This window comes from Xenopus tropicalis, chromosome 8 (genome assembly GCF_000004195.4).
Source record: "Xenopus tropicalis strain Nigerian chromosome 8, UCB_Xtro_10.0, whole genome shotgun sequence".
Taxonomy (NCBI): Eukaryota; Metazoa; Chordata; class Amphibia; order Anura; family Pipidae; genus Xenopus; species Xenopus tropicalis.
In genome coordinates this window covers 98,886,052-99,030,230 of record NC_030684.2, presented here as the reverse complement: position 1 = coordinate 99,030,230, position 144,179 = coordinate 98,886,052, and the positions used below count along the sequence as shown (strand labels likewise).

At 38.8% G+C, this 144,179-nt stretch overlaps 1 protein-coding gene across 4 annotated transcripts; it reads right to left on the bottom strand.

Moving 5' to 3' along the window:
* Window positions 1-30,712: 30,712 nt before the first annotated feature.
* kif26a (kinesin family member 26A) lies at window positions 30,713-119,750 on the bottom strand. Of its 4 annotated transcripts, none has more exons than XM_004917188.4 (16): window positions 118,842-119,750; window positions 107,789-108,010; window positions 82,773-83,288; window positions 72,917-73,080; window positions 57,674-57,857; window positions 46,815-47,024; window positions 45,993-46,086; window positions 44,256-44,518; window positions 43,824-44,007; window positions 42,486-42,645; window positions 41,305-41,467; window positions 37,377-40,590; window positions 35,963-36,132; window positions 35,535-35,558; window positions 33,969-34,119; window positions 30,713-32,042 (listed from the first exon to the last, which is right to left on the bottom strand). In XM_004917188.4, exons 1-16 carry the CDS (start codon window positions 118,974-118,976, stop codon window positions 31,864-31,866), a joined length of 6,033 nt encoding a protein of 2,010 aa, XP_004917245.2. In that variant the 5' UTR covers window positions 118,977-119,750; the 3' UTR covers window positions 30,713-31,863. The 4 variants fall into 4 exon arrangements, with proteins under 4 accessions (XP_004917245.2, XP_004917246.2, XP_002939780.3 ...); XM_004917189.4 differs by having other exon boundaries at window positions 35,535-35,555; XM_002939734.5 differs by lacking the exon at window positions 118,842-119,750 and adding an exon at window positions 108,250-108,598.
* Window positions 119,751-144,179: the final 24,429 nt, after the last annotated feature.

Below are 144,179 nucleotides of genomic sequence, written 5' to 3'. Positions count from 1 at the left end.
TCATCACATAAAGATTCTATGCCAAACCTAATAAGTGTGAACATTATGTAGAACTGTTGCCACCTTTTGAATGTGGCTAATTAGCTTCAATAGTTATCTATAACCGCCTAAGCTGCTGTGTAGTTGAGCAGAACAATGGTCTATTTCCCAGCAGGAGGTGGATACACCACATTTATGCAGGTCTCATTTACTGGCTTTGAAAGGAAGTACATTACTATAGCACTTGTTCTCCATTTTACTGTTTTAAGGATCGCCATCTCTCTGCCATCTGTCCCATAATTAAATCAGTGTAGCCTACTCCAGAGAACGTCTGTCCAACAATTTAGGTCCATGTTCTGCCATTATTATGCAACTATGCACGTTTTACCACCTGTACCTGGTGTTTTCAGGTTGTCCAGACATGGGGGTGTGTGTGTGTGTGTGTGTGTGTGTACGCTTGTAAGCATGAATGTGAAATGAGGTGTGGTATAGTCATGCCAATATAAATCCAGTCCTTTTAGGCATGGGTTTACAGACGGTTTCTATTTAAGTACCCCCTGGAAGTCATACCTTTGATTAGGTCCCATCGATATAGAAAGGTTACAGATATAGGGTAAGCATTGATATACCAGTTGTTTAAGCAAAATAAGCAAGGTCTCCATACTCCAAAACTTGAGTTGAAAAATGTACATCTTTATAAGTGTAAATAAAACAAGCAACAGTGTCCATTGCCTGATGGCAATGCATTCTACTCAAATCTACCCCAAATTAAACTTCAGACTGGGTCTCCCATCCACTTCTTCAGTTAAGGAACTAGAATGGTGCACAAGGACTTGACCTTTCATTATGAGTACAGCAGTCCCTGCATGTGGCAGTTCTGTATGTGTGAAGGGCAGAATGGGGAGGAGCACAAAATCATGCCCCAGCCCCCCCTAACATAAATGTCATTCATACACATTAGTGTGCATGGTGCTAAGAAGCCCTGTTGCTACTGCCCAAGTACTGAAGAAGCCACTCGGATGAGTGGTGAAACGTTTTCAAGAAAAACTCAGAAAAGTCCAGTTGTTTTAGACTTAATTCTTCTAGATACTGTATATCATGACCTGGATGAATGAGAATCTTCATAGACAATAACATGGGTGCTTTGCTTGCTCCGGTATCTAAGGCATTTATAAATAATTTTATTGTTACATATTGGTCATATAAAAAGTACTTCATAGTACAGGTGAGCACTGGTCTAAATCTAGAGGTAGGTAAAGCAGAAGAGCAAGATGTCGTCAAAAATACACACAAAGGTTCCAGATCCAGGTTAGCCAGGGAGGCAGATTTTTCTATGTTTTTCACATAATTAAACTGTACCTGGGGAAACATTTCCTGCATATTAAAGATGACAAATTATTGAGTATCAATTAGCTTTATGTAATTTACAGAATTTGATAGATAACAGTGTTGTGTATTTTAGGACTTATACATTACCTGAGCAGTTTTTTGTTATTAATTAGAATACCATGTTTTTGATTCTCAGTCTCTTAATTGACAGGAAAAAATCATTTTACATTACCAACAATGTTAGGCCTGTGCCATGCTGACCGTCCAAAATATTGAGGCTCCTGACATCTTAAGAACATTTGGTCCTACTAAGCTACAACTGCCCAAAGTAGGGATAATAAGCAAGTGACGGAGAGAATGAACCACTATAGTTATAGGGGTCAAAGAACACTGAGAGCGTATGCAGCAGAATGTACTGACAGCCTCCTTACTGATGGTTTTGATTGCAGCTGCTCTCTGATCTTTTTTACTACTGGCTTCTTTTGGCACAGTGGGACTGCTTCTGACTGACACCACAACTTGGGACCTGTCAACACTCTGCTTCTGGCTCCAAAAGTTGGGTCCTTGCCTTGCACATTCCACACTCATTTTAGCCCTACATGTATCTCTTCGGCAATCTTTGGTTCAAGTAACAGTTGCTTGTGAAAACAGGTGTCTTTTCCCACCTGTATAATTCTCCAGCTCACATATGCCTACATTATGGATTTTTAACCCTCATTCTGTTTTTATTCCACAAAATCCAGAGAAACCTGCATATTTATGGCCTTACACTATCTGAAAAATTAGAAACAGAAAGTGATTGTGCATCCAGGCATGCTCATACTGCCCAGCTGGCAAGCCCTTCAGTAGGGTGCCTTCACCCTATTTTTTGTTACTTTCCAACCATGGCTTTTTAATCATATCATCACTTCTTTTCCATACTATCTCAATAGCCACTGACCCAACCCACACATATTTATCATTCTAGGCTTGGGTAGTTGGTAGTAAGTGTATGCATAGATTTATGGGAATGTTTAGATCTTGGAATCTTGCACAGACATCTTACGTTAACATGAGTAAAGTTTGTTTATTAATAGTGTTGTCACAAATAGATATGCATGTAAAAATGGAATGATTATATTGTCCCTTTTTCAATTTCAAAGGGGTTGGATTTATATAAGATTGCACTGACTTACAGTTGTACCTTGGAATTGTACTGTATATGTGTATATATGTATATATGTAAGAAGCAATGCATAGCGGAACAGGCAGCTGTATGGTGCTAATGCAGCCTCTAAAAATCAATGTGCAATTTTATGTTTGTTTTAATGAGAAGAAGAAGAATTTAAGTCTCTTAAAAAAAACACAGCCGGCCCTTTCAAATGAAAACAAATTAGTGAGAGAGAATTTTACTTCATAAGTCATTCAATACATCATATTAATGCACTGCAATCAGTAACCGTGCATATTTCAGTGTAAATAAACATAACGTATTTACACAAATGAAGCATGAAATGGAATCAGTAGCTGAAGGATTATACTGACAACATGAACATGATATAAGTGAAAGATGACCGTCCCAAAGAAGTACGCCAGAATGCTGCACATATTTGTGGTTAGAAATGTATCTCAGCTATGAGGGGAGAGATTTAATGTGGAAAACGCAGCTGGACGCAAACAGAAAGAGCAGGGAGCTCACAGCAAACTGTGAAATCATGAGGTGGCTGCCAGACATGCCCAAGTTAGGCATTTTTCTTCCAGTTATATATTTTATATATTTATAAATTCCCCCTTAACCTTTGTCTAAGTATATGTTTCACACATTTAATACCTTTGCCATTTCCTCCCTTTACACAGTGATTTCTTTGTAACAAATACAGTAAATATAGAAGATTTATATTAGGAAACAATGACCCCCAAGTCCTTTTTATGGGGCTCATTTATGACCTCCAAGGCAAAGTGCAAAATACAGCACAATGCACCCCTTTGTTGCACCTTGCACACTGCATTTTGCTGTTGCAGAATTGCCACAGGTCTCTGTACTCGGACTACAGAGAACTGCCTCTGCTGCCATTGATATAGCGCCGCATATTGCAGCCATTACCCCAAGCAGAAGTGCACCATGCATGAGCACTAAGGGACACACTTCCAGGGTCGAAAATACCTGGTGGGCCCCAGCGGCCCAAACCCGACCCTATTGCCGCTTCCCCTGGCGCAGATGTCCTCCCCTGAAGCGTATCACATACGCATGTTCAGGGTGGGGGTTTAGGGGTGTGTGGCGGGGGCCCCAGTGGGGGACGCGGCCGACAAAGGCACCTTGGGGGTGCGTGGCCCCTGGGGCGTTAGCCCCGGTGGGCCCTGCACCCCCACAGCCCGACCCTGCACACTTTTTTTGTAAAATACCCATTATAGGTATATTGGGGTTAAAGAGTAATTTCGTAAATGTTCCCTCTAAAGAGCCTTTCCCCCACCAGATGTGCCCCATGAATGAGCAATAAGAGACACTCTCTTGCACCCCTAAGTGTACTTTGCATTTCTTTCTAGTGGAATCATAAATTACCCCTTTTGTTAACTATCCAGAAAAGCTGCTGACGTAAAGGATGACTTTATTGCTATTTATATTACAGGTATGGGATCCCTTATAACCCATTATCCAGAAAGTTCCGAATTACAGAAAGGCCATCGCCCATAGACTCCATTATAAGCAAATAATTCTAATCCTTATTGGAGGCAAAACAAGCCTATTGGGTTTATTCAATATTCATTTAATGATGTTTAGCAGATTTAAGTTATGGAGATCCAAATTACGGAAAGATCCCTAGTCCGGAAAACCCCAGGTACCGAGCATTCTGGATAACAGGTCCCATTTCCAACCTAAAGGTGTAGTTGAGCTAAATCTAATATAGAGATATTCACTGCAAAATGACAGCGACTGTATTTGGATTAAACTAATAATAATAATACAGTATATCAATGGCAAGGTGGAGTTTCATGCTTCAAGACTTCATCACTTTTGTGCTGTGACCACGTAAGGCCCAGTAAACCATAGCAGCCAAACAGATATTTGCTTTCAAACAGCACATTATATGTGCTGATTGGCTGGTGTGGGTTAATAGGACTGGAGAAAAAGTTGGCCTTCTTATCAGCATTCCCTGTAATATATTGTAGGTTGTGAGCACAGAATATTATCTTTTGAGGGCAGACGTCCAAGCAAGCACTAGATTACGTGTATGCATACTAAATCTTCGATGCACACCACAATGAGTTCTGCGTGCTTGGGGGAACATTGCTTCTTACAGGTATGTTATAATATTCCAATCCTTCATTGCAGGCCAAGTAATCAAGCCTCGAACTCAAATCAAAATTGAGCATTAATGGAATCAGTAATATTTTAATAGCCATCACAGTATATGGTCTTACTACACTGCAAAGAGCAAAAAAATAAATCACTAAGCTATTGTTTGACTACAGTTTCCAGCTAAAGGCTACTTGGGGGATATAGGGCATTGCAGTTCAACAGTTAGGAAGTCTTGCTTATATGCTTATATGTGGTGTTTTGTATTTAAAATAAAAGATACTTTATTGGCTGATAGGAAGCGCAGAACCATTGCCTTAGCAGTTGTTTTCAAGGACGACACATTACACAGCACAGGTGAAGTCACATGGAAAGTCACCCCTGACGATTGCACATTATATTGATTGAAGGAAGTTCTTAGCACAATAATCAGGGTTACTGATCAATTCTGGTTTTAACATGACTGGGCCTATAACAAGAACTACACTAAATTGCCCTTAAATGGGAAATGAACTGGAAAGATCCCCAGTGGTAAATTAACATTTTCAGCCCATTTCAGAGCAATTTTACAACACATTTCAGCTTAGTGCTTGATTGAATCCTTTAAGTGACCCACTTTGCTCATTCGCTGCTAGAATCTATCAGTGTATTTGCCTGCAACTATGAAGTCTGTGTGTTTCCTACTGTGACTGCTGCACATGTGGAGAACACCATGAAACTCCCTGATTAATTGCATGCTACTGTATTGCTCAGTGCAGAATGTCCCTGTCTGGGGAAAGGTGTTGAGGGTGAAGTAAAACACAGTTCCTTTGATCGTATATATAACTGAGCACAGGTAGTGGTGAGATGCATATTGCTACTAGGGTTAGTTAAAAACCTTTATATTATGTAAAGGTACAATAACTACAAACATTTTCTCTTTAATTGTGCAGGCAAGGCATTTACTAGACATAAAAACATTTGCTTTACTTTTCTAACTTAAGGCTAGACATTGAGCAGCTGCCATGGTTTCTGCACTGGAACATACTGTATATAAATCTACGTTATTAAAACTGCATTACTGGAGGAAAAACAAGCCAATGGAAACCAAAATAGGGCACACATTTTGAACCATTTTTTCCATATAAAGCAACAAAAAAAAAGTGTGTAACAGGTGTAAAGCAGAAAAATATCCAGAAACATTATATTTGTGTTTGTTCCAATAGACTGACTTTTACTTTATTTACCATAATGCTGAATGTTCTGCTTTAGTTCAAACTATGTCAGAATTACAGGGAGTCTGTGTGCCGTTCCTGTGACTCACCTGTACCATGAACAGCTTTATAGCTTCTAGCCGGGCTTTGTGGCCAAAAAGATCATCTCATTCAATAGAGACTGGGCCAGGTGTAGAATCCTGACAACTACAAACTGTATCTGGCTGCAGAAGCGGTGTGCCTCTGATGTCCCCACATATGGCCATAAAACTGGCTTACAGTTAAACAATCAGATTAGCACATTTGGGTTGGCAAAATGGGGCAAAGATCTGCTTGATTGGTGGCACAATTTTTTTAACCTCCATGTGATGGGGTGTTTGCTCATAGATTCTTATCTGCATAGTCATTGTGCATTTAGGGTATACTGTAGATTTAATAGGTATGTTTATTATATTATGAAGGTAGGATATGTCTGAACAATTGCTTTAATCTTTCCTGCACCAGAGCATGCCTCAGCACAGTTAATTATCCTCTCACAAAGCTGGGTGTGTGATGTGTGTCATTGTATTTAACTGCTTTTGTGACTAAACACAGGATGTGAAACGTAATGTTGTAGCTGTCATAAAATTCTGTGATGTCAGTGCTCAGAAGGCAAGAACATTGAGGTTTTAATCCGTGTTGGTGGTATTGTATCCTGACTTCTCCCAATTACTCTATGATTGCTCCTTAGTATTCAAAACAAGTCTAGCCTGAGATGATATGTAACTGACCGTGGGCAGCAAAAGGACAATGATTTGACAATGAGATTTATATGAATGCTAATAAATTAGTTAAAAGGTTTAACAAACACAAAAAGCAGGTATATCCTAAAATACCAGCAATCTCCTGCCAAAGGGAATAAGCACCGTGGCAATAGCTGATTTCAGAAACAGTTGTTTCAACAGATAGCAGGTTAAGCCTTTGTAATCTTAGTGCTGGAAGCTGGAATAGCCCACATTGAAATGGCTCACAGAGGCACTGCAGAGCTTTCCTACGCTTTCCAGTACTACAGTACATGTACATTCTAAAGCTGGTTCCAAGTCAATGAAGTGGGAGATGCATACAATCATTTCAATGCCAACATCCACCTCTAAGCAGATGGCATCGGCTGGAAGCCGGCAGTGCTAATTCTGGTCATTGAAACTTTATAGAGAAAGCCCACCAGTATAAGATAAATGCCTTCAGAATCACTAATTAAAATGGCTCTTTTTATTAACTGAGACCATCTGTTAAACAGGGGACCTTGAAACACTAAAAAAGTTAAAGGTGATGCTAATATTGAGAAATAAGATGTTTCCTTATAAAAGCATTTTCTATGATTGTGAGCAGAATTACAATAGATATATACTTGGTCTCTATGTACCCTTCATCATTGTTTCAGGCCTCTCCTCAATACACAGCATTTGTGGCCTATATTTAATGTGATCCGGATTGCACTTTAAACCAGGAGACATGGGATTCTGCTGGGCTGCATAGGAAACAGAGCTAATAGGTCTCAAGGTTCAGGCCACTTTGCAAAGCCTGTAGACTGGAGCCTTTATAGAGACCTGTGTTAAATTTTGGGCTTCTGTACCAGCCCAAGCCAACCATAGCCCTTTAGCAGGGAAGATCTGTGCCCCCAAAGATGCCCCAGTAGCTCCCCATCTTCTTTTCTGCTGATTCCCTGCACATGCTCTGTGCTACTGTCAGTTACTGAGCTTAGGGGCCGACACAATATACTGTATATATAGGATATAAAAGTCACAATAAAAGGTGGATTAGTAAATAATACAGATTATTAGTACGTGGCAGCTTTAAAACCAGTGCATAAGCATAAATGTATGCATAAACTGCATAAAAATGTAATAATCAGCCCTGTAGCATCAGTTTTATAGGACAGGCCAACCTAATCTTCTGCTTAATAATTTGCAACAACCCCTAAGCTAAGCTTTGTAACAGCTGCCCAGTATGGTGATCCCCGGTGACAACTGTGAAGGCCTGGATCATTGCTACTATAGAGAAGCTGAACCTGTAGGCTGGTGCAATAAGTTTAGTATATTAAAACTGGCATTACTAGCCATATTCATTTGTAGGGTTTAGTTCTCCTTTAAGGTATGGAAATAAATCTAAAGATGCATTTTGTTTCCTGCTGCTACCTACCCAACATTCCCACAGTGCAAATCACAATTAATCGCTTAGTCCAGAATTCCCTAATAAAGTGCACCCTCAGCCTATTGTTTGCATGAAACACAGGCCACATTTTTACAAGAGTGACATTAAACTGAAGTGATATCATTTATGGCACAGGCAGTAAGAAAGAGTGGTGCTATTAAGGAGATCGGTATAAAGAGATAGCACTGTAATTACAATAACTCTCATACAGTTGCCCATTCTATTTCAGTGATGACTGTAAGGGATCATTATGTTTTCTATGCAAATCAGTACCCATCTTTTATGTACAAAATAAATACATATTTAATTTAAAAAGGTAGGCATGATGGACCCATTATCATTTTTCGCTCAAGACTCAGAATGCCATTAATCCAGCCCTGGCTGTATGGAGACATTTTCAATATGCACTCTCTATCTAATTAGAGGCATTACTTCCTTTAAAGGAAAATATTCACTGCCTACATTTTAGGGCTTGTTCTGCAATTATATTTCTCTTACTTATTATGAGAGCTTAGTTTCTGTTTACACATTATTTGTTTACTTACAGATTTCGATTCATACATATGGGCATATAGGACAATGGAAAAAGGCTTTTTTACCTCGAGCACAGATTTGGGATCTGTTGTTCGGAAACCTGTTATCCAGAAAGCTCTGATTTACAAGAAGGCATCTTCCATAGACTCCATTTTAATGAAATAATTAAAATGTTTAAAAGGATATTCTTTTTCTTTGCAATAATAAAACCGTACCTTTTACTTGATCCCAACTAAGATATGATTAATCCTTATTGGAGGCAAAACAATCCTATTGGGTTTATTTAATGTTTAAATGTTTTTTAAGGTATGGAAAGATCCCTTATCCAGAAACCTCTAGGTCCCAAGCATTTTGAAAAACAGGTCCCATACCTGTAGCAGTAAATGTAAGCTTCACACAGATATGGGCGCCATGCTATAGACCAGGAATATGGGCCCTTTGCTGTTTTGTTGTACATACATTCTTGAGATGCCTGTGGCTGGATATTTACACTATGCATTGCCGTTTTTATCCTGTTCTTATTTTATAACTCATAACTTATATATCTATCTATCATCTGACAGATAGATGATAGATAGATAGATAGATGATAGATAGATAGATAGATAGATAGATAGATAGATAGATAGATGATATATGATAGATAGATAGATAGATAGATAGATAGATTATAGATAGATAGATAGATAGATAGATAGATAGATAGATGATAGATAGATAGATGATAGATAGATAGATAGATAGATAGATAGATAGATAGATAGATAGATGATATATGATAGATAGATAGATAGATAGATAGATAGATTATAGATAGATAGATAGATAGATAGATAGATGATAGATAGATAGATAGATAGATAGATAGATAAATAGATAGATAGATAGATGATAGAGATACACACACACACATACAGGTATCCCTTATCTGGAATCTATTTACCTAGACTTATGGACAGGCTGTCTCCCAGCAAATAGTTCAATTTTTTTTAAAATGATTTCCTTTCTCTTTGTAATAATAAAGCAGTAGCTTGTACTTGATGGAAACTAAGCTGCATAAATCCATATTGGTGGCAAAACAAAAGGGATTAGTGAAAATATTTGCCATGGACAAATTTGCAGCAAAATCTGTGAGATCGCCCATGGCAAAGTCCTTCGCAAATTAGCCATGACGAGCGCAAGTAGGAGATGTGTTCAGAACCATTTCTCCTGTTTGTGCTGCTTGTCATTTCTGTCTGCAATAGCTTCATTACTCTTATCCATGTTAATGCCAAGTGGCTACCAAGGAAGGTCAGGAAGGATTCATGTGGAACTGGGAACAGCTTCATGTGAGTCTGGATCATTTAGAAGCCAGTTGAATTTGATTTACATGTATATTTTTTCAGCCTCAACCAATATTACTTCGGTGCATTTGGTAATATACTTAGAACATAATATCACATTAAATATAACAGTAGATACAGAAGAGCTGCTGCCATGTGGCAAGTTGAGAAGTTTATTAGACTGCCCCGTATTGAGATGAGGAAGTTCTAAGCAAATTCTGTGACTTTTTCCCAAATGTCCCCTGTGATTGATGGCATGATTATTTGCCTAGAGGGCCCCATAGTTGTGAGAGTAGCTTTGGGGATCAACGGTTCTAAGTATATTCTCAAAATTGAGTTTTTTTAATTCAGAATTTCTAATGTAGAAAGAGCTATTGTAATGCTCCCTTCTTTATAGCTGCGCCAAAGCAAAAAACAAAGTGAGAGGGGTAGCATCAACTTGGACGCTTTGGGGTGGCATTGAGCCCTGAAACGGCACTGGGTAAATACTACACTTGTAATAAAGTCACGAGTGGACATTCACCACAACTGTGCACAAAGTTTTGCTTATTCAATATTCGATGTATAGAAATTCATGAATTTGTCTTAGGTAACTCCATAGGGAAGCCATGATTACTTTCCCATCTTTCAATCAATCCAGTTTCAATAAAACAAAGGAATATACAAAAATCCTGAAATGGCCCCATGTTGTGGCTAATTCTGTTCTAATGGTAGTATATAATTAGAACAATATAATTATAAGTGAGGGGTAAATACAATGACTTACTGTAAACAGAGCACTTATTTGGCATGATGCCACCCGTCTAATGACGGACTATAATCTAAGTCAATTAAAATGGCCTTTTGCCAAAGGAAATGCAAATGAAAGATGTCTTGGGCATTTACAAACTAATAAGAATACAACCAGATTCATTTCAAAATTCTGTCCATGCCATTACCCACAATTTTAACCTTAGAATGTGGACAAGCAATTTCAGGAACCACAGCTCCCAGCATACCCTAAGGTTGGAATTGGTAGTTTTACAGGCTGCTAAGGTCATACAATAATGCAATAAAATACTGGGATCTGCTGGTTGGATAAACACACAGCAAGGAACCCAGCCTATTACCAAATGTAAATATTTATTCACTCAAAGGATATCAGTCTTAATCCTTGCCAAGATTCTGTCGTGTTTGCTTTATGCTGCATGTTTTTACACTTATACCTTAAAAGCCAGACTAGGCCAGGATAGAAATCCCTACAGCCTCCTCTGAGAATGAACATGTCAAGTAGCTAAGACTGTGACATTTACACTTGTCAGAGAAGAACGCTGCTTGTGCAGAATTCTGGGAGCAGCAAAATTAACTAGCACAATAATATAGAAATTGACAGGGACAAAGCCATTCTGGTTGGCAGGCTGAAGCAAAGTAAAGGGGCAAAACTCTCAAACTGCCCGATTTACATTACTGGAAATTATATTTATTTATAAAGATCTATTATTGCTGGCCCTGGGGACCCTTTAGGCCTCAATGCCCTGATGCAGTCTCAAACCCTAAGCACATTGTACGTATACATCCTTTGCCACTGTCCCCAGACATGAAACATATCACAAGCTGTTTTGAAAGAACTGTGACATTAGTGTTCATTTAAGAATGAAAGGTAGTTCTGGTTGTGTGTGTAGAGACAGACTAGGATGGACTCTGAAGAAAAATACAAAGGTTATTCACAAAACTTGACAATTTCACAATAAAGTGGTAATCCATCAGAATAGTCTTTGTTCTGCAAGTAGTTCTCTATTGTATTACCATATTTTATGAAAAAGTAAAGGTTTGACAGGCCCAACAGGGGCAACACAGAGTATGCAAAGATTATGACCACTGCAGGGCCCAGGGATCCAGAGGGAAAGTCCATTAACCATAACTGGCTATTCATACAATTATGGAAACAATGTAGACCAGAGAGGCAAAGACTTTGCGCCAAGGCCCCTGTGTTTCTAATTATGCTTTAATATAAACCTCCAATAGCTTTCAGCAGCTTGCCAAGAGCTAGTTTCATTGAACCCACAAGTAGGAAACTGTGCCAAGAAAATGTACTGAGCAAAACATAAAGATTGCCTTTTATGGCTTTAGATAGCATCTAATAGCTTATTTCTATCTGCTCACTGGCACCTTCAGGTACTTAGTAGGTATCAATAAAACATTTCATACATGAGCAATGTATTATTTAGTGTTAGTGCCCCTTCTAATCAAGTATAAACCTGAAAAGCAAACCTTTTGTGCTTTATGCCAGTTTTAAAAAGACCCCAGGCAATTGTATATTGAGTCTTCTATTATATGAATCTTCATAATGATAGCATAGTATGCCATAACATTCTGAACTACAGACTGCACCTTTTTCTGCACGGAGCCCAATACTGCATTCAGTGAGCAATGTAACACATACCTGAGTCACTCTCTATTGTTTTTGTACTTGTTCTAACCATTTATTATTTTATACAGCATTCAAAAGAAATAATCTTCATGCTTTTCCTAATCTCCGCAAGAATTCTAAAAAGCAAGCTGGTAAATTATTTATGGATGCACAACACCAGATATGCTTGACCTAAGTGACTTGCACTTGTTAGTCCACAGCCTCTACTCCCCGCGTGTGTCTGTAAATTATACCATCAGTCCCTTGGAGCAAGAAATTATCAGTCATTTTCAGTCATTATTTTCATTTTTTGGTTGTGTGAATGAGAAAATGTAATGTGTGGAATCTGTGGTTACAAATGCTAAAACAAAAATAGAAATGCAGCTAGATTCATGTTTGGAATAGGAGAATGCTCACAAGCTAAAAATTGACAAAAAGCAATTTACTACATTGTGTGTCTAATTTACATGTCTGGTTTCTTCCCAATAACATTAGTCAATCAACATCCTTAGTGAAATTAGACCACAGGCCACATTAAAGCCTCATGCACATCTGTGCTATTGGCGACATTTCAGTTTGAGTCATTGGGATGTCAATCACATCTAATAATGTTTTATGGCACACAATCAGACCAAAGTTGCACCATACTGGGACACTATCAACTCTACTTTGATTCAAGTCTCTCAGAACGAAGAAGCACCCAAGTGATTTGGATAGAAACTGCTACTAAAATCAGATGTCCATCCACTGATTATATAATGAATAAACCAACTAATTGAGGATAATACCATTGAAAATCATTTGCAAGCAATTCTTTTAAGAGTCTGACATTTGTGCCAGCTGTTTTCTGGATAGTGATTGACACTACCACAACAGGCCATAGTAAGACAGTTAAGGTAAAATGCATGCCTAGCTTAAAGCACTAAAACCCTGTGGCCTTCTAAAGCCTTCTTCGATTAGTAGCATAGATGACCAGCAGATGGAGGGGGGCTGTTGATCATTGTTGCTGTGAGCTAATGATCCTATGGCAACTGAGCTACAGATCTCACTATACTCTGTCAGATATATCAACTAACCCCATGTCATTCAAGTGATAATGATTCAGTCACTAATGAAACATTAACAAACTCAGTAACATGAAATAAGGGTTCAAAAAAAGGGGCCCTGTTTTCTTTCTATGAATAAGTAGAATAAAGAATAAGTAGAATAAAGAACAAGTGCATACATGGCCCTTCAGTATGAATATATTATCTCATTTTCACAGTTGCAAAGCCACTGGGTAATTAAAGCTACTGATGAAATTTGCACACAGTATAATTTCTGCATCTCGTGGCACACTTGTGGCAGCTTAGGCACAATATGGTGAGTGACACCAAAAGTTCACTTGCTGAGTAACCTGTGCATTTAGAGCTAAATGTGAACAGGATCTTTCCAATAATCAATAACTGTGTAATATTATAGCTTCTAACCTGCATTTAGATTTGTATATTCCCCAGATGTGTTTCCTTATTATTTAAAACTGGTATTAAGCAGTGAAAACTCTGCTGTTGTAAGTATTCTCCTGTACTATGTACAATCCTAAAGGAAAATAAATGAACTTTTATTATTCAACTTCCTTTTCTTCCTTAGATCAGACATACTCCTAGCTAATTCCTAAGTTCCTGCTGCTTGAACTTCCACACTTTGCTCAGGAACCAAATGGAGATTTCTGAACGGAACCTAGTGTAGCCAAAACAAGCACTTTTTGTTCCAGTTTGATTTGATTACACTACAAAGGCTAAAAGTTAGGATATTCCCCCTTAGTAGGCTTACAATTTATTGTTTTTATATTATTTTGTCTGCTTCAGACAGTTTTGGCATTGAGATTTAAAAAATAAGTGTTAGGGAAGCATTACATAACAAGTTTCCCTTTAATGTCTACTATATCTCCATGTCAGAAACAGAACACATTTACAGGGGTTTATGTTCATATTTTTGGCTAAAGCAATCTGTCTGTGAGGATATAAATAATAACTTTGAGTCATTAAGTAAGCAAAGACAGCTGCTCAATTAACTCCCGTTGCAACAAATTACATGTTGACATTGTAAGCAAGACAAGTCTGACTGAGCTTTTTCTCTTATGCATTCAGCAACTAGGGGCGAGATTTACTACAGTCAGGAAAACACAGGCAATTACCGCAATGGTGGATCTGCTTCAGCTTACATGCCCTTTCTGTTAAAAACTGCTTTTAATCTGTTACTAATTTTATGCATGAGGTACACAATTTCACATGAATTGTAATGCACATAAAATGTGCATAAAATATTAGCATTTCCTGCTCCTGTGCTTAATTATCCACAGTACAGAAGCCATCTTAGATTCATAATTGTTTGCCAAGGTAGAAAGCACTGTGTTTTATTGTTTCCCCACAGTCTGGGAATATTCTAGGCAGTTGGTTAAAAACAACAAGTCAATTTCGTTTTCAGTAGATCAGCCTCATGTATTTTTAACCATTAGCAGTTTTTGTTCATATGAATTCAATGATGATTGCATCCACTTTGGAAAGCAAAATGGCAGCTACGTCTTCATAGAAGAGGATTATTTAAAGTGATACAGTCACTAAAAACTACTCATGTTGTTTTGTAATTGTTATTTGAAGTTCCTAACAATAACCTCTAGGTAGTAATATACTGTACACAGGCACACCTTAAGTGCTTCTCCTCCACTTCTGCCCGGTGCACAGCTATGAAGGGGATCAACACCCCTTTAGCTCTCTGTATAGTAACAAAATTCAGAGTCTGCACACGGAAGTCATTGTGGTTTATTGTGTCAGGCAGAATATACAATATTTCAGGGCTTGCCCCTTTTTCACTTGTCACCTGACTATGGGCGTTCCCCCAAAACTGCAGGATAATGGATAAGGTATGCATTGTAATTTGCACTTCTCCTCTTGCACCTGAAAACCTCGAAAGCAGTTTAATGCTGCGTGATCTCCATTTTTTATGAAATTCTCTAATGGCATGTAGTTCACTTCACAATACGCACCGTTGCTTTAAATGATGTTGATGATGAATGAAGAATATGTTATGTTATACATGATACTGCCCTGTATTAAGAGTGGTATCAATTCTTTGGTCTCAGTACACAAAAGGATCATCATTAAAGTAAAGAGATTTTAGTGGTATGAGTAAATAATCTAACATATTATGGACAATCTCATTTATGATAAAGGCTGGCCAAGGTCAGATTTGTACACTTACAGAAAATGGTCTTTTGAGGGAATATAATGACTGTGTATAAATATATATACATAATAAAACTCATTGCTAGCACGTCATTCAAGTGCACCCCTTGATGTTGGACAAAAGCAAATTTGAATTTTTCTTTTATTGACTATAAGAATAAACTTCTATGTCTTAAAGGAGAAGGAAAGGCAAAGTCACTTGGGGGTGCCAAAATGTTAGGCACCCCCAAGTGACTTTAATTGCTTACCTTGTACCCCAGGCTGGTGCCCCTGTTAGGAAAGAACAGCACCAGCCCGGGGTACCTGTAGCGATGCGCTTCCTCCTTCCTCCTTTGTTTCGCTTAGACTAACACAATAGGCGCATGCGCAGTAGAGTGAAACGCCGACTTCTCTGTTCAAGTTTGGCTTTTCACTCTACTGCGCACTCGCAAAGCAGGAAGAAGGAAGCACTACAGGTACCCCGGGCTGGTGCTGTTTTTTCCTAACAGGGGCACCAGCCCGAGGTACAAGGTAAGTGATTAAAGTCACTTGGGGGTGCCTAAGATTTTGGCACCCCCAAGTGACTTTGCCTTTCCTTCTCCTTTAAGTAGCATTTTAAATGTATATATTTCTACTTCAGTAAATGAGCAATGATGTACTGTATAAGACTGATGTGCTTCGGATTAACTGTCTCAGTATAAAGGATTTCTATGCTTCTACGCCCTTGCAGGCAAAGCAGTAATGAAAAGCCAGATTGACATAATGTCTTTTATCTGCAGCTAATTGTGTCTTTATACACTGATTTTAATTGCCTCGATAGTGCCAATAATTCCAAAGGAAGATAACAAGCAATATAAGTACTTAGAGCTAAAAAAAAGGATAATGATTCATATATAACAAATTACAAGAGATTTGTATTGCATGCTTATAAATACACATACACTATCTATAAACAGTGGGACGGTTGCAACTGGAATAGTTATAATAGCATAATTGTAAAGCATAAAAAGTATAGAAGTAATAAAATATATTCCTCAAGGTAATCGTAAGTCCCCAAGGCAGGACATGAAGGCAATATGCACTGTTAGGCCTTGGAAGACAAAGTATGTTTAAAGGGAAACTCCATCCAAACACAACTTAAGCTTTTTGAAAAGAAAACATCGTTTTAAACAACTTTGCAAAATACATCAATTAAAAAATATGGCCTAAGCCTGCCCCCCTGCTTTCCTGCTGATCTGGCTGACTACTTTGAGACTGTAAGCCTCCATCCTCTAAATCCCACAATTCCCTGCTCAATAAGAAAAGTAACATCACAGTGCAATGCATTGTGGGTTATGTAGTTCCTGCATGTTGTCTGTAAGCTATGGAGAAGTTGTTACAATTAGTAATATCAGCCTTTTAGTCCCTCCTCCCCTGTTAGGATTTAAGTGATGCAGAAAGAGAAATACTGTTTTGCAGCTGAATTTCAGTATATAAAATGGTATTTATTCCTACTTTTTGAAGGAACAGATTACAGGGATAGGCATATTAGTGTAGGGTTTTTGTGTTGTGTGGGGCTCTTTAACAAAGACACTTACATCACTTGATTTACAAGCCCAAGCATTTGAAATGATTGCTATAATACTGCATAAATCTCCTTATAAGGAATGTTCACATTCCAAAATACACATTTGTTGCATTATAAAATGTTAACACATTGAAAAATATGGATAACAAGAAAATTGCATCATTTCATGCATTGCCTGGAGATGAGACCCACCAACGTAGACAGGCCTTCACCTATTCACATTGCTGGGTCTTACAGTATTTCCAGGCAATGCATGAAATGATGCAATTTTCCTGATACTGAAAGAGCAAGTGAATATTACAATATACATGCATATTAGCACATTACATCAAGTCGGCTGCATTTCCCATCTTTACAGTGCTAAGCCAGACCATGTCAAAAGCCCAAGATTGACTGCTGCTTAGAATTGATTTCCTGTAGAAAAACAATTTATTTTGTTCTTCACAAATACAATGTAATATATGAAAGGGAAATAAAAACCATTAATGCCTCCAGCAGCTCTATTGTGCAGCTAGTTCCCAGTATGAAAGGATTAACAGTGGTAGCCAATTGCCTCTTGAAATTCCTATTAGCATTATTTCTCAAGGTAATTCAATAGATCTGGATGAACTGTACGCCTCTGCTATTTTGGAAAAAAAGGCTTAGAGGTATTAGTTTTGTTAAAGTGGAGATTTTCCTTTTAATTCAGGAATGGCTTGATCGTCATCCAGCTCTGCCCTTTATAATACTCAGAGCAGTTTTGGATAAGTTGTTTCGCCTGTCTGCACTTTGCCATTACATGAGGCCCTCAAGCAAGCCACACTAATGTAACAGCAGCGGGGAATGGGCTGTGTGTACAATCTGACTTTTCATTTGTTTGTTAATGTACAAGAACCTGTTAGTTTTTCCTTAAAATAAAAAAGAACTCATAACTCAATTCATATGACATGGCACTGTAACATTAAAGGAGAAGGAAAGGTAAAATCACTGGGGGGTGCCAAAATGTTAGGCAAATGTTAGGCACCCCCAGTGATTGTAATCACTTATGTTTTACCCCGGGCTGGTGCTCCTGTTAGGAGAAGCCACATAAGCCCAGGGCAGCTCTTCTTTCTACTGAATCCCGGGGCCGACGCATGCGCAGTACAGTGAAAAAGACAACTTTTTTGTTAAAATTCAGCTTTTCACTCTACTGCGCAAGCAGCGCTAAGACAGGGATGGTGCTGTTTATGCATTACAAGAGAACCAGCCCGGGGTATAAGATAAACTATTACAATCACTGAGGGTGCCTAAGATTTGCCTAACATTTGGCACCCCCCAGTGATTGTACCATCTTCTGCTCTTTAAGTAAATGTAAAATCTATAGTACCAGGGCCCCATACTACTAAGTTAGCACCAGAGGGCCCTAATTATAAACCCACTGTTACCTTGGCCCCAGGTGGGTGAGCCCTTCCAACAAGTGTATTGGTGTCCCAGTAAACAATAATTACCTCACATGCAGTGCCATTCCACTGATCCAGACTGCCCACTTTCCAATTATGTCTAAGCTCCATATATAATCCTCCCAAAACTGAGCTTTTCTGTCTTGCTGCCCCCTGTACAATGGGCCCCTGACTGCATTACCCCCACCCCAATGGCAGACTTGCATAATAGTATTCTGGGGTTTCTGCTTATGCTATAGTTAATTGCTTTTGCCTAGAACTACACCTGACCACATCTGATTAAGGATACTCGAGCAGGTTGAAGAAAGGCCAAGTTCATCCATCAAGCCCTTTCAAACGAACCTCAGTGCATATATACAGATATACAGATATACCTATACACTCACATATGTAAAATGTATATACTGATATCTATACTAAATTAACTGTAGATCTTAAGATCTTATGCCTTGGATATTATACTTGTTCAGGAAATCACCCAAACCACTCTGAAAGGTGAAGGTGACCCTTTACATGTCATTGTTAATATCATGTTATGGCTGAATCAGACTCTTGAGAGCACCATTGAAAATCATCCATTTGTAAATGTTATATGATTTAGTAGTGCTTAACCCTCAGTGATTTTATCTTAAACAGGCAGTAATGTACAAAAGAAATAATTGTATTAGTATAAGTGGCTATCCCTAAAGGGGACATGTGGCCCACTCTAACTGTTTTGTTGGAATGTCAAAATCATTTAAAAATTGTATTATTAAAAAATATGTTTTACTAGTTTAATAATAAAAGCTTTGGATATCAGTTGTCTTGTCGATTGGACGAGTCAAAAGATTTTGATCGGGTGGCGACGAGTCAAAAGATTTTGATCGGGTGGCGTTGAAGCCACCCAAGCAAAATCTGCGTTTATGGCTGAATCGTCAGGTGAAGGTAGAATTTCTATTGTTTTTACCTCCATATCTGACCAATGATCACAAGAAAGATTGTTATTGGTACGTGTATGGCCACCTTAACTGGAGGAGTCCCAAGCCAGACTTGGATGTCTTAAGGTGGCCATACACGTGGCGATCTGACGATGTTTCGTACGACCATCGGTCGCACGAAACATCGTAAGATCCGCCACACACCATTCAGGGCTGAATCGGCAGGTAAGGAGCTAGAAACAATAGGATTTCTACCTCCTTCTGCCGATTCAGCTCTGAAGGGAGACTTTTGGTCAGGCGCCTTCTATGGCGCCTGATCAAAATTTTCAAACTGGTCCGATCGGCGAGTCGTCCGATATCAGCAGCTTCCTGCGATATCGGTCGACTCGCCGACATGCCATACACGCACCGATTATCGTACGAAACGAGGTTTCGTACGATAATATCGGTGCGTGTATGGCCACCTTTACTATTAAAGCGGACCTGTCACCCTAAGAAATAAGTCCAAATTATTTTCTATATTGTTAGTTGAGCAAAATAAACTTTACTTACTCTATATAAATAATATAAACCTTGTTTCCTTCCGTCTTGGAATTACTCAATCAAAGCAAGCAGGCAGGCACCATTTTGTGGACACTGTTATTAAGGCAAGCTTTGTATCATGCCAAAATCTTGTTTATGTGCCAGAATGGGGGACCAGATGCCTAGGCCCATGCACTGGCTACACAATTAGATGATGAGGAGGGAGGGGGAATGTGAGATGTGCAGTGACATCTAGGAAGTGCTGAATGGGAAGCTAAAGTTATTGTCTGCCCTGCCTCTATGCCTAAGGCATAGAGGCGGGGCAAGCAATATATGATTGACAGCTGTGATTTTTAAATGCCTTTATAATGGGTTTGGATGTGTTAATATAAAAATGAATTTGGGTTTCATGTTTAATTTGCACAGGATTTTTATTATACAGATTTTCATGCCTGGGTGACAGGTCCACTTTAAGTGCTATTGTGATATCTACTAGGAGCTGGTATCTTGCTCCCTTCCCATTGTTCTGCTGATCGGCTGCTGGGGGGGGGGGGGGGTAAAGAGAGGGAGTGATATCTCTCCAACTTGCAGCTCAGCAGTAAAGTGTGACTGAAGTTTACACAGGTAACGTGGCTGTGGCACCCTGGGAAATGATGAAAACATAGCTATAGCCCCATGTAAGATTTCACAATTGAATATAAAAAAATCTGTTTGTGCTTTTAAAAAATGGATTTCAATGCAGGATTCTGCTGGAGAAGCTCTATTAACTGATGTGTTTTGAAAAAAACATGTTTCCTATGACCGTATTCCTTTAAGGTCACTCGAGTTGCACATAATGCACTGAAGAAGATGAAATGACTTGCACCTTTGACTGCTGTTCTGCTGCTGCTGCTGCTGCTGTAGAGTGAATTAGTTGCCAAGATCACTTGGGGGAAGTTTATAATCAGGGCAAGACAATAAACTTGCTAAATGATGTATCACAGTGCAACAACACAAAGTACCACAGCTGATAACTATGTGGTTTTGATAGCATCAAGTGGTTCTCTCCTGAACTTTAAGTTAAGATGAACTTTGCTCTGCTTTTGTCAATTCATGTTTTATTATTCCATCAAGCAGATTTTCTCCTATACTTTCTGCAATACACAATTCTGTAGGCTACCCCAATAGGAAAGAAATTATAGTTAAACCACTGCAGATTTTTTTATATGATAGAAATTTCAATTAGGAGCCAAATGCCAGAGCAATATAAATAATTAATATAAGTATTTAAATTTAATGTAGTTCTCTCCTTGCAGGTACAGATTTCAGCACACAATAACTGTTCCACCAAACTGCAGCGATAAGGTGATTTTTTTGTAACAGTGCAAGCATTGGTAACCTTTTTACATTAATTATATTGTTAATATACTTCAGGGTTGTCTGGTTAGAGACTCGCAGAATAGATATTCTTTCAGAGATTTTTGTATCCTCCCAGGCTGCCCAAGGGCTCCTTAGATTTCTTTGTATGGTATTAAAGTCTCAATGTAGCCCAGATCTCAGTTATACAGTATATTGTGTTATCAGCCTCCTACACTGAAAAAGTTATGTAGCTCTGGAATAGGTCAAAAGTTTCAGTAACTGTCATCTAAATACTGCACCTACACATTCCCTAAAATTAATTATAATGAGTCATGTGCTTATTCAGCATCTGGGTAGAGAGTATCACACTAATTATATAAACACTTCTATATCAGACTGGATCTATGTGGATTATTTGTATATACTATACTCTATGCTTGTTTCAGTCTCAGTACAGCAGGAGGCTTCCAGCCAGCATGATGGGAAACAGCATCACTTTGGGATTCTTACAGAACACTTATTTATCAATAGGAAGTTATACTTTTCAGATACTGAAGGTGGTTACAGTTCTTTACCTTTAGGCAAATGTCTGACACGCTCGGGTGCAGGCACATGTAGCCGATATACAGTATATGCATGAAAACGCGAGACTTTGCATTCTCTTGCGTTTTCATGCGTATATCGGCTACATGTGCCTGCACTCGAGCGTATCCCATTCATTCGGGTGCAGACACAAGTAGCAGGCATAGGGCTGAATTTTCGCCAAGCGTTTTTCCGCTTGCCGAAAATATCAGCCCTACGCCACATCTGCCATCAGCCTTAAGATCAATATTCCCTTAGCACAGCTCTTTACAAAGTCCACCAGACGCCTTGGATTCAAAAGTGATAGTTACCCAAAAAATTTTAGTTCTCAAATTGTTGCACCTTTTTTTATAAATCCATATAACTTGGGGTCACAGATGGTCATACCTAGGGGGCCATTTACTAACGCTTGGATTTTTTTTCCCAATTTGGATTTTTTTAGCACAAAAAGTCACAGAAAAAAAAGCTGTGACTTTTTCTAAATTTACTATGCAAAAAATGACTACAAATTCAAAACCCACAATTCACCAGCTAAAACTTGTCAAGATCATGTAGTCAATGTCAGATGTCCTTTCCCTTCCCTGGAAGATCCTTTGAAAGTTTAGAGGTTTTTGGATTTTTTCATGCTGATTTTTGGGTGATAATTCAAAAAAGTCGCAGTTTTGTGACTTTTCTGTGAGTTTTTCCCACACATAAGTATGTGTGGGAAAAACTCACAGAAAAGTCACAAAAAAAGTTTTCACTTTAGGCTTTTTAGTATATGTCAGACATTTGTGCACATGAGTTTATTTGAAATTGTTTTAAAAAGAAAAAAATGAGAATTGTAAGTAGTAAATTTGCCCCCTAGTCAATGATTTGATCTTACAGTAAAAACAAATTACACTTCTTCACATTCTTTACATTCTTCTTGTACCTCCTACTGGCTTAATTATATGGTATAGAAGTAGACTGTAAATTAGGCTTTACATTCAAATTAAAAAGGGCAAATCGAATCTTACTTCTTTCAGAAAAAGGGTAGACAAAGAGTCATTTATGTTAAAAGGTTGCACAAGAGCATTGCAAATAGTACCACAACTCATAGCAACCCATGTTTCCTCCCTTTTACTGATTTGCTATAATGGGTTGGGACCTTTTGTGACTGTTTCACCCGAAACAGCTCAACAATATAATACTGCCTGAGAAGTATAGAACTTCCTTTTGGCTGAGATCAGACCTAGATGTTTATTGTGCAAAACCCCACAAGGAAGTTCCCTGAATTTGGGGCACACAGAAGGGCCCCAGCACAATACGACACACCAAAGACCAATATGTACTTCAGTACCATGGAACTGGAAACAAAGCAGTTATTAAAAGTATTACTATATTGTTGAGTAAAATAATGTCCTAAAGGTCATGCAATATTTAAATCACTATTTTTACTACATAGCGTATGATTTATAAATGAATTTTCCATGCATGTATGCTTTGTATAGGGAATACGCTGTTAAATATAAATTACTTTTTTCCACCAGTTTAAAATGGAGCTTATAACTCAGCTATTCCTGTTTCTCATTTTAAATTAAAACTCCATGATCACAAGTCACCGTGAAACAACTGAAAGAAAAGAAGTGAATTTGATGATAAAAAATGCGCTATCTTATAATAGTAAAAGTAAGAATATCATACAAAAAATAACTCCTCTTGAGGCCAAACATAATAGTCTGTAGACTTTTAAGTAGTCTGACCAAGCTTTCAGGGGATGATCCTATCTCATGCAGTTATCTATCACAGCATCTTGTTAAGAGCTCATCAAATTTATCAGATAAGCAAAAATTCCAAACTCTCTATTTCTTGCCAGGTTATGAAAGTTATTACTCTGGGCTTAACAACATATGTGGAAGATGCCCCTTTTTAGAATGAAATAAATGTTACTATTTCACTACAGGCAGCATAAACACTATTAAATAAAACTCAAATATAAATAAAGAACTGTAGCTACCGGCATATTTATATACATATACATAAATAAGAAAAAAATCCCATTTTGCAATGCAATATTCATTATTAGAGAGTTATTACACTGTGCATGTTAATTACACACTGCATGTTTTTTAAAGACCTGTATAAAAGTGGCATTTTTTGGCACAATAATCTCTTTTTCAGTTAGTTTTATTACATATACTGCACAGACACTTTATTAAGCTATATGAAACACTGTCATAAAGGAAAAAATACAGCTAAACGGTGCAAGGCAATTAAGGCCACAGGGAGTGTAGGCAAAGCACAACCCAAACCACAATGGGCTAACCACTTACTATTTGAATTCCTTTGGGTCTGTCAGAGTCTAAGTGCCTTACATTTTCTTTAACTATATGCAGGCTCATTAGACTGTCTGTTCTATAATTGTTCAAGAGAATATTTACATACACAGACTGGTAACATTACAGAGTGCAGAAACAATAGCAACCAGTGATAACAAAAGCAGTATAACATAAGCATTACTGGCAACAAATGAAAGATTTGCTTTCATAATTCTACCCATGGAAGATCAAATGTAACTGTTGATTTGTTCCAGTGGGTAACTGCAGTGTGCCCAGTATTAACTTAAATGAGTAAATGAGCCCAACATACCTCTATAGTAAGTACGGCCAGACTGGGCCGCCGGGGACACCAGGGAAAAACCCGGTGGGCCCCAACCCTGGTGGGCCCCATTGGCCCAGACCCAATGCCTGTTGCTGCTCCCCCAGTCACCGGGGTCATCCCCTGACGTGTTTCACTTACACACGGTCAGAGGAGGACGTTGGGCGGGGGCCCTGCGGGGGGTTAGGGGGACATGGTGGAGGATGGGACGCGACCAGCGGAGGCACTTTGGGGGGTGCGGGGCCCCTAGGGCAGGAGCCCCAGTGGGCCCGGCACCCCCCAGTCCGACCCTGGTAGTAACTAAGTAATGCCAGCCAAAAATATGGCTACCAGTCTAAGGGTCATGACACACATGCAGTTTGTGACTAGTGATGAGCGAATCTGTCCCATTTAAATGGCAAATTCGTGAAACGGTGAAAAATTCATGAAACACATTTGTCACGATTTTTTTTTTTGTCGCGTCTTTTTTTTTTTGTTTTCATTGGCCACGGTTTTTTGACGCGCCCGAGCCCTCTTTGGCGTGACTGAAATCACCCAATTTGATGCGCGCCGGAATTTTTGTGCGCAGTGAATTTTTCTGCAGAAGTTGCGCAAAACTATTCACCAATGGCGAAATGCGGAGATTCGCTGCAAATTCATGCCTGGCAAAAAAATTCACTCATCACTATTTGTGACAACAGCCACATTGGCAGCTTCAGTGGTTTTCTATGATTCAACTACTGGTAACTTATGATGGGTGCAAAGGAGATAAAGGAGGCATATAGGATATTTTAAACCCCCAGTAATTTTGTTTCCAATAATCAATAATATATGGTGCTGGTTTCACTCTGGGTTAAAAATGAACATTAACTTTAAAATAACCACTTAATTGGAGCTCCCCATAGATCACTGCAGTCCTTGTCCTTGTTTTAAATGAGAGATGGGCGTTTTCTAATGGTCCCTGCAAGAATCACAGAGGGGGGTATAGCCAATCACAGCCCTGCAATCACACAAGCAAGGACAAGCCTTGGTTTCCTATTAAGTCAGCCTAGCTGCTGATTGATTCATATTCAACCATATAGGGGCACATTTACTTACCCACGAACGGGCCGAATGCATCCGATTGCGTTTTTTTCGTAATGATCGGTATTTGTCGATTTTTCGGAAAATTATCGCGACTTTTTCGTTGCCATTCCGAATGTTGCGCAAAAACTGGCGATTTTTTCGTAGCGTTAAAACTTGCGCGAAAAGTCACGCCTTTTTCGTAGCCATTCCGAAAGTTGCGCAAAATGTTGCGATTTTTTCGTAGCGTTCGGATTCATTCAAGCTTCAGTATGGTGACTTTTCTTGGGCCAGGTTGGAGCTGCAGGGTGCCATTGAGTCCTATGGGAGGCTTCCAAAATCATGCTGAGTCTGAAAGTTTCGCCCGCCGCTTACGAGCGCTCAATACGAAAAAGTTGCGACAAGATACGAGCGAATCGTAATGGCTACGAAAAACTTGCGCTTTTTCGCGAAAATCGTATTGGTAACAAAAAAGTCGCGACAATTTCCGAAAAGTCGTAAAGGCGCCGAAAAAATCGCAAAAAATACGAAAAAGTCGCAAAATGTTCGTTTTCCAATCGGAATTTTTCCAATTCGGATTCGAATTCGTGTCTTAGTAAATCAGCCCCATAGTGTCCTAAGTGCCAAAAGCACCTTCACAACCTGAGAAAGGAGGCAACAGTAGGAGGAACCAATAGGCGGGACTTGTAGGTTTTTAGCAGAAATTTTCAAACCGAAATACTACTTATTTAAGCACATTCCTTTTGTATTTAGAGAACTGTAATACACATTCTTGTTTTTCACACAATGGGCCCGATTCACTAAAGTCCGAAATAAGGAGTGCTATTTATAGCATGCGTTAAAAATCTTATCACTTCTTATTTTTCACTCGATTCACTAAAAGGGCACTTGTCATAATTAAGAAGCGATGTTCTTGGCGTTATTTATCTTGCAACGACATATTTTCAAGCAATATATTACGCAGCGCACAACATATTACGCAGCACGTTGCTTGAAAATATGTTGTTGCAAGATAGATAACGCCAAGAACATCGCTTCTTAATTATGACAAGTGTCCTTTTAGTGAATCGAGTGAAAAATAAGAAGTGATAAGATTTTTAACGCATGCTATAAATAGCACTCCTTATTTCGGACTTTAGTGAATCGGGCCCAATATATCTTTTTTAAGTCCAGTATGTATAGTATGTGGTGATCTTGTAATCCACAAAATGGATACAGTTAGTTGGAATTACAGCAAAGAATACAGTCTATTTTTATATATAACATGAACAATTTTCTAGTGTATGTGTGTATATTTTATATTTATATCCCTTTACTAGGATTTGCATTACTGAACATTCTGTGCATGTGTTGAAGTAAATACACTAAAAATGTAATTAAAAGGTTGCACCAGTTTTCGTTAGAAAGAAGAGGAAATCTGTTTGTAATATTAACAATCAGGAAAGAAATCATTTTCTCTCTTGTGAATAGCTTCAGGGCTGGATTATGTTTGCATTCCTCTGGATCATATCTGGCATAGGCTGAACTTGAATGGCATGTTGTTTATTCAGCTTTAACAATTATGTCATTGTAATTATAATACTGGGAGTAGTAGATTATCCTAATGCACCTCACTGGGAAATATCTTCTTATGCCAGCTGTAGATTTAATACATTTTGAGACCTATGGTTGCATGCACATTTTTCCATGACCCCCAATTTACAAATGGTTAATCCTAAAGTTGGACAAAATGATGTGGGTCCTAATGGTCGATCATTGGAGAGTAAGTAGGGCAGGCAATTACTTTCACTTTCCATTTGGTACTTCCTAGATGTAACAGCCTCCCTCCTACATTTCCCCTCCCTCCTCACGGCAAGATTTTGAGATTATGATGCAAAGCTTCCTGTAATACCAGTTCCCTAAAATGGCTGATGGCTGTGAATTCCAAGATTAAAGGAAACAAAAATTAAATAATTTGTATAGGGTAAGTAAAGCTTATATTGCTTGACTAGCATGATAGAAAAGGATTTGGAATTCTTAAAGTGGCAGGTCCCCTTTAATGTGCACTCATCAGTTCTCCGAGTATCTGCACTCAAATGCAAAAACCATATTAACCAGCACACTATAAAAGCATGACTTTTATTTGCAACACATTATACAAGAGTCCAACGTTTTGGTCCTCATTAGGATCTTTCTCAAGAAAGTACTGCATTTCAGTTAAGGATTCACTGAAGCCAGTTTTTCGGGTTCATCGGAACCCCCGAATCCATGTTAAGGGATTCGGCCGAAAACCAATCCAAATTCAAATAAGCATATGCTAATTAGGATTTGGAAGGGTTAAATGTTGGCGTGCGCGTGTTTATGCAGCGACATTAACCCTCCCAAAAAATTGAATATATAAACGCTCAGCCTTACTGCTCACATGGCCCGATGCGTCAATCCCCAATCCCCAATAGCTTTTTTGGAATATCACAAGAAAAGAGGAGAGCACCTTCACGCAGATGAACTGCTTCAGCCTTTATTCAAACCACAGCACACAACATGTTTGCAAAGAAAGTGACATTAGCAAAGAAAGTGACACGTGTAAAATTAGACATACGTGTCACTTTCTTTGCTAATGTATATAGGGGGGTGTGTCTTTGGCTATCGGGGTGTGACGTCACCAGTCCGTTTTTGGCGCCACTTCGGGTTTATCAAGGGGTTTGTGTGTTTGATTTGCACTTTGAAAAAGGCTGTGGAAGCAACCGAAACATTAGCTCTATGCTATAATAAATTTTCTTTTTTGCTTTACACTAAGTCCTGTGAGTGCGGCTCATATGTTTGCATGTGTACATTTTTTTGACACTGCACCCAGGCATACTATATCCTATGTTAACGTGAGTGCCAGTTGCCATATATCTTCTATATATATATATATACAGTATATAATAACATTTTATATACAGTGGTTTCACTCCTCATATTGTCTAGGTAAAATTAACTTTTGCTTATCCGCATTAGATGAAACCCGACTATACACCAAAAACACTGCCGCAATGCACTTGGGATACAGAAACAGAAAGACAGAGTACAGGATTATTCTCACTGATGACAGTTTTAAAGGAAATGGACAAGGGAGCCATTATTCCTGATGACTTGAAAGTAGGCAAGTTATGTATCAAAGCAATGGGGAAGGGCAGCAGTACGAAGGTTAGCACCGTAAGAAGCATATTCTGCGGAGAGAGATATATAGCTATGGCATTTTATGGATTCTAGGTAGAAACTCATCCAGTTCTGTTTTAGCGATCATAAACCCAGAAGGATAAAAGTAAATAAAAGATTGTGCAAAAAAAAAATAAAAACTACTGAAATTATATACAGTCTACCACATCATAAAATATAAATGACTAGCCTTCTGCAGTAGAGTAGTAGTGTGTGTGTGTGCACTACAGGGAGATAAATATTTTGCAGATACCAAGTCCAGAAAGGGCAGTTTTAACAGGCTGCAATGTGGATGGCAGGCATCAAATAGCTCTGGAGACTGGGAGCTGTAGTTTAGGACTGTTGCAGGGCAATGTCTTTGGGTGTGAGCAGAAACCCGTGGCCATCCAATTGTTTAAAAGACATATATACAGTATTTAATTACATTTTGAAAAACTCTCTTTTGTGTTTTAATAAGAAAATGTAATCACGTGATTCATTAACTTTTTTCCTCATCATGATTTATGGCTTAGACAGCTACTTCTAACATAACATTGAGACCCCAGTGGTCCATGGTTCTCTCTGAAGAGCTCTGTTACATAACTGCAGGATTTGGACCTATTAGCTGGATTACATAAAACTCAGATACAAAAGCTTAGGGCAAAGAAAACAATACATATTTTTAAATATGTCATTTTATGAAAAATTTTGTATATTTGAAAACAGGAAACTATGCAGAACTAATATGGACTGTGTTAGTAAATTAACCCTCTACCTTGCTCTTCTGCAAGACAATATATTATCAGTTTTATTATGCCTTAAGGCAGTGATCCCCAACCAGTGGTTCGTGAGAAACATGTTGCTCTCCAACCCCTTGGATGTTGCTTCCAGGGGCCTCAAAGTAGGTGCTTATTTTTGAATTTCTGGCTTGGGGGCAAGTTTTGATTGCATAAAACCCAGTGTAAAGCCTAACAGAGTCTTCTATAGTCCACATAGGGGCTACCAAATAGCCAATAATAGCTCTTATGTGCACCCCCAGGAACTTTTTCCATGCTTGTGTTGCTCCAAAACACCTTTTCCATTCGAATGTATGAGTATAAAATGTTTGGGATACCTGTCTTATTTATTTTGTGGGCCCCAAATCTTGAAGAGCCAGCCCGGATTTGTGGAGAGGCCACAAAGGCCCGGGCCTAGGGCAGCAGAAGTTTAGGGGCGGCTCCCATACGGAGCAGTCGGGACCTCGCGGCACTCACGGCTGGCGCGCGGGGGGGGGGTGTTTTGCGCATGGGTGGAGGGGGGGGCAACCAACAGGGGCGGCCTCGGGGCGCCCAGAAGACAAATCTGGCCCTGTTGAAGAGATGACTCCCCTGGATAAGTTATTCTACATTTTTACTTTCACAGCTGCATTTAGTTCACTTACATTGCTGGCTTCATACTTAGTTTTGTTATATGTAAATATTCTATTCTACAGTACCTTTATATAATCTATTATGGGTTTTACGAACTGGAGTCTGATTGAAAAGGTAAACATGGGCTTCACCTATCTGGCGTCAAAGTCAATGGTTGAGTTTTTTTGTCAGGGTTTTTCAGGTCCAGGTCCCCTTGGAGGTCCAACCCTTTGGCCTCCCAAAAATGTCCCATGGAGCGAGTTAGTTGCTGTGGTAAGCCAAAGATAGGCCTTCCACCAGCGACTCCTATTGCTGCCGGAGCGGTAAGTCACCTGCGGTAGCAGAGATCTGTCATGGGCGACTAATTTGCTCTGTAGGACATTAGCCTAAGCTTTTATTAAGGTTACAGACAGGGACATATTTCCAAGAATATCTAGGACAACATATAGGCTTTCTCCTCAAATCTCACTCCAGTTCCCTCAAGGAGGAAGTAGTCCCATAGTTTGGAAACTGTTGGCCTTATTTGATCTATAGCATTTTTTTCATATTGACACCTACAAATAAAACAGTATTTATGCAGAATCAGCAATTTCTGAACATTACTGAACAACATATAGGCAAGCAGAGAAAGTGAGAGAGAGATAAATAGATAGATAGATAGATAGATAGATACATACATACATACATACAAAGATAGGTGTTTTGTATCAGTATTTTTGTAAAGCAAATATAACACAAAGAAATATTATACTAATAAATTCATCTTTTATTCACAGATAAAAGCTGAACATACTTTACATTTATACAAAGGTTTTGTAAACCCCATATAAAAACAAAATGATCTGAAAATATGAATTATTATGAAATGTAATATTACATACACAAGTCAACCTTTTGAAAGGTGTTTGGCAATCATTCAGAACAGTTACAACGTAGTGATCCCCTTACAAAAATGCACACATTACATGCAGCATGTATAGATTTCTCCTGAGGGTTTGCCTTCCTTAGAAAAATTATAAAAAAGTAAATAAAAAAAGAAAATTCAGAAATTGCATTGTGCTGTTAGAAGAATGAAGATGTCCAACATTTGAGGGAAATGAGGTTCATTAGGCAAAAGAGCCTTCATCAGTTTTTTTTTATCTCAGTTAGTGTTTAAGACATACCGGGAGAACATTTTTAGAAAAGAAATCTAGAAAAACCAAAAAAAGTGAAACGTTATGATAAATTTATAAACTTTCATAATACACTTAGATACATGTTCATAAAAAATATCTCCATTTATTTTTCATTCAAGAAAAGTATTATACAGTTTCGCTCTGCAGCACAAAGCAGCATTTCCATAAAATCAGAAGGCAAATTCAGGTATGAAAACATAATTTACTTATTGCTCCAGCTAAAAAAAACATTTTACATGTAATTTTACATACACTGTACAGTATAAAATATTTAATGGCAATACATTAAACGGTCTGCTTAGGTTTGCTGGCTTTTATTCTAGCACCAAATGAAATTTAAAAACAACATAGTCATATAAAAAGAAGGCACTTTCATTTTTTCTCTCTCTCTGTTGAGAGATGTTTTCCTATAAACCATTTCCCTTCCTGAGGGTCCTCCATTGCAGTACTTGATAATGGGTTGCATGACCTTCAGGTTGCAATTGGCTAAAATCCCTTAGGTGCTGGAGAGGTCTGTGCCTCTCTGGGACCCAAGAGCTAGACACTCCCTTTTACTCTCTGTATAGTTAGGATCTTGAGGCACTGCGTTAATATTCAAACATTACAATTCTTCATCGGCATTAATCCAATCACATTCTTTGCAGGCTTATCATTTCACATTCTAATCTACAATTTTTGCACACACTGCACGACCATCTTTGTTTCTTCATCCTATTGTCCATCTTCAGACTTCCACTTCTCTTCCTCCATCTTGCTGATCAGAGATCATTCCGATGTCAAAGCAGGTCACCATCATAACATGGGACTTGCACACATTAACACATAGTTCAAGTTCTTCGGTGACTTGTTCCAATGCCTCCAGGTACTCCTGTGATTCCTTATCAAGACTGGGGTCCACCTCAACTGTTGATTTATAAGAAAATGAAAGAATTTAGATGGTGCAAGACAATATTTTAGTAGATATTAGTTTATGTTTAAACAAAGGGCCAACCTGTAGCTAAAGTTAATTTCACAGACAAGAAGAATGAAAAAGAAAGATTAACAACCCAGCAACATACACACAGTTTAGTTTAATGTGACCACTCCCTCAAGTGCTTCAAACTTTTGCTTTTTTACAAAGTGAGTGGAGCTTTGGACATGTTTTGTAATGTTCCTATTTAAATTCCACCCATTTTCTTTTGTAATTAAAAGCCTTGAAATTAAAGATTACTTTGGGGGGGTTAGGAGTTGACTAACTTTACAACATGGTCTAAACTTTCTTAAGGGCCCCGGTGCTAGTTATTTATTTAGTGTTGTTGACTTGCTCCACTTAAATATGGTTTTAAACAATTTCATATCTTCGAATACAAATGATTTTAAGCAAGGAAAGCCTTAAAATGATGGTGAATGTAACACTACACAATTTCAATGAATGAAATGGAGATTTTGTCTATTCAAAAAATCTATATTAATGGCAGCACCCTCCGGCCATCACGGTCTCAGGTGTTAGGACTGAACACTTTTCATGTTTACATTTGTTGGTAGAGTAAACAGGACCTGACACATTCCAATTTCCATTACCCACTTGTAAAACTTTTAGTATTGTTCCCCTTGTTTCTTTAGCTTTCACACCAGCTATAACAACAACTTCTCCCCTTACACGTAACTCTAGAAGCCATTACTGATCCAAGCCAATGTATACTTCTGTACACTTCTCCTATTACAGCTGGGATGATAGAGCAGTATAAGGGCATTAAGTGATAGAACACTTTCAATAGAACACTTTCAATTTATTCTGAAATAAATTGTGTGTGTTTTGTGTGTGCTGTGTCACAGGGCCCAATAAAAACAAGGCCCATACATTGGGAGGAGGTTAGATTGAATGCTGCTACCTGGATCAGATGTTAAAAAATAAAATATTATCTGTCTAAAAGTAGGTGTCGGATATAAATAGCATTCTTCCTGCTACAACTACCTGCAGACATAACAGACAATTTATGTTTTGTGTGAACTTTAATGCATTAAATATACTCAAGGGTCTATATATTCTGTGCATGTCCTAAGGACAGCTGCAAATAATGTGAACTGTGTTTTTATGACTTCTGGAACATAAATGCCTGTCAACAGCTTTCTATAACCTCAAGTTTTTTTTTGTTCCAGCTTATTATTTAAAGGGATTCTGTCATGATTTTTATGGTGTCCTTTTTATTTCTAAATTACACTGTTTACATAGCAAATAATTCACTCTACCATTTAAAATGTTATTCTTGAACCAACAAATGTATTTTTTAGCTGTGATATTGGTGTGTAGGCGCCATCTCAGTGCATTGTGCCTGAGTCTGAGCTTTCAGAAGGAGCCAGCGCTACACATTAGAACTGAATCCAAGTAACCTATTGTTTCTCCTACTCCCATGTGACTGGAGGAGTCCCAAGCCGGACTTGTATTTCTTACTATTGAGTGCTATTCTGATATCTAGTGGGAGCTGCTATCTTGCTCCCTTCCCACTGTTCTGCTGAGTGGCTGCTCCAACTTGCAGCTCAGCAGTAAAGTGTGACTGAAGTTTATCAGAGCACAGGTCACATGGCTGTGGCACCCTGGGAAATGAAGAAAATGGATAGCCCCATGTGAAATTTCAAAATTAAATATAAAAAAAATCTGTTTGCGTTTTTGAAAACCAGATTGTAATGCAGGATTCTGCTGGAGAAGCTCTATTAACTGATGTGTTTTGGGGAAAAAAACATGTTTTCCCATGACAGTATTCCTTTATCAAGTTAGTAACAAGAAGCTTGATACACATTAACAACACAAATATATTTTGAAATGATAACCTGGTTGTTGCTAATACATACATTGTCCTCTCCACTTGTGTGGGTGCATCATCAACCTGTGTTTCGTCTCCTCCAACTCCTGTTTCAGTAATTCATACTTTGCTTTAACGTCTTTAACTTTCTGCTGACGTCTTTCTAGTAAACTTAGTTTGGTGCTGAAGTACATCAAGCCCTGAAAATAAAGAAAAATTAATTAAACATTATGAATTATCACAATTAAACACCATGAATTACTATTATTAGATGCTGTGCATCTTTAAAAAAATGGAAAGGGCACTGGCACCTTCAAAGTTTCCCTTTAACAGTCATATCTCCCAGTGCCACCATAGGTACCAAAAGGCACAAGTTGGGAAAACCTTGCCAGCATGTTAACTTTCCCAGTTGGTCCCAATTGTACCTGGGAGCACTGAAGCAATCAGTAGAGATGTAGCGAACTGTTCGCCGGCGAACTAATTCGCGCGAACATCGCCTTTGGCGTTTTTCCGCTGCGTTTTTTCTCGGCCTAAAAACGCTGCACAAGCCACACATGGCGTTTTTCAGCCTAGTACTGGTGTAAGCAAATCCCGTTTCCATGGTGCTAATAGTGCGAAATAGCAAAAAAACGACGCGTATTTCCGCTAGGTCTGCCAGCTGCCTTTGCGTATACATAGGAATAGCTTGCGTTTTTATGCAACGCTTTGTCAACAACGTATTTTTCAGAGAAATTTTTGCCCTTGATCCCCCTCTGGCATGTCACTGTCCAGGTCGTGGCACCCTTTAAACAACTTTAAAATCAGTTTTCTGGCCAGAAATGGGTTTTCTAGGTTTTAAAGTTCGCCTTCCCATTGAAGTCTATGGGGTTCGCAAAGTTCGCGAACTTTCGCACTTTTTGGCATAAGTTCGCGAACGGGTTCGCAAACTTTTTTTTTGAGGTTCGCTACATCCCTAGCAATCAGATCACCTGGTGCTCTTTAATCCTATAGGATAAACAGAACCAAAGTGATCTGCTGTATTTGATCAGCAGAAGAAAATGTAAGTTGTTCTACAGATAATCCACAATACAGCTACTTCCTCACATCGCACTGCTCCTTTCCAATTAGCGGAGTAGCCAGTGGTAAACATGCAAATGACAAATATTAGCTTGTTTAAAGGATGAGAAAGGATTCCGCTGAATGGGGTGCATAAATTAAGGCTAGAGATAGAACATCATTAGCATGCTAAATGTGAAATTCCAAGCTAAATGCAAAGTAAGTCTGAAATTAGTTATGTCTAATTAATTTATAAACAGCCATAAGATTCTGGTGTAATGTATGTAGAGTATGTCAGATACATACATATACAAAACTCCCTTGCTTCAGCTGCAGAGGAGCAGATTATGAATCTATGGTGTCTATGTTTTCACCAGGTAGGAGCACACACGTTTTCATACAATAATAAATCTATAAATCTTCATATAGAGACCCACTGGTACAGCCTAAAGGTACTACAACCGATGAACACAGCATGCTTACAACGTTTGCACCCAGATAGCACAAATAATCACAGATAACCAACAAGCATCCAGATTACTTTTGAAAAGCATTCTATTAAATTTGTAAAAGATCTTACCTTTTCAACATCTTGAAAAGGCTGCTGGGAGAAAAAAATATCAGTTTAGTAATGCCATAAAGTAAAGCAATAAACAAGCACAATGTAAAAGAACAGCAAGTGTGTGCTAACCACGTCTCATTTAATGGCTGTTTCAACAAATCGCTTTATATGATTTACATAAGGAGTTAATGATCCCTGTACAATCCAAGAGCTATAAACTTTTATCCAGCTGGATCAGAAGATAAAGTCTTCTCATAATATATTCATGGATATTCTTTTCTCACATCAGTCATGTTAAAGCAAATTAATTGCATGTGGGAATTATTTCCATTGTCCCTGACGGGTGAAACTCTGATGTATGAATTAGAAAATCAGAACCACTGACTAAGTGTTACCCTGACCAAAGTTAGTGGGCACATTTGATCTGTTACAAAATAACTGCTGACCTCGGGTTCCTCTTGCCTGTGTTTCTGTAATCGCTCCACGTCATCAATCTCGTAAACCTTGATTTCAAATGGCTCTTTTAAATTGCCTGGCAAAGGTGGCAGATCCACCCACTGGCCAGTTGTTGCTGTTTCTGGTAATGGAGTTGGTACAAGTCTCCGACGCTGAAGACCTTTTAAAAAAAAAAACGATTTCTTATTAAAGCTAATAAGCTTATATGTAGAATAGGATATGACCATTTACTGAGTGATTCTTGCAGATCTTGCCGTCTAAGCTCCTTATCTAGTGAAATCACTAAAACTTGAATGTAGTTACTGCATATTCATATTGTTTTGTTGTACCAAGTTTCTATGAAGGTGCTAACTCGAAGGAGTTGGAAGCCACATATCAAAGGTAGTATTTTTATATATATATATATATATATATATATAGATCATGAGCAGTTGAAGCCAAATCCAGCTGTGTATGCTCCATGTCTGCAATCACTTATGAGACAAGATTTAGCAGCATGAAAGGGCATCCTTCAACCCTGCTGCTCTACTGCTTTTTTTCAACTGGTAATCAAAACAGGGCAGACTGGGGAGGCAAACTTGTGCATTTTTTGTGGGGGGTACTCCAAAAATACTACTATTTATGTGAGGATTTTGTTCACCCTCATAGGTCCAGCTTTCAATAACCAAAAAATGGTTGATCAATGTACATTTCCTGTCCTTAAAAGTTCGTGAAGCAGCGGAATCCTAATCCTGTTATCATTATTTCCCTTTAATAGCAGTCCTAAAATATATGTGCATGGGGAAACATGGTTCATGTGACCCTAGGTGCTACCCACTGCACATAACCAAAGTACTGCCAGTTATTTACTCTCCCACAGATGAAACAAAAGGCAAACACAGGCAAAGTATGTTATCCAGATACACACTGGAGAACTGATAATAGGGACCAATGACAGTTTGTATTTTACAATCTAGAGTGCAGGCAAAGTCAGCCTTCAGCACATACGTCTATTGCTTGAACTTGAAAGCAATAGAGTGTAGATTGTAAGCTCATTTGGGCAGGGCCCTCTTCACCTCTTGTATCGGTTATTGATTGCTTTATATGTTACTCTGTATGTCCAGTGTATGAAACCCACTTATTGTACAGCGCTGCGGAATATGTTGGCGCTTTATACATAAATGTTAATAATAATAATAATAATAGAGGCTAAATGTTGCAATTAGAGCCAACAATAACTTTATCTCTAAACAATCTTGGCTACTAGACAGACAAGATGGGCCTCTGAATGCATGCACGGAGATTTTAAACCATGTATGAGTAATATGCAAATGTCTTGTAGTTTAATAACACCTAGGGGCAAACCACAGATCTGAGACACATAAATACTCTGACATTAGAGAAATATTATCTGTCAAACTTTACCTCTTTTCTTTGGGGATTTTAAGCTTCTCATGCGTCCAGATGATGACATTCCACTTTCACTCATGGAATCATGCGCAGAGGATGCACTTCCAGTGGCTTCGCTGTCCCGAATCATGCTTTCATACCCACTGCTGCCACCACTGTGATAAAACAGAGCTGTCCTCCCCATAGCAGGTGGTAACTCACCACTCAGAACACTACTGTTGTCGCTGCCATGCCCACTGCTATATCTTTGAGGTCGCCTTGGTGCCGTAATTTTGCTATAAGGTGAGGGTAGAACTGGAGTCTGCAACTTTTCATCACTCAGGTTTATACCACTGTCGTTTCCACTATCAGAGTCTGTAGATCCTCTAAAATGATTCATTTTTCCAGAGCTTCCAGAGGCCAATTCATTGACCCTATTATTGGCTGCCCGCAGTGCTTGCTTAGTCCCCATAATTGTCCCCCTTGCAGGCTTGGTAGACATGCACTGAACTGGTCGTGAACCTGCCTTTCCACTTGGTGGAATACCAGAATTTTTCCCACTAGGTTGGTTCAGTGACTTAACAGAGGAACTGAGAGATTTTGAACCATTTGTGGACAGGCTGCGGTTTTTGTTTAAATTTGTTGCTTTCTGAGTCAGAGAACTTTTGGCCTGATTAGTTTTGGCAGCTGCTGAACATGTTGGAGAAGAGGTATTAGTAGAAGAGCCAATAGGATTTCCAAGCTTAGGAACTGCTCTTCCTACCTTGTTAATGCAAGAGTTGCTATTATCACGAGTCCCATTTGTTTTTGAGCCAATAGATGTTACGCTATCACATCTTTCAAGAGACATATGGCTCCCATAGCGCTGAACAGATTCATTTTTGTTCACTTTAGCCTTTAAGCTTGATGCTGTTTTAGGCAATGAATTGTCCCCTTTGCAAAATATTGTGTTGCTACAATGTTTTTCTGCTTCTTCTTCAGAACAGTTTCCCTCTAATCCATCTAATTTACTTGCATGCAGAGGTACGTTTTTCTGATCCAAGCTTGATTTCCGTACAGGAGGTGCTGGAGGGACAGTCCCACCAGGCCTGGGCAACATGCTGGATTTTTGCATTAAATTCTTTTTTCCACCTGAAGATTTCAGACTTCCATCTGAAATGCCTTTGGATGCATAATCTGTTTGGGAATTGTATGTAGTTACTACTCCCAGTGTTGTGGCCCCTCTTCTAAGTTGCGGCACTTTAGTTAAAGGCTCAGTCTTTTTGGGGGCCGATTTTGCATCCACTTCACATCCATCAACAACACGCTGAGAGCATGCTAATGTCTGTGATTTCAGGGGTTTGGATGCAGAGCTAATATTTTGTGCAGATTTTAAGCCCTGTTTTAGCTGATTGTCTGTACCAGAAATGGAAGATTTTGTAGACAGTGCCTGATTATCAGACATTCCTTCCAAGGAAGTATCTGCTCTCACAAACCATGGGTCACTAAATACTTGTTCCTTGGAATTCGCTGCATGACCGTGTGTGGTGACTGAGGTAGTATTATGTTTCCGAGGAAGACTGGAATGGATGGTCTCAAACGATATTGTACCCCGGATGCTACTAGATTTGTTACTTGCAGAATGAGCAACTTGACTGGCTTTGGTGAGCTCAGAGATTTTGAAGCTTTTTTCATTGCTGGAAAATAAAGGACTTGAACTCATACTTTCACTCTCCAGTTCTGAAAAGCAGAAGCCACTGTCATTCAAAGAACTTTTCAAGCTTTGACTTATTTGATCAGTATTTTTTTCTGAACCCATATTTAAACACTCTGAAAGCTCATCAGATTTGTGAGAAGAGTGAGGAACAATACTGTTGTAGGTCTGAGCTCTATCACTTTTAATTGTACAAATGCTTACTTCACTAAGCCAGGAACTAATAGATGAACGTCTGCTGCTAATAGTGCATTGATCCTCCGCCAATGGAACCACAATGTCAATATTTACACCAGCAGTTGCGACCTGTGAAGTATATGCATCAAATTCATCATTAATACTGCTGATAATGCTAACTGGTCTAGAGCCAGAGGCAAGGGCTTGTAGTGAACAGTCACTGTTAAAGCTAATGATACTGGAAGGTCTGCCATTGTCAAGAATGCCTCCAATAGACAACTCTTCTACAACAGTGAATACAAGTTCATCTTCTCCATTGAGTTCTACTGGCTTCTGCAATGTCACTGTAGTGGTTAATATGTCTCGGTCAAAACCATTTGTTTTTACAGCTGATCGAAACCTACGAACCTCTATTGGGCCAGGCTGCTTAGGCGTGCTGATGCCAACTGGTAATGTGCTGCTGACTAACTTGTGCTTATCTTGGCATTTCAATTTGCTCATTCCGATCGGAGGAGTTCTGACCCCAACATTATTACTGCTACATGACTGAGAACCAGGAGGTGGAGCTGGGCTGGGAAGATGTCTTCTTGCCATAAGGGCTTTTTCTTTTACAGATATTTCTGTGGCTCCTTTTGGTATTTCCTGTGCCTTACACACACTAGGTGCTAAAGTTTTTTGTAAATCCATGATTGTCACTTGGTTTCCATCTGAGATGCATTCCGGCTTTACATTTTCAGCTTTGGCATGTTGTTGAGGGTGTTCATGTGCAGACTGAGGTGCATTTGTTTCAGAATCTGAAATATTTGGCGGAAAAGCAGTTGAAATAATAATGTTTTGCCCTTTTTTAGGTGAAACCATATCTTGAAAACCAGGTCTTTTACAAATTCCAGAAAGTAATGTTTTTTCCTTTGTTGAATGTACATTGTCTTCATAGTTCATGGCTTTATTACAATGTGCTGCAACAGGTTCTTCAATAAGAAACCTAGCAGGTTCCTCACTTCCGTCAATACACTCTAACCTCTCTTGCAGTTCAGCAAATGTGTTGCATTTTAAATGATCGTTATCAGAACTTCTGATACTAGACAAATTATCTTTACTTCTCTTCTTGAGGAGTGAAGGTATTATGGGAACAAATTCAGGAGGCCCCTCATTGTCAGTCAGTTCTTTGTCCGATAAAGCAGCGCCATTTGGCCCAACATATATCACAGTGTCACACGACTGTTCACTGCTCGAGGAATAATCAGGATCACTGTGAAATCCCAGAGTTGGAAAATCCGGGTCAAGTACAACTGTTCTTTGGTGGAAAGGCCGTATGTGAGGGGGTCTTCTAACGCGGCCTTCTTCACAAGAGCTTTCTCCCCCGGACGAGCTGGAGGCATACTATAAAAGAGAAAAAGAAAGTGTGTTTATAGCACAACAGCTGCAGGCTTCTCAGTCTCACACGTGACCCTTTTAAGGGAGACATATGAAATCCACAACCTTTCTTTATTTTGCGGCTAAGCATTGTGGAGCATCCTCATTTCACTTTATGTAGAAACACAATGACAGGGATAGTTATTTTCAGTGCTAACTATTCACTCCTTTGAGGTTATAACACTGAACAGGGTGCCATCATCTTCATTCTGTAAGCAGCCATATGGCAGGATGACAGTATTAAGCTGTAGTAAGTAATTATTTGAGACAAGTCTAAATGTAATTCAGCATCTGTGATGGTACATAATACATCAACAGAGGGGCACAACGTATACATTTTTAAGATTTTTAATACATATATAAAGTGTATCCTGGTGTTCCATGAATTCAAACAGGAGTCAGGAATGTAAATCTGAACGCTTGATTTCCATTGTTATTCACACTTATAATGACTACTGGATTACACACACACTGCACAGATTCAGTAGGAAGGATCTTTTCAACACTGATTACTTTTTCCTGTACAGTAAAAGTATGATTGGAATTTAAATAGCGAGAATATTGGATCAGTACTAAGCTCCAAAACTCTGCTGCAGAATTTAGTACTTTTGTATTGCTGAGCTGACGTGCTTAGCAATGTAATAGGTTGCTACAAGCATTAAAGAGAATACAATTACTAACCTTGGATTTCTTCTTTTTCATTCGGTGAATGCGAGAAGCAAGCTGAACAGTGCTAAGGGTTTCCTGGTAATTTGCTGGCGAATCTGAGATGTGAGCAATCATGGTAGTCCTGCAGTTGATATTCCCCAGAGATTCTTGCAAGAGCATGGTCAATTTGCTATCCCTATTTAACAAGTGGAAAGCAGAATTAAAAACTTGCACTGAACATTTGCAGTGCTAGAAAGAAAAACATTTATCCTCGGTATTTCAGTACTGAAAGAGCATGCCAATAAGCACGTAAAGGGATTACATTAAAAAATACCAGCTGTTAGCAATGCTATAAATGACAGCTAGCAGTAATTTAACCCACCACGCTGCAATAAAGAGTAAGGCAATTTGTTTAATGTCCCTCTGGCAATGAAGGAATTTATTATTCCCAATTTTGACATCAGAATTTGAAAACAATTCAAAGAATGATGCAATTAGTCATCACTAATCATAATATTGATGGAAAACTATATCTGGTAACTATCCTATTATCTTAACTAACTCAACAATTCTCTGAGGCTGTTTTTCTTCCCAGCTGGTGACCTGTATGCCTAAAGGCCCCAATGGGATGGTTTGGGCTATCATGCAACTTTTTAGCTGTTGAATTATAGTTATCAGTCTAATTTAATCAAAATACAAATCAACATGTACCCAGGAAGGTGCTACCTGGTCTTAATGATTGGGGTATTTCTGGCATGAGGTAAAATGAACAGTCCTACAAGCCTGGCTAATTGCCATGTTCAAGATAGAGTATGCAGTCATGTGGATTGTGGGTAATTTTATTTGATGAACAGTTGGGGTGTCAAGGTGGAACACCATCTTTCCCTGAACAAAGTGCATGGATATTCTGCACATCCAGTACCAATGGTGACCCATGATTTCTACCCTAATAATTTGCAGTACTTTATTCAGTAAGTCAACTGAAGGAGATTTAATCACAGCCAATTTACTGGCCAAAAATGATGTACAAGCAAACCAGCCAAGAAAATTTCTTTACGACTGAACTTCTCATCACTCCAGTTAGTAAGGCCTGGCAAAGTGCCTGCTCAAAAGTGACTTTCCACAAGCAAAGCATTTCACCCTTGTACTTCATATATTGCTATTGAGTCCAACAATCACCTATAAAGCCGAAGCAATATGTGTCTTGTACTTACCTATATGGTATGTGTTTTGCTCCATTGACTAGAGCCAAAATGACATTTCCCAGTGCAGTCAGTGACAGACAGAGACCCCCACATCCATCACGGCTTTTGCTCAGCACTTTTTCACAGCTGCCCAGATCAATAAGGTGCAGTCTGCTCCTTCCTCCTGACACTAAAAAAGTATAGCAAATACTAAATACACATTCTTCTTCTAAATAATAACAGGACATGCAGTCATTGGTACAAGAAATAGCTTGCATGGTAAGTAATTTAATTGTCATTGTATATATATATATATATATATAAAAGAACTAATAAGAACTTTAGGATACCAATTCTTATTTTAACTTCACAAGGCTGATCCAAGCTTAATGCTGATTGGTCACACTGTCTACTGCAATGAATTCCCATAGGAGGAGATAAAATCTGTAAAACTACTACCTCTTTCATACCAGCATAACATTTTCATTTATAGCAGGAGGGAATGTTATCAATATTTGATAAATCTGCCCAGTAATAGTACAGCATAGGTTCACTCATTTATAAAGCTTTTTTCCTAAATATAAACAAAAAAGTACAATTTTGGTACAGTTTTCACAGACTGTTTTAGTGCTTCCCAGTTATACACAATATTGCCATAATTCAAGCCTTCTGCAACTTCCTTCCTTTTCATAATCCCTTGACATTCATCAGACTCACTGAATCTACATTTATGTAAGGAATAATAGGAAACCCTATTGTTGTCTATGAGCCATCTACTCTCATCCAGTTTCTATCTACGCTCCATCTGTAATTCACTACAGAATTATAATTCCCATCCATTGTACATTTCTGCAGAGCTGAGAGGACTATCAAAAGCCCCATGCTGGGTATAGCAAACCATTTCTCCCTCTGGGTTAATTTGAATAAAGATAGTTAAAAAGTATGCAGTATAAATCCACTGAAGATTTACATAAAATATGCTCATTGCTTTGATCCTGATCACCTGATCATTGAACCTTAGTAAGAAATTTCCACAAAAAGCTAATTTATATTACTCAACTGTTATGGTAAAAAAGTTAAATTATGGTGCACACTATTTTTTAAAAGGTTATCTGTTCCCCTCAGTTATTCTAGAAGGTCATACAAGGCACTTTACGACCAAATTCAGTTTTAATTCATGCTATATATTAAGGAACACATAGCCTCACTATATTGTGCTTCACTGGGTTGTGTTCTGTCTAATACAAATATCCCTCAGTTTGTTAAATACAATATGCAGAGAAGGAATGATCTATATAACCATGGGAAATCAGCCTGTCTACTTTGTGTTTAAAAAATAATTTGCAAAGTGTTATTAAAACAACATACTTCCTCCCTTTCCACTCTTTTCCATGCGATACTGATATATATGAAGAGTGAAAAGCATATGTGAGTTCCTTCTTTCTTCTTCATCACAGTCTGGTCGACTAGTGCTCCTGGCCGCAAGTGCTGCATCGAGGAAGTGAGCCGCTTTCTCTGCTGTAGGGGCTCTCAGCTCACTCTGGTTTTGAAGCTGAATGCATTAAAAAGAAAGCAAGGTTACTAATTAGGATGAGGGCGAACTTTCCTCCTTGACTGATGATCCCCCATGAGAAATCAAAGAAAACAAATATGTAAGCCATGGGAGAAGGGATTCTGGCATAAAGGAAAGAGAGTGCTTTAGCGGGTCTACAATGTAAGGCTGACGAGAAGCCAATCTTATGGAAACGCAATTACAGCCTCGTGGAGAATAGATAAATGATTCAAAATGTTTCATTATACCTGAGTTCCGCAGATCGGATCTTCTCGCAGATAGACCCCAGGGGACTGGCCATCTTGAAGACTCCCCGTGGCTTCCTCGGCTAACAAATCCTTCAGGTTTTCATCTTTGCCGAAAATCTCAACAGCAGATACTCGAATAGAGAAGCGAGTTCCAGTTTTCTCTTTCCGTTCATTGATTAGTTTGAAAAGCCAGGAGATTGCACATGGGATGATGCCAAGGCTTTGTGTAGAGGCATCTTTGCCAATCATGGTGTAGGATTTACCTACAGTGACAGAAGAGCTAGATTGTAATTGTCTTCTCAAACAATACAGTCATTTGTAAACACAAGCTGCCTTCAATCTCCATACTAATGTCTGACTATGAGGCTATAAATATGGAATGCTCACTATGAAGTTTTTAACACCATTTATACAGAACAAATAGAATTCATTTGTTTTTTTTTATAGGAGAATGCACACTTATACAGTGAATTTCTATTGTGTTTTTAGAATGTGCCAAACATATTGAAATGCAGAGGAGTACTTCTTGCTTAAGGAAATGGCTAATAAGAGATTTATTTGTAAACATTACAGGAAAATTCTCTTGAAAATAATTACAGTTCACTTTAATGATACAGTATGAAAAGGTGCATTCATCTGCCCTGCTGGGACTTTTGAAGAACATGGCTTAGATAGGATATTTTGTGTATGTGACATGTTTATTTCCAAGTTTATTGCTTGGTAAAAGAAAGGCAACACAATTCTGCTGCTGCTCACCACTATTTGACCACTGGGGCACTGTGTTCTAATCTATGGATATTATTTCCCATTATTTTAGCAAAAAAACATGTGGTATTCCCACATGTCTGAATCTGCTGATAAAGTCCTATCTGTATGACATTATGTAAGAGCAACAAAACACAACACGCACCTTTTTCCTTAGTGGCTTATGTAATAAAAACAGCAATATTTGTTACAGGTATAGTTACTTATAGCAACTGATCATCATATATCATTTATTGGTAATATGCTTGAAAGTACATCTTATGGGTTATTATCAAACTTTGGAAAATGTGGTGCCTTTCTTATATTTTTTCTTTAGTCGTTATTCATTCTACAGACATTCAGGCAACCTGGTTAGTTCACATTTACATAGGTGCTTAATAATACAAATGCAATTTCCAATAACAACCAACCAGCAACGAGAGGTTTGAACAGTCTAGTACAATAACAGCAAAAATCTGATTGGTTGCTATGATCTGACTGATAACTGCACTGGTGAAGTGCAGAAACTATGTTCATAATTAACCCCTTTGGAGTCTATTCACAGCTGAACAAAAGAGTGCAAAACTACAGCACGTTATTGGTCATTTGCTGCATTCTACTAGTAGTAGCAGAGGACCCTGATCTGAACATCATCTGACCAAGTTGCATAAAAATCAATAGAGAAACTGCCTTATGAAGTCCTTATGTTTGCCACTTCAAGTTGCTAGTTTCAGTTTCGGTTGTCAAGAAATCATGCCATGATTGTGAGCAACCTCCTATTAACCCTTCGCTGACTATAACTGCTGAATTTCCCGTTTTTGTGCTTAGAATTTGTTATCTGAAATGTGGAAGAAGAAATTAATCCAAACAAGTTCTGCGACTAATTAAAAACAATAATCTATTTCCACTCTTTATGGTTGCTGCGCCAGAAACTGACAGCATGTAATTACCAAGCTGACACAGCAATTAAGTGTAACGAATCTAGGAACTCACCAAGCCTGACGTGACCAAAGCAAAATATACATCCATCTGCACCATTCACAACAGACTGGATTACTTCGGCAACTGTTCCAGAGCAGACCTCGGCCTAAAGGGAAAGAGGAACAAAGAAATGCCTTCAAAACATCTTTAAATGGATTTCTAATGATTTGGCTATTGGGAGTCAATGACAATTATTGTTGTTTGTTAAATCAAGTGTGAGAATGTGTGCATGTTTGTTTTTGAGTGTGTGTAATAATATATTAAGTGCTATTCCTACAGGTCATTTTATCTGTACGATTAATACATTGTTGGTATAGTATTAATATGCCTTATTCATTTTAAACACTGTGAATTAAATGTGTATGCAAGGATAGTATAATACACCAAAGTAAAATAATGTATGTGTGTTGTAGTGGGAGGGATTTGGAGCCAGCGACATACATTCTCTGATTAAACAATTTGGTTATGTCTACTCTAACTGTAGGAATATTAGTCCATGTGTGGAAGCCTCCAACGAGTGTTTTGAACAAATGTACTTTTGTATAAATAACAAAAGAATTGATCTCCCAGGTTGGCCAATGATCTCCACGGAAGAATGTATATGGGGAAATGAATGCCACATTGGATGGGGTTAAGCTCATATAGTGATGCAGCTGCCTAAACCTCAGCTACAGATTACAGATTACAGATCAAGATTCTGTAATCTACAAACTTCCAACAGCAGATTAGGGTATGGACCCATTTGTCAATTCTGTTCAAAACTGCATAGCACAACTGTCTAGTCTCTTAGAATGAACATGTTTCAAGCAAACAAATCCCCATTGTATAAAGTACCTGAGAAGCATCTTGTGGAAACACTGAATCAAAGGCAAACATCTTTGGAACAGCAACCACTGCTCTTCTATGAACGGAGACAGATGGGCCACAAGTAGATGGATCATATAGTGTCACTTGCTTTTTCCGTGGATCCACTTTCAGGAAGGACATCGATTCAGATGTATTTTGAGGTCCTTGGAATGGGCAGATTCTCACCATTATTTTCACCTACAACAAAAGGGACCAAAAAATGTCAGACTTTTGGCTGGAAGTGAAATTAGAATTGAAAATGAACCTTTTTTTACAAGAACTAAAAAGAACAGTTTGTATAGTGTGTGTGTTTTGTGTTACTTTGTTCTCATCAGTTCATAGCTGTGCCCTCATTAGCTCATTGTCCATGCTTTGCGTTCTTATATGATGCAGACAAAAAAAAACAAGTTTTCTTAAGACCTTGTTAATAAAGGTTATTTTCAGAAAGGTTGATCTATTGTTGATTAAGGACTAGCTAGTGGAGTTGGCAGGGGGCCATTGTTTTGGTGGCTGCTAAGATTTTAATGATTCTGGCCCACAGTAGGAAGCCAATTCTCAAGCACAGAGGCTAGTACAACAGAACCTACAGCTGCCAATGAATTACTTTAGACAACTATACTTCACAAACTCACACTCAGAGGGGTAGAGAAGAATGAATGAGCAAAGCAAACTTTTCTCTGGGTGACAATGGGAGAATAAGAAGCAGCCACAATATTTACACAATGCTACAAGCCTGGGGAGTTGGAGCCAAATGGATTTAAGATGAAATGACACTTTAGGAAATCCTGTGGTGCTTTGCTTCAGCGGTTTTGAACTGATGCAGATCCCCTCCCTAAGTCAACAGGAATTGTACTGCTGATTGCACATAGGGTGTGACTCTTACCAGATGTGGCAAGTGGATGTGACAAAATGCCATATTTGCCATTGCCCACAATAACCTTGGGGGGGGGGGGGAGGAATGCAAGCAAAGTCTAGTCCAGTAAAATATAGCAAGGTACACTAATTGAGTTTACTCAATATCATCTTTGCCTGTGTTTATGCATATTCCCTATGATTAAGTACCATGATGTACAAAAAGCATCAGGCATTTTATTGATACCTGTACAGTATATTAAAGGCTCATTTTTACTAAATATCTACAAGGGGTGGTGTGCAAGCTTCTTTAATTGCTAGAAAAAGTAGTGTTTCTGATTAACCCCCATAGTTTAAGGGACACCAAGAGACCTATTTTTAGGATACATTATGATACTGCCTAACAAGTACAATGCAGCTCAGAACAGAACAGTTTTTGGCTGAAAAATCAAAAAAGCATTAGTACCTTTCACTCACCAAGCATAACATATAAAGGTTTCACCCTAAAAAAGGTCAGAGCCTGAAAATTGCTCTGTATTATGAAAGAGCACTTCAAAGGGAGACAAGGCACTCCAGGTCACCTTAAACCCACATTGTGTTTCCTTTACAAAAAAAAATTATTCCCTATACCAAAAAGTGCATGAAATTGCTGTAATGGGTGCATCCCAAAGTTCTTTATATTTTATTGACTTAAGAAGCTGTAGAAAAGTTGCCAAGAGCTGAAGCCATGCACTCTGTGTGCTTATTTACGCATCTAAAGGGAGAATAGTTATAGTGATTACCCTACATGGTACAAAGAGCTCTGAATACCCTGTATTTAGCCATAAAAAAGCTGTAAATGCACAGGCAGGATCCAGAGTACATGCCACCTGTGGTCAGTAAACCAGAATTTACAGATGGTTTTGCGTGTATTTGTAAGGGATTTAAAGGTAGAAATATATAACAGAGAAAAAGTGTAGTCTTCTCAAGAAATCATATACAATGTTGCTTTCCTCTAATGCACACAAAGCATGTCCCAGCAGCCAGCTTGCAAGGCTGGGTTCCATTGGGCATCTGATTAGCTGATTGCATAATAAGTACTCTTGTGGTGTGCTGTCTACTCACTGCCTGAGGCTTAACCTTTAGCAGCACACAAAATAAAAAGACAGTGTATAGGGGCTCAGAACAAAGCAGACAAAGGAGGAAGGCACATTGATTATCTTTCATGGTTATTACCTGGGTGTGAATCCCCTTATTATGGACACGTTAATTGCCTTTGCTTGTAGCTTTTTTTGCTGCAAGGAACAGTTTTCACAAATTGTGCTGGTAACCATGGAGTTAATCTGTTCGCTGCTGCCAGCACATTGGTACTGAGTTGGGTTCTCCAAGCAGAGCAATAAACAAATCCGGACACAATGTGGGCCAGGTGCTAAAAATAAACCAACGGTATTTGGCAACTACATAGAACCTGCAACCTATTGTGAGGTCCATTGTCATGGTGTAGATTATACCTTATTTACTATAAATATGTTTTCTATATTTTTATTTTTATTTGGTACAGGGGAGATCTTCTTAATCACAATATTTCTTCTAGGCAGTTTTAGGTTTTGGAAAGAACAATTTTAATTTCTTCTGCCTCTGGCTGTAATGAGGTAGAAGAACCTTAAAGTTTCTGCAAACAGACACAAGGCAGAATTGCATGGATCAGGCAGCAGGCAAATGGACCTATTTATCTTTTATGCGTTTTTTCTTATGCCGGAACTTGCATAACATATTGGTGTAAAATCTGGCGTTCAAATAGTCCGATTTTCTAAGCTGCATTCCAAGGAGTTAATTTGATTAAGAACACTGAAAATAATATAAGCTGAACCAGCTTTACCAAATCAAACCCTAGGAATCCAACAAGTAAAGAAAATCTATTTGGGATTTGCCCCCATAGTGTTTCATGGGGCTGGATAAATAACAAACACACAAATAGTCCATTATATGGTTCTAATCGCTCTATATAAATATATATGAGTGCAGCGTTGGACTGGGCCACCGGGACACCGGGAAAAAACCTGGTGGGCCCTGGCGGCCCAGACCCGATACCTGTTGCCGCTCCCCCAGCCGGTGGTGTCCTCCCCTGACATATTTCACTTATGCACCCTCAGGGGAGGATGTCAGGAGGGGGCCCCTGTGGGGGTTTAGGGGGGTGCGGCAGGGGACGGAGCGTGGCAGGGGACGCAGCTGGTGGGGGCACCTTGGGGGGTGCAGGGCCCCTGGGGTGGTAGCCCTGGTGGGCCCTGCACCCCCCAGTTCGACCCTGTATATGTGTGTTTTCATTAATGCTAGTTTAATGCCACATGATGATGCCTGTGCTTTACCCTACTTCAGAACTAGTGTAGGCCATCTGGATGCTAGGGTTAATTCCACCATAGCAACCAGATAAATGCTAAAATTCCAGAAGGAAATAAAATAATAAAAACTGCAGATTATCTCAGGATATCACTGTCTACGGGCTAAAATTAATTTAAACGTTAACTACCTGTTTAATGGAATAACCAAACAAACAATAGTTCAATGATCATTAATTTTGTAAAAATCATACATTTCCCTTAAGTTTAAATTTTCCAGTATAGCTTATTTTTAGCACAGAAGTGGCAGTGCTCCTGTATAAACATGTTCTTTGCAAAGCTCTACATGTAGTATAACCTGCTGTCCCTGAAGTTCCACAGCAAGTGGGAAATGGCCTTTTAAAATTGTAGACCTCCTGTAATTACAGCATCTGCCTGGGGAAAAACTCATTTCCTGGGTGGTGTGAGAAACTCCGTTGTTAAAGCTTTAATGCCAGGAAAAATAGGTGAGACTAGGGAAAACTTCAGTGGGAATCCAGGAATTAGTCGCACTACACACTGATTTGGCCAGATCTAAATACTAGTGTTGGACCTCTGGATGCCAGAAGAAAAACAACACATTGCTATAAATACTTTTGTGACTTTTCTGACATATTTAGACCCACCCGCTGACCCAAATACTAATTCCGCAACAAAAACTTTCAGTCAATGGAATTAGATTAGTTAACTTTCTCAGGAATTAGTGCCATTCAAAGCAGAGCTTTCACCAGTGTCCTAAATCTTCTGCCCCTATAGATGCTCTAACACTGTTCTGTGCAACCTTTACACGCAGTTGACACTCCACATGCTTGATGATCATATTATATTTAAATCCATATATCATACAAACACAAAACCATGGACCACGAGCCCACCAGCCTGCTCAAGAGCTCCACAGACTTCTTTGCATTAAATCATCATTTGTTTATATTCTAGCCCTCAGATAAGTAGTATGTCAAATAATCTGTCCACTTCATGGAGAAACTAGAACAACATTGGCCTTGAGAAGACAGGGGGGGCAACAAAAATTATTTGGAAGACTATATCATGTCCACTCACTTCCATCTGTTGCACCCTGATCTAACAATTAGGCAATTAGAAGGTCATTATGTAACATATATGTCCTACATAACTTTGGGCTTGTTGAGGTTTCTAAGCCTATAACAAGGCACTAAAATGGATAAGGGATTATGCATGCTTGTGCCTACTTGCAATCATCTTTGCTCAGCTTGCACCTTTGTTGTTAACGTCAGTCAGGACCAGCCTAGGGATATGTGAACATTTTAGGAATATGCCATTGCAAAATGATATTCTTGTAAATGGCCCAAGGATAGGAACATGTTGATATAGAGAATGTCTACAATTTGCAATATGCTTCATGCCCAGCATCAATATCATCTACTAAAATAGCTGTACTAAATACAAAATATCGGTTCATAACTCAACTCATTGGCAAGGTCTACAGGATTTACAGCCGCATCTTTGCCTTTGAATGTAAGGGGTATAAAGACAATGGCAACTAGATACCATAGCTTGAAACAATTTCTTAGAAAAGAATTATAAGGGATAAAATTAAAATGGTTGGAGCTGTTCCTTATCTGTCAGGACACCTAATAAAGAGGTCATAGTGAGGGCCACTGCCTTGCTAGATCACACCTGCATGTTATACAAGGTTCCTTAAAAGAAGAAAGAGAGAATTAGAACAAAGTGAACCCTAAATTAAATGGAATAGCTACTTCAAAACCCATGTGCATTGTTGTCGACAGATTCAAGGCTATATCTTTAGAAAAGCTGCACGATTCTCATCTGCCTTCTCTCGAGCCTTTCTAAGCGCTGTCTCTAACCTTGAGATAGTACTCGGGTAGACATTTAAAAGTCAATCAAACCTGTTTTTAAAATAACTAATTAAAATTAATTTTGGCCTTTCAGCTGTAAAAGGCACTTACGAAGGTTGGATAGCAATAATTGCTGTTTCCAGGTGTTCAATAACAAGCCTTGCACACAACGTATTGTTTAATAGCATAATTTCCACTCATGTCAAGTCTTGTGCATTTTGTTTGACTAACACAGATTCCTGCAGATCTAAGCCCAAAAATGTCTGCCCTACAGAGAAAAAACACTGCAAGTGTGTAGCCTTCGTTACTCATTCTTTGCATATATCCAGCCTGACTATAGATTAATCATACACAATAAAAGCTTGATAAGACCCCACCCCTTTTTAGAACTTCCCTGTACCTTCTCATAAAGCTTCCTCATAGGTGATAATTCTCTAATCCACCAAAAATGAACTGCTTGCACAATAGTCTAGTGATACATTAGACCCCTGTACCAAGCACCATTAACAGAGGCAACTGTCGAGACCTGTATGCTTTAAATATCAATGATCACATATTGTGTGTGTACTTTTCTGAAGTATCTGTCTTGTTCATTTGTACATGTGTGCTTGGGTTTGCGCCGTACCACTTAAAACCATTCCCTTACCTGCGCCATAAGTGAGATATAAGACATTCGGGCATGTATAAATTCTGCCTACCTCCATGTTCCCAGGCCACACTTAATACAGATGCAGCAGATGCTAAAGTAAGTGTTTCCATAAATTTAGTAAGTGACCAGATGGCTACTTAAAAAGTGAATTGCGTGCAAAACAGCATGACCACAGTGTTTATTATAATCATATGAAATAAGCTTTACATTACATTAAAGTAGCCATATGGTCCCTTTAATTATTAACAATGAATATTTTAGCAACTTTGTAAAATAAATAACAATGCATTATTAACTAAGCCCTAACATTTGATAGTAATGGGTAACTCAAAGTGCAAGCTTATTGCTAAAGAAATGGTGTACACGATTTTTAATGCCATGGGCCAATTATCCCATACATACATGTCACAGATCAGTTAATTACATTGGGTTTAATAACAGGTTTGCTGAGACCATGGCTAGACTGAAGTCATAAAAATCACTTTAAGGTCTACATCCAGACCCAGTCTTTCAATTGGGCAGCCCTTATTTAGGGTCTCTTTGTTGTGGTACTACTATAATGACTATCAGTTCTACCATAGAAATAACCACATATTTAGTAATATAGGACAGTACAATAAGACTTGGCATGCAGTTTTTGAGATTTTAATAGATAACCTTTTGCTTTGCATGAAACCTGAGGGACCTGAGAGTCTGGCATGTTCGTGCTGTAAGTAAATCTTGTGTCTTGTTTGGCAGTTTGACAACTTTGACCAACAGGACATGTACTAAACCCCAGGAGATAGTTCTGTAAGATCATCTGCTATAGGTTGCACTAAACTGCAGATAGCATCTAGGATTTGTTTGGGTCATGTGTCTAGACTGCAGACAGCTTACTAACCCTTTTCTCTTAGACTTAACCCTTTTGCTCTTCTTTAGCCCCTCCTTCTGTGATGTCACTGGTATGGCAATTTGTATTTGCCTTTTTGTTTTGTGGTAAGAAGCCTTGGCAGAGTTAGGTTAAAAGAACTGTGCAATATAGAGAAAAAAATGGTCCCCTTTTGCACCTGCAGGCTCATATTATATAAATCAGTTATAGAACTGCTATTCTGCATTCCAATTAGACTGGCTAAGCATTTAATGCTTATATTTAATTGATAACTCTTTTACATGAGGGATAATTCCCTCATTTAGCTGCTGTTGAGTTACCACTTCTAAGTTAAGGTACTATGTGTCTGTAATGTCTCAGGTCTGTAATAAGAGACTGGGGGGGGTAATGATCTGAAAAAAAAGTCTGAGCATTTCTAGCCATTATCTAAAAACACTGCGAAGATGATGTAGAGAACTGTGTGCGAGGCCTGTAGCTTGCCATACAATGCATACTGCAAATCCATCAACCCTGGAAGCAGAGTAAATGGCTCAAGGATGTAGACTAGTCCATTTCTTCAATATATTTTCTATATAATTGCAGCACTCAGAGCTAAATAATGCTAACTGACTCAAGATAAATGCATCTATCTACTCTCCTTTCATTCCCCTTACACCTATTATTAGATTACAGCTGCCGGGACAAAAATAAGAAGAAAACTATATTGATCCTGAGTCATCACTTCCATCAGCCGCTGCGCTCCCCCACCCAATGTGAACTACATCCATGCATCTAGATTTCTAACATCAGCTTTTCCAGTTTTCTCCTTTCGCTCTCACAAACAAACCCTCGGCTTTTTCACTATGTGAAGCACGTTAGAATACACCAATTCAATGCATCAAGGTCACCCACATTTAAATAACAAGAGCTGTCAAGGGAAAAAAAGGCCTTGTGTTGCTTTATTAACTGTGGGAGCACTATATGTACAATCTGCATCATGCACTGATACCTGTACCCCAAAAGTCCAGATAATAAAACCTGCAGCACAGAAGTCTATGTACTAAAACCCGCAGTCTCCAGTCCAGACTAATCTCAACTAAAAACCACAAAAGAAATTTGGACACTTACCTCACTGAACTTCATGGACTAAAGTCTGCCTAATGAAACTCCACAAACTGAAATTTGCAGGACAGAATATAACCCAAAGTATGTAGTGATACCTGCAGCACAGAGCTTACTCTTCTCATTGTCATTGCATTTTTGTTGCTTTTTATCTTCTGTTTTGCTACCAGTGTATAATGTATAATGGAAGCGATTCAGTGAACAGAACCTCCATCCAGAACCAACCAACCGTTAAGTTTCAAAGGGGAAAACACTTCCTTCCTCAGGACTATGCTTTGCTGTTGGGTGCAGCTTTAGACTTGATCTTGAAGATCATCATCCAGCGCAAAGGCAGTGCATATTTGCTAGGTCTTATTTCTTGGCATTCTTCTTCATAGCATGTTTCATAGGCTGCCCCCCAAACTCAACAATTTTGTCCAACTGTGTAGGTTTTTTATGTGGTTGAGATGACAATAAAACCTGAATCTGATCTGAATTGTGCAGGTGGGGGTGACTATTTGCCATTGCCACAACAGTCAACCCCCCTCCCCCCGTGTAAGGCTTCTAAAAACCTGAATTAAAGCTCTCAATAAAAATCTTTCTGTAGAAATAGATATTAGTTCGGTTTCCCAGCACAAGCTCTTGGGTATTTACATGTGCAATAATGTATCATCTGTAACGCTTTGAGAGCAAGCTTCATTCCATAATCTCACAGCCTGTTTCCCAATGAAATTTCTAGCATCTTCACAGCACTGTAAATCTAATTAGGCAACTATGTGTTCAGTGCCAATATGTTCCATTGGATCTAATTGAAACTGACAGATATGCATAACCTTTGCAAAATTGGTTTATGGAAGATATTTTGTACAAGTTGTTTATTTGCTTCTATGACCTGCACCTGGCAATTTTTATCTTTTAAAAAAAACCTTGGATTTTGCTATTTCTATCTTATGTAAGGAATGAAAAAAGAATATTTTCTCATTGAGGGCATGTCAATAAGGTTTCAATGTCAATAAAATATCTAATGGCTGTTAGGCAGCTCTACAACTGCTCTCTTGAATATCAATTACCCAAAGGGAATGAGTACATTACCCAATAATGCTAATATGAAGCCATTTCTCACAATATGCAAGTCTGTTATCTGATACTTATATCAGACATTTCTGTACAATACTTGAACCTCTGGAGCTATTGTATAAAAGCCAACACTAATACACATAACGGTACTGTAATTATTGATGTTCTGTAGGGTGGTAGGCGATCTGCCCAAGCAAGTATTGAAAAAAATTGCTTCAAATTGTGGTTGATAACAGGACACATTTAAATTAAACATTTACACATACACATAGGGGGCATTTACTAACTAAGTCCACGAAGATTTGTAGAAAACCTAAAAAACACAAACAAATTGTGTATGTTTTCTGCAATGTTTGGTTACACTTCTCCAGCTTCCGTAGCTCCATAGCTGGTTTCCCATAATTCTCTTGTACGCTATTTTTTTACTGTTCTGGAAAACGAGTATTCTACTGGTTATTGGGAGCTTTTGCATTGGTGCAAGAAGAGTCATTAGAGTCATTAGTGGCTGTTAGGGGCATGTATACAAGGAGCAGCGGGGGGTCCTAACACCTGATTTGCAAGTGTAAACTGCTAAATAGGCCACCACCAAAGTGTCCATGAATATTGTGCTTTATTATTATTAGTAACTGAGGTTGCAGATAAAACACTTGCCATTTATTAGGGCCAAATGCTTCCTCACAGACCAGTGTTAGAATATCAATAACTCCTTAATACTACAGCACAGAGAATACAGGTACTAGGGCCGTAGCTACTGGACTTCTAAGACTGCAGACATGCTGTGCTACTAAGGGGTAAGTGCAATTAGAAAAAAAGTGAATAAATGTTATTCTATGAAAAGTCTTTATTCAGCTGTGGAGCTTACACATAAGGTATATAAAGGCAGGAACCAAGGAGTTAACAGAAAATCAAGATTTTGAAAAAAGAAACACTGTTTTTATGCACAACCGTATCTGTTTTATAAAAATGATCCTGTCAGTGTAATGTAGGCAAATTGTCAGGATCTTAGTAAATATCATTCACTTTACGTCTGTTCCTGTAAGTGCTACACAGTTACTTGAATAGAGACCCTCTTTAGCAGAAAAAAAATAAATTTGACATAAAAATTCCTCAGCGCATGCTAAGGTAGTCAGGAAATAGCAAATTAAGATGCTCTGCAGCATTCTCACAGAAAAGGATGTCTTTTTAATGCCAGGAGATGATAAATTACCTTAAGTAGCACATTAATGGCAGAGATTGAACATAATCCAACTCCTTTCCAGTGTCATCATAAAACGGCTTTCAGACATCATTTGTACTATTCCAACATTAAATTTAATAACATCCAGAGAGACCACAGGAAAAAAAAATAGCAGCTAAAAGGAACAAACTGCATTGGCTCATTGCTTTTAAAGGTTGAGTTTATCTAAGCAGATGGAACAGTTTGATGTTTCCAGCACATTAATACACAGAGCGGGTAATTTGCTCAATTATATTTATCAATGATGGTAGATTGTGCAAGGGCTGTGATGCCATTAGGTATGTAAAATAGTGTTTAACCTCAAAAAACATGCGCAACGTAATGTCACTGTGTACTAGAGGAGACAATATAAGTGTTCTGCTTGTACTGGTCCCACCTGCTATGTTGTGTTTGGAATAGGTTGCTAAATATCCTAACAGGGAGAGATCAAGTAGAACATGACCATCTATGTGGAGACTGATAAGTGAAATGTGGCCCTTCAAGGCATTTTTCCAGCCAGCACACTACAGAGGGAGTTTTTTCCATGACATTACATTTTCATTTTCTAGCCAATCAAGATACTCCTAAAGCCAGAAGTGCTGCCCACACTGTAGCTCTAATTGTATGGCAGCGCACATGATTCTAATTGGTTAAGCAAGTCATGTTAATATAGAACATGAGTGGGTAATTCTGAAGGATCCACCATTGCTGGTGACAGACCCATCATTTCTAAATGTGAAAATCCACAGTAAATACAGTGTGGCTGCATGAAGTGGGTCAGAAGGATCTGTAGCAGCCCCTACTACACTACTTCCTTACTTCATTTGTTTTGCCTTTCTAGATGTTCTTTCTGCAAAAAGATAAAATGCCCCCATGCAATACATAAACACAAACACTGATACAAAGAGATGGGTACCTTTCCAATGCCTGGGTTGTCCTTGATTTTTGACACAGCTCTCATTAAACATGGAGGTGCAGGTGGTGGACATAGCTGAAGGATGCCACTGAAGTTGGTGGAGTATGTGGAATACTCTTGCGAGTGAGGAAGAGGAGGATGATACTTCTTTCGCTTTGAGGACAAGTTGAGCTTCTGTGCTGCTCTGTATACAGTAAGAGGGAAAGCAACGTTACCAGGTGCTCAGGATAAGTAAGACTAATGGAACAGATGTTTCTTGTCATCCCTGCCTATTTAACAAACAAGTCAATTCATTCTAATCAGATTTCATACGGAGGCACCAAAAGGAGATATATAGAGGTAGATGTGGCCTGAAATATAATGTCATCTTTCTGAAGGCAGAGTTTGGAATTATTATGTAACTTTTCACAGCTTTAACAGCTTGACAGCTGAGTCAGACTGCAGAATTTTAACTGATGCCATAAAACTGCTGTAATGGTCCCCAAAATACCAGAACACCAGATGGGCTGCTTGGAGATAACAGTAACAGAGATATTGTACATGTTCATAACATGTTTTCTGTACTATAAAAAAACACATTCACATAAATACTACCAGGATACTGGCACACAGAAAAGTCTATTTTAGCAATATTTTTCATGTGATATATATTTCTGCTTCCCCTGCAATGCTTTCTGTGACAGTACTGGCCACCATGTTACCCCGCACTAATAAAGATCCTATCAGGAAAATTTAAATTCAAAAGATAAGACTATTCTTTGAGTGGGCTGATAAAATGCCTGCAGAACAGTTACCACAACATATGAGACATATCTGGTTGTGTGCTGTCACTGCAGGCTCGGTAATTAGCAATGATATTTTCCTGGACACATACACTTGTTATCACCATGTTATGCAGATATGGATGCTTTTTTTCATTCCAATCTCAGCTGCACAAAAATCCAGCTATGGAAGAAGTCATTAGGGGTGGAACAAAAGGTACACAATCTGTCATTTTTTTGCACTTTGCATACTGGCTTTTGCTTTTTCACAGTGCTGAACGTTTTCACGTTCAGAGTGTAGAGACCACTATCCCAACAAATACAGCACTGACTGCTTTTCTCAGTGGTATTGGTGTGGAACATCAACCCTCCCAACCACTACCCATTCCCTAGCTTGTATCATTTAGACACCCAAGTTAAGGTGAAGCAGAGGCCGCAGATCGTAGTGAGCTCCTATCCGTACCACTTGCCCTATAGTAAACACTAAGGTCAGAACTGGTCTGCTCCCCTTGACACTCTGCACTGCACCTAGTGCCAGATTTCCAATCAGGTGTGAAATAAAGAGTGCTGCATTCCCAGGGAGCAAATGTTCTTGCTGTTCCTCTTAGGACTTCTGCCCCCCTAGGAATAAGTAAATGGCCCTTAATGAATGACATGGATTTTTACTTACATTTTTTGTTCTACAATGGAGTCTATCTTTATCATGTATTTCCATTGTAAATATACAATTTATGTGTATTAGTTATGTTACATATATAATACTATGAGGGTATACAGATTTGATTGCATTATTGCATTTGCTTTCTGTATTACTAAGAGCTACAATAATGTTTGCCTCTGCTGAGGAAAAGTAAAGTAAATTCCAAAGTGTTGCCACTTCCATTACACATTTTTATTTCCAATATGTTTCTAAAATGAATTTGTTTCCTTTTTCTCCTTTGATGTTTACCAGTAGAAGACAGGTTGCCATCTCCCTAAACTGTTACAATCTGATATTGCTAAGACATGCTAGCAACCAGAAGAGCCACCCAGTAACAGGCTTTAGCAAAGATTCAAATCTGGGAGCATGCTCTTTAGGGACTAAAGCTTCTGTATCAAACTAGTAACAGTTTATAGAGTCAGCCAGGGTCGGACTGGGGGGTGAAGGGCCCACCGGGGCCCGCGCCCATAGCCTCCCCCCCCCGGGAGGGGCCCCCCTAACCCCCCTAGCAGGGCCCCCCACCTGATGTCCTTCCCCGAGCGCGTAAATTTAACGCGTCGGGGCAGGAGTAGTCGCACAGGGGGAGAGTCGCTAGGGTCGGGTTTGGGCTGCCGGGGCCCACTAGAGCCGGGGCCGACCGAGATTTTTCCCGGTGTCCCAGTGGCCCAGTCCAACCCTGGAGTCAGCACCTGGCTTGTTAAGTCACTGCAGGTACTGCTCAGAATGCTCAGATAAAGGATCTTTCCATAAGTTGGATCTCTGCTAAAAAATAATTTAAACATTAAATAAATCCAATAGGACTGTTCTGTCTCCTATAATGATTAATTATATCTTAATTGGGATCAAGTACAAGGTACTGTTTTATTATTACAGAGATAAATGTAAATCATTTTAAACATTTGAATTATTTCCTGATAATAAAGTCTATGGGAGATGGCCTTTCTGTGTAAAACACTACCCTGGATGAGCAGAGGTCATATGCACTTTATTTGCCACCAAACAACCATGTCCCCAATTATCACAAACGTATTAGTCCATACCCCCCTCAATCCACCTATATTTCTCAACCTCTGCTTGTGTATGGGCTTGTTCACATGCAGCATGCAGCGTAGCTGAAGTTTAACCACTGTTGTAACTGTCACAAACTGCTGAGTTAAACAAAGAAAGCTCTGGACATTATTTATACTCTCAGCACAAAGGTCACCAGAGAATAGACTCAAAAGCACAACAACATGTTTAAGTGTCTTACATTATTGTGTGTACTTTCCTGGCACATCTCATTCAGCTCGAGACATTTCCTTTGCTTAGCAGTGGAAAACATAGTTGAATCTGACACTTAAGAGCGGATTAAGAGGACAAGATTTCCTGCTTTTTCCACGGGTCTTCTGCCTCAAACACAATAATAAGTCATTCCTGTGCTATTCTTTGTGTCTATTAAATCAGTTTCTGTTGTGCTCCCTTTGTTAGTATTCCACAAGCAGATTAACTTAAATCCAGTCAAATTTGTGCTGCTCTGACACACAAATGCTCAAGAACTTTTTCTCCTTTCCTCCTTTTGTGCTTCTCTAACCAAATTACTGTCCCACAAATAGGCTCCCCTACTTCCAAAAGGAGTATTGCCAAGAGCTGTCCATATTGTGTGGGATTTTATTATAATATAACACATTTTGCTGGTTTTTGCTAAAACCACAGTGTCATACAAAGATGTTTCTGATAGAGATGTAGCGAACTGTTCGCCAGCGAACTAATTCGCGCGAACATCGGGTGTTCGCGAACTCGCAAGTTCGCGAACTTTTCGCGTATGTTCGCAATTTGGGTTCGCGTGGCGTTTTTCCGCTGCGTTTTTTCTCTGCCTAAAAACACTGCACAAGCCACACATGGCGTTTTTCAGCAAATCCCGTTACCATGGTGCTAATATCGCGAAATAGCAAAAAACGCTGCGTATTTACGCTAGGTCTGCCAGCTGCCTTTGCGTTTTTACGCAACGCTGTGTCAACAAAGTATTTTTCAGAGAAATTTTTGCCCTTGATCCCCCTCCTGCATGCCACTGTCCAGGTCATGGCACCCTTTAAACAACTTTAAAATCAGTTTTCTGGCCAGAAATGGCTTTTCTAGGTTTTAAAGTTCGCCTTCCCATTGAAGTCTATGAGGTTCGCAAAGTTCGCGAATATTCGCACTTTTTGGCGTAAGTTCACAAACTTTTTTTTTTAGGTTCGCTACATCCCTAGTTTTTGATGCCATTGAGAAAGCTGGGGAGCACAAGAAACTCACTTAGCTCTATATGTGGTTCCCAGGCCTCCAAATGGGCAAATCTAATCTATGGTTTTTACTTGCATCTAAGGTCATACCTTGCATTGCCCGCAATTGCATCAGGCACTTCTCTATATCACACACACAATTAAACTGGAATCATAGGGAAAATGCTGCATTGGTAATAAAACAAATATGAAAAGTTGTGCTTGAAATTTCACTTGGAAGCTGCACTTGTGCTTATAAATAAACCCAATGGTATATTAATTATCTTCTCAACTATGACATTTCTCATTAAAATGTACTATGTGAACACATGTTATATATCAGCAAAAGTAGTCAGAGGAGCAGAATGTGGTACCAGTGCATGGCCAATCATGTCACTAGCTGGCTGTCCAATTAAGGGGCAAGACTGTATATGAGAAGCACTAGTTAAGGGGCAAGACTGTATATGAGAAGCACTAGTTAAGGGGCAAGACTGTATATGAGAAGCACTAGTTAAGGGGCAAGGCTGTATATGAGAAGCACTAGTTAAGGGGCAAGACTGTATATGAGAAGCACTAGTTAACCATTTTAGACTCTGTATTGTATTGTTATATTTTTATCTTTTGTTACATTTCATTAATAGTGGAAAATATATAATTGCTAGTTTAAAAGTATTAATGCTAGACAAAAAGCCAAATACTGTTGTTCCAGGCAAGTATAAATAACAGCATCTTTATATTAAAACACAAATATCTAATAACATAACATTGTTTCTTTCCCAGTTGAAATGCTTGAGAATCTTGGGTACAAAGGAAGACAAAACACAAATAATATATGATGTATCTTTCACATTCATTTCTATATTTACATTCACTGTAGTATATGGGGCGCCGTTTGTTACATCAACATTCCTGGAGTGTAATGGTGATTTGTAGACAGAGGGTTGACATGGTCAATTTTGTAAGCTCCTTTAGTTCAGTCAGTCAACAAAGCATCATTATGTTCAAGAAAGAGACCACTAATTAGCATTCAAATGTTAAAACAGGTAGACAGACATGATGGATTGATAAATGAAAGATTTTGACTGATCACGTGAAGAAACTATACAGAATATAGGAGTACATTCAGTGTCTTATAACTGAAGTCCAAATGTAAAATAATAGATTTACATAACATTAAAAGGCTGCCTTTGTCAGACTCTATAGCATAGAGCTAAAAACAGCAAATCAAAACATAATCCCAAAATATCCTGACTGCCCACTCATTGTGACTGGCAACTTTCCAGCTAAAACCCAAACATTTTAAGACCCCTTCCTAACATCCTTCTATAACTCCCAAACCCCAATCTGGAAAAGCGCGTGTGAAGCTGCCTTTATTGCTGTTGCTACTTTACAATTTTTTTTCAAATAAGCACAAACTGGATTCACTTGGTCGTCAAACAAGCCAGTTATTATGAAAAGCTAAAGTGTAGAGTGTCAGCTCTGAGGCACTTCAACTGCTGCACAACCTCAAAATTCATTTTCTCTATCAGCAAGCAAAGCAGCTGTATTCAAATAAAGTAGATGGGGTTTTTTTTCTTTTCTTTTTTTTTATACCTTAACTTCTTTGCTGCTGTATAAGTAACTATATGACAATTAGGGCCAGTAAAGCTTTAGAAACACAAGATAATAGTAGAGAGCACTCATATACTAGCACCATAGAAAGTCTGCAACCTCTGCTTAGAAGAGCCCAATAGAAACTATCTAATGATGACTAGCAGCTACTAGAAAGGGGTAGAATGTGAGAAAGCACCTATTAATGGTTAATAATGATCCTTTCCTGTATGCAGTAGTGGCTTGATAATTTTCTAGCAGTTATTATTATTATTATTGCATGTATTGATAAGAGAACACATAATAACTACATAGTTATACAGAATGGACTTCAAAAAAAGCTTAATTAAAGAATTATGCATAAATAGAATACAGAGCTATAAAATGCAATTATGTGGTGTAAAAAGTTGCAAAAGAGAATTGCTATTTAGCTACAGAATTACAGCCCCATTTTAATAAGTGCAGTATTTTCCAATGCCTTGTTACATGGCAGTCCCAGATTTAGTAATGGCATTAAATCAGTGTCCTTTTATTATTTTATTATTATTAAAGAACAGTATACTTTCATTTCATATTTCTTATCTTTCCCTAATGGCTTAAAAATGTATCTGAAATGGGAGGCACATTTTAATGGGTCTGTAGTAATTGAACTGAGATAATAATGATCTAGTGGAAATTAAAATTATTATCTAAAAAACAGAAAAGAACAATCTTGCTGCACAATGAAAAAAAAGGTCAAGCTGTCATTTTCTAGGAGAGATTTTCTACTTGTATGGAAATACTATTTGTCACAGCTCTCGGGAAGACAGGGAAAACTTGCATGGCATTTAATTCACAGCAGATCAAACCAAGCGTCTGTACTGAATTGTTTAAGTTCAGCCTTAACATTTATTACGCAGAAGTTAGAGAGCTGTTTGCTGTTTCTCACAAACAATAAATACTGTACAACAAGCTGACAAACCATCTGTCAGCAAGCAGAGAATTCAATTATGGCTTCGTTATGTGCACCTTTGTTCAGTGCCAGGATACAATATGTCCAGCTACAGGGTTCTTGTAAGACACCTACACTCTATCACTTTTACTACCTAATTCTGTTGTGTAAATAGGCAATGCTAATATATTCATGTATTTATAAAGGACAAATATACACAACTGCAAGCATAATAACTATTGAATTTCTTTATTGTCCAGTCTGCTTTTTCCAGCAAATTTTCAGCACACAAATGCTTTATGTCAAATTGGCCTTGGCCTAGGCAGAGTCCATATGTGGATATCTATTGTGGTGACATAGTCATTTATGAGCAAGCACTCTTTTTACTTGCGATTCAGTTTATAAAATTTCATTTCCTCACATACAAGCAATTTAGCATCTGATTTATAGCAACCAATGAGAAATCGACCTTCTTTATTCTTACCGCACTGGCGTGAGTGTGTACCAGATCTATTGAGTTCAAAATTGATTAGAGTTCACAACCTGAACTATTGTTTCTTTGTATTTATTTATGTTTTGGGAAGTGTTGGCACCAGTGAATATCTGATTCTTGATGGAAATCATTATTTTTGCTCCACACACTATACCTTCAAGGAGGTTTTAAAAAAGAATTGGCAGTTTAGTAATAAACTGAAATAATGGTTTCTGTTTGATTTTGCAATTTAGTTTTCCATTTACAACTTTTATTAAATTCCCTCCGTAATATTTTGCACCCAAGTCTCAGGGAATTAAAAATTTGCCTTTCCAGGGCAGAAGTTGGGGGTCAGTGAATTAGCCATCAAGTTTCTCTTCCTCCTACCTCAGTGGTTATTTTTTGGTTTACATCCTTGTTTAAGGTGGCTCATTTTCAGTTTAAAGATACAGGTATAGAACCCTTTATCCAGAATGCTCGGGACCAAGGGTATTCTGTATAAGGGATCTTTTCGTAATTACCTTAAGTCTACTAAAAAAATCAATAAAACATTAATTAAACCCAATAGGATTGTTTTGCATCCAAAAAGGATTATTTATATCTTAGTTGGGATCAATTACAAGGTACTGTTTTATTACTACAGAGAAAAAGGAAATCAGTTTTAAAACTCTGAATTATTTGATTAAAATGGAGTCTATGGGAGACAGGCTTTCCGTAATTCGGAGCTCTCTAGATAACGGGTTTCCGGATAAGGGATCCCATACCTGTATATCAAAATGTTGCTGTTGTTTCATCCATACTTTAAAGAACATATTAGTGCACTGAAAACTTGCCTTACTTAGCCTTCAAGCTGGACTCCCAGGAGTATCTACAAGTTCAAAAAGTGAACTTTTTTTTTTTAAATGGACCCTGCAGCCACTGCTCTGAGGCGCCTAGGTGGGGCAGCTGACTGTTGAGGTTGTCAAAGCTCTTTCAACAAGTACAACTACTCCATCCAGCCAACAAATTAGTCCTATAATAAATGGAAACTTAAGAATAGCATACCCTTGTAGAAGAATGAGACCTTAAAGGAACAGTAACACCAAAAAATGAAAGTGTATAAAAGTAACTAAAATATAATGTGCTGCTGCCCTGCACTGGTAAAAGTTGTGTGTTTACTTCAGAAAGTCTACTATGATTTATATAAATAAGCTGCTATGTAGCCATGGGGGGAGCCATTCAAAGGAGAAAAGGCACAGGCACATAGCAGATAACAGATAATAAAACACTATTGTATTCTACAGAACTTATCTGTTATCTGCTATGTAACCTGTGCCTTTTCTCCTTTTTTCCAGCTCGAATGGCTGCCCCCGTGGCTACACAGCAACTTATTATATAAATTATAGTAGTGTTACTGTAGCAAACACACCAGTTTTACCAGTGCAGGGCAACAGTGCATTATATTTTTATTACTTTAAAGCTCTTTCATTTTTTGGTGTTACTGTTCCTTTAAGCCTATTGTATAACAAAGATTCTCATATATGTGCAGTATTAAGAATATAAGATGTTGCAAGAATGCAATTTAATTTCTAATATAGTTTTCAGTTATATTTATATATATTCTAAATGTGTGCTCCTGGGCAGACACATTCCCTCCCCTTCTTCCCACACTGTATATATGCTTATATCTGTAGTGATAATGTGCTAATGGCTAACGCCATAAAAATTTAGGCTCCTTGAATTATGCCAGAGGGGCAGTAAAAGGCAGTTCTGTTTTGGAAATTCCAAGACAATAAAACTAAAGTACATGTGAATGAGCATTCTTTGTGGATGGGAAGAAAATGAATGCTTTACAGCACTGCTAACGATGTCCATTCAGTTTTATGAGTCTTGCGGGGTGTCTGAGCTGCGTGCCCTAATAAATACACTTCTGTTCAGAGAGCATAGCAAATTAAACCCCCCCTCTACATAACAGGAAAATGAAGGAATCTGTTTTCATTAACTGGGGCTTTGACTATTAAGGAATATACACAATACATTGGGTTGTTGTAAACTACTATTCCCAAGATCCTTAGACAGGTGACTGTTGTACTTTATAGCAAATAGAGCACTGGGACTTTGACATTCATTAAACTGTGATAGGCCTTACAGAAATTAGCTACAATATACCTTGTTTTTCCCTAGAAAGCATTGGAGCCACAAACTTGCTGTGTGCTCAGAGTATTCATATACAGTATATTTAACATTTATGGGCAGAGTGTACCTTGCAACTTCACAAATTGCTATAGATCATCACCTCTAAGAGACATAAACAGATATTACTGTTGCTTTATTTATCCATGCAGAATAGTATGGTCCAACTGACCTCTCTACATTCCTGGGCCATCAGCAGTAGTAGGATCTGCTTCCACTATATTTAGAACCCTAAAGTTATTATAGACTATATGCCAATAAAGCTAATTCAGCCAAAGTTAATTTTCCCTATGTTGTGTCCACAATAGCCATAGTCTTAGCTTGGAATGTTTCACTCATTAGTATTTGTTTTGTTGTAAGCTAACATGCCATAGGTCTTAATACATTCCTTGTTAACCAGATGAAATAGGGTTAAATAGCTCTGTCGCCACCTCTTTTCAAGATTGCTTTCTAGATATGCTCTCAGAGCCAATTCCATTTTTGACCTGCACCATCTGTTAGAAAAAAAATCTCTAATCGGCCACAGTTTGCAAAAATTTATGTATGTCCTGGCGACAGTTCATAAACTTATGTGATTCCCTCTTTCCAATTAATGGCACTACAGAATAGGATTTTATTACTTTTCCCCTTGGTTTTAAAATCTACTGACTGCTTTTTATTTAACTCTTCTCCACTTTAATGGAAGTTGTCTTTTATGACACCCTAGAGATTCATCTCCTTGCAGCTCAGTGTCAGTGCAAGAAATAAAACAAACTTATAACATATCCTGAGGCACTCAAATATAAAGTGACAAAAGACAGTCTCTAACCTGAACCATGATTATCTTCCCAGACTGCCCAGTAACAATAACAGTAAACAAAACAGCAGCTAGGGAATTGATCTGATGCCACTGGAGCAGCAAGGTGAAATTCTTGAATTACTTATGATCAGGCCTTAATTTAATCTAAATTCAGGATATACCTAGGGAAAAGCTTGGTCCTGTGGGTTTAGGAACCAGTGTGAAACATGGTACTCTGATTCAAAGAATTGTGGCATTGGTTACACTGCCAGGTCAATTATTTCATGCTTTTGGCATGCAAACTTTGATTTTAAAGCCCCCAAGTAAGCAAATTATATGCCTGAAAGGCTTTAAACATTACTACATAAATACAATAACCATGTAAAGGGATGACAACATTACTATAGTGAGAAGTTTGCCTGTAAAGTATGATACCACTCTGTAGCTTCCTATGATAAGATATAGCGATTGGCAAACATCATATTATGATGTCACGAAATACAGATATAGGAGGCTGCAGACTTCATGGGCAAAAACTAGATAAAGGAACTCTGAAAAAAGTGTATATGAATGTACTTCTGAATAACTTTGGGACTTGCAACTTTTGGAATGTGGTCACTTAACTAATCTTTACATTACAAAGCTAAGTGGCACCAACTAGGAACATTGTCTGCTGGCAACCTGAAAAACTCTCTATTATTTTCAACCCTTACTAAAAGGGCATTATCAGCCACATTTCCTTAGAGAAAACTATCCCCTGCACCCCAGCTGCTAATGCCATACACAACATTTTGTCATTGCTATAAACCATCACTCTCTGTTCAGTCTTTTCTCCAGCTATCAGCCTATAATTTCAGACTGTGTAATTTCAGTGACTTTTTTTTTCAAGGTCAGTCAGTGTTTCTGTTGGCTAGATCTGACATCAGTGGACTATTTATGTTATTTTCTACCTCTTTTACTTCCCTACAAACAATACCTGTATTGGAAAATGTTAGAATAATAACTGCAACCCAGCCCTTCAGACTGATCTATATATTTGATCTTCTTTGTATCTGTTCCTACAGAGCCACTATTTACCTCCACTATGTCCTATAGTTAATTCTTAAGGCAAAAATAAGGTACACAGAATCTTTTTAGGGTCAATAAAAATCTTTACAGAGTCAGCAAAAAAAAAAAAAAAGCTTTATTACCCTGGGTCAATGTTTCAGTTGAAAAGTATGCATTTTTTTATGTACAACTTTATGACTAGGGGTTTTAAAACCTTTTAACCCTTACTATAAGAATGAAAAAAGTCAAAATACTTTAATGAATACACTATAAATATTTAAATAAGCAACATTACAAAGCATTAGACAAAATAGAGAGACGTTGGAGTATGCCTGAATGTATGTATTATCTTAGCTCAATCTTTTGTTAACTACTGGGGATGTGTATGTGTGTAAAGCAGGGGGTAATTAATCATCTGAAACAAGAATTCTATGTCTCTCTCATTAATCATTTTGTGGTTGGTGATGGCACCCACTGATTATTTATTTACCCAACCACTGATGCATTCCCGAGCGAAAAGGAGAACTTTTTAACAGCTCACTTTGTTCAGGCAGATGTATGCATTTTTCCAGTGACAGCCAAGAAAATGAAAACAAGACATTTTATTAGAACTAATCATCTTGTATTATAAGTAGAAGACTTGGTATTTTAGGAGGACAAACAGCTTTGAGACTGTCTGCTCTAAGGAGATGACATACAGTACAAGTGGGGCACTCAGCACCCTCTCTGCTGCAGTACCAAACAGCAATGGGTGACAGTTGTATGGCATGTAATACCTTCAAGACAAGCAAATAAAGCAAAATCCAATGCTGTGAGGGTGAAGCATTAAGAAACTTTTCTTTTTGCAGCCTGGGGGCTTGTGGAGTTGGATATGAATCTGCTTTTACAGACTTTATGATTTGAACTGGAATTGTTTTAGTGATGTTTTATTTTGAGACATTTTTATGAACATTTTTATGAACAAATAACTCCTGGTCACTAAAGGGGTGAATCTAAGGGGTTAAAAACTGTGTATGTCATATGTTATTCTGGTGGTACTTATGCACTATAAACTGTATTCTTTATTATTGTCTCCAAACACTATAAATATTTTATAAGCTGTGTTTTTAGATATGATTATTCTGTCTACACAGTTTAGAGGACTCCATGGAATTTATAGAAAACAAAACTACATTGTATATTTAACGTATCTGGCATTTAGAATGCCAGAATGTCTTTGCCTACTAATTCAGAGAACTTGTTGTTCTGTGGAATTAGTGATCATTTATTGTTACAGAGGCAATTGAACAGAGTGTTAGAGACTTGGTGATTACCAGTAATCTTTACATATACATAATTAGCCAGCCTTAATTTCACTGCTCATATGCTGAAGGGTTATTAGTCGCTAGTTTCATTCTTTCCTTAGAGAAGCACTGAAAATTGGAGGAGATTTTTGCAGCTCATTAAAGAGTATGGTTTGTAACAACACAGTTACAAGAACAGTGAAGTGGAGGCACCTCAATGAGGGAAGGTTTCTTAGATAACACTTGGATGGCAGAGCGCAAGATACCCCTAAAAAATAAACACGTCTGTTAAATGAGATCAAATGCCATCTGCCTGGCACATTGTATCCTCCAGCAGTCATCTAGCAAGTGAAAATAACAGGCTTTACAGGCACACATGGTTTGGTTATTTCATGCCTATCATCAGTATTCTCTCCAATAAAAAAGAGAATCTAAAAACTTTGCTGCATTTATCTTTTAATTTAATCTATACTTTAAAGTTAAAAACAAATAAAACCAGTATTTATACTCCCAATGCTTTAGAGAGGTCACACTTATGAATGAGGGGGTCTATAGCATCCCTGTCCCTCTCAGAGGTCTATGCCTTGCTTCAGCTTCATTTTGGCTAAGGTCACTTGCAGCACTTGGCATAATGGCATAGAAAAGCACACGAATGCTCATGTGTACACAAAGTACTAATCCCATACCTGTCAGTAAAAAAACCTGAAAGTCAGCAGGTTAGACAAGCCTGGTTTAGCCAATGAGACGATAGTGGATAGAGAGCTAACTGCTTTCCAGAGAAATCTATGTACTGTCCACTACAAAAAGCAGTGAGAGTGTCTTTAAAAAATAATTAATTTATAATTGTTTTTGGAAGTTTTGATAATGTTTATGCACCTACATAAGATCAACTGAATGAGCTCATTTCAAAAAGGGGGACTCTATTTTCTCTTTAAGCACTTAAAACTATCTATAAAATTCCTCTTTGGTGCTGTAATTACTGTTCTATTTCCAGTGCAGCCTGTATTGGAGTATCTAGTTACTGGAAAAATGTCCAGCTGGTGGTCTACAGTCCACAGGGATCTCACTTTTCTGGAGATTTGACTGTTTGGGGATTACATACATTCCTTTATTAAATTGTTTTTATAATTATTTTACTTAGGAAGTAAAGCACTTAATTGACTCACTGTCATTGGTCATCTGCTTATAGGTACACAAGAGGGTATTTGCCTAAATATCAAAAGGGGGCATTAAGAAGAGTTTCTCTATGGGGAATGAAACTGGGCTACCACACAGGAAACATATTCAAGGTAGAATCAGCCAGATTAAGTACGTTAGTAAGTCATTAGGGTATGCACTCACAAACCATGCAATGTATGGAGAGGATAAGGTCAGGTCTATCTACTTTAATCAATATGGCCACAGCCCTCCTCTAAATAAGGTAAAAATGTAAAGTTCTCCCTAATTACCAGGCAGGTTGGACAACACTGTTGTAATCTGCATTGTACAGATGTTTTGCAGTGGTGTTACAAAATGATAATCAGCATTTATTATGAATGTACCAAATCCAGAATTAAGGTCAGGATCTCTTTTTTACAAATCTTTACAAAATTCAGCCTCCTGAATTCAAACCCTAAAACACACTTTAAAGTACTGAACAACTTAACTGGCACTTTAGAGTATGAATTTGGATAAATATTTTTCCAAATAAACACAAAACTGATGGATTTTGGGTACATATCTCTACATTTTCTAAAGCCAGACACATTCAGTTTTCATAAATATTTGACAAGTTCACTGCATTTAAAGCTCACATCAGACACATGCCATACATACTTGAGAACACTGGTAATAAATGATATGGGCAAACTGAGCACACACATGGTAGCCAGCCTTTCATGCAACTCCATAGTGAAGGGCAACTGAAGTCTGTCCATTTCTGTGGTTTGAGGGCAGGTGCTTCACTCAAGTGGATGGCAGGATGAATGCATTAGTAATGGGCGGCACTAGGAAAATGAGGACGGGCAAAGCATTCTATATTTCTTTAAGAGATGCCATTTGACTAAATATATGGATGGGAGGCTTTAGGTGCCATTTAGTTCTTGAATATGACCATTTCCATTGCTAGCACACCTGTCTGATAGTATGGAATTATATTGCTGATTAACAAGTGCAAATAATAAGCAGCGTATACATATGCACCTCACTAACCCTGTTTTAGGCCTTGCACAAAAAGAGCACTTGTGCCAGCTGGAAACATTTGGCCTCCCTAATGTTAGATTTTAGGCCCAATTTATTGAAACTAATTGAAAACTGTGATGTGCCGAACAACACATATCATTCATTTAGAGGCTGTGCTGCGATTGCTGCATATATTCCAGTGTTTCATTAGTAGCATATTGCTTCAATACCTTAATCATATGCTCAGTCACAACACAATCAGCACACTGAGTAATTCAAAGCTGTTTCTCTACGCCTGCAGCTGATAAGGTGTTTGCAGTATGAGTAACCTCAATTATTGACTCTATTTTATGGCCAATGTAATGGCCAAATGCCTACCAGAAAGCCATCAGGAGACGTTGATAGGATAGTGACCTGCACATTATGTATAACATTATTGTTCATTAGTAAATAATGAAATGCTTTAATCCACAGCCAGTGAGAGAGTTAATTCAGTTCTGTCATTTTAATCTATCTACACATTAGATGTATATCACAGGCAAGCCTGGCTGAGGAATTTAGCACAGAAAATATGTAAAATGTGAAAGAAGTCAGTAAACTGCAAAATAACTGGAATTTGTTTTGGGATAGGGCCCAGTAAACATAGTGAGATTCACTTACAATTGGCAAATTTGCTCCAGGGCAGTATCCCATAGCTGCCAATCAATAAATTGATTTCTAGGTCTACTGTGGTTGAATACTGAAAACAAATCTCTTATTGGCTGGCAAAGGTTAATTCACCAGCACCCAGTTAGTAACTGAGCCCCCAGTAGATTCAACAGTTCATGCACTGGATACCTTAACCTCTCTTAATTTAACTCCCTTACCATAGTTGGTATTATGGTAACTGAATATTTAATTTATCTAAGGATCTCTGATTATAATTCCTACTTTGGAAACAAAGGCAACATCTAGTTTGGGTAGTAAAGCCAGTTCAATAATCTAAACATATATGTGAGACAGAATAAAAATACCCATACTAGGTCCACACCATTTGATGACATTACCCACAGAAAGCTATATTGAGGTTCCCCAGTATAACCTATTATTTAAAGTATTTCATACTGACTTACCTGATAAAGAAAGAGGCTGCAGCAGAGGTCCCAGCAGACTCTGCTCCTGCGGGTGCAAAGAAACTCTGGGTGCTTCCTGTCACAGACTGCTGGTTGTTGCTGGGGCCTGAAGATATTTCAGTGTTCTGGTTTTCCCTTCCTCCATCCATGGATGGGGCATCAGGCTGAAATACATAACAAATACATGATGAATTTACCAGTGTGCATATTGCTGTAGGCACTAGGATAGGCACAGTAAGGACATATAATGAAGCAAGACAGACTTGCTGTTTCAGGTTTATGTCAAAGAAGCACTGCAGCCAGACACAGAAACAAGTTGGGCACCATTTGTTATGGCTATGCACAGTTATACAGTTTGACAACCATGAACAAAATAGAAAATGATAATCAGTGATATTTTATGGTTTGTACAGCTCTTTATCTGGTTCAGTTAGAAGTGTCAGGGATAATCCCTTATCAAGATATCATATGCACAGCCCCTGCTCTGCTCAGGGGGAACACACCATCTAACTGTAGTAAATGCATGGCAGCTCAGTATATATTGTCATGATGAGCAGAAAATAATGTTACTGATGCAATTTTTAATACCAAAAACTGCAATTAATATGTGTCCTAGTATTCCTTTCTATCAGGAATCCCTAAACTGCATCCTTCCTGCTATTGGTGACCTACAGCTCCACCATACTACAGTCTATCCAACCACATACAAATAGCACTGTATAAATAAAAATCTACATACATACATACATAAGGAGGTTGCAAGGTTGCCAGGTTTCCTTTTCTGTCTATAATATATGATTCTGTCTATAATAATATGATTGCTCACAAAATATAAATCTATAAAGGGTACACTAGTAAAAAAATACCAACATATAAGGATCATGGTTAGGTGCAAAAAAAGGCCAAATATAAGGCAGCTGAATCTATACACTTCTTAGATATAGCATGGGCTTGCACTTTAGTAACTCCAAACACAGTGGTATTATCAAAAAATCTCTTCATAGAATAGTTTCAATAAATAGCACAAAGTAAAACTTCAGATTAACTTCGAATTACCCCCCTCATTTCGGCACATAAAGTCTTTCTCAAGGGGATTTCTCATTGAGAATTGAATTCCCCTTGAGCTTTCTGTACAGGGTAATTCTCATTTTGGCAACAGTATCCTCTTCCCTGTATACTTTATTTTTAGTGTACAATCAGTGGTTTGTATTGTATAGATGTAACCAATTGATTCAATGTGTATTAATTATATTAAGTTTTACTTTGTACTATTTCTTGAAACTATTCTATAAAGTAGTTCTTTTGATAAAACCACTGTGCTTGAAGTTACTTGTGTGCAAGCCCATTCTATATATAAGAAGTTAATAAATATACTTGCTACCTCTTCTACTGTGTACTTGTTTATTTATTTGGGTGCTAAATTACACCGATGGATTTGATCATAGAAACCAATTAGAACTTTGTTTGTATTTTCTAACTGGCAGTACGCTATTAAATCAAATTGCTAATTAGTTGCTATGGGTAACTGCACTTTAGCACCTATGTTGAGTCCTTTAAGTACAGTAAATCTGGCTACACACAGGTTGATTATCATGTAAGCAAAGCCTTCTCCTCTGTGAGACCATCAGTAATCAATTAGATCATATGAGAAGTGTGATATCAGTCAGGCAGACCTGTTGGAGAGCCCCACACATGAGTCAATAAACTGGTGACTGGAAGGAATAAAGCTAGCCATGCATGCACCAATATAATGTAGTTTTGGTTTTACATGTGTGGGCTCCAAATTACTATCTCAAATTTTTGTACCATGGCTTTATAAATAAACAGAGAAGATCGCCATCCGAAAGCCAGATTTTACGCCGTTATTTTACGTTAGTTCTGGCAGAAGAAAAACCTCGTAAAACAATTACAATTTTATGCCAGTTTTTACATGGCGAAGCCTGGTGATATGTGGCGAATTTTCGCACCATTTTTTACACCGCATAATAAATATGCCCCTTAGACTACACTAGTTTACACAGCATTATATAGTGTTTTCAGGCATAAGTTGATAACATCTGTTTTGATGGCAGTTACACTGGACAAGGTCAGCAACACCTAACTCATCCATGTTGCACAAAGCATGGGTACCAAAGGTAACTGCATATGGAATTCTCTCTTTTCCCCCAATTTATTTCTATTCAAGTGAAGCATATGACAGACATAGTTGAGCAGATGTGAAAAATATTTTTTGGCAAATCATAAAAATGCCTCTCCTGTTAAATAAGAACTATGAGAAGAATCTGCACTTGGTACCCAAGTTCCCATTAATATTAATCATTGTATTCGTTTTGGGTTACCATGTAGCTTTTTTCCTGCTCAGACACTGTGCTGAGAAATAAGTGGTTCTTAAAACTTGCTGAAAACAAATGTTTTTCATGGAGTACAAAGGAGCACTGAAGTGTGCCATGGAGAGAGTTTTCCAGTTTTACAAAGGATATGCTTGGGCCTAATAACAGGGAGAAAGTGTCATGTTTTCCTTCTGTTTGCACTCCTGTGTCACATCTGTTCTGACTGCCTGAGGGGGTTGGAATATACATCCACTTAATCCTGCTGGAGGAAGGTGATGTCTATACTTAAAAGAAAACTAGAAAAAGCAACATTTTCTAAATACGTCTAAATGTTTTATGTAGCCTAAAACCAAGCAATGGCAATGTACTGGATGCTTCTGCAGTCACTAGCAAATAGTGTTCCCACTATTTCTTGAAAAAAATACTGGCCCTCCTATATTTTTATCATTTTTCCCTATCAATAACATTGGTATCAAGAATAATTTTAACCAGCCATTTCACAGGCCATCATTTACAGGTCAGTGCAATACCAGCCCGGTGGCAACCCTACTCACAAACAAGGGTATGGTGGTCTGCTAGGCACACACACACAGCATTTTCCTGTGTTGCTTACTGATTTTAAGCACAGGTAGGCCACTGGCACCAGGAACCACATTGGGAGATATAAACCTCACTGACATACAAATGTTTACAGTGAACTCTTCTGCATTCAATAAATGGTGGAATAACCCTTGAAATACATAGGTTATATATTAATGTTAACACATATTTAGATTGCATATTTAAATATGTTTACCTGTGATCAATGTAACACTCAGGAATATTTGGTCTCTACTTCAGTTTGGGCTTTCCCTGAATCCCAGAGAGGTCGTTGTTGTCTAGCAGAACCACACCTTGATTTAACTATACTATTAACAATCCTATTGTCCTAAGACATTGTCACAGTTATTCTTATGAGTACAAAATGAATCACAACTAATATAACAGTGTATGCCAACATGGCTTTTGCTTGTGTACACAATAATGTAGGTGATTGGAAGAATCCCTGAAAAATGAAGGCAGGTGTCATTGTTTGCTAAGAAATGCAGGGTTAACTAATCAAAGACAAAATGAGTATAAATCTGAACTGACAGCCTGCAAACAGCTCAGAGAAAGGGTGTTGGTTAATTTGATGGCTTCTTTTCAGTGCTAATTTGTGAGAATGTGTTTTTTTCTCTTTATACAAAGTAAAAGAAATGGCCTTGAAACAATATTCAACAGCTCAGCTTTATAAATGCTATATACATATAAACATTGTTTTTCTTTCCTTTGCTATAGCCACAACCCTTCCCTTCTCTTGCCTCCCATCCACTCTCTTCATACAAACATGTATTATTCCACAAAAAAGATATTCTCATTAATTAGCTAGAGTGGGATCTGTGTATCATTTGTAGCTATCAGAAACATGCAGTCTAATTAGTCTAATTAAGACTATAAGGTTAACTAACAATTATAAGTCATAAATTCATTTTTCTCCAAGCATATTTAATCCTCTTATATAGGTGCTGTATTGGGGCTCATATTGGAGCTCATTAAGCCTCCCTGGGTAAATTTGTACCTAGGCAGTAACCCAGTGATTAGCAATTTTTCAAACAGCTGCAGGGAACGCCACAAAAATTTGATTGGTTGCCATGAGTTACTGGCAGGTGCAAATTTGACCAATGTTAGAAATGACCAGAACTGTATCTGGGATTACTAGAAAATAAGCAAATTACCACTTTGAGAAGAAATGTGACTTGGTTAGACAATATCATCTTGTATTCTCAGTACCATCAAAAATGAAAATGATTTTTTACCAGACATTTGCACTCTAGTACAGGAGAGAATGGCATGATGTGATGGGCTGTGCCTGTGAGCATGGGCATAATGTCTGCCTTAAGTAAGTATTGGATAAGTCCAATGCCCATAGACAGTGAAAGCAAAGTACTAGGAAGAGATTTGCAGGTGAATGCCTAAGACCCACTATTGTGTCATGCATATGGCTGGACTGAGGACATGCCATACTTCTATATTATGTCTCAAGGTTTGCTATATATAGCTATATGGTTATTGTATTGTATTTTTATATGACTTTTTTGCAGCATACTTAGTGCATCATGTGCCATGGGGGCCACCCTAATTATTCAACCTGATTGGCCTGTTACAGCGTCTGGCCCTTAATGTGTCTTACCATGTGTCCCACCTACATTTCAGCGAGGCTGCTTTTTGGTACAGGAGGTGCAATGACGTTTGTCCCACTACTCACCCTCTTGCGACTGAGTAACCTAGTTCCCAACAACTATAGAATTCACAATATTTTCAAAACTCTGTAAATATTAGGTACCTTTAGCTTTTGCTTTTAAAAAAAGAATCAACTAAACAACAACAAAAGAATACAACAAAACCTTCTGTGCCAGATAACCTACACGGCAGTATAACCTGTCATCTCTCAAACCAAAAGGTTGGGACACAGAGAGATCTGATTTGGGTGCCTAATGGGAGCTATAGCTAATGGGTGACTAGTAGAATGCAAAATGAAGCAGCAATCTGGATAATTGATTTTTTACCTTTTATTCTTTATCTATGTGTCTCCATAAAAGTGATTTCTCCTATCTGACGGGATTGCTTAAAATAACAGTTTGCATCGCTGCCATTCTGCACTACTGATTTAAATTTTAGAGTCTAGTCATAAATTATTTATGTGCTATTATGTTCAACTGCAGCTTGCTCTCAAGGAAAAGGAAATTATTCTGTAGCAAAAATAAAGAGAACTCCTAGCTTTTAATCTTTGCTAATGGATTGGATGTAATTATTTCAGGTGCAGCCCTAGTTACTGTGAAATAGAAAAAAAATCAGAGGAATATACAGGAAAATGACATCCGTTAGGGGCTGGGCAGCGTGAAATGTTTTGGAGCACCAACTTTAATGCTGGCACCAGAACAGAGTGCAATAATGTTTGTAGATAGAAAATCTGCCCAAGTGCCAGTAACCCACAGCAACCCAGCAGAGATTTGCTTTCATTCTACATATGTTGGACAGTTTAAAGCTAATTGTTCATTGGCTGCTATGGGCTTTGCACTGGGGTAGATGTGTTTCTATTTATGATTCCCAGTGGGAGAGAATTATGGGTTGCTTGTCTTTTCCTTGTCAAAATATATAGGGTAATGTAATAAAAGGCACTAAGTTTGCCCAGGAACAGTAATCCACAGCAACCAATCAGCAGATAGCATTTACTAGTAACCTGTTTAAAAGCCAACATTTTATTAGTTGCAATGAGTTACTGCTCCTGGGGAAACTTAGTAATCAAATATAGTACATAAAGACTCATGTATATTCCAAAGTGCAGCTGTGGTCCTCACAATTTCCTTACAGACATGTGTCTGTGACATGTGTCACTTCCATATAGTTGCACTTTCCATTCCAAATTGAGGGCTGCTGTGTCTATTGACGCAGGGCAACCCAACAACTATTGCCGCCTTCTGACTAGGCCTTTCCAAGGTACCCTTAATGCCCATAAGTTGCAGTAATTTGGACAAATCTGATGCAATTGTGGTAGGTGCGGCGCAACTGCACTAACTGCATTGCCCCCTTGCAACTGTAATAGTGCTGGAATTCTGGGGATAACTATATTGTGGAAAAAAAACATGCTGATTGCAGTTGAAATTGCAGTTTGCTCACTGTGCCCTATAATCTCCACAGTTCTCAGTGCCTAAAGTCACAGTCATTTTCTTTGCAGTTATTTGAGATATTTCTGCATTATAGTTTTTCACATTTATTGAGTGTGATCAAGGAACTCCCTTGGTTATTTATCATCTTTCCATGATTTGATAATACAATTAGTAATGGATTGCTGGGGAATCTAGAGTTAAAGTGAATGTCCCAATTGCATGGAAGGCTTTTTCCAATATTACCATTACTTAAGAAATCATTTTTGCTATCATATGACAAAGATAAAGCACGCCGCCGTAATTGTGTAGGTGATTGTGCCCACAATTGATAATGTAATTCGTTAGGGTCATTCATTCCTGTGCAGTACATGCAAAACACAAAAGGCACAAACATCAATACAGCATCCAATTCATAGCAATATATGTTTGCACAATCGATGAAGTCTTCACAAAACCCAAATGATCCACCTTCCAAAATCTGTCAGGAGCAATTCTGCCTGCTTCAGCTATTGATTCTCAGTAACAATGGGAAATTACATCACCTCAAACCTGCGGGTTTATTTACATGCCTAATAATCTTGCAATTGATTATGGCGGCTATGCACTAATTATAAATCCATTATAAGACACACACACTGAGATGAAATCAATGATCTACATAAACAGAAAGGAGACATAAATAAATGCTGATTGCTGCTGCTGCAAATGCTAGTTAGTAAAAATACCGCATACCCTTGTCAAAACAATTCAGCTGCCTCCCCATAAACACTGTTTCCTATAATAAATCTAATTTCTCTAGCAGCATATGTTATTAAAGAGGGAACATGCCCAACCTATAAGCAGAGTTTAAAACTAATTTATTTTGCTATCTACTGCAATAAAGACCTACAGAATACTTGTTATCCAGGGAGACTGTATTATCTGGGTTTTTGTTTGTATAAGTAATGGAAGCTACCATACTGCTTGCTCATTAAAAAGTAAAATGAAATCAAACTGAATAAATTAAATTAATATTAACCAATGCTTGTTTGGCTTCAATCAGAAATTCAGAACAAAGCACAGTTCACCAGTAAATGCTACATGCTGATTGGTTGTTATGGGTTACTACACAACTTGCAAACTTAACACCATTTGTTTGATTACCCCTTTAGGTGCAAATAGGTGCAAATTAGTTTTCAGCCATTGGTTTTGAACAGTCAACCACAACTTGGAAAATTAGGTATGCATCAAACACCAGATTTGGTTCAAGATTCAGTCAAAAATGAGCCTTTTTCAGCAGGATTGATTCTAGGTGCCTTGCTGAACCAAATCACATCATCATCAAATATAGTGATTTGTAAATATTAGACTATATAGTGTATTGCTCTTTAAATGTAGAACTACATACACTGTCCAACAAGAAGGAAAGCTGTTTCCTACTAATATTAAAACGTCATATAATAATTAATCTACCCAAGTTTTCTGGGAAAAAAAGATTGAAAAACTACCAAAATATAATTTACTGTGTAAAACATTAACCTACTGCTTTGTAAAACTGCAGTTATAAATAATGATCAGTGTGCCTGTCCAGAAGAAATAAAATCTAGCTGGACCATAGGGCATGTTATACCAGTTGTATCACTAAACATACTGAGCCAACTAAACACTGCATAGACATCATGATAGCAATGGTATTGCGCTCAAGCAAACCTATCTTTGTGGGTTATTGACTTATTGACTTTCTACGTGGCTTACTGAGAGCAGCCACCAGTCATAAACAGAAGAAACTAGGGACAGTAAGTAGCTCTACACTTCAGTAGGGAAGGCATGGCTGTACATTCTACCATCAATCATACATTCAGAATTGGTTTAGCGTAAAACACTAGTGCAAACCAGTGATCAAAACTGTACTATTATTACACTATGATGGATTTTATGGACTGTAATGCGTGCATTAGCTAGCTTTTTGTAATACATGGTGCACATGATGTATGCATTCAGCACTGGCCAAGTCATTTCCTTCCATTATAGACAACCTGTGTTTCCATTTATAAAGAATACATTAATGTGTTCATATTTTAAGAACTATAATAATATTTTCTTACAATCTGCAGTAATCCCTAATAGTCTCCCTCAAATGATGTCCATACATTTTCTACGTAGTCACCGTAAATCCTTTATATAAAAAAATGAAAGATTTAATGAATATGCGAGTGACAGAAAGGGTAAGTGTAAGCAAAATATCTACTGGAAAGACTGGCATTTTCGATTTTTAATTCTTTGCCATTGCTGAATTAAAGCAATTTTCTGTTTTCAATAATACACACTTCCCCCGGTCATCCAATTAAGATGTACAACCTCTGACATTTTCTATTTCAGCGCTATTTAAATATTCATTGCTTCATTAGGATTCCTACACAACGGCAGATGTTAAGGACCAAAACATGACAAAAAAAGGGATTCTGAACAAAGCATCTGCTCCAAATACTATGATGGGAACCCGTGAAACAAAAGGTCGGGCTGATGAGATTTGTCTGCTGAATGTGATTTCACAAAGGTGAAGTCAATACTCTCATTTCTGTACTGTATATAAAATATTGTATAAAACCTCTAGCTATTAATAATTCAATGCTGTTTCATGCATTTTTTTTATTACAAAATGCAATATACATGTAATTGTATTCCATGTGACTCATCCTTTATCTCGCCACTATTCAAATCTTTAAGGGTTGGAATGTAAATCTATTTGAATGCATATATATAGTGTAATTATACAATCAGGCAGAATAGTTGCACTCAAACCTGTATCTCAAATGCATGAAAATATGCCTGTGTGTATGAGCCCTTAGGCTGCTGCTTTTATATATTGTACCAGAATCTTAACCCTGTTCCATTTTGGCATTCCCTGTTACAGCAACCTTGTTACAGTCACATCCTTTAGATCAGATCTCAACTGAGAGCCAAAATAGGCCCAATGGAAGCCATGAAAACACAGCTGCTACCTTAATTCATAGCAGCAGGTACCCAACAACAGCATACCTTAAATAATGGAGTGTTTCTGCCCTTCCTGCAAGAACATGCTACACTGGTACTACCAAGCCTCAGAATATATACCCAGTTTATCACTGTTTCCTCATACACTAGCAATGGACTACCTTCAAGTTTGTTTTAATTACACTCTCATGTATACAGTGGTATGCACCTGTCTCACTGTCAGCCTTCCACTGAGAGCCTTCTATATTGATACTGTTATGCCTGCAATTGTATACCCAGAGCTTCCTTGTTATCCCTTCGTTTTATGTAGCACTGACATTGTCACAATAATCTAGGACTATGTTTCTGGCGCTCTGTAATTCTTTCCATTCATCCAGTTCTGTTGTTTCGGAGTTCCCTTCCACCACCCATAAGATGCCTTAAAAGCCCCATAAACAAATATATTTCCCAGCTCAAGTGGCCAGACAGAATACACTAGCGATCTGTGGCATTATTAACTGCAATGTCCATTTTTATAGTTTGGCTGTTATCTTCACTGCCAATGTTTGTGCAGTTGTGCATTTCTCAAGTTACCCTATTAATTTTATAAAGCACTAAAGAATTTACAGGCATAATAAATAAAACCATAAACAAATTCCCTATAATACTGTTGCATCAGTTTATATACATTGTAAGGTCTTTGGGCAGGGCTCTCTTCACCTCTTGTATCAGTTATTGGTTGCTTTGTATGTAATTCTGTATGTCCAATATATAGTATAAACCCAATTATTGTACAGCGCTGCGGAATATGTTGGCACTTTATAAATACTTGTAAATAATAATACAATACATGCACAATATACAATAGATGGTATCCAGCATACTTACTAGGCAGGCTGACGGTAGAAAGCTATTTACTCTAGAAATGCTCCACATGCCCTCCAGGTATTGTTGTGCCTGAATAGTTACTGAACTCAGTGCTCCACCAAGGCTGCTTGGAGCCACTGTAACTTGAACACTGGAGTTAGGCAAGCTGCTACCTCCTTGCCCCCATCCAAGTCCTTTCTTCTTCTCTGTCCCATGGAAAAGGTTGGTTGATTTTCCAGAAGGTCTCCCCACTTGCCCTGCAATCATAAGAAGCTCTTTCTGGGGTGAAACAGTGATCATGTTTTGAGGAGACAGCCTGGGAATGACACTAGCCACAGGCACAGAACTTGGAGGGCGATCAAGTATTTCCGAGCAGCCAGCTTGATTAAAAGATTGGATCATTTGCACTGCCTCCTGCTTTAACTGATTCAGGTGAGTTGCACAGATGTCACACCTGTTCTCTCCTTCATTCCTGCTTTTTTGCAAATAGTCAGGCACTTGAAGCTTGTCAAAAATTAAAGCTGAAAATTGCGGATTCTAAAAAAAAAAACAAAAAAAATAGAAAAGTTAAGAATGACGATCAAAACATACATTTCAAGATCCGAGCATCACATTGTGTGTGTATGATCCCTTCCACATATGTGATCCAAAAATGTTAGAGTTTTTAGGTATCTTGTCATATTCCACAGCCTGACAGAGATCAAAAGCCCTTTAGAATTCCCACTCACTTTCTGACACCTTCTTGCCATCTGTTCTAATGTTTATGTTAAATGGAAACCAGAACTGAAATATAAAGTACTCCTTTGTACATCAGAGGGCTCAGATGGAAAACAATCAGGATTTAGGGAGGAAAGCCCCCCTGTCCAAAAAAGATCAATAGTTATATGTTCACATATAATACACAAGAGCCATGAATATGCTGTAAATGATATCCTAAACGTTGCTTTCTGGTGTCATTAGTCGGTGCTTAGTAATGTCATTTCTGCTGCAAAACTCACTAAAAATTGTGTATTATAATAAATAATATACCCCCTGTTGTAAAATATGAGGATATCATAAGTCACTGAGGAGTCAAGAGCCACAAATAGACTGTAAGTTATATATCTATATAAACGGTGCGTAGTGATATCATCAGTTATAATCAGTGCTTATTGATGTACATTTTCCCAGGCCTGGAAACCCATAGCAACCAATCAGATCTTTGCTTTACAACAACTGACCAGTCAATGCTACTTGGTGATTAGCAAAACCCTGGGTGAACATGGTACCTTTTATTACATAACCTTGAGTGCTACAATTTGTTAAAAAAACCCTCTTGAGAAAAATGTTATTGTTATTATATAAAATAATACAAAAACCTTTTGGTGCTGCGATTTTTACTATCATGTGAATAAAAGATCTTTGCTATAAAATTAAGTTATTAATTGCCTTGAAACACTCTATTTTTCCTTTGTGTACTGTCACCATGGTTTAACTACTGAAAACAAATTGGCCCATGAGACATTACCCTTCCACAAAGAAAAGATAGGGCAGGCATAGTCAGCCAATTAAGCATTAGCGTGGGGATAGATAATAAGCCTAAAAAAAGGCAAAATAAGAAAGACTAATTTTACTCAATATCCAGTAGGAGCTATCACCTATTTAGCTTATCTAGAGAGTTGGGGGTGTAACTACCCTAAGAATACCAGAGGCTAAAAATTAATAAGACTTGAATTCCAAACCATAGACAGTATGTGAATGAAAATATTACTTTCTGCTAAACCAAATAGAAAAATTCATTCCATGCATGCTGTTTTCGGATTCTTCTATACATTAATGGCTATGAGGAATGCTGACAGATGTACCTTCCCTGTAGTCACATGCAAAGCATCCAACATATTTGCTTTGATCTATAAATGGGGTGTAGTATGAACTTTACAGCTTCCAATATTCCAGAGAAAGATTTTTGTTCCCCCTGTATTGGAATTTTGATGGTTTATTTGCTAGAGAGTATTTAACACTCGGCCAGCTTTTCTAACAGGCGTGTTTTCTTTTCTAGCTGTACTTCTCCTGCTGTTTGTTGATCAACCAGCTGTGCAACCAGATTACTTGCTTGTGTTTCCACTTAATGTAGCAAAACACCTGGTCCTGCGGATGGGCGAGAAGGTTAAAGGAAACATACACCGGTCTTGGAAAGATCAGACCCCCATTAAACTTGAAAGTGAAGTCTGCGCTGTTTTATTATCACATGGTAAACTTTTGTTTCACAGTCACCTCCTAAGGGCAGTTAAGATTATAGCGAGGATTTTGTCTCTCCCGCTAGGATAGAGGAAATGAAAGCCAAGTGGAAAAACAAGTGCAACCTCACACGAAGATTTGTGACCTTCACCGAGACACTGCTATGTGACAGGACAGCAAACCTATTTTTGTGGTGACTCTGAGCAAACACATTCTGAATGCTTTGAATTTAGGAAGTGAAATGATTATAAAATGATAGGGCACAGCTACCAGAATTACACAGCGAGCAGAAAAACAATGCAGCCATGTTAAAGTGGATCGCGTAAAAAGCAAGGACATCTGACAACCTCCTTTGGCTGTATGGCACAAATGTTGTGCAGTATAATCTGAACAAAGTACTCACTTCATTTGGCAATATGATTAATATACAGTCATTTGTTGCAAAAATACTTATTGAGCAGTTCGGTTCAACAAATATTTTTACCTGCAGATGAAAATGATTAAGGTTACCCCAACATAAATATGTCATATTCGGATGTAACTGTTTCTTCACAGCCAACTAGCTGAGAAGTAACAATGGGGTGCAGTCATAAACAGCTGTGGCTCTGGAGTTAGGGGAATGCTAAGGGTTATATTGTAATTAAGAGATATTTAGACTTTTCGGGCTCTCCTTGATATTCAACCCTTTAACCCTTTAGCTTATTACAAAGTTATAGATACATGGTCATCAAAGTCACCATGCTATTGTTGCAGGGACAAAATAAAAATTCGGTAGTCAGTTTTGCCCTTACTGGTCTCTCAGCTGGGTCTTATTATCTATTATACTGGGCCACCTCCACATTTTGGGAACCTCTGTTGTATTTAACCAAAGTCAGAGAGTAGCAAGTTAAAGACTTCTGATCTAAAGGATTCTCATAAACACAGGGAGAGGGGGAAGAACCATCACATCATGCTGGATGCGACTTGTACCCCATTTGCATCAAATTGTAAGGGCAATTACATTTGTTTTGACACGATTGCAGAAGATGCCGCTCGGAGCACAACCTCAGTTATACTGTGTAAAGGAGAAAAAAACTTGGTGACCACCTTTACTTTTTCCTTATAACATCTGCAACTAAAAAGAACCCTTCAGACAAACAAAAGAGCCATGAATCGTGAAGAATCTATTAAATGCTGAGTTATTTAAATGGGCCTTAATTTCAACACAGGATATAATGGCCATCAGTCTGCCAGGCTGAATTTAAAAATGTGAGATTTAGGAAAATTTTTATTTAGAATAAGAGTTCAAAATTACTTACAGAAAATGTGGAGCAGCTGGGCTTATTTTCCAGCCATGCATAAACCACTTGGTAATACCATATGTATTAAATGAGGACATGCCTGGTTGTACATCCATGTGTAATTTTTTTCCAATATTTTACAATTCTCTATAATGCAAGATTGTAGTTCAGTATTGCAGATTTCCATGCCAGTACACATTAAGAAAAAGTGATAGCTAAGAATTATGATGCAAGAGTTGGCAATGCCAGCCATTACATTTATTCCCACTGCCCAGTGGTGAGATCCAGATGAATTATTATAGGCTGACTGTTTCCAGCAATGAGCTCATCACACTTTAAGCTTGCAATGAGCTAAGCAATGACTTTTGCTGTCGAACAACACTTACAAAGAGGTACTTCAGCACCACCATGCCACAGTAAGGTCTATAGCCAAGGCCATTTTACTAAAGCATGCTATACCAGCAGGTCACTAATATTTACTAACTGCATTTTTACAATGCTGTCACAATAGCCATTTTCTTTCCAAACCAGCCTGGTTGATAGCAAATGGATGAATGTATAGAGGTTGATGTCTATGGGATTTATTAGGGCCCCTAAACATTACAACGTTTGGGTAATATCATTGGTTGATTGGTTTTCACATTCCAAAAAAGTCACTTTGTTAAAGGCACATTACAAGATTAAAACAATTGCATACCTATATACAGAGAACATCTGTCTGTCCAAGTCTCATAAATATGTGTCTATAGAATGATATCACCTACAAGCAATATGAGTTGTGCCCATAAAATACCTTCAACTTCTATGCCTAAGTCATGATATCTTAAAATGCTAGCCTGTGAACATTATAGGCCTAGAGACTGCCACAGCTGCTCTAGTTGCCATCAGAGGTCTGTAGAAGACACACAAGCAGATATCATTTTTTAAGAAAATCTCAACAAGGAATTCCGGAAATGACAAGAAGTCAATAAACGTGTCACAGTTGTTTATACTTAATCTTTTGTTTCAACAACCTGTTCCAAACAAGACCCTCTCTTTATAAATAAGCCATTTCTATGTGCGACGCTCTGTAAATAACAGGAAATACATATAAACAAATAAAATCTATACATATGGAACACCTCACAAAGAAAATGAGCCTTTTGGGATTTATATCATTGGCAACAACATTGATACTAAGGTCAATCCAATCAGTCTATCATATGGCACAAGTGCCCTGGTTTACAATATACCCAGGCACACTCAAATATAATTTCAGTATGCCATTAACAGGACATTTCAGTATATGTTCAGTAAGGATCACTGAACTAAAAAGTAAATAAGTAAAAAGTCACAAAGTATTAACATGAGTATTAATGGTCAGTATGGCTTTTGCATTAGCAGCTGCTTCTCAAAACAAGGTTTGTTGTTTCCAGTTCAGCAAGCAGTCTATTATACCCCCAAAGAGAAATACTTGTAGCAGCTACTAATTTTCCTGTACTAAATAAACCTTTGATGCCATAGTAAGATGCTTTCCATTTCTTTGACATTAAAACAGACAAATGTATTGCTCGTTTAAGTTATATATAGTGCTTGGCACATGCAAGTAGAACATCTATTACTTTAACAGCCTCGATCAAATTCCACAAATCCAAATTTGCCCCTGGATAATCCCACTAATGCTAAAGATAGTTTTGTGTCTCGTAGCTACAAAGGTGACTGTAAAACAATGTAAATCCTTTTTTTGCTTAAAGCTACTAGAAACTGCTCTTAAATAGTTACAGATCTGCAACAATAGGAGGCAAAAAGAACAAATACACTTGAAAGGAGAACATGAGATTTACAGCTGAGCATTAAATAACAATAGCTTATCAAATTCTTTGTGAGGAAGCAGTAGTGAGTGTGATCTCTTACCTAGATCTAGTGGAATTGGTGTGTGGCACAGGAGAAACCCATCCCAGAAAGTGCTAAGAACATCTGCTCTCCCACTCAGGAGGATGGGACCAATGAAATAATACATACCTTTGTAACTCTATACTCTCTCAAAGACTTTGTCCACTTGGTGTAAAGAAATGATGAAAGCTAATGACAGTCTCTAATTAGGAGGAACTCTGCTATCCCGTAATTCAGGATTTTGGAAAGACACTTTAATTAAAAACAGTAATTCTCATAGAACATACCTGGTGGGGTTATTTTTTTGCAATGTGCCATATTACTTAACTGACTGGGTTAATGAACTGAAGTCTTTAACCTTTATGCTGCCACTGGCTCTTCAAGAAATTGTCCCCCCCTCCCCTTGTGGCCTATTTAATGGGTTAAAAGTTTAAATACAGGAGAAGAGGGTTTTACAGCACATCAAACACAGGCAAACACAATTAGCAGCCAGCTCCTGTTACAGAATAAAAATGGGAAATGATACCTTGTATATTTAAAACTTTATTGTCCATGATTTTTTTTTTTTGTCTTACAAGAGGCAATAAAGATAAATAGCATTACTATGAACTCAGAATGTTCATTCTCTGCACATTTGTATATACAAAATGATGGGAGCTGCCACACTGCTAATCACATAAAAGTAACTGTGATACCAAGTTATAATTATTTTCAGCTGCCCATGTATGGATAAAGTTACAGGGGGCACATCATGACTGATATACAAGTGCTCCCTAAAGGGGCTAATTTACTAACACCCCATAACTCCTATCATTATTCTATTAGCGCTAGACTGATCAAAGCTAATTGCTGACTGTATGGGTAACTGAACTGGTAGACAATGGACCTGTGTCACTGTGTCATATTGGTTGTTTTTAGATAGTATAAAATGAAGTTCTTTGTGGTTATTTAGGACAGTACTGTGCAACTTATTTCATGTAGTGGGTTGATTATTTTTCACATAGAATGTTGGAGGGCCCCTTTAAATGAAAATGATGATATCATACAGTGAAGTCTATGGAGCCTTTGAGCAATCTGGGGGCCATAAAAATACTATGGAGGGCCAAACCTGGCCCACAGGCCTCCAGTTGGACAGCCCTGATTTAGGGCATGTATACACAAGCACTGAGGATCTGTAGGCAATGGGGTGCAAATGTGGACACTGGTGCTATTATTGCACTATTAACATGTTGCCACATGCACAGTATACCAGCTGTTCAAATGGCCTCTAAACCAACTGTGTGAGCTAACCATAAGAGAATAAAATAAAATACCAGCCAGATATTTTTTCTAACACTACATTTGAGGTTTATTGTATTAGCACCCTGTACGTTTAAATCTTAGCTTCTAGGCACTTTATTGGCACACTTTACTGGGCCTGAGCAATAGACTTGTGTTGCAAAGATGAATCTTGACACTGGAATGTACAATACAGCCGAGACAGGAAGCGGCAGCAATCTGGCTTATTTACATTTCACACTTTCTCAGCAGCCCCTGCTTCATCCATTTTGTTACAACTTCCTCTCCTATTATCTCAATTTATAGAGCCCCTGCAGTGAGTGGATCGTTAGACTGTCTTCACCCACAACACAAATTATCTTCATAGAAGGCACTGGTAGCTAAAAGGACACAACACGGGTCTTTAACCACAGAAAGAAATAACACTAATGAATTGTTCTTTTAATGCTTGACCAAAATATTTGCAGGGGATGTGGACATGAAAAGGAGTTAAAAGGGACCATTAAAACTTAGACAGGAAAAACTACACTGTTTAAAATAGCAAAGGGGGAAGGTCCTTTTGCTCCCCACACGCAAAGCAGCAAGGCAGACATTTGTGGCCATTTGCACATTGACTAGCAGCCCATTAGATCATGAGTGTGACCTGACAAAGGCATTCCAAACGCATCAATGCATAGCCAAAACAAAAATAAGTCTGTTAGAAAGATATTCATGGATTTAACCTATAGTATGGGGCTAGACTCATCTGGCTATCCAAATATCTGTTCAGTTTTACCACTGGCAGTTTACTGGATATCCTGGCAAAAATGTCCAACACTGGGCCAGTTCTAAACACATATATATATATATATATATATATATATATATATATATATATATATATCCTAGTAAAATTCATCCGGCTTGTTTGAATTCTTAAAGAGGTTTTAAGCCACTTCTTTGTTTGTATGTTTGTTTCACACCCTAGCTCATCATGTACATCACAATTTTAGTTCAGCAGATGGACTATGGCAAAGCACTCTCATTATAGGTTTGCAAGTCAATGACTGCTTAATAATTGCCTGTATTTATATGTATATATACAACCTTTCATGGAAGGAAGCTTGTTTATGCCTTGAGTAGAGTCTCTATTATTGGTCAAATAGACTGAATTGTAACTGCTTTAGAAGAAACAGCTTGATTATAGTAATCTTTATTTTAAAAAAAAATCTGAAAATCTTTTATTTTGAATGCATATTCAGAGTAGCATATGGCAAACTGATGGCGATGATGATGATAATCGTAATGATGATGATAATGATGATGAAGTAAAAGCAATGAGAGTGCTCCTAAGTTTTAAGTCTCTTCACTGTCAAATCTCCTTTAAATTGTATTCAATACGGCACTTTTATAAAGTAACATATTGCAAACTCTTCTCTAGATGATGTCAGAGGCATTAATGACTAATGAAAGGAGAAAAGTCTAGAGTTTCTTCATTTGTGCTTTCTACTGTATGAGGTCACGAAGCTTTAGATATTCTGCCAATAATCTGATTCTGAATCATCATTTCTTTAACAACCCTTTTAACAGCCTGAGCCATCTCAATCTGCAATTACTGATTGGTTGGCTTGGAGGATATAATGCCACACTCAGTCTTTCTCAGTACAGAGAAATGTACATTTTGCTAATATTTGGAGCAGTAATACCCAGCTAGAAGACTGTTAGCACACCAGGTAGTCTATGAGGCAAAATAATATTCTGCATCCCAATTAGTATATCACAGCTTCTGTTTAATTGCTACTGCTTAAATGCAATGGCAGGGAAAACACTGTAGACCTGTCTTTCACTTTTACTGCCGCTATCATTGCAACATCTGTTTTCCAGCATATCCACAAAATGTTTTCCATGGGAAGGTGTCATTTTAGAAGCAATGCTTAATTGCCAGGGGGCTAGTAGCCAACCCCCTCCTCTCCCTCTTTCCAGGTTCAAGGTATTTACAGTCATGCTAACGCTCTATTTCTTTCTTTTCCCACCCATTCTTCCCCTTAGGGTGTCTGGTTTCCTAAACAGAATATATTTGCACAATCTTGAAACTACATTGGGAATTTTTTTCAGGCATTAGCCCTCAAGTGCAGACAGCTGCCCGCCTGTAAAATTTATAAAACACATTAACTAGACTCAACAATGGGATTTTTTAGAGACAGTATTTATAAAGGAAAAATGCTACAGTTTAAATGACCTTAAATATATTTATAATATTTAAAATAATATTTGACTTACATTTTCATTTTTATATACCTATTCTAAGCTAAGGCCTCTGATTTGTTTCTAGAACCTTAAATGTCTCTAGTGCAGAAGAACAGGCATGTGCTAATAAACTCACCGTAACTTTATATGTTTATATCTATGTTTGTTTTTATTTTTTAAGCAATTTGTAATAGTGTATGTTAAACCCTTTCCCTGGGTCTTAAAACAATGTAACAGGAGTCAGGTCACTTCTAGGTCTTTTAATCATCTTGAATTAGCTGTCTTGCAACATTGTTTCAGAGCCTGAAATGCATAGAATGCAAACAGACAGATACCACTTTTTATAGCAATTACATTATTAAACAACTTTAAAACCACTGAACATTTTTGATGCTGAATTGCATTTCAGTTTAATTTGCATTGGCTAGAGGGCCACTTTAAGTCCACAAGATCCTGTAATTGCTAAGAAAACAGGATAGAGGAGGAGGGAACTATAAAAGCACCACCTTCAATAAGAAATATACATGTCTGTATGTATAAATATATGAACATATGTTGCTGAACACATATATTTCAAATATACTGTAGATTAATGTCTACACACAGCAGAACAAAGCTGACAAGTTATGTGCACATTTCAGTTCTATGTGACAGATGGAATTTGTATTTGGGTAATATGTATCCCATCGGACAAAACTTCTGCACCTAACATATATATGCAACTTACTGCTTTCTTTTTAAACAGGAATCTCACTCTTGGCAAACATTGTTTCAAAAAGCATTTGTCTGTTTCCCTGACTTGTGTACTGCTGCGATCCTCAGCCATCATATTGCTGACAGCATGTCACAGTGAGTACTTACCCATATCCCAATTAGCACATTCTCTTGTTGATCCAAATTGCTAAATACTGCATGTAGGTGTCAAACTGGATGTTTTTCTTAACTTGTTATTAGGAATGATTATTTATGACCTACAGCTTAGTATAAGTAAACTTGAAAACTTCAGCTAGATAATTCTCTTTTCTTAAATGACAACTGTACAACATTTTTAATTACTCTGGTAATTAACAGACAACACATTGTGATGGTGTAGCTTCTTGTGCACAAATCATTTTGCATTCATACATCTAATTGGAAGCTACCACTTCAGTTAGCCCATTTGAGGAATACATTGCATGGCAAGACATCCACTTGCCCCAGCTCTTCCCCTAGATTCTGCTGCAAGTGTCCAACGGCAGGCTGGGAGTGTGCAATTTTTTAAAAATTTTCTGACATAGGCATCATTACAGCATTTCCCTAATGTTGGCCCATAGGCAGGTAGAAACCTATATACAAAATACAGTCAAGGCTATTGAAAACACTTAAGTTACTAAGAGGCTTAATAGGTGTTACTGGGTCCCACAGAAGGATCTTTTAAAGGGGGAAGGAAGGCTTAAATCACAGGGGGGGGGTACTGAATGTTAAGTTGTAATATGATTATAATCGCTTCCCTGATACCCCCCAGGCTGCTGCTCCTGTTAGCAGAAAACTGCACCAGCCAGGGGTTCTTCCAGCAAGCACCACAGAACGATATTTTCCGGCCAGTGATTACAATTACTGGGGGGGCTAACATTTGGCACCCCCCAGTAATTCAAGCTCTCCCAAAGCTTTGCCCTTTGCCAATAAGACCTAGCTATGTTACCTGTTATAAGCAATGTTGCAATGTTTATAACGTTCTATAATGTAAAGCATTATGCATTAAAAATATTTTAAAGTTAAAAAAAAGGCAAAACTTGTTCTGACAACAAAGCAAATTTATGATATAGCAGCTTATTCTTTTATTATTATAGAGAAAAAGGGAAATTGGTCAGAAATAAAGAATTACTTGTTTCTATAAGAGATGTGTATAGCTTCCAGATAATGGATCCTATACCACTATATAGATAACAAATCTTTCAGGGCCCATTGTGCTGCTACACTGCTAGGCCTGCTCCCTGTATTGCTACATCCCTGCCTGTTTGATATTATTCTTACAATGGAGGCACACAACAATCTCCCAGAAAAGGTAATGCAAGTGCAGCACAGGGAGTGAATGAAAGGAAAGTACAGTAGGTTAGACATGGCCATTCAGAACAAAAATGTTCTAGATCAAATAAGGTCTGAGACTGGATAATTGTCAGAAAAACAGAACGTCTGGTGTAATTTATCTCCGCTGTCAGGCTGCATAGGAAATTTGGGAACATTCCACATGCAAAGATGCCTTGAACTGCTGTCAGAAGTTATTTCAGTTTAAGTACTTTATGCAGGACACATAAACGTTCTTTAGTATATGTGAAATATAATAAAATGGAACTTAGATGAGCTGTTGACTGAAAACCACTGATTTTTAATTAACACTGACATAAAGAAGCTCGTTTTCCTGTAGAATCATAGTAGAATACTGTATCATTCATTGGTTTGATACTCATACCGTGGCTGAACACCGAATCTACCCCGACGGATTTGGCCAAATACCGAACCGAATCCTAATTAGCATACGCAGAACCCGAAAAAATGTTTTTCCCCCTAACATTTAACCCTTCCGAATGCTAATTAGCATATGCATATGCCAGGACCATGGATTCGGCCAAAACTAAGCCCTGCCAAAAAAGGCCGAATCTGGGCGAATACCAAACCAAATCCTGGATTCGGTGCATCCCTAATCCCTGCCCTAGTGGAACTTACATCCTAGGGTACCATCATAACACACAAGCCTAGATCCACATGACCACTAAATAAGTAAACTGTAAAGAGATCCACAGTACCAGACGGTCATGGGAGGGGGGACTTTATGAGAGCTAAAGTTGCAAGCCAGGGCCTCCTCTCCCAAAGATTTTTTGGAGGGGTGCCAGGCTGTGTCAATTTATTCACTGACATTGGGGGAGGACCTTGCTCATAAGAGCTGACAATCTGTGAATTTATGAAATAAGTTTCAGTACGGTAAGGTTTTCTTAGTGGTCAAACATCCCACAAATGTCATCTGGAATGTTGTTACCATTACAGTTACCATTGACCAGTAAAAATGGTAAGAAAGAGAGCACGTCATCTGAAGAAATAAAGCACAAATACCATTGACATTGAGCATGGTACAATTTAGATCCTTCTGAGCCCTATTCTGAAGTTGAAAAGACCATAAAATCAGCTCTTCACAGCAACCATTTCTATTCACAAGCACATCCCCTTCACTGCTGTCCAGGGACTTAGGAAAGCTGTAGCCAAATGCTCCCGTGGAGTTTCAAATGTGTTATTCTATTTAAAACAAGCCGTGATCTGGGCGTTTCTCATCATGACCTACTGTTTTTCCTGAGTTAACAACAGAATCAGGAAAGAGAAGCGTTGCCTAAACAGTTTGATATAACACATGCCAAAAAATCACATTGAGCAGAGACAGAATAGGAAATTCTTTCTGTGAAACACAGCCAAGAGGTTAAACATTGATGGATTGGGCAAACTTCAACCTGTCCAGCAGACAGTTTCCCCTTTCAGTGATGTCATATATGGAAAAAGAAAATGGTGCGGTAAAGATATGCTGAAATTAGGGATTGGCATGGTGGCTGATTATGTTAATATGTGATGGAAAAAACTTATTTAGATGGCAATACCTGGAAATACCGGGAAAAAAGAATATTTGAACTAGCTTAAAATGTTTAAAAGTTTCATCTTAAACTCATGCAGCTCTGACGGAGGTATTGTATATGTGCTTGTATTGTGTTAGCTGTATAGAGAGTATTACAGCCACTCATTTTGGCCTTATGACTAGTTCATAGCCCTGTCTTTTATCGGGCAAAGAAAACTATTTCATCTACAAGATAATCATTCTTTTATTCCAGACAGAATAGATCTGTGTTTCTTACTCTGGAGAACATTTGATAAATGAAATACATGTGGGAAACAATACCATGCTAAAGCCAGGCTGTCAGACTGGAGTTTGTGGGACAGATGCAATAGCCTCAAGCATCTTTGTATATGGTCCCAGACCACATAAGAGCTTTACAGACACTTTTTGTATGACATCATCATTAAAATGGGACTCAGACAGCAAACATGTTGGTATAACAGATTACTGTCCCAGAACAGAGGAGAGGCCCAACAGCCCTATGCCACAGGATACACATTTCACAGAATTCCTTTCTGATACTTAGGCCAAAGAACGGAAAATGCCACAATGCGCAACTGTAACCGCAGGTTCTTTCCAACAACAGCAAGTGGAATTTTTAGCAAGTGTTGTGTCTGCCACCTGTTAGAGAATTCAAACTGCCTCTTTAAACAAAACATTATAACTATTTTCCTCTAAAACATTCCCTGAGTTCACAGCAACCATCACAACCTCCAGTAGATTTCAAGTTAACTATGCTACTGTCCAAACGTTAATCCAGACTTAACAAGTCCAGTGGCATCATTAGGTATCAATTATAACTGAAGACAGGCCTTTGGGCTACATTATTAACTATATAATCTGATCAGTCACATATTTGCACAGTCTGGCCACACATATATAGATATATGATATGGCTTACATAGAACTGTTGACCCATGCAATTCCCAGTTGTCTAATTTCAGCAATACATGGACCTTATCAGGTCATCAGTTGGCTCAGTTTTCAATTTCAGCCAATCAATGTTGGATCACATCTTTCTTCAGTTCACTCAGGACAACAACCTACACACAGCTATCTTACAGTTTTTCTAATAATATTCCAAATTGTATAGAAATTCTGTAAATGCATGGTTACATATTATATACAATAAACTGGTATCAAACAGGATTTCACAAGCATAACATTCCCTGTAATTTCTTGTTGGCCAGTTCTTTTTGTTCATCCATTTTAAATAACTTAGAGAGATGGGTTGGTCTAAAAAAGTGCTAAATTGTGTGTTTTCACACAAAATGCGTTGTGCACACCACAATGAGTTCCTTCTAGCATCTGCATATTTCCGAGAGCATAAAGTAAACAAAACTTCCTTCTAATATAAAACAAATAATCATTTCTATTCTTCATTTGTCTTTTTTTATTCAGCATGCACAATACACTGCTTTTTTGTGAGACACTGTTATTTGTCTGGTCATATTTAATGTATATTAAGAGTCTAACCCCCACATGAGTTCTTCTCTTGCTTTGATAAATTTAGTTTGAGGGAATATACAGTGAGCAGGAAGTAAACAGCGAGCACTCTAGGCTCTGGGTTATTGCATAAGAATCTAGTTTTACAGATTTTGAGACCCTTTGATATAAATACAGTATAAACTAAGGGCAACAGCACACAGGGAGGCGACTAACCTCTCTGAAATGCCTTTCCACTGGCAATAAAGGGAAACGGCCTCCTCCAGGGATCATACAATTCAGGGTGCACATATGCATGTTAGGGTCACATCAGCCAATTAATGGATATAGTTCAATATTTTCCTCCCACACTACTAGAGCTGCATTATTCCCTGTCATGTGATCTCTGAGCACACAGTTCATCACAAAATGGTAGCTGAAGGGAAAAGATGTAAAAGGGCAATATTTACTGATAGCTACATACATATTCCAGTTTGGTAAGATTCGTTAATAGGCCACTTAATATGATATAAGCTATGTGTTGGTAAAGTATTCATTCTGAAGGTATAATTGTCCGTTAAGGAGAATATTTATCATGCCCTGGTTTTATAATCATATAAGCCAGGTAATCTATTTTCATCCAGATCTAGCAATTGCAATAAATCTCCAGCATATTCTTGTGGTTTTGAATTTAAATACGTTTGGGGAGCTGCAGCAATTGAAATATCTCTAACAATAGGCACACTTCAATTTGCCAAGCTACAGCAAATACAACCCAGAGGCAGACGTGAGACAGGATATTCAGGAATTTCAGATAAAAGGCAAAGTGCTGCACATGAGCATCAATTCATATCAATATAAGCTCATTTCAATGCCATGGTGTCCTTAAAAGTGTCCTTAAAGTTAACTGGTTTTCATAACGAGCTTTACAGAATGATTAGCTGTGGGAAAGAAAGCATGACAAGGACAGGAAGGAACTTTTGAAAAGCCAGCTCTACAATAGTAAACAGAATATAGCCTGGGAACACTAAAATGCCTAATTACAATAGTGCTGTAGTTTAGGGGCAAAACAGCCCAGATTGTTAGGGAACTTGGCAACATATAAATAAAATGAAGTTGAATATGAGGTGCCTGAAAGAACCTGAATGCTGTTCCATGAAAGAGCGAGTATCAAGTCTCACTAAGAGAAATGCTGCGGTCCATTGATAATACTGAAAGTACTAAATATACAGTTGACAAAACAAGGCTGAAAAGAGGAAATCTGGGCTCTATATATGCAAGTATGGGGAAACTAAAGTTATGTGTATACCCTTGAGTTCTGTAGCGACAACATAGTAATTCTATGTAAATGTGAGGGCAGATGTTGGCCCAGACCCTACCTCTGGAAGATACAGAGGAAATGATGGTGCTATGCAGAAACAAGACAATCTCTAAATCTGGTGTTTCTAAACATTAGTTTTAAAGAAGCCATCAAAGTATGCCATTTTGAAAAGGGCATCTTTTAATCAGGGAAATGTTATTGATTTTCCAGGCAAGAAAGAACACATAGCACATTTACTGCTATTAAAGCCCATAACTGGTCACCATACATTCCGTCAAGGCCAGAGGTGAGTGTGGATAAAAGATTACCATGATATCCCGACAGAAAGTGAAGCAGTGGAACACAACTTACAGGGTAATTAAAAACTATAAATCTGTCTAAATAAAACTCATATAACATTTCTATCAATAAAACATGATATCTTACATTTCCAGATTAAACTGTATTCCATCAATATATCTCTTCTGAGCATATTTATTATTCAGCTGCTGAAAAATGTACAGGAATAAGATACGTCTATGAATAAAATATGGAATTTTCATAATTTTATAACTAATTGCTAGGAGACTAATAATATTATTCCTGGCCCTGGGCACATAGCAAATGACTTTAATTGTGGCATTTGCATGTCGACTCCAGAAACCTATATAAGTGATGTATTAAGAGCATTTCCCTGCAGGTTGTATAGAAAAAGAAATCAGGTTTGCTTGAGCTATAGGCAGAAAGCACTACGTTTCTAATGCTAGCACTAAATAATATTCACTCAATGAATCAACACAATTATTATAAGTGGGCTGCTTGATTTTCTCTCTATATCAAACAAGAGGCTTGTATTTTGCCAGTATTTTGTCCTATATGTTGGAAGGCTGTAAACCCTCCATACTGAGCACCAAGCTCAGAAGAGGCAATGGTGTGTTGGGAATTTTTCTATTTATTGTCCTTTTTTGCCATCATAGGCAAATGCATTCATGCTCGATAACTTTTAGGTTATTGTATCATTTCACAACACAAATTACAACCTGTTTTTTAGTTGTTTTTGTAACTCAGCATGACATAATTGGTCCAATCAGATCTATGCTTTCATTTTCTAACTTGTATCAAAATTATTTTCTAATTGGTTGCTATGGGTACAGTATAGCACCTATGTAAGTAAATTAGCTCCATGGAGTATTAGGGCACATATATAACCATCATTTAATAACAATATCTATTAAGGGGGGTACATACTGTACACAGTAACAATAATATAACTTCTGACAGGGTTAAAAGCTGATGATGCTAGATATGCTATACACATACTATACAACAACACTATACATACACAACACAACAACACTTTTGCCAGCAGAATATACAATTCTCAGCTGTTGTGTACTCTATCAATGGATTCTGTGAATGTCAGCCATGTAAGAAGAGAAACTGAGGGGCCTTTCATCTATTATCTGATTGTTCAACTTTTAACCCAGGTGCACTAAGACCATAAAACCACCTTGAAAGATATCAATGAGCTTAGTCCCTACAGAAATCCTTTAAGTAGATTTGTATGGAATATAATTGTTTCCCAACTGAAATATTCACCAAGAAACTGACAATGCTGGGGTATGTACATCGAGTGCAAACCCCTCCTCCTATTTTCTTTGTTAATGAAAGATCTGAAAAGTCAAATGCTCTAAAATAGAACAGAGAAGGTCTGTCTTACCTCTGTCATATGACAGTCATTATCCCTTACCTAGAAGGCCAACTACCCATTACAACAATGTAGGTTTTTGTATTTGTAACCCTATCTCTGAACAAGACTGTCAAGGGTTTAACTCAGTGACAGATATTACATTCTAAGTATTTGTTGCAGAGCTTAAAATATAATGGTGAGGGGATTAATTTACCCATCATCAGTTGTTATCAAAGAGGTTTCCTTTAAGACCCACACAATCAAGACCACACAAGCTGACCCCACAGGACAGGCCTATAAAACTGTGCACCTGGGCAAGACCCAGGAAATCTCCAGAAAGCAAGTGTGAGTTCCCATGATAAAAATGTCTTGGCCACCCAGCAAATGATAGGGCCCATTACAGCCTTCTACAGATAAAAGGCATTGAAAGAATCTGTGCATTGTTTGACTCTATAAAAGTAAGTACTCCATACTAAATACAACCCTGACACTGATATTATTCATAAGCCATGAATGAAGAATCATTTCACTTCAAAACTTTGTTTTGCTTCCTGAATGTGGCCGGAGATTTAAACCGAAACCTTACAATCCAACAACCTGCAGCACAATATGCCATAAAAACACTATATATAGATCTCACTGGAATATTAGAATCATAGAGCAGGAAATATTTTAATTCAAATGAAGGTCAAGAAGTGCTGGTTTCCTTTGCAGACCCCATTTTGCCCAGATTTTTGCTAGCAGGAAAAATTGCATTGTTTGTTAAAACAATGCTGGGTCTATTGTATGTAATATAATGCAGTGCACTTGCTAGGAACGGCAGGCTTTACAGAATAAGAATAGCAGATGCCCAGCTTAGTTACAAAGCACAAAGGAGAAAGGTGTATTGCAAGCACAGTTTTGGGATTTCCCTGACAGTTTGCCTTGGAGTCCTTGGAAACACGCTGTTGAACATTGCCTCTCCCTGATGTAGTGTTAAAGCTAAGGCAAACATGAAATTTAATCACTAAGTTAAAGTGAGAATCTCTGTGCTTCTGGCAAATTAGCATGATCATTAACCTAATACATAAGTATCTACAGTTAAAATTGTAAATTTTTACATCTGCTTGGTCGCCGCCACATGAAACTGTATCAGCTGAGACACTACCTGCTAGAAGCATTCCCTTGGTGACCCCCAATAATAATGAAGCAACTATTGCCTCAGTATAGTATCAGCACTAATGTCACCATTCTTCTCACATCATAGTCTCCTTCCTACCCACATTGATTAGGTTTGCCACCTGTTCCTAGGCAAAGCTGCCACTGGTGTAACAGGTACAGTTTGTGCCTAAAAAAAGTAGATATATTAAGATATAATATGCGACCCATCAGATATTGTTGTACTAAAATGTGTGTGTCTCCACCCACAATGAAAAAATGGAAATAGTAGGGCCAGTTGGTGCTACAGACTCTTAAGCTGGCCATACACGTGGCGATCTGAACATCGTCAGATCCGCCACACACAGTCGGATTTAAGCTGGCCATACACGCACCGATACTATCGTACGAAACCTCGTTTCGTACGATATTCGGTGTGTGTATGGCATGTCGGCGAGTCGACTGATATCGCAGGAAGCCTGACGCCTGACCAAAATCTGCTGTCAGGGCTGAATCGGCAGAAGGAGGTAGAAATCCTATTGTTTCTACCTCCTTATCTGCTGTTTCAGCCCTGACTGTGGCGATGGTCGCACGAAACATCGTCAGATCGCCACGTGTATGGCCAGCTTTATTCTGTTAAACATCACAAGGACTGTTCTAATTTACTTGCTAAACTGGGACCTAGTTATCTCTATAGTTAAGTGCCATCATTTACCATAGAGATATGTAACAGGAATACAAACAAAAGAATCATCAAGGAAGTTATAATGGTGGGTGGATAAGAGCCAAATGTTACTGAGACACTCACACTATATAGCACTGTATAGCACTTAAGTTGCAAGGTAGAAGCAGGGTTTGCATTTTCCATAGTACTTCCCCTAGCATTTCCAATAGCAAAATAATAGGGAAATATGCTGGAACACAAAGGACAGAGATGAGTCTACACAAGTATAAAGATCTTCTGAAAAACATAAAGCCATTGAAGAAAAATCAGTTTTACTGTGCCCAGTTTAATTTTGTGTGGGATAGAGATACATGCATCAAAATACATAAAGTGAGCAGCAGAGTAGATAGAGTTGTAACTAATAGAGAAGTTTGCATTTATGTTAGCTCAGCATTATCTGTTGCCTTTTACCTTGTGTTTTTGCAGCATATTTTGTCACATTAATGCAGTCCTCGCTCTGATGGCTCCTATACCCCCAGGGCCAAACAATCAAATGAATCTGATATCCCCAGTTTAGGTGGGCACTTTAAGAGCTAATATCATTCTATGGAAACCTGCCTGTATGGCACTAGATTACAAGGTTTTATAGCAGAGTGCAAACTCTTCCTTCCCTCTACTTTACTTCAAACTGATAAGACGTACTCTAGGAGATAAGAGTGGTAAACAAAGCAGATACCATTTTAAGCAGTCCTTAAAATATTATCTAGAATGCACTTCTGCTGTTTTGAAGTACATATTGGCCACATGCTACATATAGGGGTTCATAAGACCAAAGCCTCAGGGGCAACTTTCTTCACAATGGATTGAAGAAGTGTTCAGCTCGCCATGTTCAGATTTCAGTCTTCTTCCGACAATATCAATCGTACATGCAGCAATCTAAAACTAACATTCAGATTGAAATGCATTGTAAATCCCACAAAGGATATCTTTAGATACACAATACATGCGCAGATTTTACCCATAACCAACCAAAATTTTCTAACCTGTCCGATTGAATAAATGACTAATCGCTATGGCACAAAGACTATTGGGACGATAATTCTGAGCCCGCACATGGTCCTAAAATAATTTGTCTTCGCCCTAACTATATACTTTGGCAATGGCACGAGTGGGGATCTACATATGGGAAAGAGCAGCACTGCCAATGTCTATGGTAGGGACAATGACAGCGATTGGTAACTACAAGGTGAACAGGAGACAGCCAATTCTCTAGTCTAAACTGTTGCATAGGTTAGCGAACAAGCAAGTAACTATCCTGACACCATAAACAGCAAGGTTTGCTGGGAAACTGCACCGTAAGTTTATATTACCTATCTTTCTATTCAGGTCCTTTCATATTCATATATCAGTCTCTCTTTCAAACCACTAACTGGTTGCTAAGGTAATTTAAACCCTAGCAGTAGATAACTGCTGACATGCCAAACTGAGAAGTCGCTGAACAAAAAGAATAAAAAAACACAAATAAAAAATGAAAACCAACTGCAAATTGTCTTAGAACATTACTCTCTACATCATACTAAAAGTTAACTCAAAGGTAAACAACCCCTTTAAATGTGGCTCGCTGGTTAAAAGTTAGAGACCCCCATGCTAGAAGATGCCAGAACCTCTGTTCAGTAATAGTAAACAATACTACCATAAACTTCAAGTAAACCACATATTGCCACCTGATACTTCCAATTCCAAATGACTATCCAAAAGAAAAAAACTCCTTCCTACAGAGGTTTTTCACATGGGTATGTAAGAAATGTAAACCCTGCATTTCCAAATAAAAAACCCTAAAGAAAACAGTCAATGAAACCACAGGCAGCCGGTGGTGATGAGTCAGAGCCGTATTCGCTTACATTTGTCTGTGCCAGCTTGTACAAGTGTCACACAAGTGATAAGATCTGAAGCAGATAATTGATTCTTGATTGGCATCATCCAGTTTGTTCTCTAATCAGACATATCTTCTGCCTCACTGCGCACAACATAAACAGGAAAGATTGCACACAGCCATTACAGAACAATCATTCCAGGCTTCTGTGAGCAAACATGAGCCTACTGACCTAGGTTGTTCTCTATATCAAAGGAGAGAGCATTACAGAATATTGCAGGGTATTTATTCTATATGTATATGTTTAAACAGTAAGACTAAATTAAATATGTAAGGGCACTCCTTCACTTAAAGCATGGGGCTGAGGGACAACCAGAGCCACTAGAAGATACCACAGTTGCTTTGTAGTCGCTTTACTTGAAAAGAAAATTCTAACCTGTACTGAACTGAATGCAGACTCCCAGCATCCTCAGACAGCTTTTTGATGAGAATTAAGGGTAATTGAACAAATGGAGAATAAATACTTGGGGTTCCAGGTCTAAATCTCTAAACAAATAATAAGAATAAATCTTTCCCCTTTGTTGAATTTCTAATGATTAATTTGCTCCACAGTACCATGTACACAGTCAGCATTATTACTGGCTAAATAAATGAATTATTCCAATGTCAAAGGGTGAGGCTAGCTTCCTTCCTGAGCCAAAATCACAAAATGCCACTTTGAATCATTCTAATATACACTGTGACAGGTTTCCATATACTTAAGGTAGAGGGAGACATACACTAGCAAATAGAATAAAATTAGCAAAGCTGATATTCATTCCAAGCTCTAAAAAGTGACCAGACTAAAGGATTCCAGTTCATGGCCTGTGCTCCACATGTTGGCACAGATACTGAAAGACTGCCCTGGTCCATTTCTCCCTGTTGGCACAGACAGAGTTCATTTCTTTCTCAAATCATTGCATGGATATTGGGTCATTTAAGGTATAATCTTTTGCAACCCAGCCAATCTGTGAGCTTTCTACTGCTCAATGCCAATCAACACAGAATAGAAAGAAAATTAAAACAAAATGATAATGAAAGAACATTGGCCAAAGAGTAAAGGGAACTGGTTGTTCCTGGGTGATATATATGAATTCTAAAAAGAGCTGACAACAAAGCACTTTGCTGGTTTTAAGACTGTGCACTGACAGAACAAAGGCTGAAGGCACTGACCTGATTTAAAGGGGTTGAAATCATATGAGATCCAGCTGTTTCTACTCATATGTACATTAAAACCTTCCACTATAAACATTGCATATGCTAAACTTATTTAACCTGTAAAGGCATATGCAAGAATACAACATGATTTAATGGTAAGTTCATAGTGAATTCCAAACACGGTCCCAGTCCTAACTATAGCACAGCTATATCATGGTAAAATGAGAGTTCAGGATGTGTAATTTGCTCTCTCCTTCCCCACTTGGTCTTGTTAGGGCAGTGGTTGTTAGACTTTTTCAGTTAAACACCCACCTGGCTCATAACAAGGTGATATATCAAAACCTTGCTACAGTTCACTGAAAAAGTGTTTACCTTAAATCTTACAATAATTAATCTTAAAGCTAGGCCTACATTAGTAACAGGACAAATAGGTTCTCATGTCAATGTTCACTTGTTCTGGGCCACCCTAGGAAGGCCATCTCCACAGTCTGGGAACAATTGTGTTTTTGGGATGCTAGAAGTCTTACTAAAATGCTCATTAGTCATATGTTCAACTCGCTTAAAAAACCCAGGCAGAGTAATGGCCATTATTTAAACATGCAGTATTAATATAGAAAGGGATGCTTTGTAGCTTGAGACAAGAAATTTAAGGCTAAAAAGAAAAAAAGCAATTTGCAATAACAAAGAAGCCTCAGAGCGGAACTACCACCCATAATGAATTGTCCATGGGGTCCAAACATTGAGCTAGCTGACACTCCAAAATATATTATAACTGAGCATTCGCAATTCATTAAGATCCCCAAAAAAACTGTAAATACAATTCCGTGAATATGCACAAGCTCTTGGTGCTGAATTGCAACATGGGAGCCACTTAAGCTGTGATGGACTCTACTCACTACACCGACAACAAAGTTCTACCTATAGCAGTGTTCTGGGCAATCTATAGGTATGAGTGAACTAAGAAAGCATGGCCAAGAAAAGCAAAGATGGAAAAGCGATGCAGGTCTAAGCAGACCATTTATTGTCAAGCAGAATGGATTGTGCTGTGTTGGGAAAATGTACAAATCTTGTAAGCACCTAGAAAAGCCATAAAATGAGCTTTACTTTACTCAGCCTTTTATAGTGGAGCATTTGCCAGTTTCCCTAGCCTTAGGAGATAATCCTAACAACAGAGCTAGATTATGCTTGTCCGCCTAAGAATGCGATAATGATTCATAGACGCCCTTTGGTTTAGTCATGTTTCCTGGCCCGTTGTACTGCAAATACTCCAAAACTGCAATTCTGCAAGTTCATTCCAAAATATGCCCTCTCCTGCTGTCATTTACATTGTAATATGCATGGCTGGGCATAGAAATAAAAGACAGACAAGGACATATTCCCATATATAAGAGAGTACTGCTCAAGTAATGATGGAGAATCAAATCTGAGTATATTGAGTACAAATAGGGACAGAGAAATATATTAATAGGTTACATAACACACAATAATGAGTTTTGTAATTAAAGGGGTAGTTCACTTCAAAGTAACTTTTAGTATGATGTAGACATTAGTAGTGATATTCTGAGAAAATCTGCCATTGGTCATTTTTTATTTTGTTGTTTTATTAAGTGTTTTACTTTTTTCACTGGCTCCTGTTTGGAATTTTAGTTGTTATCTGGTTGCTAGGGTCTTATTTTAGCCTAGAACCCGGGGCAATGTTTTGAATAACAGGCTGAAAATGTACAGGGGAAGGCCTAAACAAAAAGTAACAGGAAGAAACAATAACAGGGCAACCATTTTTCTTTTTGTTCCCGGGGGGGTGCTGTTACCTTCATTAGACAGATATTAAATTGGAAACAGGGGTGATCCAGTGGTTCTTGACACATGGCAACAACCAACATGGTTGTCAAGAGGCAAAAGAGAAAGACAAATAATTTAAAAACTATAAAGACCAATTAAAAAGTTGCTAAGAATTGGCCACTCAATAACATATTAAAAGTTAACTAAAGTGAACCACTCCTTTAATATCATAATAAAACCTGTAATTTTATGGTTATCTTATACCATTTTTATATCACTTCTCATTCCTTTCTATATCTCACTAAACCTGTCATGACACAGATTATATTTTAGTTATGATAGTAACCCCACCAATAAAAGCGCTATCAGACTGTTCATTACTATTTGCACAAGTCAGCTGTCAAGCTTATGAAAACACCAAAAAGTAATGTTATATATATCTAGAGCCTTCAAATTGCTCTTACAAAAGTGATTTTTTTTTTTTTTTAGTTTCCAAGCTGTCAAGTCTGAAGCTCTTAAACCTGCAGAAACTAGCCTATGGCATAATACAAAAAGAAACTTGTGATGCACCAAAATACTGAATATAGTCTGACTATAAAGCTGAATTTTCAGAACCTTGAAATCAGTCGTAAACAATGAAAAGCGCCATCTAGTTGGCCCGGTGAAGATAAGCAGCTTGCCCCCTTGGCTGCTGGTGAGATATATATTTATCACCCTTTTGGCTTCCAGTTGTTGCTGAACTTCCACCATTTCCAACAGGTGTAGAAGTTGCATAACTAGAATTTTTTGAGTAGCACAGTAAATTCTTATTAATACCACCCCAACAACCTTGGGGAATAAAGACTGTAATAAATATATGTTTATCAATTCCTCCTGGGACAATCTCACAGAAGTAAATGTGGCTGCCCCTTAAGGTAATAGCTTTGAATAGAAGCTTGACAGCTCTGATATCATTTCCATCAGTCATGACCAGCAACACAAGTTGTTCCTAAACTACAGCACCCAGATTGTTCAGATAGCCAGCAGCTGTAGCTCTGTAAAGGCTAAAATGCCACCTTGCTGGCTTGTTCATTAATAGTTGTATAAAATAATAGAGGGAAATGAGGGCTGTCACTCACATATGAGCTCCTTTACCCCTAGGTAATGAAGTAAAAGGTCAGAAAAGGCAGTGACAGGACGCCATCATATGCAGCTTGTATTCACCAGAATTGCCTGTAAATGAGGTCAGGTCAATAACCCAGGGGTACTGGGTGTCAATCCCAAAGCAAAATGCACTACACGGATTCTAAATGACTAAGGGCTTAAGCAACACCGTAGACTGAATGGCGCATCCTCTCCAGGTACCTTACGCACATTGCGTACGCTCCGGCTATTCTGGTACCTGCGCTGAGAGAGCAGACACACTTCAGAAGTGCTCGGATGAACAAACAAACAAAGCATCAACGGGACTTCCCAGGGTACTTACTGTGGCACAGCCGGGTATCGCCAGTCTCAGAGCTTGTTTCTTCAACTCAGCCAGCTTTGCCTGGCAATATGGGCACCATTCCCCGGGCACTGCCCCCTCCGATACAGAGGATGCCCCTGCTCCCTCCGGAGGCGGCCGACTGCCTCTCAGAGCCTCATCCGCGGACTGTAGCCTCTTCCTTGGGCACGGTGGTACCTCCCGGCCGGACAGTCTGTCTGAGACCTGCAGAAGAGACATACAGCTATATGTACTGCGTGGCACATGTCATAAGCGCCGCTATTTGCCCCATAGCAGGTACCTATACGCACAGATTGCACTCATTACACCGCTGCCCTATTTTTTTCAAACCTTTCTATTGCACTTTCATAGTGAAACTTTGCAGCATAAGCACCAAACGCCCCATGTTCCCAGGTTCCACTGGATCCAGATGAGCTAAGGGGGCAGCAGTGGGTGCCACTTACCGGCAGTCCCAAACGTTGTCCATAGTCCGCACTCCCCGGCACTGGTATCATGACTGTATGGCAGGGCCGGTCCTATGGCAATGTGGCCCCTGTGTATTAGTCCATAGCAAGCAAATAAGCAAGGCAGACACTGCGCCCCATACAGCAGTACAGCACGTTGGTCACTAAGTGATATTCCCGGCCATAGTGAGCCTTTCCCTGGGTGCCAATGGGAGAGTTATGCCTGGTGTGAGGGTCGGGACTGGAGGCGGCACCTTTCAGCAGCCCAGGACGGGACAGACTAATCACTCAGGAAAGAGCCTGGGAGACTCCATCAGCAGCAGGGAAGGGAGGGGGCAGCAGCTCATCTTCCCATTTCCCAGCCACATGGTTTCCCTTTAAACTTCCCCCCACTGAGGTGGGTCTGGGACAGAAATGACAGGACAGAGAAGGGCCCCTATTAAGGGCTGCCTGGGAACTATGGCTGGCCAAAGCAATAGCTACTTTTACACAGGCTCTCCAAATCCTATTTCAGGATAACCCGGAGTCCTTTCCCACAGCTAAGCTTGTACTTTAACTTCTATTGTTTTAACAAGTATTTATAAAGCACCAACATATTCTGCATTGCTGTACAATAGAAGTGCTTATACACATACTGGTTACATATAAATACTATACTATACTATACTCAGGCATCAGATAAAGAGGATTATTATCTTCCCAACCTGGCACTTGCATTCCTGCTGCACTGTATGTAGACAAGAATAAACCATAACAGTTACATGGGGCACTTGAGAAATATAGTTTATCCCTTTAAATCCTATATAGTAGCTTTTCCTGTGCAATAAACAAGGAAGAATTAGTGGACGAGTGGGAATTGTGGGTAATCAGATAAAGGATGTATAGCAGCTTTTCTTGTGTATTTCAGCAGCAGGAATCTGTGGAGCCAATCTAGTATTAGTATTAAGGTACCATGCATGCATAGCAGGGTTTCTGTGTTTTACTCTGTAACAATAAGTAAGCCATTCCTTCAGAGATGGGCCAAACCACTAGTTCTGGGGGCTTTTACACACCTGTTTCACAAGTTATTTAGACCCTGTGTCCCTAAGCAAACATTTGGCTGCAGCTAGAATATTGCAGGCCGGCTCAAAATCAAAGATGACCAGGGTAACTGCGGGCCAGACTGTGTTGTCTTTTGTTCATTTGATATGTTTAATGGGTTAGGACTTAAGAGAGTTTTTGCTGTTTTCTTTTGGCCTTAAAATAAATTTCAGGAGAGGAGGGCCACGGGTCAGACTAACTGACTGCAGCTGTTCAAACGCTTCTCTCTGAGGAAGAGGCACATAAATTTACAGCAAATGGAAAAGTAGCCATGACCTACCCGCGGGTGAATACAAGCATGTGATTCTGATATAAGAATGGCAGGGAAAATGAGTTTAATTTACTTCACAGACTGTTTTTCTTAAATTGATTGTTTTTATAAATGTTTTTTTAATGCATGTTTTCTATAAGGATGCCTCAGAGCAGTGTTCCCAACCTGTGCTTTGGGGGCAACATGTTGCTCCCCAACCCTTGAATGTTGCTCCCCGTGGCCTCAAAGCAGTTGCTCATTTTTGAATTTCTGGTTAGGAGGCAAATTTTTGGCTCAGTATAATGCCAAACAGAGCCTTCTGTAGGCTGCCAGCTCACATAGGGGCTATTAAGTAGCAAATTATAGCTTTTATTGGCACCCCCAGAAACCTTTCTCATGCTTGGGGTGCTCCCCCCCCCAATGATAAATGTGGCTCAGGGGTATAAAAGATTGTGGATGGCACATGGGGTCCACCATTGTAGGTAGCCTACAAATGCAGCACCACACTGCCCCCCCCCCCCCAATAAAGACTTCCACTAGAATCACCTAACAAGCACCTGTGCCAGCGTTTGCCCATTGCCTGGTAAAGCATACTGATGTGGCACTTAAATAAGCTGAAAGCACCCCATGCAACACTACCTTTTTAGGAGTTACAAATCCCTATGAGATTTTATACTTTTGGGATATAGGGAGAGACATATTTCACTAAAAGCAACATTATGGCAAGTGGCATAGCTATGTGCAGGGACAGTTTTAGGGTAGGGCATAGGGATATTTGCCACAGGCTCCAGGATCACAGAAGTCACTTGAGGAACAGAATCTCATTGGCCAATATCTGTTTACAAAATAATTGCCTATCCAAGAGATCTCCAGACCTGTTCAGATGTCAGTCTAGGTGGAAATACCTTCACTTTGGGTCTTCGCTGTGACTACAGTCTGTGTTTACAGCCCTGCATAGGCTTTCCATGTGATCAGGTCCAGATTGGGATTCAAAATAGGCCCTGGCATTTCAAGTACAGAGGCCCAAACAGCCCCCCCCGCCCCCAACTTGCCCACTAAAGAGTAACTGTCTATGGCATCTGTCTATGCCATATACCTTTGGCATTTTTCCAGAATCCACAGGTTGCCAGTCTGGAGGAGAGGTCTTACACCTGAGTTCTGACAGTGGGATTACGCCTGGTATTCAGGGAGAATTGCTGTCTGTTTGCTTCTGCACAGGTCTGGACTATGATGCAAAACAGGCCCTGGCATTTCAAGTACACTTAGACCCAAATAGCCCCCTATCAGTCAAATAAATAGTGGATGTCTACAGCATCTTACAGCAGACCCTCTGGCATTTGCCAGAATCCACAGATTGACAGTCCAGGCCTGCAAGTTGTCAGACATCAGAACCACCAACAGTCTGAAGAATCCTACATGGATTTCAGTGGGACCTTTAGAAACAGCACCCCCTAATGATAACAAATAAATTATTTTATTTTACAGTAAATGGAAAATGCAAGCAATATGGCAGCACTCTGTAATTTAAAATACAGGCATGCCTGTATAGGCCCTTCATAACTTGTTCAAGGAAAATTAAACAGAATTGCTCTGCATTTAAAAAAAAAAACATATCTTAACATAGACTGCAGGCATTTTCCAATGGATTATATTTGTGTGATTCGACATAATGGAATTTGTGATGAATATCACCCAATAAAATAGTTGAGACATAACAGTGGGGGGAAAAGGAGAAATCAGATATATGCAGTGTCACTGAGAGCCAATGCATTTTGCCTCTGAATAATCCTTACTGGCAGTTTAGCAAAATGACTTGTGAAATCTCATGTTGCCTTCACATTTCCCGAATAATCTTAAAGCTCTCTGATCTCATCATTTAAGGAAAGACCACCACTCAAAAAGCCAGAATTCAGCCCAGTAAATTCCCTCGTTAGCCATGCGATAACGTGACATTTCAACAGCTTCCAGCTCTCCTGGTGGGATAGATTTTAGCATGATTGTATTACATGACTCTTAAAACAAAGCATCTGTAGCAGACAGCAGCTGAGACCACCTTTCATATAATGTATATCTGTGCCTATGCGCCTGCCCTTGAGACAGACTTTCTCTGTAATACAAAGGGGCCCAGATAGGCAGTGTTTTCTTTCCTCCATCTCTGTCTGTCTCCACTGCTCTATACACACACATACATATGTTAGTTTTCTGAGATGATCAGTTAGTGCAAGCATGTCTGTATGTCAAACACAGGGAGCAACTGATTGCACAGCTAATCCCCTGGAAGATTGGATGTGTGCACGTTTGCAAAGCTCTGAGATTTCCTCAACAGCAACTTTATCCCATGAATAAATGCACAATTTGTTGCTTAGTCACATAAGTGTATTGGCTCAGAAGCAGCTGCATAACTGCTATTGAGAATTTACTCAGTGCCACTCCTCACGCACTGTAATTACTATAGCAGCAAGGGCAACATTTGGCCATCCTGCTGTTGCAAACTACATTTCCTAATCATCAACTCTCAAAATCATAGGGACCTAATGTTTCATTTTTCCGCACTGTAAGGCAAAACATTATATACATTGTGTCTGCTGCCATTATAATGATCCAAGATTCTAAGAACACCTAATTATGAGAACCACTCCCAAGCATCTATATACAAAAGCAATACGTAACTCCCTATAGATTGAAAAGAACACATATACCCCAAAGCATACACAAAGAAATAACTTTATGGAGTGGCCAACATTCTAGGGTGAGAAGAATTACACGCATTTCCTCTCTCCTAGTGCTTTTACTTCATTACATGAGTATTAGCACAAAGAGCATTTGGAATTAATAAAAGTTGCAGAATTTGCAACAAGTTTAGAAGACCTTAGCAACAGATGAGTAGGCAGTATGTATTAGCTACCTGATTGAAAGCAAACATGGCATTGGCTGCTATGGTTTTCTAAAGAATAGTGCAAACTTTGCAAATTACTCCTTATAAGATGGTTTCCTGTCCATGTGCTCAGCTTGGCCTAACTATTTTCCTAAGGGATCCACTTGTAGCAGGAGGGGCAGAAGGTTCACAACAGGGATGAGTAAGGTGGCAACCCCAAGTGGGACACTCTAGTCCAACATTGGTCTACACAGTCATTTAAGATAGTAAATCATTATTATGATAAATATTTCCTTATCATTAAAGGAGAAGGAAAGTCATTTTGGCATATTACTGCCAATAGATTCACCACATTAGTGCCACCTAGAACACTATATCTATTCTGCAGAAAGCATTACCATACCTGAGCAAGGAGCCCTAGAAGCTTTCTCTGTTTGTTTGAGATTGCAGCTGCCATTTTAGCTTGGTCTTCATAGCTTCCTGCTGTATAGCTCTAGCCGTTGGTAGCTCAGATCACACATTTATAAGGGTGGGGGGAGCGAGTTTTATGAATTCTTATGCGGGGGGGGGACAGGAGAGGAGAGAACTCCGCAGGCTCTGGCCCCAGGAATGAGAGTAAGTCAGATACCCTAAGAACATGTTTACAAAAAAGGAGACAAGAAATCCTGTGTTTCTTTTGACAGAGGACTCAATACAGCGTTTCTGTGAGTGCTTATTCTGATAAAGCTTACTTCGTTTTTACCTTTCCTTTTCCTTTAAGTGAAAAATTGAGAAAATGCTGAATATGACACATGGGGATGTAGTCACCTTTTGTTATAACCATTTTATGTCTCTGTTGTAGACATAAAATGTAGAAATGTTAGGAACACTTGCACTTACCAGAGAAAATCTATACCATATGGATCTGGTTTGTATTGAATCTACAGGCTTTATGGGAAGTTACAATTAAAAGTGCGTTTCTGCCGGTATACTTGCTGAGGGAGCCCTAAAAGCTCTTTTATGCCAGCACCTTTCATGGGTGCTTTCATGTCACAAAATGATAAAATCTAAAAGTCAAAGATAAAGGAATAATCTTTTTATCTTATGTCAATATACATCTCTGTCCTTTAGACTTGCTCCAAAGGTCACCAAAAAAACTGTAAATAGAAAGTATCAAGGCTTGGTGCAGAAAGCGCTGTACATAGGTCTTTCATAGAAGCTGTACTTTATGTATAGATTTCTTTCTAAAAATAAAATACTCAATCATTGCAATGTATAATGGGATTTTTGTTGGCATTATTTTGTCTATAATGTTTAACAAGGCTGCCTGTCACCAGGAGATATAAAATAGGTACAAGGAAGGTGTGCAAAGCAAGTGTCCGTATATAATGAGAAGCAATGGGGGGTAGAGAAATAAGGGATAAATGATGAGTCAGAATATGAGGAATGTTGAAACATAATATAGTTGTTGCACTTTAGAGGTGCTGCAGAGTAAGTCAGTAAAGGAATCTTGGGATACAACCTGTTGGTAAAATATGTTAAACATTTTAATACATCAGGGATCCTTATTTTCATTTGCCCTGTGCACTACTGAACTGAAGTTAAACAAACCAGCTTAATGTAGGTGCCAGCACTGCCAACTGTAAATAATAGCAAAGGGCCAGAGTTAGACATATTGGGCCTGTGGTGATACAGAAACGCCTGCCCTGTCCCTTTGCTGGTTGGACATCTCTGGTTTCAGCATATGGTGAAAATATTTAAAAAGATAATATCTAAAAAATATCTAAAAGACAATAAGTGTCTACAAAGGGCTTAAACAACATTTGTTAATAAATGGGAGTGTATTTTTAATAGATAATACATAGAAGAACCAAAAGAAAGTTAAGACAACTGTGTGAGCAGAGAGAGGTGATACTTATAGTGCTTGCACATGACTTTTTCAGACCCATATCAGGTAGTCAGCAGCGGAAGTCAATTTAAAACGAATGCAGGCCATATAATGCATATAATAGGGGAAAACCTATGGTGAAAGGCCCTGCAATTTGCCCTGTGGTGGCAACATATCTTCAGTATATACATAGGCTGTCACAGCTACCTCCACTGCTGCTGAAATTTACGTGGGGCAAAAAAGGCCTACAGACAGGCAAGGGTACGGAGCTTTGCAAACTGTCATTTTAAAGCACAACTGTGATTTTTTTTGGCTGCACTTCTTCACTGTTTGACCATACATCACACTATGGCCATCTTAGTATAATGCATTTGCATGTCTGATTCCACGTGGTCGTGTTGGGGTTCACAAGTGCAGCGCAGTAGTTGTAGTGAGGAAAGCACTAAATTATTTGTATGAAAGAACCATAATCCTGAAAAAGTAGCCATGTTTTGCTTTAAAATCTTTAATTGCATGAAATTCCTTCTAGGTTCAAGCCTGGATTTTACAAGGTAGCTAGGATCTGATCTGCACATACCCTGGCTGTGCTTTAAAACCCAGTTGGTGAGCTTCACCCTAAAGCCAGAAATAAACTAGAAGAAAACTTGGCTTCCTTCCCAGGATTCCTACTGTTTTGCATACAGATTAGGCAGGGGGTACTGCTCACTGCAAATATGCTGTTTGTGTGAAACCAATTCTCTGCCTTCACATATGCAGAACAGAAAACCCAATAAGGGCAAAACCAGTCTGTAGTTGGGTCATCAACAAAACCTTCGCTGACTTTCATTTAATATGCAGGGCATCATCCTAGAAGGTAATCCATGAAAATTAACTTTTTAAAGCAAAGTTTGGCTTCTTCCCCTGGATTTAGATTTCCAATGGAGACTGAGATGATACAAATATACCAGATTCCAGTTGGCCAGACTATATTAACTACAAAATCTAGTGAGTATGCCATTCTATGCTGCCAGAAAGCTGCCATGTATAACAGTCTTTCTCTGTTTGCCATGGCATGTCTACATCCATTGTGAATAAGTCCTTTTTGTGCATTCTGTATAACAAGACTAGCATCATATCGGTTTTGTCTTGAGAACAAGAAGAGAAGAGAAGCCACACCCCCACACGCTGAACTCAGCATGAGCTTTATCACTTTATCCATAGCCGATTTCCAAGCATATGGCAGGGGCTGGAGGTACCTGACTGCTTGAATAGGACACAGTATGTGCAGCTTATTCTTTCTCTCTCTAGGGAAGGTAGCAAATTACACTGGGGTCTCTGGCAGGCAGGGATTAAATATATTTCTTATAAATGTTTTTCTACTTACTTTTTAACATTTAAATGTTACATGGTAGATGGCTTTTAGACTCTGTAAGTCTCCTTGCTTCCTTTATTGCAAGATAAAAGCTAGTTTTCTTTGTTCTACTGAAAAATAATGCATTAAATATGATTTCTGCCAATCTATAGAAGCATTGCCATCTGTTAATTTTACAATGTTCTTAGCACTTCTAGGATAAATGGCATTTCTGACAGCAAATTCCAACTTGCTGCTGTTGGTACAATGAAGATGTTAACTGCAATTTTTAAAGTTAAAGCACTACTGTATAATTCAGCAGTCACAATATTTATTCTGTAAAGCATCTTGCTTGAAACAAGAGCCAGATGCCCAAATGACTGGTGCAAGTTAGCTGTGGCTGTTTAAGGTCAGAAAATAATGTTTCACAGGGTTTATGCCTAGCAAGAAGAACCAACCTGAAGGTAAGAACAAGATGCAATACAATTAAATCAAAATCTGTATTTCACACATTCACTAGAATGATGGCAGAATTCCTTATTTGATACAGAATGTTTCATTATGCTTCATCTGAGGATATTTTAAAAGATACTAATTAATTTAAACAAATAGGTATTTCTCTCCGTACTACTTGGCATTTTAAAAGTAAGTGCAATCTAGCAGCAGCCACAGGGATGAAGGCCGCAGTGTTTGGTGCATTAGCGCCATCTAGTGTCCGAATGAAAGTCTGCCCCGCTGCCTTTGCCTTATTCCCCTCATGCTCCACTGATCCAATCTAACGCTAAGCCAAGATGACAGTGTGAAGTCTAACCCCAGGGAGGACAGCCTTTTCCACAGTACACTTTCTAATTCCACTTTTCTCTCACTCAAACCCAATGAATTATTCAAGAAGTGGATATTTTTCAGATCTATGTATCGTTATAAAAAAATGTCTCTTTTTAATGATCTCACTTCTTTCCTCGAATTCCCGGCATGCACGTCAGTCATCTTAACCTGTGCGTGTGCGTGGGTGTGTGGGTGCATTTCTCAAACATTGTCTTATTAACCCACTTGCTGCCATCTCTTTGGCAGTAGGCGAATTTAACGATCTGGCATACAGAACAGCTTGCCTGTGCATTTTCCTACATACAGTCAATACAAAGCATTCAAGTGGTGTGGTCCCTACAGGTTTAATTCATCTCGGTGCGACAATAATGGCTTCACACATTACATGGTCTGTTGAGCCCTCTAAGGCTGCCCTCCCCTGGGAGCCCCTCTGTAAATAAACCTGCGCGATTTCTAGGGATGTTTCATTCTGTGCAGCTTTTACATGAGCCCCGAAAGCAGGAACTTAATTGGGGTTCTGTCCAGTCCTTACCCAGGTATGATTATCATTAGGATCTCTGTTATTGTTAATAGTTTGGGGGCGGGGTTATTGCGTATTTTAGGAGTATGCTGGGTGACATTTAGTAATCTGAGCTACAAAAGGGAGATTGAGAATCCCTAGGCATCCATCGCAGCTAAGGTGGGAGCATCCTGAAGCAGGCAGGGAGAGGGAAAAGTTGAAATACCAAGTCAGACCCCCTAGAGGGTGTGTAGTCCCATGTACTTGTTCTGCAGAGGGCATGCTAAAGGCAGCAGCGCTTGGGTGGCGGGTTGCGCCCCAAGGGGACAAATACCGAACTGCAGGCTAGGGGTATAGTAAAGGGTTCCGCTATAGGTAACTGCTGAATCCATACAGTCCCTTAAAAGCAGCAGCATTCGTACACGCATAAATCATATGAAGCGACTGATACAAAAACTCTCTCAAACGCTTATCTCTTCATTTGTGAGATACTGGAGCCGATTCGCATTTAACAGTTATCACCGTTACAGAAGAGAGGTGTATGATCAAAGAGGATTTATGTGCATCTTATACAAACAACTCTCTGTGCACAATAGTTCCTCCACACTTCGTCTGACTGCAATGTAAATGAGTGTTTGGCTTTCTTCCTTTTCCCCAAGGTGGCTCTAGAGAAAGTTCAGAGAGAGCTTTGTGCTGATTGATGATTGGGGATAAACCCCCGGGGCAAGTCCCTATAGACTTCTCAGAGTTACAAATTCCTCTTTATTAATAAGTGGCAGGGAAGCGATTACTCCAAGGGATGGCAGAGGCACAGACCTCCCGTTGGAGACTGCTGTGGCCGCCCCGCTTCTCACCACCTTAGCCTTCCAGGCTGCACTAACTTACTTAAATAATTCATGGCCTTGAGTAATGGCTCTGACTCCTCTGATCAAATCAGAATGCAACGTAGAGTTCTACACTAAAGCTGAGGTTTCCTATTTAGCTACTTGCCTTAACATGTTCTACTTACTTTGCCATATATATATATATATTTATATTGTACCCACCATGCCCCTATAATAATATGTATCAGAGTGCATGAGCAGTGGGTGAGAGATAACTGGGAGAGCTATAAATGCGTCAATTAGGGGAAGAATTTTGAGGTTGCTGTTTTAATCTTACAAATAATATTGTTTAATTAGGCAAAAAGTCAGACTCAAATTTAGTGCGTGGCAAATATTGTATGGGTCTCAGAGAGGTAATAGTGTTAACCCTTGCAATAAGAGCCTAAACAGTCTTAGTACAGTAGCTCCTCACTCCAGAATGATTAGGATAAGTACACCTCTTCCAGGTGATCTACCTGCCCCTGCCAACTTACATATCACTTCAATGCTTAATGTAAAATGGGCCAGTAGCCGGGGCTTCCTGCTGAGTCCAACAGGGCTGCTGTCCCTGGTACTGAATCCAATAGGGCTACTGTTCCTGGTACTGAATCCATAGGGCTGCTGTCCCTGGTACTGAATCCATAGGGCTGCTGTCCCTGGTACTGAATCCATAGGGCTGCTGTCCCTGGTACTGAATCCATAGGGCTGCTGTCCCTGGTACTGAATCCATAGGGCTGCTGTCCCTGGTACTGAATCCATAGGGCTGCTGTCCCTGGTACTGAATCCATAGGGCTGCTGTCCCTGGTACTGAATCCATAGGGCTGCTGTCCCTGGAGCTGAGTCCAGCAGTGCCGCTGTCCCTGTAGCTGGATCCAGCAGGAACTGCAACAATTTGCCACGCACCCACGTCCACACCCAGATAATCCCAGCAGCTCCCTAGATTTATACACTCTATGAAGTGTAACGCTCCCAGGTCTGCGCTATATGCGCGGAGTTTACTTACCTTGCCTCTTCTCCTCAAGAGATGACTGGTAAATCCGAAAATGATCTCTGAGTCCAGGCACAGTGCCCCTATCTCCAACAGGCTGGGGTTTTTCCTTGCCGGGGCAGACTGATCGGATGAATTATCACAAGCCATAGTTGGGTGTGAGATATCCTGCTCCCTGAGCGACAGAAACGTGCTTTATCCCCTCATGGCGATGAACTGTGCGACAGGATTGGGTTTTTGTTCTGTCCAAAAGCAATGCTACAATCCTGAGAGAGACTCTCAATCCCCCCTAAGCACACCTTACATATGAGCTCATAGTGTCTAAACAGCACTCCCTTTAATGTCCCACCAGGGCTGCACCTCACTCCAGGAAGGAGACCCCGAGCGATCAGCGATCCAGCCGGACAGCACTCCGGGCACATCCATCAGCAGCCACACGGGTGTGTGAGTACAGTCTGTGTGTGTGCGATCGTGAGCATCATCCGTCCGCTTCAAATCATCGCACACCGGCACCACCTATGCCAGCAGCCATTCACTCCCTTGCATATGCAATGTGCGCCGTGCCCCGCAAGCTCCTGCCTCTGCCCGAGGGGCATGCAGCCGGCATAAGGGAGGCAGCCATCGCTACTACACCTGAGAGGCAAAGTAAAAGCACTTGGTAGGTTTGTAGCCCATGGGAAAGTAAGCAGGTGAGTCAGGTAGGAAAGCCACAATGAATTCCGTAACACTTAGTATGTCAATCACATGGTAATCGATGTGCACTCCATGCGGCACCCAGAGGCAGGGGCTACTAGTCAGTACTTCCAAGCTAAGTTTGTGCAACAAAAGCAGCAGGGAGGGAGGCTGTGACGGGCAGCGAGCAGGGGCTGCAGTGAGGCGCTGGGTGTCCCTGCATAGAGTGGCGCTCACTCCCTGCCCCTGTGTGATGGGACTCCCGGGCTCCGGGCACGACTGCTAATTGCTGCCTGTCAGCGCTCAGCCGAGCAGCCAATCCCAGTGGGGCTGTGCCCTGAGCTCCTGACGTCACCGTCACACCAGCGGCAGAGTCCCCGGCACTTATTGCGCCTCTCCCGCCTATTGGCACGGAATGGAGCCCTGTATCTGCTCCGCGCAATGCCTCAGCTCCCTCAGCTCATGGAGCGTATCGAATGGATGCGATTAGCGGCTATCTATCATCTCTCGCTCGCTTTGCCCTGCCCGGGACGCTTGCGATCCCTGTGGGGTTGGGATTGACTTGGGCAGTTTGGTCGAACTTCATGGGGACTTTTAGGGTACTGTCAGGTTTCCTACAGCGCTGCCTAGTCAGCCAAATACATACTTTCTGGAGCTTTGTCTGTGTAACTTGTTATACAATGATTTCTATATCCCATCGGGGTTTATAAGAATAATGTGTTCGGAATTTTTGCCATTTATGTTATTTCAGATGATCGCACTTGTGTGGCTGATTGTAGGACAATGTGCCTTATCATAGGGTATGAATGATAGGTAGTGCTCCCATGATTACTGATGTTCAACATTCAACTGATGTCCATTGGTTCTGATGAACCGGTTGGTTTTACTAAGGCTAAAGGGATAGCGATGCTATCAATACAATGGATACATTTTTATACATGTCACATGGCAGGACAGCCACCATATAACTGTTGGCACATACTACACTTGTCCAATGCAGAGGGCAAAGGTGGTGACCTGCCACCTGCACAACATGGCTGCAGAGCTGACAGCTGACTATGCACTCCAGGGGTGTTTAAATGATTTTTTTTTCCTTTGGGGGAGTGGAGAATGCATCCCAAAGACTGACCCCTTGTGGCATCCAGTTCTTACAGTTAGAAAATTTCCAACACTCATGGCTGACCATCTTCCTTTGTATTAGTGCCCAAAAATAAATGCATTAAACGGTTGACCCTGAACACCAAATAGGGAACCCTGGTTGACCAGTGCATTACATTGGCACCTATATGGAGTTGGAGTCACTAGCAACCAGGAATGTGATGGGGCTGTGCATTCATGTTAATAAAATCAATTGTTCATGGTATGCGTCAGATCAATCAGATCAGCTCAATATGGCCATCAACAGTATGGTTAAAATTGTACAATAAGATTCATTAACAAATGCAAGCTACTACTGACACTTAAATGCACATTGTTGAACACTGTTAGCAAGGGTTATTTGCCTGCTCCAGTGAGTGCAGCACAAGGTACATGGCCCAATGGAACACAAGGAATTAATACCTGCCTTGAGCTGGGGCTAACTCCAGGGTTCTGCCAGCACATTGTACCTACACAAGCAACTGACGTGTCAAATGAACTAGTTGCTAAAAACATTATGGATGCTGTGAGTATCAGTGTGCCATTGAAAGACTAAGGTCATATATAATAGGGCTCATTTACATCCACAAGTGCAGTTGCACTTTTTCCCAGAGTGAGTTGCATTTTAAATGCCTTTCATTAAAAGTATTTGCTTCAAAATGCGCTCCTTCCACTTCCATATAGTTGTGCTCAGTGCTGCCCAGTCCTGCCTTTCATTACGAATCAAGGCTGTGCCTATTGAGGCAGGAGAACCCTGCAGCTACCACCACTAGTGATGAGCAAATTGTTTCACCAGACATAGATTTGCAGCGAATTTCCGCATTTCACCATTGGTGAATTGTTTTGTGAAACTTTTGTGAAAATTCATTTTAAACAAATTTGTCGCGCATCAAGGTAGGTGCGGTCGGGTCAAAATGGACACAGTCGCGTCAATATAACGGTGCTACTGTAAAAAAAAAGTCACACAACCAGGACTTGTGGGTGTATATGAGCCCTAAATGTGGCGCTAAATGCAGTTTCATAGGAGTGTATAACTGGTTACTTTCCCTTAGCTCCAGTTCACAGAGAGCAAGTTTGTACAGTGTGATGTTTCAGTAAATAAAACACACTATACATTAATAAACAGGCAAAACCTAGAAATAGAGTGTAATATTTACTATAACAATTTACTTTACACAAAATCTATGCAGAACCATTTTCATCTGCTTTAAATCTTTCCTTGTTTAATATTCCTAGAAAGGTTTCCCACCAGAGATTGTAGAGATTAAGAGAGCGAGGAAATTCAGAATCTTCAGATAAAGCCAGCGCTACCCTGAATATAAAATAAGAGTCTAGAAATACAGGGAAACATATCCGAGGGTTCTGATGACTGCAGGTAAGATAAAGGCAGAATTTCATTTTGCCTCAGAAAATTGATTTTGATGCAGATACAAATGAGCAGATTTTGTCGTAAAATGGATATTTGATTTTAGTGGTGCAGATTCAGATCTAAGGGAACATTGAAATGCATAGTTACAACCAGGGGAAGGAAAGCTGTGACCAAGCAGAGGTCGCAAGGTATCCACAGCTGGCAGCCTGCAAGTTTGGCCCTGCTAATGCTTTGATGTTGGAGCGAAGGTGCAGTCTGGTCATGCAATTCTTATATCTGAAAAAAGAAACAATACAAAGAAACATCATTCTCTCATAGGAGAAGAACTTTATGGAAATGTATATTGATCCACAGAATCCCACTACTAGTGTAGAGAAAGGCTTAATCCCTGTGCAAAGAAGCCTGAATCCTTTCAGTCATGAGCCAACTGCTACAGCTGAATATAAAGCTCTCATTTTCCCTCCTGATAAAATGGAAGCTGGCAAATGCACAGTATTTCCTTGGACATAATTTCAGTAAACTCTGAACCCAACCTTGGGGAGTCTTGTTTATTTACACTCAACATGCAGCAAAAATTGTTTTTTTTTGTAACTGCCAGTTTGTAACTACTCTTAATTTTTCTCTCTCTATTCCAGTTTGCCATTAGGTTAGCCATTGAAACTGGGGTTGAGAGTATAAAGGACACTGAGTGCAGCCGCATGATGTGCTCATTGGCCATGTCAAAGAGTTAGGCTAATGCCAGATGAGGCGTAGGGCGGATATTTTCGGCAAGCGTAAAAGCGCTTGCTGAAAATTCTGCCCTACGCCTCCTACATGTGCCTGCACCAGAATGAATGAGATACGCTCGGGTGCAGGCACATGTAGCCGTTATATGCATGAAAACGCGAGACTTTGCATTATCTTGCGTTTTCATGCGTATATTGGTTACATGTGCCTGCACCCGAGCGTATCTCATTCATTCGGGTGCAGGCACAAGTAGGAGGCGTAAGGTGGAATTTTCATCAAGCGCTTTCCCACCCTACGCCTCGTGTGGCATTAGCCTTAGACTTGTGGTTAATACAGGATAACTAATGACTATGGCTAGGTGAGAGGGTGAGCAGTTTGGCCTTAGAGGGTGATTTCACTGATGTACAGATTTCCCTTTCCATATCTAGATAAAGTAGGCACAGAACTCCACCACCCTTATTGAACAATGTTGCCTCTTTCATATGTTTGGTTATTATAGTAATAGTAAGTACAGTATATCTGTTCTTCATGTGTATTCATATTTTTGGCCGAAAAGACTGAGCACCCAGACTGATCATGGTGACCCACGTGAATAGCCAAACTGGCCAAACCTGTCATCTAGCACTTGGGACTGCAGCACTTTCATTTCCAGTGAGACACTCATCTACACAGAGGAAATGGGAATTTTTTTAGAGTGCATTCTGAACTTTGACTATATATCAGATGTTGAGCAACAAGAACAATCTGTTGGGGAGGCACTCATGAGGCAATGTCTGGCTAGTTTGGCAGAGACTCATTCTACTTTCCTTTTCATGCTGAACTAAAATTGCTCTAAATAGACAATGTTTTATATCCTTGTGTTAGATCATTTTGAAAGGGGGATCATGCCTTCCAAATAATTATTAGCCTTTGAAAAAAGATGGGTTTTTAAATTATGTAATAGTAGGTTGCATTTAGAAAGCCTTAAGCAACGTGCATAGTAACCCAAAAACAGACCTTGTGTCTTGCCCCTTGCTTAGTAAATGAGTGCAATAATTTCTAAACTCAAATTACTTCTGTATAAAAATAGTGTTTTGCTCCTTGTCCAACATTCTAGGTGTTAGAATAGAGAGTAAAGAGTCGCACCTAGCTAAATACAGCATTGGTTGCTTTCGGTGGAGCTACATCCAGAGAGGGAGGTAGCTGGGCAGGACAAGGGTGTCACCTGGAATGCCCCATAGCTTTCAGATCATTCATTCTCTGCACTATGCAACATATTTTTACTACCACGAGGAAACAGAAACTGATTGCTATATTATCAATAACTTCCCTGTTCATGTTTTCTGCTGTCCATTTTCCATTGCCTAGTTGCTACAGTCAATGACCTCAACATCCACATAATCATGACCAACATAGCGACCAGATGTCACAGTAACTTGATGTAATCTAAATGACTCTGCCATTAAAACATACCTTGGTACCCATATAAAAAATTGTATACATCTGAGATTAGACTCATGCAGGGCACAGAGTTTCATCGGAAGCACAGTTCCCTTTCAGCAGCCTGGGAAGCATCTGTCAGTTCTTTAAAGTCTTCTGATCTCTGTGGTTTTTCCGGAGAGCAGTAGAAATGCTCTGTAACTCATTGCCCTTACTCTTAAGCAGGAATTTTCAGCTTGTGGATCTCTGGATAGGAATCTTTGCCCAGTGGAGCAGTTACACGTGCCATTACCCCTTTGCCACCCACTCTGAAGTGAAGAAGGAAAAAAAAACCTTTCACAGATTTTATTTTGCTGAATATGGGAACATTTGCTTAATTAAGTCTCTCTTTGCCAGCTCCCTACTTGACCTTCAACAGCCTATTTTATGGCACTACAATTTACTAGAAAAGCACTGACAAAACTGTTGAGTGATTTACCTCTTTGCATTTATATAGATAACCTTTCCTTTGTGAGTTCCGTGCAGATTTCCACTGCTTCTGACTTTTACACAGTATTCATGCAAATATTTTGTCCAGTTCTTTTATTTCTTAAGGCTCTTGTCAATAAAAAGACAATATTCATAGCGCAAGAGAAGTTTAAATCTTAGCTAGAATTAACAAAGGACATTATATATTTTTTTATTTTTTTTTTTTAATTAGGAATCCAGGATTCAGGTAAATGCTGTTTTGGATTTGGACAAATCTTTAAAATTCAGCCAAACCAAATCCAAACCCTTAAAGGGGATTTCAACTTTGCTAAACTTACCCTTAAATATTCGGGGGTTTTTTTCGTATAAATCATATTTATAATATACTGTCAGTTTTTGAAAAATGCACAGTTATATATCTTGTTATGTAGCTTTTTTTTGAAGATCTGTGGATGACTTCCTCCCCTCTAGATGGGGTCACCCTGGCTGTGTGCATGGTCATTTGATTGTCCTTGATCCAATTAGTTAACATTAAACATGATGTAGCCAATCAGCGTGATATGCAAGTGACAAGTAGGAGTGTGCATTATCATTTGATTGTGTTACAATGTTCCAACCTTTGGAGAGTTGTTCAGGCATATAGGGCCTACACAGCTAGGTATATAATTAAAAAAATGGTCTTGTTAATGACAATAAATTGCAAATATGTTTTGTATGGAGAAAACTGCTTACCATTTAAAGCTGCTTAGCCTAATGTAACGTTAATATGAATCCCCTGCTGTTCTGTCTGGGTGGAGGCCATACAACAACAGTTACACTTACTGATGTACCAAGCATCACTTGATGCTTTTCTGCTCAGTTCTATTGCTCTTGTCACATTTCTCATTTACCCATTGTGTTCTTTGTTTGTTTTTTTGTTTGTTAAATATTTGCTCCCAATATTTACTCAAAAACACTCAGGGGTGTTTATGGGGTTTGGTCTTTTTAGGGCTCTGGCCACACGGGGAGATTAGTTGCTGGTGGGATGGCAAACTCCCTGAGTGTGTCCTCTCGAGGCAAAATCGCAGAAGTTGCCTCGAGAGGAAATTTCCGCGATTTCATTGAAATCGAAGCGCTGCGTATGCCATCCCACCGGCGATTTACATTTTCGCCGGTGGGATGGCAATTCGGGGAGAATAATCGCCCGCACCATTTGTTGCGGGTGACTAATCTCCCCGTGTGCCAGAGCCCTTATTCCACAGAGAGGATTCATTAAACGGATTCTGTCATGATTAAAAAAAAAACTGATGGGGGCGGAGCTGACCGCACGTATGTGAAGACGCGAGTTCCTTGAGCTCCCGATCCACACCTCACAGAAGCGATAATTTTGCTTATTTAGACAGCGCTTTTTCCACAAGAGCCGGCAGACTACAACCCCTGCATACTATACAGAGATGGCAACATCCAAATCTCGCTCTCAGCGCAAAGCAGGAAACTTTTTCAAACGGCAACAACAGGACACGCAGAAAGCCCAAGATGGCGGCGAGTCCCCTCCTCACACTACACGGGAAGACCACAACATCTGCCTAACGAAGTCTGACCTGGATAACAGCCTGGACAAGCTCTTACAAAAAATTACTAACACATTCCAAGCTGAATTGAAGTCAGCAATCTCAGATATAACAAAAGAAATTACTTCCCTGGGAACGCGCACTGACCTTTTGGAAGCTAAACATGATGATTTCACCACAGCACATAACTCTCTACAACAACAAGTGGCATCGCTAGAAAGGTCAGTACATGCTCTTTCTGAACATACGGAAGACCTAGAGAACCGGTCTCGCCGAAATAACATTAGGATTAGAAATGTGCCTGAATCCTACACAGACTTACGCAAACTATTAGACTTACTATTCACTAAACTCCTGCCAGAATATGCCACAGAATTACTACTCATAGATAGAGTCCATAGATCATTAAGGCCGAAGCCGCAACATGGAGAACCTCCTAGAGACGTAGTGGTATGGCTGCACTATTTTGAAACCAAAGAGGATTTATTAAGATCCGCTAGAACCCACGAGGCAGTAGAGATTGATGGAGAATCTATCCAAATGTACCAGGATTTATCTCCTATTACCCTGCAGAAACGTAGGGATCTCCGCCCGATTACAAGCTCTTTAACCAAAGCAGGATACAAATATCGATGGGGATTCCCATTCCGCCTAACAGTGGTCAAAAACGGGGTCCTACACACCCTCACAGATCCCACAGATGGCGAAGCTTTCCTAGCTAAAATGGGACTAATTGACTCGCCATCACCTCCCAAACTAGCCAAAACCACAACGACTCCGCTACAGCCTATATGGGAAAAAGTAGCAACGAAACGCACCGCAACTAACAAAGCCTCACAACAACTGGGGTCCCCTAAACATCGCTCTCAAACTCCAGGATGATGGCACGGCCAAACCCTCTACACGAGACTTACCTCGCCATTGCCTTATATCTCCCTACAACCATCCGGTTATGAAACCGGGCCGACTCTTTGGATATGTCAGTGAGGTTGGATACGGAGCAGGACACGGACCCGTTTCCCTTACAAAGCGCCTCACCCTACCCCCGCAAGGATCACCCTCTCCAAATACCTCGCTCTTTTGAAAGAAAGCTACAGATCCTCCTGAGGAAAAATACCTCAGGACAGGAATTTCTCCTATACAAATAATGCATATCTTATTATATACACTTTGCTGGTTTATTATGGTTATATTTTTGTTTTTCTTTATGGTTACGACCTCCTACAACTCTAGAGGTCATTTTTATGTTGGTTTATATAAGTCAAGTTTATATCTGATAGACATGGGTAACATGATGCAATATAACTTTAGTCCTGATCGACCTTACGCACATGTATGTACAAAACAACTCTTCCAACTGTTCAACTGGGATTACCACCCAGCTTATTTTTTTTTAGAACAATCTCCCCTAGGTAAAAACCATGAAACTAAAATTTATATCCCATAACACTAAAGGGCTAAATTCTCCTGTAAAACGGAGAATGGCAGGCCAATACTTTCATAAGATACAAGCAGACATAGTGGCACTGCAAGAAACTCACTGGTGTGATAAGGGCCCACCCCCCTACATTCACAGATACTACCAGCAAATATACGCTACGACCTATCATACTAAATCTAGAGGAGTAGCTATAGCCTTTCGCCCGCATGTTCAATTTATACTTACAAACTCTGTAATGGATACTGAAAGCCGATATATACTGTTAAATGGCACAATAATGGGCAATCCGGTAACATTCCTTAACCTATATGCGCCACCTACAGGGACTAAACAATTTTTTACTAAAGTGTTTGAATTGTTGACTTTACATGCTCAAGGTACTATTGTTGTTATGGGGGACTTCAACCTGGTACTTGACCCACGCCTTGACCGTTCACAACACACAACTAACCCAACATCGACTTCTCCGAAATTTCTAAAACAACTTCTACAAGAAATATCCCTAATAGACACCTGGAGAACCCTACACCCATTTGATAAAGATTACACATTTTACTCTCCAGTACATAACTCATACTCAAGAATAGACCTAATTCTGATCCCACAGTGGCAGCTCCCCAATGTTAAGGATGCCTCTATCCTCAACATAACTTGGTCTGACCACGCACCGATCACCTTAACCTTACAATTAACAAATACACCACAACCAATGCACTCCTGGCGCTTGAACGAGTCATTGCTATCAGACCCTACTGTAACTACATCCATTATTGACAATCTACAGGAATACTGGCTTATAAACCTAGATGAGGAACTTTCTATGGGCACGATTTGGGCAGCACACAAAACGGTCATAAGGGGATCATTTATCAGGTTGGCGTCCCACAAAAAGAAACAAAGAACTGAAACAATTGTTAAACTTGAAAAAGAATTGAGGGACTTGGAGGCAAAACACAAAACATCTACGGAGCCCAGTATCTCCCAGAAACTGACCGAAACAAGGTCAGAACTACAAAAACTTTTGGTCAACAAAGCAGAAAAAGCAATAAGGTGGTCCAAACATAAATTATTCCTCCTTAAAGACAAACCCAACCAACTACTATCTCAAAAATTAAGAAAAGCCCAAGGCTTTAAACAAATCTCCTATATAAATAACTCTAAAGGAGTAAAACTAGTTAACCCAGAGGACATAATACAAGAATTCCACTATTTTTACTCCTCACTGTATGATTCTCCATCTTTAACATCTCGGGAAAAAAGAGATGCTTTCTTAGATACCATTTCCTTGCCCAAATTGACTCAAAATGACAGATCACTACTTAATAACCCAATCACAGAAGAGGAAGTCATTGCAGCTATTAAGACCTTAAAGTCTAGTTCTAGTCCTGGCCCAGATGGTCTTCCAGCAAGCTATTACAAAAAATAAAGAATTTTTAACCCCCCACTTAACTACCCTCTTTAATGACATGATGCAAGGTCACTCCCTCCCAACCGACATGCTTCAAGCAAACTTGTCCCTCCTCCCGAAACCAAATAAAGATACAACAAACATACAAAATGACCGCCCTATTTCGGTACTAAACGTAGATATTAAGCTGTTTTCTAAAATACTGGGCTCCAGACTTAACAAACTAATGCCTAAACTGATACACCCAGATCAGTCAGGCTTCATATTGGGACGACAAACAACTGATGCAATCAGACGACTGCTCAATATAATAGCAGACACTAATGCCTCCAAGTCTCCCGTTCTTATACTGATGCTAGATGTATATAAAGCCTTGGACTCGGTAACCTGGCCCTACTTATTTAACGTTTTACCCCGCTTCAATATATCTGGAGCCTTCTTAGAAGGACTTAGAGTAATATACAACAATCCAACCGCTAACATTAGATTATTCCATAAACCATCTCCCCCTATACAGATTAGAAGGGGGACCCGCCAGGGGTGCCCATTATCACCATTACTTTTTGCATTGGCAATGGAGCCCTTGGCACAACTTATACGAGCAAACACAGATATCTCGGGTTACACCAAGGGCCCCAAGGAATATAAGATCAGTTTATATGCTGACAATATATGTATGACACTAACTAAACCCCTGACAGGTCTCCCTAATCTATTTCAAACCCTAGACCGATTTCACCGCATCTCAGGATTGAAGGTCAATATATCTAAAACAGAGGCACTGCCAATCAACATCCCCACACCACAAAAGAAACTACTGGAACTTAACTTCCCTTTCCAATGGAAACAAAAAACAATAGCATATCTTGGGGTCAATATAACCAAATCATATGAGTCGTTGTATACAGCAAACTACCCTTCCATTCTCAAGCAATTACGTGGGAGACTGACCGATTGGACTAAACTACAGATTTCACTGTTTGGGCGTATAGCAACAATTCGTATGATAATTCTACCTAAACTCCTATATTTATTTAGAGCCCTCCCCATCCCAATTTATGCCAAAGAAATTCATACTTTCCAAAGGGAGGTTATGAACTTTATCTGGAATAGCAAAAGACATAGAATAAACAAAGACACTCTATTCAGAGCCTATACTCAAGGAGGACAAAATGTCCCCCACTTTCTCACATACTATAGAGCGGCAAGACTTACCCAACTCGCCCAATGGCATGCAGCACCCAATACAATCCCCTGGGTTGATTTTGAAAATACTTCTATTTCCCCTTTACAAACATCAGCTCTACTTTGGGCAACAACACGGAGCATACAGCTCCACCGCATATCAAATCCCATAGTCTCACACCACTTAAAAATCTGGACCCTACTGAAACCAAAAATTTTAACACACCAAAGAAATAGTAACCTACAGCCAATAGTAGGTAATCCAGACTTTATACCAGGACTGAAAGCAAAAGACTTCTTATGGTGGTCACAAAATAATTTTCATAAACTAACAGACCTCATTACCCCCAGAGGGCTGAAAACACTAGATTATCTGAAAGAAAACAACAACATCCCCCCCTCAGAACACTATAGATACGCACAAATCCACCACTTTTACCTCTCACAGAAACCTATCCGCCCAACCATGGAAATGTCTGGTTTTGAACTCCGGTGCAAGACTCCCACACATCTCTCAGGGCTAATAACTCAAATATACCGTCACTTAAGGATGGAACCCCCAGATAACATATGCAAATATATGAGAGAATGGAATACAGATCTACCAGCATCACTCTCCCCTCAGAAATGGGCCAAAATTTGGCAATCTGCAAAGAAAATTTCTCCAAATATAAGCATTAGAGAAACTACGTATAAACTTCTCTCTAGATGGTATGTTACTCCAGTCCTAAAAAACAAGTTTAATCCTGAGCTCTCATCACTATGTTTCCGGGGCTGTAAAACACAAGGAAATTATTACCACTCATGGTGGCTTTGCCCAATAGTTGGAAAATTCCGGTCCCAAACATTTCAGCTTATCTCTCAAGTACTGCAAACAGAAGTAGCTATAGACCAAGAACTAGCACTATTTTCACTACCCACCACAAAACTAACAAAAACTCAGAACAAACTGGTCATGCAAATTATAGCGGCAGCACGCTGGGTTATTGCTTTAAATTGGCTAGCCCCACACTTATCCATCTCCCAATTAAAATCTCGTATAGAATATATACAAACTATGCATTACCTTGCAGCTACCTTATCGGACTCGCTGGAACAACATCACGAGCTTTGGGAACCCTGGACAACTTTCAAGACACCCCCAATAGGACAACCTACCTCACTTTCAAAATAAAGGAGATTGTCTACAAACATTGACTCTATTCAACACCTCTTAATACAATGTACTATAACCCATGTCACCGATATTGTTACCTATTAATGTAAAAAATCTTTTTTTTGGAAAATTGATAAATAAAGAGATTATAAAAAAAAAAAACTGATTTCAATGCAGAATTCTGATGAAAAAGCTCTATTAACTGATGCGTTTTAAACAAAAAGGTGTTTTTTTCCCATGACAGTATTCCTATAAGTCAGAGAATAGTCAAGACAGAAATGTTAAGCAAAGGCAGAGGAAACCATACCACCGTAGTTTTGCGCTAGTGTCACATGCTAAGCATTCAAGCTTCTCCTTTTAGCTGCAGGGAGTGTTGTAGTCATTTGGAGGGGCACCACTGCTCCTTATTAATTTGATTGCTGGATTTCTTATCAACTTTATTTGCTTATTTCTGTGTAATATGAAGCATGCATATATATGCATATATATGCATGTTATATACAGAATGCAGTCTGTTTGATTCATGCTGGACTTATTAATGTTGTATTTTATATAACATGATCCATATACCAGGGCTAGTTCTGGTTAACTGTAGAAACTCCACCACATGTGGTTGATTCCCTTTAGTTTCTATGCCCTGTATACTAATGTAATAACAGTGGGGTAAAAGAACCCTACACCAGAGTCTTTCTGTTCCCTTACCAGCATACTGTACAAACATAATCATATAATATTTATTTAAAGATAAACCTCAACAAAAGAAAATGTTCTTTTTCTAATGAATAATGGTATAAAAATGGTTGCCAAGAAATGAGTTCTTGGATGTCTATTTAAATAACTGAAGTACATTATTCTTGCTGATAGGTTCTAACCTTAATGCAGACAGAGCAGTGAGTCCGTATCAAGGCTGGGGGTGGGGGGATTCAGAGCAGCCTCTGCATTATAACTCCTATCATCCTTAGCTAACCAGCAGGATTACATTATAATTTAAAAGCAGGGTGGAGGGATTGTTAATGTTTTGTGGAAAACTGTATCTTATATTTAAGAGTATAGATAAAAGGATAAAGTGTAAGGGTTTCCTTCATTTGAACACTGGCATGATTTGTGTAGAATTTACAATAGATTCCTTCTGTGTGATAAATTATTAGTAATATGTGATGTACTTGTCCTACCGCACCTGCACTGAGAGAAAGTCATTTTTATTTATATTGGGCTTATTAATATATAATGTTTCAGTCACATCATATTTGTGCAGTGGTTTCGGCAGTCTCTGTGGGATATTAGTAACAGCAGCTTCTATTAAAGGTCAGCCAAGTACCAGATATAAAATCCTGAAATAAGGAGACAGCAGGCCAGGATTTCCCTATACAATATGTATTTATTTGAACCACACACAAACAGGAGAACCTTTGGTGATGTACCTTATAGAACAACACAAAGTCAAGTTCAGGTTGGTAAGTCATAAGTGGTCCTTATTTCCCTTCAAACTATTTTCCCTGATAACCAATAAACATACAAAGAAAGGCTGCTTCAGTTAGCAGAATTTGTAATATGGTTCAGATATGCAGCCTTTAGTGAGTTTTACAATTCCTATCATCTCACTGCCAGCAGAGCTAAGCACAGAGAGTTGTAGTTCTGCAAATGCTGCAGTATTGAGAGGTAGCTAAACATTTTTAATTTTATCTATAAATATTTGCAGATTTTTTTTTTTTTAAATATATGGGGATATCTGTAGCATGAGTGGACATGAATGGAGCCACAAGAAACAGAAAAAATATTCCCATAAAATAATTGTGTTTTTCATTCACTAATGTTTTATTTAATGTTATGTGTAAACTATGTTATGGGTTCATAGCTTACTTTGACTGTGGTATTCTCTGCTTGCACTACACTATGGGAAGGGCATAAGTGCTTCATGCATGGCACTATATGGGGCACATTAGCACTGTAGCAATTGTACTATATCCACTGGTGTTTTGCCAGAAGATATAACACGGTAGTTTAAAAGCAACATATGCCATAAGGCTTAGTGTAGAAGCTACATACTTCTCCTAGGGGTTTGACAGCTGGGGTTCCTTACCTACTGGGAACCATACAATACTGAAACAAATCAGTAGATTAAATCACCTAATCCCTCAGGACTGGACAGAAAGCATCAATTCATAGTTAAATCTGCCCTATAATTGTCTAAAGTGCAAGGAAACACACATTACCAATTCAATTACATCAGAACCTCCAGTTCCTGAAGAAAGACATCAACTATATTAATAAGGTTAGTAAATGCATGGTCTAAATTGTCAGTTATTTGTGGTAAAAATGAGTTTACCCCAGATTTTAATAAAGTGAAAAGTAATTTAAATGGGAGGTTCATGTTTAGTAATGAGTTAGACAGTTGCATTCTACAATATGCCATTAATGGCCTACATAGAATTAAAAATAGTAAATGAAAATTATAACAATCATCAGCATTAAACTGGTTACAAGACTCACAGCAACCCACCAGCATAGTAACTTTCATGTAGAAATGAAGCACAACAAAACGGTAAATAAAAATATATTCCATTGTTGTTAAAATAATTAGGACAGTTTCAAAGTTGCTTAGATTGCTTTGTATCTACACAATATTAGAGGTCAGTTTTAGGTGTATTTCCCCTTTATTATACTTTTTTTTATATAGCGCCAACATATTTTTTTCCCTATCTCAGTGGCACTTGGAGTCCTAGGTCCCAACTATATCCACACATTCATATAAGTGTCAGTCTCATCAGGATGTGTGGGAGGACCTGAATTCCAGGAGGAAACCTATGCCGACATGGGAAGGACACCAAAAAGCCTGGTGCTGTGATGCAACCTTTTAAGGGCTGAGCCATCTACTTTTATACAGTAATTAGATATTGAAGAGGGAAGTTTCCCAAATAAGTATATAGCATGACATATTAATCATTTCCAGGACTAGGTTACCAACAAAAACCTTTAAAAAGAGACATCTATTGACCAGTAATCAGAGGTTATAGTTGATAAAGGTATCAGACCTGTTATCCAGAATGCTAGGGACCTGGGGTTTTCCAGATAATGGATCTATCCGTAATTTGAATCTTCATACCCTTCATACCTCAAGTCTACTCAAAAACATTCAAACTATAAATAAACCCAATAGGATTGTTTTGCCTCCAATAAGGATTCATTATATCTTAGACAAGATAAAGCACAAGGTATTGATTTATTATTACAGAAAAAAAGTAAATCATTCTTAAAAATTATTAAGAAATATTTGATTAAAATTGAGTGTATGGGAGAAGGCATTATGGATAACAGGTTTCAGGATAATGGATTCTATACCTGTATCTGGTACTTACTGTGTGTAACTTATTCATCCTACAGTAAGGTTATACTTCCTATCATTTTCCTCAAGAAGAAATGATTTCCTTCTTTGTGTGTGTCTACCCAAAATTTCTTAAGTGAGGAAAAAAATATGTAATTTTTGATGCTATGCGTGTAGAATGTGGCATGGGAATACCTCTTTTTATAAGTTTTAATATAAGTTTTCACCACTTTCAACACAATGCCATGAATGAATAGTGCAGTGACTGGTTTGATGCTGGTTTGTGAGCTACTATCACAAAAACATGGTTCATTCATTGTAAATAGTTGTTCATATGTGCCATGACTGTCAGTAGTATGAGAACATTCCTGGTGTTGCTATTAATTCCATTCTGGTCATTTCATGTTGAGTTCAGTGACAATGAATGGAGCTTATGGCACATGGTGATGTTCCCTCTGCAATAAGTGGATGCTCTACATGTGTAGAATTTTGTAACAACCTCCCTGTAATGCTATTTACAGTTCATAAGTATTTCTCTATTTAATGTAAACAAATGTAGATAAAGTACACTGGTTCACAACTAAGAGCCATAACTCATAGATAATCTGAAAGGCTTTCTTAAGGCCCATGATGCAGCCATGGATTTATGCCAATAGAGCAAACCCTGTTACTGCTCAGACTGCCTGCCATAGACGTAAATGGCAAATACCTGTCACCTGCAAATGTGAAATATCTGCCTGTCACCAATTGCACCATTCACTTTGATGAATGGGCTGTTTCTGTGCAGTTGTAAATACGCTGATGAAGCATGGCATAGTGTACAATGGACTTAAGAGCTAAAAGGCATACTGACTGCAAGAAAGCTTTTTACTTATATCGGTAGGATAAATTCTGTGCCATTTGGCACTGGTATCCCAGGGCACAGTTTGAGGCAGCTCTGCATTCAGTTTCTACCCAGCTACTTAAACAGCATTCTATATATGGACCATTTATTTTTCTTTGAGCAACTAAGCACTTTGCTATTTATTCTTCCTGTTTTTGTTTCTGTGTTAATTGGCATGCAATTGTGTACAATCTTTCATTTTAAGTGATGGAGAAATGGTATAATTATGTTCAGGGTTGGTATTGTGATGTATTTTTACTGTTCTGCCATGGAAAGTTGCCAGTGGCATGACTTAACTTGGGTCTTTTCCCAACCAGCAGGCTCCGGCCTGCAATTAGCATTACAGAACACAGAGATACAATTGTGTTCTCTGTCAGGCACTGCCATGCAGCGCAAATGGTCACAGAAATGATTCAACCCACTGTCTTCTGCTAATAATGGAAATAAAATTAGAACAATAAAACAATAATTGCAAACTTAACTAATGAAATGTATTATTGTCTACTAAATTCTTTCCCTACATAGAAATGAAAACAATGGCCTATTGCACAAACTTGTACTAACTGAACATAGCTGCTTGTAGGTCATATATATGCTAACACTTGTACAATTATAAGCTCGGCCAAAATTAAGAAAGAATTATTTCAGTAAAATACTTTTTCCAGATGAGAACTTGTTTCTAAAAATTGTTTCATTTTAGAACACTTTTATAGGATATTCTGTATTAGGTGGCATAGCAGACAAAATCAAATTATCCTTTGTGAGTGTAAGGTATAGTGAATTATTTACTAAATTGTGCCAGGTCTTGGCTGTAATTTTAACACTTTTCATATACTGTACTGATCAAGGCTATTGCTATTTGTATAGTAGGGTCAGAAATGCCCATTGAATGCACCTTCACCCCTACTAAATATCAAAGCGATGCCTTGGTCTAAGGCTTCATTCGCAACTAGAGCAGCATGTGAGACTGGCAAAAACACCTAGAGTGCCCAGTTTTGTTGGTTGAACATTCCAGGAAGCATTTTACTAAGAAATACCCTTTTGTTTAACAAGGAACAAGCAATGAATAGGGTTTGTGCATAGTTTTTGTCCATTATTCTAATTACAAAAAAATCTGGGGAGATTTTTATTTCTTGAGATAAACAGAGCAAACAGGACGATTGAAGCTACTCCATATTTAGTCCTTGTGAGATAGATAATTAGATTCTCAATGCACAGATATGTCCCCAGTATAATGGACTCTTGCTATCAAAACAGTCAGAACAAATGATGAAGAGAGGGGAATTTATAATGGTAATCTAATTATCTACCTCCCAAGGACCAAACATGGAGTAGCATAAATTTCCCTGTTTGTTTATGAATTAACAAAAACCATAGATTTTTCCTGATTTAAACACAAACTATGTTCTGTACAAAAACCATTCATTAAACTCATGTTGAACAAGGCATATAATGCCTCTTTAATGCCATAATTGAAAATAGGGAATTCAGAGAAAGACAAAGGGGAGTTGAGGATTTTAGTTCTAAAGATAAAATGACCAAGATAGATTTATGCTAGAGACATAAACATATAAGTGGGTTACTTCACTGAGGGAAATCTCATAAGGATGCAATAAAGGGTGTTGTGCTCATGCTCTAAGAAAATGCTTTGTACCCGATGATCATCATGTGAGAAGGAAGTGGATGCTCAGGCAAGCACCCACCAAACAGATTAAATGAGTATAGTCTGTGTGTTATTAGATTTTGAGTAGCTACTTGAGTATTGGCATTAGAAAAAAAATTAAAAGGGTAAATGTATTCATCAAAATCATGATGGGTAATGAGCATCTATAATGTGCAGTAAGGATATCTACAATAATGTTACAATAATATATTCCAAATATGCAATAGCGTTCCAAAAAGACACCATTTAGAACTATTAGTCCAGAGTGGAGCAAATATTATTTAGCCAGTAACAATCAGTTGTTAATAATATCAGCTCAAAATGGCAGGAAAGCATTTATGACAGACTGACTCTTCCTTCCCTTCAATTATCAGATGACTATTGAGTAAAATCATATTTGTTCCATGGCTATACCCAGCTTGTAAACTGAAGGTGGGAATGTTTTGGGTTTTTTTTTATATATCACAATAGACCATATACAATTTCCTGTTAAATTAGCCTCCACATGACAGATTTTTACAGTGATTGGATATTTATTGTCAGTGATTTGGTGCCTGACAGGATGTTCATCAGAACATCGACCCATCAGATTTTAAAATGTTGACAACAAATACTCTATTGAATTGAATATGTGCACTGGCATGCCCAGGTTTGTCGTATAGCAAGAAATGCCCTTTTTGCAACGCACAAAATTAGTAGTTAATGACAGAAATAATTTGCACAGGACCCCCATTTATTCTATGGCCAGCCCTGACCTTGCCACTCCAACCTCCAACTAGTTTAAAGCAAGGCTGTCTAACTAGAGGTCAGTGGGCTGGATGTGGTGGAGATTATTATGACACCCAATTGATGTAGTTTAGTGACTAAAGGTGGCCGTACACGTAGCAATTTTGCGACCAATAGTAGGACGAAAGATCGTTAAAGATCCTTTCTACCCTCCACTGACGTTCAGGGCCGAATCGTCAGATATGGAGGTAGAAACAATAGAAGTTCTACCTCCTTCAGCCGATCGACGAGTCAACCGTTATCCGCAGCCTTTTGGGATATTGGTCGCCTCATCGAGCCTCCATATATGCACCGAATATCGTACGAAACGAGGTTTTGTACGATATCATCAGTGTGTGTATGGCCAGCTTAAGTGTCCCACTATAAGGAAGCAGTTAGATAGCACTGGCTTATATAGTGAATAATGTACCCCCTATAGTAATTTATAGGATAAGTCACTTTAGTCATGGAGGTCATGGAACTCTGAGGTGACTTCTAATATCCTCATATTTTTCGGGAGGGGGCACATTATTTAATGTATTATTTTCTGTGACAGAAATTACATCACTAAGCACCGATTATGACATCACTAAGCACCATTTATAAGTATATAATACGGCATATTTTGCTCCTCAGGACTTATGTTTATATTGCTAATGATTGTATGATTCAATGCAATGCAAGGGAAAATATGCACTCTCAGTTACATATGCAGTGTCTCACTCTTATATTTCCTTTGTCTGTCCTAAAATGTGCAGATAATGATTCTGTACAATGCTTCACCTACTGAATAACATTAATGGGTTAAATGTGTTATTTCTGAGACCACAGTTTTGGTTGGGAAGTTTTAAGGAGAAAATGTCGCTGATTTCTAAAATCTTTTATTTATGAGTCAAACACTAAAATCTTTTTTTTTTGTGAGTAACTGCCAGGGCCTAAAGCTTTAGAGGATAATTTATCCCTGAGAATCAGCAGTCTGAACTGTGTGACTGGTTACAGAAGAGGGTCACACTGTGAAATGTAGAAGGAAGTCAGTAATTTGCTGGCTTTAATGGATCTTGTCTCAGATTTAATAGATGTACAGATTGTAGCTATATGTATCTCTTATATTTACAGATATTTTTTGTTAAAAAATCCAAATAAAAAGGGAAAATGTGTTTTCTTTTTTTTTTTTTTTTTAAATTGCATGTGCTTCTAAGGGGAAAAACATTTTAAGCAGCTTTTAAACAATTTTTAAATGAACAATAAGTTACTAGGCCATAGATTATTAATATTATAGGCATATAAACTTTGTTCTCTGTATATTTGCCTTTATCTGTAGCTAGGTACTGCCATACTGTTTGCTTGACATTTTTTATTCCAGTGTATGTTGGGTTATTCACAAGCAGCGCTACTGCTGCCTTTCAAGTACCGCAGAATATATTTGTAGGCACTTTTTGATCTCTGTGAATTTCATTCTTTGTTTGAGGATTTCCAGGGAAGGGTCTGGGTAGCTAGAGATTCTGGTATTTCTGTAGGTTATGTTCCCTTCTTTGCTATCAGGGGACGCGGTGGTGCCCCCGGTGATGGGGATCGCCCAGCTATTTTGTGGGCTCTCTCCACAGTGAATACCAGAGAAATTATTTCAGGGCCAAATGTATCTCAGCCCTCAGCCCTTTCAGTAAGTCCCACAATCCTGATATTATTATGCCACAGCCTGTTTTCTAGGTCATCTGCTTAGACTTCTATGTCATTTAGTCTGCTGGTTAGAGATTGAAGGGTGTTTGGCATAGGCTGAATAGTGTCTATATCACTGATTCTCCTTTCCACTTCCTGGGTGCACTCACGTATTTTTTGTATATCATGGTGCATTGTATTAATATTAGCCTTCAGCTCATCTATTTTACTGATGGTAGTGTTATGGTCGGTCGACATGAGAGTCATGAGCTCAAAGAGAGTAGGCTGAGAGGGCTCTGTAGTGGCAGGGGTGCTGGTTTGTTGCATTTCAGGAGACATGTGAGGTGTTTGAGAGAGGGTGACAAGGGAGAAGTGCCCTTGGCTGGATCTATGCATATGTGCCATATTGGGTTCTCTTGCATACCTTTCTAGGTGCAGAGCAGCATTCACCGCTATCTCTTCCTTGGCTGGGGGTCTGTCCTGCTCAGGTGCACCTGGAGTTGCACAAGCACCGCGGCCATTTTGAGAAGCGTTGCAGTGGGGAGTCTCTTTTTGCTCCTTGTGCCTTCCCCATTTCCCCATTGCGCTAGAGTGGGTCGAGTCCAGGGGCTATAAGGTATGTTCTGTGGGATTCACTGGGTCCAGGTAGTGGCAGTATCGGGCAGAATTTTGGGCACGGTAGCAGATGTCTCTGGATATTGTCACTAATGTGATGTGAAAATACATGGTTGGTCCATAAAGACCTAAGAAACAGAAACTTGTATATATGTATATATGTATATATGTAAAGCTGGGCATACACGTAACATCCACTGACGTTCAGGGCTGAATCATCACATATGGAGGTAGAAACAATAGGGATTCTACCCCTATCTAACGATTCACCCCTAAACGCAGATTTTGCTCTGGCGCTTTTAATAGCGTCTATTCAAAATCTTTTGTCCCACCTGATCAACGAGACGACCGATATCCGAAGCTTTTACAATTTCAGTCGTCTTGTCGATCCACCATGCACGCACCGAATAATCGGTGCATGTATGGCAAGCTTAATACACTTAAGTCATAAATATCCTGTAAAATATATCTTTATAAATCACAAGAGCTAACAATACCCTGAAGATATCTTTATAAATGGTGCTTAGTGATGTCATCAGCTATAATCGGTGCTTAGTGATGTAATTTCTGTTACAGAAATCACTGAAACTTATTAAAATATTACCCTCTGTTGAAAAATTTGAGTATATCAGAATATACCTTAGTGTTCCACGACCTTTATAAATGCACTTGGCTTTTGGTCAAATTTAATTATATCTACATATCTTGTTTGCATGGAAGTATGTTGAGCATGCAATAAGCCAATGATTTCCTTTTTCTCTGTACTTCTGACCCTAAGATATAATTATTCCTTATTATTGGAGGCTAAACAATCCTATTGGGTTTATTTAATGTTTCAATTATTTTTTGGTAGACTTACCAGGTATGGAGAAATGAATTACGGAAAGATCCCATATCCGAAAACCCCCAGGTCCTGAGCATTCTGGATAGATAGATCCCATATCTGTATTGTTCCCTTTATAAAGCAATAGTGATCCCTTGGACCCAAGTACTAGTACAGTCAAGAGTAGAGAATTGGTCCTGCTGAACTGTTTCATTTCATGCATTAATGGTTTCCTCCTGCAGCTCTCTGTGAGCTTTCACCGGGTGTTATCAATAGTGCTCAGCTTGCATTTCCCTCCTCAGAGTGCAGATTCATTTCCTTACAACATACAATTAATGAAATATATTAGATAGCTTTATCTGGTCTCTTTAAACAAGAATTGACATTAACATTAAGCTTAGGGTGGGATTAGAATTTTTTCTAATTCCCTAATGAAAATAACTTCTGTCCTGCTGAGAAGTACTGGCATCCAGTGAGAGATCCACCGTGTTATCTCTCTGATGTGTCTAAAATAAAGTAAAACATTAACTTACACAAAAGCTAATAGACTAGATAAATCGCTTTATTCTTAGGTTGGCTGAAAGTGATCCCTGCGCATTAATTCTGGTCTCTCAATAAATTGTGTTATCTCAGAGCCTCAGCAGTCCCAGTCGCAGATAAACAGACAGTGATTACTCAAAAGAGCCATCATCCAAACAGCTGCACATTGTGCTTTCCAAACAGGGTGACTTAAAAGCACTCCAATGGCGCACAGTGCCCTCTATTAAACTCGCAGAAAAGTAAGTGTGCAGTATATTCAAAGCTCAGATTAGTGCACCCCCTCTCTTCATTGAGTCCCCCACCTCACATCATACATGGAGATCAGCCAAACAAGAGATGTTCCAAGCAGTACAAGCAGTAACTAAGGATGCTGGGAAGAGCTGGAGGGTAATACATTGATTTAGCTGACAGATTTATCTCATCTCACTGATTAGTGCTGGGTCTTGCCAACATTATGGTCAGGATTAACCAAGGGGGAAAGAAACATGGATTTGATGACATATGGTGTCAACAAGTCATATAGTAAGGCCATGAAAATTGTATTCTTATTTCTCTTTACCTTGTGATTGAAACCATTAGGCAGGGGTGCAAGTAACTTGAAAATTAATACAAAGACAAAAGGTCCTCCGCATTCACCTATTATCTATGCTCACAATTCTTTAAATCCTAGGAGTGCTGTCCTTGTTTTGTTGCTACAAATGGTGTGCACCCTATGGACTATTATATATATATATATAGGCCAAGAGATAACTATGATGAAGTAGGCCAGCCAATAAAATCTTTGAATGAGACCTGCAAGCCGTTTTGGCTTATATGATTATAAACAGTGGTATAAATGCAATAGCTCAGAGATTATTTAGAATAGAATTTAAAATACAATAAATGTCTTTTGGCTGCCTAAAACTGACCACTATAGGAACTGCTGCAAGTATCTCATAGTCTGTAATATGCACCAGGGCCCGTCTTTCGCATGGTGAATATATGGTATTTATTTCTATATCTGTTAACAGAACTGTATTCTATTCTGCAAATAAGCAAACCCAGCTTAGGTCCATATACACATAACAATATTCTTATCTATTATCTAAGGTTGCATATCATTGACACGGAATCACTGATCATTCTTATCTGGATTATGTATGTATCCCCTGAGAGCAATAAGCATGCTTTATCAGTTCAAAGGCAACTCATACAAACAAGCTGGCTAGGCTGGAAGGGAAAATACGGCTTATTGTTTATCTAACACTAATGGATATCTGCAGGGCTTCATAATGTTTTGGCAAGTGAAGTCACTATCACACAGAGCCAACAATCAAATGTCCAGTGCCTTAGGTAAAGAGAGATGATATGATACTATGAAGCTGAGCAGACACAGGAATTCAGCAAGAGTACCTTACTGCAGTAAGCCTAGTACAGTCAATTTTCATTTAAAGCCCAGGTTTCCTAATGATGAGGCCAATCCGCTAACCCAAGTTGAACCCAAAAGTGTAAATAATATCGGGCCCAGTTTGAAGCCCAACTTGATATCAACTAAAAAACATTTTTCCCATAAACAAACTTTTCTGTGATTTATCAGTTCACTTACATTTTATCATCAGCGTTTCATCTTCTAAGCATCTACAGAGTTCAGAGGTAACAAGATCCATTGAAATGGACACACCAGAAGCCTATGGAACTCAAGAAGACCACTCAAGAAGAATTTAAAGAAAGCAGACATGAGAAATTATTAATCAGTGAGAGCTGAAGAAGCAGTACTCATAAAACATTAGGTTGTTCGGTTTCTTGATAATTCACCCCCTATCTGTTCTATAGACATGAATATAAGTAGAGTAATAATTAGGGTACTATTACCCAATATGTGACATACAGAGCTTTTGTGGAATAACACAGTTTATGCAGTGGTAACATTAAGCATTAGCATCAGCTTTCCTTTAGCTTTCATATCTTGTGCCCTCAGATTCATTGTGATCTGCAGGCAGAGTTATTAATAGACAGTATTATTTACTCTCATATAAGCATTTTAGACATATAGGCATTCAGTAAAGGTGGCCATACACACAAAGATATTATTGTATGAAAAATTGTACTATGATTGGTGCATGTATGGTGGGAGACGAGGTGACTGGTATCAGTATAAGCCTTGGATATCGGTCCTCTCGTTGATTGGGCAGGACTGAAAATTAACTTTTAGTATGTTGTAGAGAGTGCTTTTTGAAACAATGTGCAGTTGGTCTTCATTTTTTTTATTATTTGTGTTTTTGAATTATTTAGCTTTAAATTCAGCAACTGTCCAGTTTAAAATTTTAGCAGCTTTATTGTTGCTAGGGTCCAAATTACCCTAGAAACCAAGTTCAAATGAGAAAATAAAAACCAGCTTCAAATGAGAAACTGGAATATAAATAGGAGAGGGTCTGAATAGAAAGGTAAGTAATAAAAAGTAACATTAATGATAAAATAGTAGCCTCAAAGAGAAGTTTTTTGGCTGCTGGGGTCAGTGACCCCCAATATGAAAGCTGAAGAGAGTCTGAAGAGAAAAGCAAATTATTAAAAAAAAA

Coding starts and splice junctions, on each gene's coding strand:
- kif26a (XM_004917188.4), bottom strand. CDS start 118,976: ATGGCTTGTGATAATTCATCCGATCAGTCTGCCCCGGCAAGGAAAAAC. Junction 108,011..118,841: donor TCTTGAGGAGAAGAGGCAAG/GTAAGTAAACTC, acceptor TCTCTTCTGCAG/GTCTCAGACAGACTGTCCGG. Junction 73,081..82,772: donor TTCTACCGTCAGCCTGCCTA/GTAAGTATGCTG, acceptor TATGTATTTCAG/CCTGATGCCCCATCCATGGA.